Here is a 144,179-nt window from a genome sequence, read left to right as displayed (position 1 = left end):
TGATTGGCTGGAATGTTGCTCCAGGATCAACATAAATCATGACCCAGCAACATGTCTTACTTGAGGAAATCACACTAACCATGACAAAGCAGTGACCTCAAATTATATTTTGGTAAAGCGTTCTCCAATTTGGGTTTGGATTTTATATCATCGCACTCCTTTTATGATTATAACTTTAACTAATTAAAAGTGAACGTGAATTGACTCCAAAATTTGAAGCCCCAAAACAGACTGATGTCCATTCACAATCCTCAGACTTAAGATATCTGATTACACACACACATACACTCACAGATTCATTCACTCTCTTCACCGTATCCTCATTCGAGCCTATAGATGACACCCGACCCAGGATTTCCACACGTCATGGCATCTGCTCACCCTGAAGACCAGCTCCCACAGGACACACACACACACACACACACACACACACATTAGCCAATATTAGTGACCCACAGCGGAACAGCATCCTAAAGACACACACTCTCTATCTGCATCTGTTGAGCCTTGAGCCCTTTGGGACGACAGACTGGTCTTTCACATACACACACACACACACACATACACACGCTTACTTCGCTTACTTATATACATATAGTTCTACATTTTCTACCCACCCTTATAGAAAACCTTCCGCATTTTTACAATAAAATAAAAATACCAGAGGTAACAAAATAAGAATGTCTCCATGAGTAGGTTTTTGATTAAGTTGTCAGGCTTCTCAGTTTCTCCTCACTTTTGGGTACACATTTGTCCCCAAAAAAACAATTACACGCACACACTTGCATGCACATGTGTACAGGATCTGCTTGCCTTGAGGGAAGTGCTGACCTTTGGCCCATGATCAAACTATGTAAATGTATGTATGATTGGTGTGTGTGTGTGTGTGCATGCAGCTGCTGTGTTCAAGTAAGAATGACAGGAATAATCTCAGAGAAACAGATCTGCCATTTCCAGCGAAGCACACAGCGGAAAACACATTTGGTCAGAGTCGTGGTCTTGTGGTCTTGTGTCAGTGCTCAGGGGACATTCACATTTGAGACTGGCTCGGTTTATGTCCCTGCATTTTTATTCACATTTATTTCATGACATTGCAAATAAAGGAAAAATTAGTGGATTACGTTTTACGATAAATCACATTCCTTCGACTACATTTCTACATTTTGTTTACTGAAATGTTCTAAATTCTACAAAGTGCACTGAAACAACAACTCTCGGTTAGAAATACAGTAAATTTAGCTATTTTTAAAGGAGTGGTCCAGAGTGTATTTTAAGGCTTGGTTGTGTTTATAAGATACAAAGCAGTGTGTGCTCATGCTTCATTTGTAAACAATCTGTTTTTTAAAATATATGTATATGTATATATATATATATATATATATATATATATATATATATATATATATATATATATATATATATATATATATATATATATCTTACTGTGATTATATACAGCTACTCAGCTAATATGAAAACGACTGTCAAATTTCCTAGTTCTTCCGAAAGTTTGTGATTGAATCTGACTGAAAATGAAAAGTACACAGTTGAACCTCACGCCTGCTCTGTAAAACAAAATCTGACAAGTGCCTTTCACATATATTCAAGATATAAGCATGTGTAAGTGTTATGAAACGTTCACATATCTTTAGCGAGTTGTTATTTGAGATGTAGAACACAAGGAAAGCGGCTGCATAGAGAAATACTGCAGCACTGGTGAAGATTGTGGGTGTTTACAGCGGTTTAACGAATGCATATGAATTTGTAGCATTTTACATCCTTGTTTATGTCCTTGCTACAACATACCGTTAATGCTAGAAAATGTGCCTGTAGTTGATCAATCTTAACAAATAAAAATACTTACAGGTTGTGGCTCACAATCCACAGCTTTGTTGGTATGAGTCACTTTACAACAAACTTATAAAGAAAGCAATTTTCAAAATGTATTGCAAAAAAATGGCAACACAATGAATCAAACATGACGTTTTTAAAGAGTGAAACTGTATTTTCTTGGAAACTAAAATGCAACTATCCACAATCACAACATCAAAAAAATAAAATAGTTTTCACTGAAAACTGCTAATGAATTTAATTACAAAGTGAGTGTGTGAATAAGTGTGTATGGGTGTTTCCCAGTGATGGGTTGCAGCTGTAAGGGCATCCGCTGCGTAAAACGTGCTGGATAAGTTGGCGGTTCATTTTGCTGTGGCGGCACCTAGATTAATAAAGGGACTAAACTGAAAAGAAAATAAATAATGAATGAATTACAAAGAAACAGCAAGTAACACACTGAATTAAACTTCAAACTAACACAGAATGAAGTATAGGACCTTAAAATAATATTTCTTGTAAATCTTTATTTACTGCTGAAAAATATTTTTATACACAAACTTTTATACACTATATAGTTTAGAGTTTTCACTAAGAGATTGATAATAAAGTTCAGAATTTTATTATAAAGGAATTCAAATTTGCAGACTGAAATAAATGAGAAATGTAAGACTAAAGAGAAGGAAATTTCTTGTAAAAAATACACACATTTTTATTACATTATTATATTTTTTGTCAGTATATTAGTATATTTATAAATAAAATTTAAAAAACCTCATTATTTACTAATTTATTAAGTTAAATATAATATTTAGAACAACAAAAATAAATAAATGTGTATTTAATGTTAATTATTAATGGTGTTTTTCCATATCACAGTTTTCACATATCACTGACTTTGAAATAATCATGATTATAGGCGTTGACGTGTAATAATAAATAATTAAAACATTCATTTTCCTTGGACTTAGTCTCTATTTTAGAGGTCGCCACAGCGAAATGAACCGCCAACTACTCCAGCATATGTTTTACACAGCGGATGCTCTTCCATTCACAACCCAGTACTGGGAAACACCCTTACACTCCCACATTCACACTCATACACTGCAGCTAATTTAGTTTACCCAATCCAACGATAACTGTGGGGAAACCCACGCCAACACAGAGAGAGCATGCGAACTCCACACAGAACTGCCAACTGGCCCAGCCGGAACCCAAATCAGCGATCTTTTTTCTGTGAGGCGACAGTGCTAACCACTGAGTCACCGTGCCGCCATAATTAAAACATTAAATAGCAAATCACACTGGAATTTCAACACAACAACACACATAAATCTAACATCCACCTTGTTTTCAGCTGGAAGTAAACAGTTTTTGGTAGATTTATAAGATTCCTCAGCAGTAAGTGCAGTAAACGGTAAAACTGTTTGGACTACAAAGCAATGTGTTACATTTTTAATATTACCACAGTAAAATAATATGGTAAGACAGCAAGAATCATACCAAGCTGTTGCAAAAACTGGAAGTGAATGTAAAAAGTGGAAGCCAGAAAATAAAAATAAAACAGAAATGCAACCATATATATGAAGTACAGGTGAACAGCAAAAATGTTAACATGTGGTTAGATGTGGAAACAGGTGCAGTGAATACACCGCGGCCCCTCGGCTCATGCAGTTGAATGGGCCTGAATGAGGCCGCGGGCCCCTCTTTGCACCTCTGAGGAGGAAAACGGCCTCACAGCAGAGGCAGCGCTGGGTTATTAGTGAACGCAGAGTGACAGATGCGGGATAAAAGAGAGAGGGCAGAAGAATCAGCAGGGGTGAAAGAGAGAGAAGAAAAGGTGAAGAGGTCAGCGGACCAACAGAAGAAGGGGAGGAGAGATAGAGTTGTACTTGGAAAAAAGAAGGATCGATAAATCTATCCGCCGCTGCTGCTTCACGCTCCGCCTCTTTTGTTCCAGATGGCAGCTGATGTGTGGCAGCACCACAGAAAATCACCTTCAGACACACAGAAATCAGGGTTTGGGGGTCATTAATCTTTTTCATTCAGAAGCCTCCTGTGCTTATTAAAGGGCTAGTTCACCCAAAAATAAACATTCGGTCATCATTTACTCATCCTTCACTTGTTCCAAACCTGACTTTCTTTCTTCTGTTGAACACAAAAGTAGATGTTTGACAGAAATCTGAAACCTGTAACCATTGACTTCCATTGAAGGAAAAACAAATATATGGAAGTCAATGGTTACAGGTTTCAGATTTCTTTCAAACATCTACTTTTGTGTTCAACAGAAGAAAGAAAGTCAGGTTTGGAACAAGTGAAGGATGAGTAAATGATGACAGAATGGTTATTTTCAGGTGAACTAGCCCTTTAATATGCACAAGAGACTTCTGAATAAAAAAAACACGTAATGATTTCTTGAGGGTGAGCCAAATTTAATTTCAGGGTGAACTATTCCTTTACGGATGATAAAAAAAAGTCTAGTAAAATTTGTATTACAAATTATTATAATTTAATTAATATGTCTATTTAATTTATTCATTCATTTTCTTTTCAGCTTAGTCCGTTTATTAATCTGGGGTCGCCACAGCGGAATGAACCACCAACTTATCCAGCAAATGTTTTACGCAGCGGATGCCCTTCCAGCTGCAACCCATCACTGGGAAACATCCATACACTCTCATTCACACACACTCATACACTACGGTCAATTTTTAGCTTACCCAACTCACCTATACCTGTGGACTTGTGGGGGGAAATCGGAGCACCCAGAGGAAACCCACGCGAACGCAGGGAGAATATGCAAACTCCACACAGTAATGCCAACTGACCCAGCGGAGGCTTGAACCAGCAACCTTCTTGCTGTGAGGCGATCATGCTACCCACTGCGCCACCGCGTCACCCTTATTTACTTTAGATTTATTCTAATTATATTTACACCTTTTCAGCTTCAGATTTTAGTGTCACTTGATCCTTCAGAAAACATTTTTATTGATTTGACGATCAATAATTATTATTAATTAATGATAATAATAATAAAAAAATATTATTATTACTATTATTTATTAATACCATTATTATTAATGGTAAAAACTGTTAAGTTGCTCAGTATGTTTGTAGTAACAATGATACATTCAGTTTGTAATATTGAGATGGACTGTTGGTGATTGTTTGGGCAGCAATACATGAACAAAGGAAAATTAAGACCTGTTAAAAAAGATTTAAGATCAACAACACAATATTTGAATAGATTTAAGACTTTTTAATGCCTAAAATTTACCTTTTGACATTTAAGACCTTGCGGATACCCTGCTTTTAAAACTTTTGTCCTATAAAGACCGTTTTCATTCATATATTCATTTTCCTTCAGCTTAGTCCCTTTATTCATCAGGGGTCTCCACAGTGGAATGAACCGCCAACTTATCCAGCATATGTTTTACAGCAGATGCCAGCTGCTACCCAGTACTGGGAAACACCCATACACTCTCATTCACACACATACTCTATGGCCAATTTAGTTTATTCAATTCTCCTATACTGCATGTCTTTGGACTTGTGGGGGAAACCGGAGCACTCGGAGGAAACCCACGCCAACATGAGAACATGCAAACTCCACACAAAAATGCCAACTGACCCAGCCGGGACTCGAACCAGCAAACTTCATGCTGTGAGGTGACAGTGCTAACCACTGAGCCACCGTGTCACCTTAAAGACCATTTTGTGGTATGAAAATATGCCTTTTCTGTTATAAGTACTTTATCAAACAAACATTGAAAATAATGACCCTTTATTTTTGCGACTGTATAAATATATTACTTCAGTGCGTCCTTCTGGAGCTTTACAAAAAGAAAAATACCTTGAAAAAGACCTTGTTTGGTTTTAGAAAACTACAAAAAAAAAAATAAACAAAAGGAAAATTGACCAGGTGTTTGATTCTTAAAAGGAGTGTTCACTCAAAACTAAATAATGATTTACTCATCCGCATCGACCCCTTGTCACAAACCTGTTTGAGTTTCTATCTTCTGTTGAACACAAAAGAAGATATTTTGAAGAATGCTGGAAATCTCTAACCATTAACTTCTATAATATTTGTTTCCCTATTATATGCACTACCAGTCAAAAGTCTGGGGTCAGTTTTAATGATTTTATTTATTTATTTTTTTTTTTGAAAGAAAATTACATTGTTCATCATGGCGGCATTTATTAGATATTAATTTTTTTATAAATATTTAACTTTTTTTTATAACTGCTTTCTTATTATATGTAGTTACAAATGAAATTATTACTCCAATCATTATTGCTTTTATTACTATTACATTCATAATAATAATAATAAGAAGAAGAAGAAGAAGAAGAATTGATATTAGAGTGATTTCTGACGGATCATGTGACACTGAAGACTGGAGTAATGAAGCTAATAATTCATCATTGAAATCTCTGATATAAATTATTAAATTAAATGCTAAACTACTATTGAACAGGTATTTTATAGTGCAAAAACATTTCTGAATTTGTACTGTTTTTGATGAAGTAAATGCAGCCTTGGGGAGCAGGAGAAGCTTATTTTAAAACCTTTAAAAATCACACTGACCTCAAACTTTTGACTGGTAATGTACATTTCAATGGTTAAATTTCAATAAACTGTGAGTGAGTAAATAGTGAGTAAAGTTTAATTTTTGAGGGAACTATCCCTTTAAATGTAATAGTTTTACTTCCAGAGCTGTCTAAATTAGATCCACGACACTCCATATAAATTCAATACCATGAAAAGCCTGAACAGGTTATTTGTGTTTTCTAATGGTCTAAAATAACAAAGAACTAAACCGGCTTTTAAAGAAGCAACATGAAATAAAAAGACATTTTAACCTAACTTAAAGTATAAAAAAGCTATTATTGTGCATCTGGTGAGCTGTCTTGTCAGTGATGGCTTTTATGATAAATAGCTGATACATTATACAGACACACACACACACACACACACAATACAGTACTTCTTTTCAACGGAGGTCCCTAAATCACACAATAGGGCTACCAGCTGCCGTCTTACACACACACACACACACACAGCATTCCCCGACCACAGCTCTATATCAGCACATAAACACACACACACACACCGGCAGCTGTTTAAGCAGAGCTCTTGAACCCTGGAGAGCTGAGAACAATACTTGAGTCCTGATCACTCATCCTTCACTCCAGCCCAAAACCTACAGTGATGTGCAGACACAAAAATCTGTACTTGTCCACAATAAGAGCAAAAACAACAACATCAGGCTAGATGTTTTAAATTTATTCAAATGACCAAGCTCGGTAAGGAGCCGCTTTAATTCAGAAAACAAACATCCGCTCACACACATGAATCTCACTGTGCTGGGGAAAAAACAACGTTGATTTTGAAGAAACCCATGCAGCAAAACAATCGTTTGAGTGATATATTGAATAAATGAAAACACACACTGCCCTCTAGCGGCTAAAAGACGGCATTAACCGTTTGGAAAGTCAGATTTAGTTCCTGGAGATGTATATTCGCCCCACCTCATGTTCAAAGCAAAAGAGAAAAGTTCCTATGGAAAAGAATGTCCTTTAAGACAAAATATGACAGATTTCATTTGCATGCCTCAAACCGTTTTTCACACTGTATAGTTTAGATGTCCTCAGACACCATTTCATGTGACTGTATATATTATATACTATCTGAACATGTTGTCTATCATCCTTTACAAAAAACCATCCATCGACATTCATAGTATTTTTGTTCCTACTATAGAAGTCAAACTGCTGCTTTTCTCCAACATTCTTCAGAGTATCTCATTTTGTTTTCAACAGAAGAATTTTTTTTTTATAAAAGTTTAAAACCTCTTGATTGTAAGTAAATGGTGAGGTCATTTTCATTTTAGGGTGAACTGCCCCTTTACTAAAATCACAGGATATCACTGAAGTGTCACTAAAAGACTGGGAATAAATATGAATATGTGATTGAGGAAATAAAACTCTTCTTAAAGCAGCATTCAGATGATCAAATTAGCTACAACTATAGTCAATGTCACTCCTAAATATACAATTGTTTTAAATAGGCCCTCTGAGTCTGAATCCTGTTAAATCTTAAAGCTTACTATGTGAGAACATTATGAATGAAGTGGAAAAAAGGTATTAGTTTGTTGTGGAAGACCATATCACAACCAAAATCCCTTTGAACATAGCTTCATCTAACATTTCTGGATTGCTCACCCTATATTTTTGCACTCCGCTATAAACAAAACACTATTTTGTGTCCTATTAATAAACAGGGAGAAGGTAAAAAGAGTGTCTTTACAGTTTGGAAAACTTACAAAAGCATTTTTGTCCTTATATCCCATAATATTGGTCATCTGTACGCAGTTTCAACAACGGGTCACATTCTGTGAAGCTTGATGGTCTTCGTTTGTTTGTAATAAACAAATCTCACATCACAACGCAGGTTTGCCGTTGACTTTCTCCTGTAGTATTGTTATCGCTCCTGAGGCAAACTCCCGCAAAACCTGAACAGTATCCCTCTGTAGCTGTAGCGACTCACGCGCAAACTCCTGCTGCGTCTCTGTGAGCTGATGCATGGACTCTGCGAGAAGCTCCAGGGAACGCGAGACTGTGGCCAGAAGAGCATTAGTGGCATGCTGCTCCTGCACGCTAAGGCTTGCGTTGTGCGCTAGCTGCTCACGGGAACTGTCTGGCTCCACGCCAGGGAACGATGAGGGTCTTTTGGTAGTAGCGGTGGCTGTGGAGGACACGTGACCGGCACTGCCTCGGGATGCTCCTCCATCCTCCTCAGAGTAAGAGTTACTGACAGACGCCATAGAGGATGATGGGAAGTGGTCACGGTTGTCTTCATCTGAGTCTATGTGGGATTCGCGATCTGGAATCAGATTAAACTTATTTCCAAAAAAGTTCTTTATGTTTATATGTCTACATAGGTACATCTAAAAGTAAAACAGTTTAACGGTTAATAAAGGCATTTAGGCTTCTATTCAGAAAGGATAACGATTGATCAATTGTGACAAACATCAATATTAAAACATTTTTAATATTACAAAAGTTATTTTTAACGTTTCAAAAATGGAAATTAAATTTAGGCCTCAGTTTAAAGACAGAAAAAAACATACTGATCCCTTAATTTGAATGGCGGAGTAGCTCTTGAACAGCAGATCATTTTCAAAAATTTGGTATCATTTTAAAGAAAACCCTTTACATTTTCATAAAACACTATTGAAAGTGTTTACAATAACTGTATATGTTGTCTGTGTTATAATAAACACCTAAAAAAGAGGCGCTTTTTGTTTTTTATAAACTAAAATTTGAAAGTGAACTTTTTAGGTTCTGTGTGGTCTAGCTTGATGTAATTATTTTGGTGGTTTCTGCACATGTCTGTAATCATAGGAAAAAAGAAAAATGTCTCCACTATAATCTATGCAAAAGTTATTGTATTCCAACTGATGAGAGGTCATGGACTGGTCATTGATTTCATATTTCACTATTCTTTTGTTTGATCAAACATAACTCACTGTGTTTGGACCACGTCAAACATATAAAAGGATTACTTATGCACATCACCTCAAAAACAGAGGAGAAATGGCCCTGAAGTGCACAGCATAAGGTAAGAGATGACAGCTGTCTGTGCTATCTGGGGCTGCTTATTGATCATAAATGTATTGTTTCCACTTCTGCGCCATGGAAACACTGCGATTCATTCGACAACTGTTTGATATGAGAATATAATTCAGTAAAAAGAACCGTATGAGCACCGGCAAGAGCTTTCATTTGAGCTATAACTTGTACATGTGTCATATATGACCCATATGAAAAATATGAAAATTAACCAATGTTCAATACCCAGCTCGGGTATCCAAAATACTGTGTATTTAAGTGTAAATAACTTTTGTACAGTAGAATAAAACCAAAGTTTAAAAAATAGCATAAAATATAGATTCTACACTTTCAAACGAAACCTCTTAAGGGGGTCTGGTGCAATGCTAGCCCTTAAAGTCTTAAAGCAAAAGTCGATGACGTCAGGGACCCGGGTCCGCAGAGTTTAACTGGTTAAGAAATCTTTTGCATAAATATTAATTTTATTACAATTAAATTATATAGACTACTCTATAGAATACGAAAAAAGATGTTTATAGAATTATCCGTTGTGTGTTGTCTTAGACCCGACTCATGGCCGAGAGTTAGGTTTATTAAGTCTTACCTCCCTGACTCATCATCCCTCCTTAGCTTCATACAAAAAAAGTCACCATCATATTATTTAAACTTTGTTTTGTCTATTTGCAAAACTAAACTGCATGCCGGCTATTTTTTCGGCGTGGATGTTCACTACCGGGCCTTGCACCGGAAGCAGAGCAGGGTGTCAAGCAGGAGCGGTGCGTGAGGCGCGCAGGTATGTTTTTTTTTTCTACGCACTAGCTCAGTTCTCTTTTTGATTACACTACATGCTTTTATCAGCGTTCGCACATAGAGAATAATGTCTTTATTCTAGGATTACCACTCTTAATAAATACACTTGCATATAAAGTAAATCGTATCTCAAAGCATTTACTCGGGCACTGGCGATTTTTACTGGGGCACCTCAGTAAATGGGGTCTAGCGACGCCCCTGGGCTCATCTAAATTGTTTTTTCATTTGATTGAAAGCCGAAATATTGCCAGACAGATGAATTAACTTTCAGTTTTGGAAGAGAGCTGCTTCAGTAATGAAAGACACAGCTGGTGGAAACACATACACACACACACAGGATACACTTTTAGGCCTATTCATCACTGATTTATTTAACATTAAACGCACAGTAATTAAGTGTTAAAAAGAAAGACATAACTTGGAACAGTGCTCACTGCGTTTATACAGCCTATTTTAGTTATTTAGCGTAATATATAAATTATTTAGTGATTTTTGGATTTAGGCATAGGCAGAGTATAAAACTTAATTTTACTTATAAATACAAAAGATTATGCGCTTTAGTTTTTATTTTTGATGCCACTTTATTGCATGTTGAATGTTACAATTAAAATGATTTTTCTTAAACAAGTGCACTACCACAACATATTTTTGTTGGTGTAAAATTATAAAAAGTATCATTCTCATATTTTTGCCTTATTTATCTTTAATATAAATACACAATTGTAAACATTCATTGCAATGCATGGTGCACCTAAGAAAAAAAGGTGCTCCAAACCAAAAAGTTAGTCTAGAGCCCTGTACTGGATGGATCAATTGATTGATTGTGTGTGCCTTTTAAAGAGCCCATATTATGGGTTTTTGAAAATGCCCTTCCATGTAGTGTGTAACACAGCTCTAAGTAAAGTGAAATATCCAGCTAAGGCTTAAATCTGTAACTGTACAGTGTTAAAAACTATTGATTCATCTATAAAAGAGTCGACTCATAGTGCTTCAAACGAGTCGTCTTGATAACGAGTCATTAGGTGTTTCGTGATGACGCGGCTATGAAACACAAGTAGTTGAGCGCGCAAACCCAGGAGATTTGAAACCTGCGGCCCCGCCCACTAACAGAAAAAAAAAGTCTCACACACACACACACAGACAGACAGACACCGGTCGAATGAAGTCACGCTGTGCAGATGGATATTATGGACAGTCTAATCAAAGATGAAACATCAGCAATATAGCCCAGCCTTGAGCAGTTCTGAGTGCTTCTGAAAACTATATGCTTTCAAAGAAGACTTCATCAGTTTGTTAAAGGAAGGATCAGTATGGACTGTCAGAACATGGATCAGTGCATCATGGATCAGTTTCTTCCCCCATTTCACCAGTGTAAGTACGTGCGATTAAAACTGTTGGCTCGTTTACTCTAGCTTGCACATTATGTATTTAGTTGTGTTTTGTTACTTGTAACCACGTGTACTGTATCAGGTTAACTCTTTATATTCTCATATCGCGTGTAAAGCCACGTTGAAAACGCGTCGCGTGCCGCTTTGATTACGGATCGTCAGCTGTTTACACACATGCAACGGACAAGTTTCAAAATATTTCAGCTCAGGTTCGAGGTGAGGTGTCTAAATTGCACCCAGCAAGCTGAACTGGCGCTCTAGGCGTGTGTGTCGTGTCCTCGGGTAGGAGTAATGTGTGTGTGTGTGTGTGTGTGTCTCCTCGTGTGTGTAACGCACGGGTATTCGCGGATATAACTAAGCGCCGCCCCGCTCCCTCTCAATTCAGCCACTCCTCTATGGACGTGCCGGCCCTGTGTGTGTGTGTGTGTCTCCTCGTGTGTGTAACGCACGGGTATTCGCGGATATAACTGAGCGCCACGCCGCGCCCTCTCTATTCAGCCGCTCCTCTATGGACGCGCAGGCCCTGTGTGTGTGTGTGTGTGTGTGTGTGTGTGTGTGTGTGTGTGTGTGTGTGTGTGTGTGTGTGTGTGTGTGTGTGTGTGTGTGTGAAAAGAGCAAGAAGACTGTGACAGGCTAGATCTCCTCGCCAATTCTTGGACTTTTTGCTCAATAAAATAGTTAGTCGTCAGTATTTTCTAGTCCATCGTCTGTATTTACATTCACCCACTGGCAGCCAAAATCCACTATGAAGCGTGTATGCACTGTGACTACTTTTATATTGTAGATTAGCAGCTGGGCATTTCACTCTGTCTCGCGCTGAAGCCTTGTCCGTGTCGACCAATCGCAGCAGGCTGTCATCGGTCCAATCAGCGCAGATTAGCTTCGCGCTGAGGAGGGGTTTGGGAACAAATGAATCGCTGAACGATTCATACGGGAGTCGCTGGGATAATTAGGTAAAAATAAATGCAGATTATAAGACCATGAAAGTGTTTTTTGACCTTGCATGCATATTAGACTGTTGTTGGAGACCCTTACAACCTAAATATGACCCTATTTCATGTATAATATGGGCTCTTTAATTACATTACCATAACTTTTACAATTGATTAAACTAGGGATGCTAACGATTACTTAATGATGGATTTATTGTCGGTAACCCTTTAAACCGATAGACATTATCGATGGCCGAATAAGCATGTGCTTTTAATAAGTTATGCATTGCGCTGTGAGACGCGTCCCCGATTTCATACATTACATAATCAAGTGTGTGCAGTTTACGTTTCCTCATGGAGTCGTGCACTCTCTTGACTTTGCATATTGGGAACACATAAAACCCTGTTATGCGCAGATCTTGTTCATGTCCACTGGTGCTGCCGTTAATCCGCGGGTCAAGTAATCAAAAAGTAGGCTACATGACGTTTAATTATGGGTAGCAGGTTAATAAGACCAAACATTGGTTGTGCAGTATATATAGTTTATATAAAAACAAGCGTTTTCCTCATTTCACTTATGCGGATCATATTGCATATTCGGTTAATTCTTCAGTAGCCTTGTATATAATGGATTTTTTTAATGGATTGTTTATAATGACTAAGCTATTAAATACTGTAATTCTCCAAATGGAAAATGCTTGAGTGGTTTGATAATAAATCATGTCATTCAAAACTTTATCTATCGTGTTTATAATCTGCCCCTCATCTTTGAATATTACAGATCGATTTGTCAGATGATTTGTCATAAGAGAAATATTAACAAAAGGATTTTCTTTATGGAGACCCATTTAAAAACAATCGACGATCAATAATTCATTTTGTATAAATACAAGTTTTAATAGCAATAACTTAAACCAAAACATACCATTGTACATGAAAGAGCCAGGTTCTCTGTAACCTTTAAGACAAGCTCATCGCATCAGAAACAACTCTCGCTTTTGAAGTCTGCTTTGCCGGCATTTCGTGTTGTATGCATCACCGTCGCATTTGTACACATGATTTAAATGAATGCTTTTTATCTACCGAATTCATATAATAAAGAGAACAATAAAATAACGTTATTAACAGGTTAACTGTAAACATTTCTGTTCAGAACGATTAAAGTTGATCTTGTTTTCGTTTTTTGTGTCTGTTCCTGCAAAATGTCATTCGTTTCTGTTTTTCGTTTCCATTCCTTGAACAGGTTCAGAGCCCTGATTAAAATATTCTTAAACATACACAGTATGAGTATATGTTTATTTGGGGACATTATTTTGGTTGTATTGTACCTTTGTAATTAGCAAAATAGTCTTAAAAAACAACTTGGAAAAAGAATTGGGATAAAAATTGTGACTCGTGATTTCCCCAGAAAAAAATCGTGATATATTTTGTTCAAATCGCCCTCCTATATATATATATATATATATATATATATATACACACGCACGCACGCACGCACGCACACACACACACACTTAAGTCATAATTATTAGCCCCCCCTGTTTATTATTTTTTTCCCCCAATTTCTGTTTATCGAAGAAAAGATTTTTATTATTTTATTTTCAACACATTTCTAAACGTTAGTAGTTTTAATAACTCATTTCTAATAACTAATTTATTTTATCTTTGTGATGTTGACAGTAAATAATATTTGACTAGATATTTTTCAAGACATTTAAAGGCTTAACTAGGTTAATTAGGCAGGTTAGGGTAATTAGGCAAGATATTGTATAACGATGGTTTGTTCTGTAGACGATCAAAAAAATAAAGCTCAAATGCTTCAAACCTTTATGCGTTTTCTGTTTCTGTTGAACACATATGAAAATATATTGAAGCTAAAAAACTGTAAACATTGACTTCCATTGCATCATTTTTTCCTACTATGGAAGTCATTATACACAGGTGTTCAGCATTCTTTAAAATATACAACAGATGAAAGAAACTCAAAGGTTTGGAACCACTTGAAGGAGAGCAAATAGTGAGTAAATGTTCATTTTAGGATGAACTATCGCTTTAAGTGTTTTCAGTGCGTTTACCTCCAGGTTTAGTGCCATCAAACTGCATCTCACTTGTACACCCGGCTCCGCTTGTAGTAGCAGGCATTCCTCCCACATCCATGCCTCTGCCTGGAGAACTGTTGACAGACCCCATTCCCACAAACCCTCCATCCTCCTCTTCCTCATCCTCACACACGGGCTCCTGATCATCGTGACTGCGAGATCTGGACCGCTGTGTAGCTTCCCACGGTTTCTTGTCCAGTTCCAGGATGGACTCCACAATGACTTCCATGGGGGACAGTTCAATATTGGACCGTGCCAGTCGCTGGGACACCAACGTACCTGTGCGCTGGGCTGCAATTTTGCGCTTCGTGTCACATTTGAGGTCGGACCATTTCTTGATGACCTCCATGATTTCTCTGTCGCACTCTCCGATCTCATTCACACGTGCTGTGATCTCAGCCCATTTCCTGCGCTTCACGTCAGAGGGAATGCCGGCATTAAACTTACCTGCACACAAACACAGAGGAGTGTTATCTGGAGATTGTATTCTGGTGTTTGTTAAAAGCAGGGGATTTAAGCTCCTATAATTAACAAACATCAGCTAATGAACCAGCTAATCAAGGTCTTACTAAGCAAAACAGAAACTTCCAGACAGACGTGTTGAAACAAGCTGCAGTGACATTTTTCAGGACTGAGATTAAACATTTTTATGAGATTAATGATTTTATATGATTTAAAAAAAAGGGTGGTTTGTCAAAGTGAAGTAAACTCATTTAGTTTAATACCGACTTGGTCAAAAACAGGGATATATCCAGCTGCAGACCCGCAGACTCGCACACAATCAAGCACACACGATCTAGGCAGGGGCGAACCACCATATGGTTAATGATGGATCAGTCTGCTTCTATTTTTCTTGTTTAATAGCGACTACCTTCTTAGGAGCATTATTGCCACCTACTGAATTTCACAAATATGGCGATCAAGAATGTCCGTGCTACAATTGCCATTGATTAGACTTTGAAAAGTTAGGGTTTCCCATTTAAGGCTTTATTATTTTATTATTATATCGTAACGAACATTTTAACATCTGTGTAGTTTTCGTACTCCAAGTAAATAAAAATAATTAGTTAAAACACTTATGACTTAATTCACTTATCCACATATACAAACAATACAATAGACTGTCTAATTGCAGGATTAAGTGTAATAAACTAATTCAGATCTTAATGTTGTCACAGTTAGTTAAAATTGTTTTATAGTAAAATATAAAAAAAAACAAATTCACATTAAAATGAATTACTATAGTTAATAATATCAATATGATATAGTTATAAACTGATAAACTACATTACCTTTTACTTAATTGTAGCAACTGTTAGTAGACACAAAAACACACACATATATACATACATACATACATACATATATACATATATATATATATATATATATATATATTATTAACAGTGAATTTGTTTGCATTACTATATTTGTTGCAACTATAATTACTACAAATTACCAGTACTTTATGGTTTAAAAATAATATATTACTTACTATAAATTACTATGGTATTTAATGTGGGAACACTTTATTAAAAAAGTTATTACAAAAATAAGCATATAAATACTATTCAATCGCTGGAGTAAAATATTAATATAGTGTTATACATTTATTAAATGTAAAAAGATTTGTATCACATATAAAGATGTATTATAGTCCATACATATTAACTTGCTATTATTTCCTTCATTATAATGAATCCATTACAGAAATTAAACCTGTCCGATTTAGATCGTTTACATATCTCCAGAGCCAGCCCAAGGCATAAGCGAACTAAGAAGCTGCTTAGGGCCCCATGGCCACCAGGGGGCCCCCAAGAGTGCACGAAATCTATGAGTGACTTTCTTTTTATGTTTGTTTGTTGGGTTATGGATAAGGGGTGGGACAAAACATATGCCCATTTATCATGTTATTTCCGGCCGCGATACATATTCTGGCGCCACGTATCTATACTTATCTAAATTTACAAAATATATGAATTAATTAATCAGTCTTTCACACTGACTGCAACAGACTACCGCTTTAGATACAGTACACCCAGCCACCACCAGACGCTTCATAAACTTGGTGATAAAAAATAAGCTTAAGATTTATACATTTGTTTCAAATTGTTTCAAATCAATTTGTTTTTGTTTTTTTTTTTTATAAAAAAAAAGCTCAATAATCTGCCAATTAGGGTAAATAAAAGAATATTGTTTTTGGTTTTAAATAAGATTATTTTACTTATCTCATTGGCAGATTAATTTGTTCACTTTACAGAAAAAAATTCACTTAATTTAGAATTATTTCTGAAAACTGACATTTTTTTTCTAGATATTTAGTGATATGCTATATGCAAATATGTCTAGAAAATGCTTCCTGATTTAATTTGAATTTGATGTAAATAGTTTTAAGCTATTTGAACTACAAAATGCATTTTTTTCAGTGTTAACATTTATCCATTTTCAAAAAATGATCTTTATTGTCACTATTCTTGACTGTTTGGCAGCGTTTTGTGACTGAATAATAATAATAATAATAAGTATGCTATTTGGCTATTTCCAGCTGTATTTGTTTCTGTCAACATTAATTACAGCTTAGATTAATGTTTTGTGTCTAATTGTTTAGTTTTGTGGCATCAATAGGCAGTTGATCAATAGGCAGTTGTTTCTGCAGTATAATATTTGGAATTGTCTTTAAACATATTTTATGATTTAAGCAACACAGCTACAGCAAATAAAATCGATAATGCATGTTTTAAATTTACAGTGTGCAAATAAATCAAGGATCGACGATAATTTGTCACATTGTTTGCACCGAGGGGGCCCCAAATAAAATCCTGCTTAGGGCCCCATGAAGGCTTGGGCCGGCCCTGCATATCTCTGAATAATGTTTCAGCAAAGCCAGCAAATGAGTATCTGCTATATTGACTCTGTCAGATAACTAATGACTGATCATCTATGATGACTGATAAAAAACTGTTCAGTCTATTATATTGAATGCCGATCTGAAACAACGATCCCCATTCACCCGTCTCGATTGCCATATTTGTGAAATAGTATACACTATTGTCTGTGGTGTACACTATTCATTAACAATATATATATATTTGGATATTATTGAACGCAGGTAAAACTCACCCACAACAATGTGTCGGTTCTTCCGCACTTCGTCCAGCAGGATGTGCACTTCACTGAAGGAGAAACGTGCTTTTCTCCTCTTGAAGCGCACCATGTTGTCTTGTTTGAGGTAGAGCGAGGACACAGACATCTTCACAGCAGAAGATCACTCTCTCAGCAGCTAGGGGGAGTCTGTGGACAGTGGAGGAATGACAATTTATTGAACTTATTAAACAACTAGTTGATCTGAATTACTATACAAGCAGATTTCAACAGATTTCAAACCCTGTCATTTAGTTATAATTTAACAAACTGAACTGCATCAATATTTGAGAACTTGAACATTTTGTTTAAACGGAAGTTTGTGTGCAATATCTAATATATATATATATATATATATATATATATATATATATATATATATATATATATATATATATATATATATCATTAAATGTGTACTCCATAACACTTAATCTGAGTTAACACCATCAGAAACAAAAAAAAAACTCATTTAAAAAATTGAGCAATCCTTTAAATGAATGAAAGTTACCACCATAACAGTCAGAGAATTAAAAGTTTTATTTTATTTTTATTAATTTAATTATTTATTTATATTTTATTCATTCATATTGCACGAAGCAAAAAAAAAAAAACATTCAATACAGGACTACTTTTGTCTTAAACACAATGTTGATGGTGTTCTTATGCGACAGCTGTGACAAATGGTCATTTCAATAGCTAAAAATATGCCTAAAACTTTAAATAAAAACGAATATAGATGCATACATGAACAAATTAAACATATCAGATACCTTTAGGAAATATATGTTTCTTTAAAAGATGCATGCTTTTGTTTATCTTAATTTCATAACTTATTTATTAATCTATATTAAATGCTGCCCTACGTTTTGAAGACATGGTTTTAGGGATAATTTCTCATTTCTGATAATTTGTTTATGCTTCTTGTAATCATCTCTAAATCTCAATTATGTCATTTAAAAAAAGAAATGCCAGGCAATGTTACGACATGACTCATAAATTAGCGAGTGTATAAAATCTCCAACTCTAATCAAGTTAAAGTTAACAGAGTTGCTGTAAAAGATGAGCACTCATTGGACATCAGCGTCTCATTGCGTGCGAAATATTTCACCTTAACAGCTCAGATCAAAAAATCAATTGATTTCCAACTACGATGTACCGGAAGAAAGATCAGCTAACCCACCACAGCCTCTTCATTCATTCTCTCACTGGTCTCCGCCGAGCTGAACTGTGGTTAACATGAACACAGCGGATTCACGGTCACGAGATCTCTCTTTGTGCCGCGAGGAAACGCCGTCGCGATTAAACAACTGAATTAAACCACAAACAAACATTCCCAACACAGCACCACTGCAGTTCAGCTAAAATAACCTACGCTTCTCCACACAAAATCTATATTTTTATCGCAACAAACCAAAACGCTCGAATGCGGAAGGACATTTCGCCCTCATTTTCCTACAACCTACACCACTGTCTAGCTATTTAAGCTAGCTTGCTATTTCACACGATACGGGGGACCATAGTCACTTTACGGAACAGTTAACAAACTCCTTAAACGCCGTAGGCACATTTAGGTACTTTGAGAGGTTAAAGCGTGGAATAAATACCTCAGATTGCTCAAAATGTAATCAATATTTTGCGTTGCGCCCCAGAAACTTCGTAGAAAGCAGCGTATGCGCAGCGCATGCGCACGTGTTCTTCAGTTTTCCGTGGCGTATATGGTGGATGTAGTTACCAGGTGCTGCCGCTACAGTATGAGTGGCGCTGGTGCTCGCTTTCCCACTACAGGTTCAGCACACACACGCTTTACCAAAGATGACGGTAGGGGCTCATTAGCTGAAATCTTCGCGTTTTTACGAATACGTTTATTGATTTTATTTATAGTCATTACAGTTGGCATGTATGCCAGCTATATTTAGTATAGAAACACAGACAAAATATTACTGTTTAAAATATGCATCAATGGTGAACCAAATGCCCTTAAGTGTAACTGTATTGTTTACAAATGAGTATTTTTTTACTTTAGATTATGTGTAATTGTATTTATTGTAATTTCTTTTTAAAATTCTACTTTTTGTATTAATTTTATATGTTAGTCTCCTAGGGTCTGAGAGTAACGCAATTACGATTCTCTGTATGTCCTGTACACAGGGGCGGATTTAACCAATAAGCAAGGTGAGCGGCCTCTTGGGGCCCCAGGAAATCTGGAGGGCCCCAAATAAATACCTAGAAGTATTAATTATACCTATAAATAAAATATAACATAATTTTCTATCATATTTTGTATGACGAGGGTCTAAACAAATAAAAGTTACATTTTTATTCTGCGCAAATGTATCCCCCACCCTCAATCATGGAGCAGTCTAGCAGTCAAATTAGCTTAAGATTTAGTTTTAAAAACATAATTAAAAATGTAAACTATTAACAAATAGTTTAAATATTATTTTAGTTTTAAATTTATTTTAAGAAAACAAATAATTTAAAAAATCTTACAAAATTGCTTTCCATGTTATTATTTTGAATAAAGACAAAGTACAGAAAAGGAGATTGCATAATATAACAAACAGCAAAATAAATCAATTAAGAATAAAGTACAAACTTTTGGGCCCCATGGCTGGAATTGCTTCGGCCTCCCCAAATAACTAAATCCACCCCTGCCTATACTTCTGGTTGAATTGACAATAAAGCTGACTTTGACAAAACAAACCAATTAATCAATAATCAAACTAATAATAAAAACACAAGAAGTTATCACGTTCAGCATTTTTATTCAATATAAAATTGCACTTGACACCAGATCATGATACATTTGTGGTGATATCCCAACATCCACCAATGGCTCAATGCAAGTATGGCACCAAAACCGACAACATTGACATGTAATACATTTTATTAGGTAATTGTTCTTCGCATGGATGCTTTATCAGAGCATAATATGTTAATATAATTTGACATCTCTCATAATTTCTCATTCTTTGGTTAGTTTTCTGTTGAACAGTTCTAACAACGAACTAAATGCACTAAAACTGGTAAAAGTAAAACCGTAATGAGAAACCGTCCCAGTGAATAACCAGTTCAATGCTGGTGTCTCTTTAAAAAAATGGCTGCTATATGCTGGATACAGTGTGAAAAATAAAAAGGGTGCTGTGTAAAGCAGAGTCATTATTGCATATATCATAAGTTGCTTTATCAACATCATGCAGACCTTCACATCACTCAGGAGTACATGGTCAGCTGCAGCCACTGTGAAGAGACAGAGGATGACATGTTACCCTCAGTAAATCTGATATTATTTTTAAAGGAATGCAAGATGAGTTATAAAATGACAAAATTCTCTTACCTCCTGAACATTGACCTTGATTGTACCGTCATTGTCTTTGTCAAGAGTCTTGAAGGCATCTGGGGTCAACACAGGATGACATGAATCAATATCTTTAATGCATTAGTAAATAAATTACGTCATTTATTCTTTTTAAAATGCTGCAGTGATGCTATACAAAAACACAGGAACTGTCAGATCCAGTAAAAAAAACATTTACTGAAGCTGAAATGAATCGCATCTTATTCTAAAATAGTCTAAACCAGTATTTCCCAACCCTGTTCCTGGAGGCACACCGACAGTACATATTTTGGTTGTCTCCCTTATCTGACCCATTAAGTTCAGGTTATGGAGTCTCCTAATATGTTCTGATGAGTTGATTCAGGTGTGGTTGATTAGGGAAAGATTGAAAATGTGTACTGTTGGTGAGCCTTCAGGAGCAGGGTTGGAAAACACTGGTCTAAACATCTAGGTGATCTCCTAATACATAGTGAAAAATCAGTATCACTGAATTTTCTCAAAGCCTGCAGGGGGAGCAACAAATAACCAAACTGAGTCAATCAGAATTTACTTAAAAACACACATTAATCTCAGTAAACAGTTGCTTATTAAGTTTGGATCAAATGGACGAGTAATATTCTCTTCCTTTCTTGTGCTGCTGACATTGTTTCAGCAGTCTTTAGGTTACACCACATTCACACTCTTGCTCTTCAGATACATGTGGTATTTGGGGGGAGGTGCAAATCTAGAATACATTTTATTGGACAAGCATTTATAGTGCCTATGTGTGGAATCTGACTCATCATTCAGTTTCTCCACATGACAGCGGACATGATCTTCAAGGCACAAAACCTAAATATAATACAGGAATATACAAAGACTCGATATGAAGTTGCCACTGTGACTTCTATTGTGTTAAAACTGATACTCAACAGACCATTGAATAAGAGAAATCAGTGTTTACATTTCCAGATCCTGTTACTCCCTCATCATTTCCTGTATTTACTCTACTCTTTGTGCTCATGGAGCTCTTTATGAAGAAATTAACTACAATTCAACACAACTTTGATTTATAATCATTAGCATAAAAACAACAGACTTTATTAAACCAATTAGAAATTAGCTTAAAACTAAGTTGTTTTTTTCTTCATTAACATATTTAGGACTCTACTCACGGCACATGGCGTCGAGTCTGACAAGGCACCCGATGTAATTGTCAAAGTCCATGTTTCCACTTTCATCGCTATATCTGCGAATAATCATCTGAAAGAGTTGATCTGTCAGCGGGAAACCTGTCAACGAAAAAGATAAAGGAAAAACATGCAGTTGAAAATATGATCATCATCATCATGCATATATATTTGAAGTCCATCTATTACAAGTATGCTAAATTTCAACTGGCTTTGAATTGCTGCAATGGTAGTGGTGCATGTAAATGAACAATGTGCCCACATCTCCTGGTTAATTTGTCAGTGTCGACAGACTTTTATCAATTCCTGGGCTTTTGTTAAAGCTACGGATCATACTTCCACATTTTTGTATCACCACCCACCCTCCTGTCATTGGGTTGATTCCAGTAGATTATGATGGGTCAAAATTGTCTTTTTCAGTTTGTTTTGTGTATGTGTGTGAATGAAAGTATATGGGTGTTTCCCAGTACTGGGTTGCAGCTGGAAGGGCATCCGCTGTCTAAAATGTATGCTGGATAGTTTGGCAGTTTATTCTGCTGTGGTGACCCCTGATTAATAAAGGGACTAAGCTGAAAAGAAAATGAATGAATTGTGTTTTGTCTAGTCATTTTGGACCCATTACAAAATGGTTTCTATTGCATAGACAGACAAATTTGATTAAAATCCCAATTTATCAGCAGTGAATTAACCCTTGGACATGGTCCAGTTCCCATTAGACTGAAACCAGATTAGAACTAGTATGGTTAAAAATCATTCTTCACCAAACAACTGCCAAGCAATCTTATATATGGCCTTGTCATCTTTAATTTACACCCCTAGCATCCCCCAAAATACATTAATGGGAATTTATTACTGAACTTATCATTATATGAGTATGTTGTGATTAGGCCTGCACGATTAATTGCTTTTAAACTGAAAGCACGATTTGAAAAGGTGCTAAATCGAGCAGGTGAAATTAGAGGTACAGTTCATATATCTGACTTGCTTGCTTAAAAGGATGAAATTATATATATAAATATATAAAAAATATCTACAAATGATACATTTTAATACAAGAATTCTTGCTGTGAAGTAAAATAATTTTACTTTAATTATTTTAATAATTTTAATTGTGACTGAACCGAAACATGACACCAGTGTAGACTCACACCTTTTACTGATCAATGTTAAAAAAGTAACACAATCTAAATGTAAAGGTTTTATATACCTATATATAAGATTATTTACATAATTTATTACATTTAAAATACCGTTGTTATTTTCTTAATTTGTCATGACAACTGACAACTTTATTGGAAAAAATGTTTTTAAATAAACCGTAGCATAGTGTAGCATACTTTCTGATTAAGCTTGGTCTTTCATTGGTGCTGTTAATACCACCACATCAAACCTGGAGCACTTTGATTATATTTTTATTTATTATAGTAAATCAAATTTTAAAAATCGCAATTTTGATCAAATAAGCCAAAATTTGATTTTTTTTCTCCAAATCGTGGAGCTCTAGTTGTAATGAACAGTGGGCACTTACCTGCAGCTCTGAAGGCAGCTGGAAGCTCGTCTGCTCCAATAGTTCCTGAATGATCTCTGTCATAAGACTTATAAATGGCCTATGAGACAACAAGGAGTTCACCATGTTAACTGGATTATCACTGTTTTATTTTAACAGATTCAGCTGTAAATCCATTTACTTTTAAAGCAGATTTTTCTGGTCTACAGTCTTAATAAAACACAAATAGTTCAAAAACACACAAATGCTTTTTACTTGAATCAAAACTTCAGTGTAAACCCTCAAATCTTTAAGCTGCGATATAACAGTTACTCACCTGCCATTTCTTGATGTTGTTCCAGAGGTGTTTAAACTCATGGAAGCCCAGTTTACCTGTGCTGTCACTCTGGAGCCCAGTGTCAAGCTCAAACACCATTCAACAGATGACCATCAAACCATCAGAAAGACTTTTTAAAAATTATTTGATCAATGAATCTATATTCTTGCTAACATTTATAAAATTCGCTTGATTTTATGTAAAACTGCATTGCAATTGACATGATATCTAGAATTAGCCATTGTCTCATTAGCATTGACAAAACTCACTATAATAAATTTTCCACTAAAATCTAGTTGGTTTATATGAGAGCAACTGTTCAGTTCAAACGAGGCAGGATACATCCATGACAGCCACCATACTTCTACATGACTCGATGCTAAAGCCATCTGTCTTCAGATCACCATCTGCAATAAGAAACAAGGCAGTGAGAATATAGTAAGCGTATGCATATATAGAGGAGCAGACATGGGGCTGCACAAACACACTACTCACGTTTGGAGATGATTCTGTTGAGGATGTTCATCAGTTCAGTGGGGCTAACTTCCATATCCTGAAACCATAGAGCATGTTTATAATATCAAGTGTTTATTGTGTGCAAAGGTGTGCTTTAGAGTATTTGTTAGTGTAATACTAACATCGCCAGCGAGCTGCTGGAAGACTTTGCGGAACTGCTGCTCTTCCGCAGACTCATTGGACGCAGCATAAGCTAGTGGTCTGCGGGGTGGAGGCTGGAGAGACATGTCAATAGTATTATTAGCATATAAATGCAGACATTAAAAATTCCACTGGCTTTTTAAGCACATCTCTAATTCAAAATTGCCTCGTGCTGCAAGAACTCTCAATCATTCATGTTTTAACCAAGCTACCAGAGACACTCCAGCTGACATGAAGAACAGACTGTGCTTTACTGTACACTGTCTTTATTATTTACTGTAGTCAATACATCAGCATTTTGTTTAATTTAAAGAGACAGTTCACTAAAACTTCATTATTTTTCCATCAACCTCAGGACATCCAGGTGAAGAATCTAACCAAGTATCTGAGAATCTATGAGTAAACTATAAATCTATGATTAAACAGTAGTCCTTTTAAAAGTACTCAAGAGTAGGGAGTATTACGCTATTAAAAGCTGATGCAGCTACATCTAATTTGTGGATGTGTGTAAACGTAACATTCTGTAGTGCATTTAGTTGCCCACCAGGCACACAATGTCATAAGACGTTAATATTAGGTTAGAACTAGGTTGTGACGTCAGATGACCAAAATTCAATGTCTTGCCAACGTCTAATGACAACGTTAACATCAAATGACGTTGATATCTGGTTGATTTTAGGTTGTGTTAGAAAGTGACCAAAATCCAACATCTTAAACCAACGTCATATTGACGTCAAATACTGACATTTATTCGTCAGATATGGCAACCAAAATCTAACGTCTGATAGACGTCATAGTGGTAACGTCCACACAACGTCAAGCTGTAATATCATTAGATGTTGATATTTGGTTGATTTTAGGTTGGACGTTAGAAATTGACGTCGGCCTGACGTTGGCTTCTGATGTAGACCAGATTTTCATTTCCAAACAAAATGCAACGTCCCCACGACGTTGGGATACAACTTTAATTGTGGACATCTTTTTGGACACTTTTAATGCTTTAATGCAGTTTGTTGCAACTATAAATAACTCCTGTCTTAAGGTAGTTCATTATGATGTGATTTATCCTCTATGTGCGATTTGATTTGACAGGTATCACAGGACTGATTTTTCTAATCCCCATAGACAAGAAAAAAAACTAGTGACTGCAGGTTGAAGGAAAGTAGTGGAGTAAAAGTACCAATGCTGCACTAAAAAAATTACTCAAGGGAAAGTAAAAGTATACATTTTTAAAACTACTTAGTAAATTATAATTTCTGAGAAAAACTACTTGCAGTAATTTGAGTATTTGTAATTTGCTACTTTACATCACTGCCAATAAGAGAGTGTTAGCATTTGATTTGTTTAAAATGAAAAGAGTTGAAAAACAGCTGAGGATATGGGCACTATAACAATGCAGGATTTTTTTTCCATCTGCTTTTTTTTTTTTTTTAAACAGGTCAGAGATGACTGACATCAAGCATCAGACACACTCATGTATAACATCACATAGAGAGCTCCTGTTACTCACAGGTTCTGAAGGCACAAACTGGTTGGGGTCGATGTTGCTGTGGAAACAGGATGAGAGGCAATAATTATGCTTTCAAATCAACAGCACATAGACAAGATGTCACAGATGTATAAGTACACTCTGGATCAGTATTTGCATCTTATGAATAGACAAATATAACAACAGCAGTATACCACAGCAGTACTGCACATACAGCCTTTCAAACTTAATAGGTTTACTTATATCACTTAATACACATTTAAAGTGGCCCTAATGTGGGTGTGTGTCTGCTCAGAATTCAGTGTAAAGATGCTATGCCACATTAAATAGTTTATGTAAATATACATTTTTGAAAATTTATGCCGCTTCAGGTTTGGGTTTTGTGCTGCCTTTACTTTGTATAGATGCATTTAGTTCATCTGAACATGCAAATTCTGTCATTTATTTACCCACGCCATCACTGGACTTGAACAAAACCTTTTGTGTTCAAGCAACTTAAACAGATATTTTGAAGAATGTCGTGAACATTGACTTCCATAGTATTTTTTTGAAGTCAACGGCTGCAACTTTCCAACATTCTTCAAAATATCTTCTTGTGTGAAACGGAAGAATAAATCTAAACCGAGGCTTGAAATCACTTGAGAGTGAGAAAATTTCATTTTTTGATGAACTATCCCCTTAATTTAATACTAAAATTGAAACATTGAAAAGAAGACATTTTGAGCTTTACTATTGTCCAACTGGGAAGTTTCATGCTCAAAAATATAAAAAGTTATATATTATGAAGTCATGAGAAAAAAAAAGTATTGTGTTCAATATTTGTTTTTCCAAATACAAACACAGGAAAACATTAATGTAAGGATATAGAAAAAATATGTCTTGAAAGCCAAGTGTCTCATGAGTTTATATTTCAAATTTGATGAAAATAGCATGCCAAATAAGATTTCTGCAAAAAGTTTCCCAAGACTATATCGGTGTTGTCCTCTCCCTCACCATCAGAGGCCTTTCCAACCTAAAACAGTTGCTGAATAATTTGGTCTACATTCACAGTTCATTTATCTTTGGAAAGAATATACTTTGGGCTTTATTATCCATCATCTAGAGTCTATAATGCTCAAAATGAAAAAAGTTATAGATGCTTAATTTAATGCCATGTCAGCAACAAAGGCAATTTTCATGGCAAGAACATTTCAATAATAAATTTACAATTAAAAACTACAAACAAATGAATATATAAATTAAATAAGATTTTTAGAGTTATCACCTAAGTTAAGTGATAAAATAAAAAATAAAAAAAACATTTTAACCCAAAATGCAGCTTTGTACAATAGTAAAATTGTCTTTTGAAGGACCTAGGATAGCATTTTCCAAGAATTGCGGTATGAACATTTTCAGAAAAAAAAATGATGGACCAATGCAACAAGCTCTAAGACTAATCTAAACACAACCTTTAATTGGAACCAGTGTTGTTTTAGTAACATTTAGTCCCTATTGTAGTTATTATTAGCTTGATTAATCCTTAAAATTATCTTAATATTTATCATTTGTGTATTTTTGTACTTGTTTTTCTTTTTAATGTCTATTTGTATTCATTTTAATTCAGATTTTAGTTATCATACCATATTCCCAGATAACTAAAGCAAAATAACTAACTAAAATGTTATTCGTTTATAGCAAAATCAGCACTGGAGAAATCAAAATGAAAAACAAAGGTGCAGTGCAAGACTGTGCCGCTAATATATATTATTAAGAAAATAACTATAATCCAACAACACACCTTTAATTTATATTGATTCATTATAAAAAAAACAACAACAACAGACTTGAATACGCAGCCATTTAAACGAAACTTTCTGCAGTCATTTAAACTTGTTCTCAATTGGTTAGTGTGCTTACTGTGTAGCTTTAAAAAAGGCAAGGGAATTTATGCATATATTATTTAGTGCTATTAGGAAAGCTATTGCCATAGCTTTGTACTCTTTTTAACATATCTGCCCCATACAGTTTCAGTATTTATTTATTGAATTGACTTGTTTAAATCTCTTATGTGTTTATCCCTCTTGAAGTACAGCTTAATGCAAATTGAAGCACAATGATAAAACAGAGATGCCTGACACAGACCTTTTCTTATGCACAGAAGAAACAAATTGAGCTTGTGGTGAAATATTGCCTTACCCGATCACATCAATAACACCCCCAATGGCTTTCTTGATCAAGAACATCCTTTGGCACAAGTGGTTCACTCCTAAGAGGGAAAAGACAGAGAGAGTAATGTCTGTGAATTGCTATACAACACACACAAACACACAGCAGTTAGAGGGAGACAAACAGGTTTGTTAAAACTTGAAGGGTTTAAGGCAGAACTAAGGATATAGACACAGGGGGGGGTTGTGTCACTTTAACGTTGACAGAATGTGGACACACCCACTGTAAGTATGTTTCCCATCCATTATACAACACCACCCACGAATAAACCACAAGAAAAACAGCATACACTTTCAACGCGAAGCTTGTATTGAGCTGCGTTTAAATACTCCTGAAAAAAACGCTACTTCTAGCAACAGATTGAATGTTAAACTTCTGACGTGTTTTGGACGTTTTGCAAGCGCAATCACTGTAAACAGTCGACCTATCTTGCTGCTTTTGATGTCAGCTGACATCTTCCGATAATAGTATTTGTTCATCCTTATTTAAAATGCATAGTAAGTAAAACAAAGAGACTAGAAAGCAGAGCATAAAAGTGTTTTTGGACGCTCAACTAAATTTGGATGCGAGTAAAACATGCTAACACGCTAAACAAGCTACCCAAGATGACTCCGCAATAATCAAGTAAAAACTGCAGGTTAAACAATTTACCACACAATATCGATTTGTTACTACACTTGTAAAGATATTTGTAATTTGCAGTTAAGCGCGTAGACATATTAAACTCACCAGTAAAGAGCAGTAGATACTGTAAACCGTCGTCCGTCACACGGCCGTACAATGCGCATCTGGCAGGATACGCAGATTCTAAAGTACTTTACGCAAGCAGCGTAAAGATAGATCGAAACCACCAATCCACATTCTAAAACGCAGAGCAGGACAAGCCCACATTTCCAAGAATTTAAGGAGGGGAAGATGCAACACCTGAATGATCAGTTCTAGTTTACATGCAAGACTAACATATTATAAGACAAAATCAGTACTGCAACAATTCACAAATACAGCAACACACTTTATTACTGAAGCTCCAAAAACAATATATTTTCTTTTCACTCATATAGTAAATGTAGATATGTTTGTACAGAATTAGTCAGGTATGCAAGTGTTTTCAGCTGCCACACCACCCTGTAAGATTTTCTTTGAGACACTAATGATTTGCACATACAATAATATTTTGTAGATCAGTTTGTATACTACATTTACACTATTTGATTTGTGAGTGCGAACAAGTAGCGCCTGTTTGTCTGGTTTAAAGTTCAGGCAAGTCTTTGAACGCCTCACTTCTTCCCAAGAAAGAGATTAGCTCGGATGATTTTGGGAACATGGCGGATGGTAAGAGAGACTCTGGTGCTCCGGGGAAGAGTTTCGCCCACCTGAGCCCCCGTTGACGAAAGATTCACCACATGCTCCGACAGCACATCCTCACAGACTCCTCGAATGCCGTGCAGATAACACTTGTACATATCGTCCTGGAGAATCAGCAGACTTTTTCGTTGCACCAACAGTGAAAGCATGTAGCGGCTTTCTTCTGTTTGCAGAGCGTCAGGCTACAGGGAGAGGAGGAGAACGTTAGGAGTAGAATGTTTGCTTTGATTGTATGATTGCTTGTGTGAGTTTGTCTGCCACTACCTCGACTTGACAAACAGGCCTGTAGAAATCCAGAAGTGTATGAGAACCCAGAGTGATAGTGGTTACTGTGGGGTGATACAATGGTCCATCCTCATGAGGCTAGGAAAGTGCATAAGAGAAAATGGGTTCAAATTCGATAACTAGGGGAAATAAAAATAAAAAAAAACACTCTGCCTACCATAATTCCCTCCCCAGGCTTGTATTCATTTACAAGCACATGATTAGCCGTCTTTCCTGCAAAAGCTCCATGAGCTGATATCTTCTCTGTGTACTTTAGCAGCCAATCGGGGAGTTTCTCAGCAAGCATTCCTTTGGGATTTGGCAATCCACCTGGAAAAATAAATCCATCAATCATTTTAAATATATTCCCTCCAGCTCTGCAACATACAGTGAAGCGCTCTTAAGGTGAGAAGTAGTGACATGTCAATCTGTATCAAGAGTTACAACTACACAGGACTTCAACATTTCTAAAATAATATTTCTCAATTACATCAAGAAGCAGATTAGATTAGATTTTTTTAGAGGAGCTTAATTTAGCCTCTGGTATCATGTTTGATACATGAAGGTCCAAGGCCTTAATTCAATTATTTATTAAATAAAAAGTTAAATATAGAATATATTGTCTGAGCACAAACATTCCCTTTGTATAATTAGCACTTCTTGTGTGTATAGCCAGCTCTTGTTGAATAGCTGAATGTGTCTTTAACTGTAAAGTCACTTTGGACAAAAGCATCTGCTGAATGACTAAATGTAAATATACACTACTGGTCAAAAGTTTGGGGTCAGTAAGATTTTTAAATGTTTTAAAATAAGCTTCTCCTGCTCACCATGGCTGCATTTATTTAATCAAAAATACAGTACAAATTGTACAATTGTGAAATGTTATTGCACTATAAAATATCTGTTCAAAAGTAGTTTATCATTTAATCAATTTATTTCAGTGATTTTAATGATGAATTTTCAGCTTTATTACTCCAGTCTTCAGTCACATGATTCTTCAGAAATCACCCTAATATTAGTCAAGGATAAGTTTAAAGGTATGACCCTGTCATTGTTTGCAACATTACCATATTGCCTGTGCACACTAGTCTAGAAATATGTGTAACATTGTTAACCTTTGTATAAAAGTGAAAAAAATCTGTCTTTTTTTGTTTGTTTTGTTTGCCTTTTCTAAACAACAAATTCCATTTTTATATAACAGAATTTTCATATAAATACAATGTTAGATCCATGAACCGCAGTGGTCAAAACTCAGCATTTTACTGACCCCAGTTCTGCAGCCTTCTCCCTGACAATTGTGTCCACTTGGGCTTGGGAGCTCTGTATACCTTAAACAAACAAACAAACAAACAAACAAACAAACACAGGACATAAAGTATAAAAGTATACTTATAGCATGTTGTGCAAGTGTAGATACCAGGATTACAGGCAGTTTAAGCCTCTTAAATCTCCTACCTGCTGAAGCAAAAACTCCTCCTCAGCCTCCAATATGAAATTTGGAATATAATAAACAGTCGGAGGAGCCTAAAAATAAAACATTTCAGCCATAACATGTCATACTGTGTGTATGTGCAGTACAATTAAATAACAACATGTGTTTAAACATACAATAGAGACAAATGTAAAAGCAATACTTTACATAATCATATGTGCTTACCTCTCTCACAATGTATTTTTCGAGGTCGACAGCTATGTTACAGGGATTTGCCATCGTCGTTGACATTATTTGACATCACATATTTAATAGTAAAGCAAGAAACTGAGTGTTGTGATGACACCCGAAAGTTTAAAAACAAAAATCATTCAAATGCTACACTAAAATAAATTGTTGTACGCATTAAAACACATTTATTAATGTTTACATAGGCATCTTCGTTTTAAATCACTGAAATGTTGCTGAATGAGCAGGATAGTTCATTGATGTGTTCGGCATGAAGTGTTTTCCTCACCGTGTGGTCCGATCACAGGTGTAACTCAACGCCTCCCTCTGCAGACCCGGAGCGGCAGCGCGCATTACAGAGGGCGCTGCGACCACTTAGATAAACAGTCAATGATATAGGAGACCACGCGTACAATATAAATCGCCTAAACATAATAAATGTAGTGCAGGAAGAGCAAGAGCACCTGCAGGAAAACAATACATAACAACACGTTTGATTTATTTGCCAAAAAATGATACAGTCTAAAACTACGCAGCCAAGGATGTTTTGCTTGAAGTTGAAGAGGGAAATTAGCATAAAACATTTGGTATTGGTTATAACTACAAGCATTGCCCCCGTCCTTCTATGTTTCTCTCTCCCCCTCGCTTTCCCTCTCCTTTTTCCTCCCTTTCCCGTCTTTTTCTTCCAACTCCCAATTTGAGCCCGCAGCGCTGCAGCTCAGGTTTCCATGGCAACGGCAGAGCAGGAGCCACATCTTGAATCAGCCATGGCTTCCTTCATTAATAGTTATTGATCAGGTGTGATAATGCTAACAACATCAACTCCAGGAGCACAGTGCAGGACTGCATATCCCTTCATCACTCCTGACCAGACCACTGCAAGCAGAGAAAGAGAGAGAGAGAGAGCAGCATGTCAATGTTGAGACTGGCCACTGCAGTGTGTGTTGCATAAACTGAGCAAGACCCACAACTGTGAACACATCATAAAAACGTGAAGCATAATAAACAATATGTTTGTAATACATAGTTCACAGTGATTTATGGCGCTCAGAAATTTGCGCAGCCTTTACAGTGCACACATAATTATTATGCAAGTCCATATTCAGTTTTCCCTTACACATTTTGCTAATTGCAACCACATCGATCTCACTAAATACTATTAGTTAATGTGTATCAATATCAATAAGCAACGTGTAATTTGTAAGGAGGGCTGGAAGTCCTATTAAAATCCTTTTATTCCAATAAGGATAATATTTAAGCAGTCCTTTTACAGATAAAATGGCCCCAAAAGCAAGATTTAAGTCTCACTAAAAAATTGACAATACACACAAGAAGGATCTTGTATCCTACTAAAGAAATTTCCAAACTAAGCTGACAAGAAATGTTCACTGGAGCAGCAGGATGACCAAAACTAAGGTCGAGAAGAAAAGGTTTGAAGACGTAAGATAGTGTTTGGTGTTACAATAAAAATTAAGGCACCAGGAACCCTTCAAACTCCAGAGCCAGCTTTTTTTTTTCTCAGAACTGTGGCTCGGTAGTTGGCACTGTTGCATCACAGCAAGAAGGCCACTGGTTTGAGTCCCAGCTGGGTCAGTTTGTATTTCTGTGTGGAGTTTGCATGTTCTCACCATGTTCGTGTGGGTTTCCTCTGGGTGCTGATGGCTGTCCTTCTATAAGGTTCTCCTCTTTCCACAGAAGAAAGCTGGAGCTCAGACAGAGTCCATCGGGTTATTGATCACCTCCCTAAGGCCCTTCTCCCCTGATCACTTAGCTTAGATGGCCGGCCAGCTCTAGGAAGAGTCCTGGTGGCTCCAAGCATCTTCCACATACAGATGATGGAGGCCACTGTGCTCATTGGAACTTTCAGAGCAGCAGAAATGTTTCTGTAACCTTCCCCAGCCTTGTGCCTCATGAAAATACTGTCTCGGAGGTCTACAGACAACTCCTTTGTCTTCATGCTTGGTTTGTGCTTTGACATGCACTGTCAACCCTGGGACGTTATCTAGACAGGTGTATGCCTTTTCAAATCATGTTCAGTCAACTGAATTTACCACAGGTGAACTCCAGTTAAGCTGCTAAAACATCTCAAGAATGATCAGTGGAAACAGAATGTACCTGAGCTCAATTTAGAGCTTAACGACAAAGGCTGTCAATACTTATGTACGTGTGATTTTTCAGGTTTTTTATTTGTAATAAATTTACAACAATTTCAAAAAAATATTTTTTCACATTGTGATTATGGGGTGTTGTGTGTGGAATTTTGAGGGAAAAATGAAATTAATCCATTTTAGAATAAGGCTGTAACATTCCAAAAATGTTGAAAAAGTGAAGTGCTATCAATACTTTCCAGATGCACTGTAGGTGTAGGTGAATTGAATAAACTAAATTCACCGTAGGGTATTTGTGTGAATGAGTGTATATAGGTGTTTCCCAGTGCTGGGTTGCAGCTGGAAGGGCATCCACTATGTAAAACATGCTAGATAAGTTGGCGGTTTAATTCACTGTGGCAACCCCTGATGAATAAAGGAACTAAGCCGAAGGAAAATGTATGAATGTAGCCTGCTTGGAATCTTCATAAGTACAATGTGTCAGGTTCTCAGAGATTTTGCTATAAAGAATCCCGAAACATGACCCCTGCTTAATAAGAGTCTCAAGCTGAAGTGTCATAAAATACATGATATTATGGACAGTTTTCTGGACAGACAGGTTGAGAATGGCTCTTGAGGCACCAGTTCGAGTCAGACAACAACAAGGTGGTTGGAAAATCATGAGCTGATCCCAACACCAACAATAACCAAGACAGACCCTGCAGGGTGGACTTAAAATGAGCTCTCAAACTGCCAGATTCTGGAAGAAAAACTCTTCAAACAGTGGTACAGAAAATGGTGCTGCTCCTTTCTCCATATAGCTTAAAAAGTTAAACCTTTTTATACAGTCAGATTTTTATTTACTTATTTGACACAATCAGTCATTAGCCTCCTTGTTAGAGCAACTGACTCCCATATAAAGAATCACTGGTTCAATCCCAGCTCAGAGCGGGTTGGGTGCAGTAGGATCAATGGCTTACATACAGTTCACCCAAACATTTTAATTTGCTCTACACCTGTTCCAAACCTGTTTGAATTTCTTTCCTCTGCTAAACTCAAAAGAAGATATTTTGAAAAATGTTGGAAACTGAAAGCCATTTACATCCATAAAAAAATTTCAATGGATGCCACTGGCAGCACAGTGGCACAATCCCCTCACAGCAAAAAGGTCACTGGTTCGAGCCCTGGCTGGGTCAGTTGGCGTTTCTGTGTGGAGTTTGCATGTTCTTCCCCTGTTCGCGTGGGTTTCCTCCGGGTGCTCCAGTTTCCCCCACAAATCCAAAGACATGCTGTATAGGTGAATTGGATAAGCTAAAATGTCCATAGTGTAAGTGTGTAAATGAGTGTGGATGGATGTTTCCCAGTGATGGGTTGCGGATGGAAGGGCATCCCCTGCGTAAAACATGTGCTGGATAAGTTGGCGGTCCATTCTGCTGTGGCGACCCCTGATTAATAAAGGGACTAAGCCAAAAAGAAAATGAATGAATGATTGCATGCCACTGCTTTCAGGTTTTTTAACATTCTTCAGAATATCTTCTTTTGTGTTCAACAGGAGAAAGAAAGTCAAATGGAACCAATGAAGCATGACAGAAATCTTCATTTTTGGGTGAACTGTTTCTTTAATGATCATCATTGATTAGTTTAATAATATGACTGAAGTTATGCCAATAATATGTTTAGCAAATAAAAATGTGACACTAATGCAAACAGTCTGTGCTCACACCGTAAATCATTCTGACAACGCAGTGAATGAATGTGGTAATATGCATTTACCTGGTTGTAGTGTTGCGGTTTTTGGGGAGTTCGGGTTGCCAGGGTTACGCTGAAATGGTGATGAAATCGTGACAGGAATACGCCTGTGCTCTGACACACTCCTCAAAGCCATGCTCCACACAAACTTGTCGCCTTGACAACATGATTTAATGATGAGATCCTCCCCTACAACTATCTTTGAAAAGCAGACACCTCTATAGGAGAAAGCTGCACACAGACCTACAGTAATCTCACAGATTACTTCACAACATCCCTCTCCTCTGATTAGACGAGACACTGCTCTGCTATGAGAAAAGGGGGACGGGCTGATTGTATTGTGCGCATTTTGCCACTACGGTTGGTTTTCATGCAATTCTGATGACCTTGTGTCGATGAAGGTGATGCAGCATCCCGTTCTTTTAAGCAAGTCACACTGCTAACCAGATGAAACTGGACTGATTATTGCTTGCATAAAACAAGTAATGTTCTAATTACTCATTATCGTGGTCTTATTTTAAGCGTGGTACTTTTCATGCCTGGTTTGTGTTGCATTGGTAATATTCTATTTTCCACAAATATCCACTAATAAAGATGACCTTGAGATTTGAAGATGCTGCAATGATGTGAAAATCGCTAAATGTACCTAATGAAGTAGTGTGTGCATGAAATAGCAATGCGGCATGTTCAACAGTGTTCATCCTGAGATGTGTTTTGTACTGCCATTAATCATGTATTACAGACATGCAGCACATTATGCTGGACTGGACTGTCTATATTTTTGCCTGTACTCATAAAATGTGGAACAAATGAAGTAAATATGACAATTGTAGTCACTAATCTAATTAAATGGTTTCTCATTTTAGGCAATGCATTGTATTTCTGGCTACATAAAAAATCCATCCCATTTCTATTTCGTTCATTGACGTTCATCCTGAATGCATCAAGCTAGGATTTCAAAAACAATTTGTGCAAGCAGATCATTTTGCCATTGTTACGTTTTGAAGTTCAAATTGCAGGTTAGAATGCACTAAGAGGACTTTTAGACGGTTCTTTAGGGTCACGTTTATTTCTTATTCACAAAATGTACTTTTATGCATTTGGCAGAGGCTTTGAAACATGATTATACAGGCCCATAGCCAGCCTGGTGAAAATGGTGGTTCTTTTTTCTTAAAAAGTTTTCTTTTTTGCAGTTATTGGCCTCAATAATTATGAGGTTTAAATAGGTTCGATTTTAGTGATATTTTAAGCACTATTTTTGCTGGATTAGCTTGTCAGATGGTCATCATAACCACATGTTTTGATGTACCAAAACACTTCCTAAAGAGTTAGAAGAAGAAATATGAGAACCAAAGAACAATACTTACTTTTGAAATACAAATTTATTACATCATATATTATTAGAAAAAATAGTTTTAAATGAAAAAGTGTAGCTTATTGTAATTTAAATGTGACTAGCACATTAAACTTTCCTCAGTCAATCTGAAGCGACAGCCAACACAGGATTCCGCTTGGTGTTAAAGCCTTCTTTTAAGGGTTATTGTCACAATTTATTATGGCATAGTATTCAAAGTAGGACAAATGAGCTCATGTATGTGACAAATTCTGGACCTTTGTCTCTGAGGGGTGGGTCTTTCAAACCACCCGAACCCCCCTGTTATCGTCTATTCAAGATACATATTTTAACAATGTGTGTGTTTCTATGTTTGAAGAAGAAATGCTCTGCTGAAGCACACAAATCACCAATCTCTATATAGATGAAAGGGTAAAATGCATATGCATCTTACTGGCAGCAGGACAGTGATTTAGTAAATGCTTTCAGGAAAGCGTCAAATGATATATGTTGTTGTATACACTCTTAATAATAAAGCTGCAGGAGGAAGAACCAAAAAGGGTTTTCACAGTGATGCTCTTGATTGAAGCATTTTTTTTTTGTTTCCCAAAGTAGCTACCTATTAGAAAAAGGCTTTTCAAATAGTCATTTTGTTTTAGATTTTAATAATCTAAAGAACCTTTTTTCCACTATTGAAAAAAAAAAAAATGAAGACAATTCAGTCCAGGAGACTTTAACAAACAGACTTTCCTAATTGAGACCTGTTGGTTAGTCTGCAGTCAAAGAAGACTGAAGCAAGTCCACAAATTTGCAAGAGCCTACACTGTAAAACCCAAAAAGTTAAGGTAACTCAAACCATTTAAGTTCAAAAACTAATCCTAATGAGTACTGTGAACTTAATCCATTTGAGTAAACGAAGCAATTTGAGCACAGTAAAACCCAATAAATGAAGAAAACTCAAACCAACTGAGTACTGTAAAACCCAATAAGTTAAGGCAACTCAAACCAATTGCTACAAACCATTTGAGTAAAAAAAAACTAATCAATATGAGTACTGTGAACTTACTCCATTTAAGCTGAAGTTCAACACTGAGTCCACACACAGTAGAGAATGTAATTGAAAAAATCAGGCTGGAAAAATTTGACTGATTTTTGGTTATGAATGTCGATTTCGATTACATTCCGATTAATCACCCAGGCCTAGCTCAGACCATTCTCAGGAAGGCAATAGGTTGTAATGTCCTTCACCCCTGGACGGCTATAGTTTTGAATGAAATATTATAATTAAAAACCAAAGAATAAGTTTTCAGTTAAATAAATATCACTGTTTGTTTGAAACTAGATTATATCAATTTATATTTTCACAGTATCTTGTGCAGAATGAAGTGATTCCATGGATATTAAATGTTCCCTATGAAGTTACTGATGCCAAGAAAGGACCTTTATTATTAAGAGTTTTTACTTTTAATTGAAAATCTTCTTAATTATGATAAAAAATAATTGAAAAGATTAAAGAGTTCACCCAAAAATGTATTTACATCATCATTTATTTTCCCTTGTGTGGGTTTAAAGAGTTTATTTCTCATGTTGAACACAATAGAAGATATTTTGAAGAATGCTGGTTGCTGGGACCATTGAATTCCATAGTAGGAAAAAAACACTATGGAGGTCAATGGTTAGAGGTTTTCAGCTGTCTTCAGAGTGTGTTCAACAGAATATAGAAACCTAAAATAGGTTTTGAACAATTGAAAGTTGAGTAAATGAATTTTCATTTTTGGGTGAACATGGGTGAATATTTGGGTGAATATTTACGCAACAAAAATCTTGTAAAAAGCTGACAAACATCTGCAACAGTCATTCTTGCAATCGTAATTATTATACCAAACAACATAAAAAATACTTTTAAAAAGAATATGATTACTGTTTTGAGTGATCGATGGTGGCTTTAATCAGTGGCATTATTAAGAGATTTACAGTTCGGCATCCTCTCTTCACCATGTACAGTGCTCAGCATATATAAGTACACCCCTCACAAATCTATCTTTAAAATTCACATTTTTAATAGGAAGCTATACAATATTATATTTGTGCATATACATTAGATTAGTCAGTACTGATGCCAAATCTGGAGCTTATCTAACAAAATAACTTGCGATAGCGGTTTAAAAACTAGTACACCCACATTCATATGTTATAGAAAATTATTAAATACAAATTAAAAAAAGAGGAAAGGGTTTTGTAGGTTGTCATTTCTTTTGCAATATTTTGTTTGAATTTAATTGTATTATCTTTTAATTATTAAAAATGTGTGGTGACTAAAATATAATTTTAATAAATATATCTGTTTAATGAATCTGTTTTGTTTAAATGCACCAAAATGCATTGCCTATATTCACTGAGAAATCGATACAAATATTCATTTTCAACTTGGGGTGTACTCAATTATGCAGAGCACTGTATCCTTCAGTGGTTTTACATGTAGAAAAGGCTAAACTACGTGGCCCAGTTTCTATATGAATTATGATTGAGTCACCATTGAGTTACCTGCTGCACTCCTTGCAGCAGAAATGACCAACAACGACATTTTTTACAATCATGACAAATCAAAGGACTGCCTCAAACTCACAAGCAGAATGGCAGTGTGATCCTCTATGATTTTCAAACACAAGCTTCCCAGAATGCAACATGGCGTGACGTCTGCTTCACATTCTCTTTATGGCTGCCATGATTGTTTTCCCATTCAAAGTGCACTACGAAGGCATCATTATTACCAGCTGTAATCAGCAATGTTCCAAGAGGGACAGGCATATGAATGAATCGAAGAGGACATCATTCTGAACTGTCCGTAGTGTATGTGTGTGTGAATGAGTGTGTATGGATGTTTGCCAGTGATGGGTTGGAGCTGGAAGGGTATCTGCTGCGTAAAACATATGCTGGATAAGTTGACGGTTCATTCCACTGTTGACCCCAGATTAATAAAGGGACTAGAAAGCCGAAAAGAAAATGAATGAATGAATTAATTAATTACTAAATACATTTTAATACTATGATAACATAATAATAAAACATAATAATTTAAAAAGCTAGGTATATAAATGGAACTAAGAAAAGAGAAGAAAAAAAGAAGAAAAATCTGATATAAAAATATAAAACCGTATGTTTATGAATATAACTAAGAAAAAGAAGAGGCGAAGAAAAGGATAATATAATTATATACAAAAAGTTATGTATGTAATGTCTTAATGTAAAAGCTATGTATGTAAATATATATAATATTATAAAACGTTGTGTATATGAATATAACTAAATAAAAATAAAGAACCACAACTGAAAATAGAATAGACAGAGTAAAAGAAGAATATTTATTATAAAAGATAAAAAAAATAATCAACCTAACCAATTAAATCTTCCAATGCACTAGGTGCTGAAATATCAACCAGTTTAAAAACTCATGTCTGTGAAGCATACACTCTCCAGTAAACTCCTGGAGCAGAAGCCTGATTTATTGGGTGAGTAAGACATGCTTTTAATGAGGTGTTGTGTGCAGAGAAAAGATGTACTTGTCTCCTGTGGGACTTGTGAAGTCTCTGTGACCTGTATTAAGCAAGACATGAAAATAACACATTGGCATATGTGAGTTTCAGACCTTGCAGTTTGGCATTTGGCTACCAACCCGTTACATTCACTTCGTCTGCATTTTGGATGTTTTTGCATCTACAAAAATCCTGACATTCTGCATTTCCAAACGTAAATTCTGAAAATCTAAAGGAGAGGAAACTGGAATCCTTAACTAGATTTCTTCATGATAAAAACAGCCCCCCTCTGATCTTTTATTTTCATCATACATTGGATTTAATAAGTTGTCATGAGCTTTGTGTAAAGAAAATGAGCCCTTGGGTCTTTTATAATGAAATGTGCTGCTACTAAACTCCAACAGAAAACAATTAATTTTATGACCCACATAGTTGGTACTTCTGGGCCTGTAAATTAATTTTAGTTGTCCGTTGAAATTGAAACAATGATTTCTGTACAACAGCTGACAACTCTTTTTCTGTAGTGCAATGTTAAATTGTAATCAATAATGTAAATTAAACAAAAGAACCAGTATTTTATTGTCAGATGATAAGGGAACAAAACAACCAATGTATTATAAAAGCCATCATTTAATTCTAGTTTATTGTTTTGGTTTTACTTTTAGCTAGCTATATCTGTGTTGGGAATAATTAAAGTGTTAGAAATTCTGCCATTATTTACTCACCCAGTTTTTGATCTGTTGAACACAAAAGAAGACATTCTGATCAATACTGTTAACCAGCACTTATTGACATGTTTGCAGACAGTTACGCACATTAATGCACATTTGCACACATGCAGTAGATTGTGTAGTTATGAGTGTGCTCCATGCAGGTGAGTGGGCTTGACAAACCACCTGTAGTCCTCTTTATGCACCAGGCACTTTATTAGAATCTATTCAGTTTTCTACATTTGTTTGTAGAGCTACATTTAAAAATATATATATTTTGACCTATTTACTATAGCTATATTCTTGAGTGGCATGGTGGTGCAGTTGGTAGCGATGTCGCCTCATAGCAAGAAGGTCGATGGTTTGAGCCCCGGCTGGGTCAGTTGGCATTTCTGTGTGGAGTTTGCATGTTCTCCCCATGTTGGCGTGGGTTTCCTTTGTGTGCTCCGGTTTCCCCCACAAGTCCAAAGACATGTGCTATAGGTGAATTGGGTAAGGTAAATTGTCTGTAGTGTATGTGTGTCCTGCTCCTCAAGAAAATTAGATGTTACGAAACAGCAACATGGTGCAGCTAAATATCAACTTGATATAAACGGCCCTGGGAGTAAGTAAGCTATATTGTTCATATCTATAGATAAAGTTTCAAAAATTGTTTATATTTGATCTTATTTTCTATAGTTATAACTTTGTCTTTTTTTTACTTCTTATTATACTCCATAATTTAGCTTCTTATTAGCATTATTATTTTTTAAGGCCACAGGCGGTTGTATAAGCATTTTATTGCGTATCATACTATGACTACAGCCTATAAGTATCATTTGAATTAGACTTGCATAGTATGTTTCCCTCTACTATTTAAGTCTTTGGGTACCAGCAACCAGCATTCTTCTAAATACCTTCTTTTGTGTTGAGTAGAAAAAAGAAACCCATAAAGATTTAAAACCACATGAGAGAGTAAATGATGAGTGTGTTTTTGTGTTTCAGTTTTCAGTGTTTTTCTTCGAATTGCACTTGCTCCGAGAAGCACATCGACGACAAAAGTAGCCCCGCCTCCTCAAAAAACACATGAACGCGCACTGCACAGTGCACAACTAAAGCATCGTCTGCGCCAAGATAATTTAGATAAACTGTCCTGATAGTGACCGGCGGCCGGTTTTTGGTGTTGTGTGCCCGGCTGGAGCTGCCCCCGGTTTCAAACACAGACTTAACACACTGGAAATAGCCGAACTACACCGCTGCTGAACAGCAATCGTCAGTAAAAGTTTCTCCCGCCTCAGAGGGCCAAGATGGCGCTGTGAGTGATATGGTATAACCTAATTAGTCGCCAGCTGATAATTTAGCAATGAAGAAGTAAAACCTGACGAAAGACCTATGTGAAAGACCGTTTTCGGTTTCAAGGTAACGTTAATGTTAAAACAAAGTAATACTGTTTTTACTATGTAACAAGTCCTGAATCAGCTGAAATGTTTTACATACAATCAACAAAAGCAGGTAATTTCACTCGGCTGGCGGCCATCTTTGAAACGCCTCTCGCTCATGAAAGTGTTTTTATTTCTAAACGTTTCAATCAAACAAACTGCATTTTTTTTGTATTCAATAGTCTTTCAAATTTATGAAACACCCACTGTCATACTGTACTCATATTAACCACCACACAGCAAAAAATACACTTGCTCTGTGTTCAACACGAGCATGTCAAATTATTAGTCTAATTATGGATAATGAGGATCTACTTCCAAAACCAGACATAAAATCTCATGTTAATTAGTTGTAAATTAATTACTGTATACAGTAAATTACCTCATATCTCACTCACAGAGAGACTATTACAGAGAGACACATACTAACTTAAACGTCTTGCTAAATGTAGCTTATTTTAATGAATGAATTACGTTAGAGTTCATCTAATTATAAATGTTCACAAACTACATTAATACCTAAGTTCTACCACAAACAAATCAAACCATATAATTACCTGTCCAAAAGAAAAACTGCAAGCAAGGCATGATTTTTCACACCCTTCTGTCCTGCAGTTTGCTTCAGTGTAGAAAAGCAGCACCACTGGTAAATAAGCTTTTAGAAATCAGAAAGAGCTTTATTGCCAGCTATGTTTACACAGAGGAAGAATTTTTTTTTCTCAGTTTCCATAGTGCAACAGAATGACAGAGACAGGACAAAACACAGATTAAAAAAAGGAATCAGAAAAATAAGTAAATAGAGAATAAAAATAAAACAGGTTTATGTATAACAGATTCTAATACATTTTCTTTTGCTCATTTTCCTGTGCCAGGTGCTGCTGATGATTAATTTGGCTTCTATCCCCATTTGCTCTGCGCAACATCCTAGAACACGATGACCACATGTTATTGTCTGTACAAGCAGCAAAGGTATGAAATGATACAAAAACATATATTGACAGCCATGTAGGACAGTGTTTCCCAACCCTGTTCCTGAAGGCACACCAACAGTACACATTTTCAACCTCTCCCTAATCAAACACACCTGAATCAACTTATCATAACATTAGAAGAGACTCCAACACCTGAAGTTAATGGGTCAGAAAAGGGAGACATCCAAAATATGTTCTGTTGGTGTGCCTCCAGGAACAGGGTTGGGAAACACTGATGTAGGACATCCTACCAATTATTAACAGGATTAACAGTATATGGACATGAGTTTCCACAAAGACGTGTTTGTGTATGTGTGTGTAAGTGTGAGTGCAGGAAAGTATTTGTTTATCCTGAGTGATCCTTTCTCTCTGGTATGTTTGAGTAGTTGCTTTATTCTAGTGAATTGATTTACTCATTTTTAATGGGCACATATGAGTTAAATCTTTTTTTGGAAGCTGTTTGGACAGAACGGTGTGTAAGTATGATGTGTCCACAGTCATATTGGAGTGATAGAAACACAATAAGTCTCTTTTTCTTTAATTACTGATGTTAAAATAGGATCCAAATCCCTCCCGTTTTGAGGCCCACCGCAACGTGTTCTAGGAGTTATAATGTAACGCTGTACAGTAACGTGTCATTTGTTTTTTCGGTTGTCTTTATTTTAATAATTTTGTGATGATGCGATCGTGTGCTTAATCTGCCTGCCTGATTTCCACTGAACTGGGCAGGTTGTGTGACGTTTGAGTTTGGCGACGTTCTGGCGGCATGGTTTGCGTGACGCGCTGCGAACTACTAGCCTGACAGTGGAAACGCGACTTGATTTCGGCCTCACTGCTCAACAGCCCGATAAAAGCCCTGGCTCGCACTGGCCCAACAGTGCAAATGCGGCTATTGAGGCACACTCTGACAGGCACGTGACATGGGAACAGTGGGCGAGGATAACTAGCTCATTTGCATTAAAGACACAGGCAACAAAAACAGCTACATTTGTGTTCAGAGCAGACAATTCCAATATTCTGAAAGGTATAATAAATAATCTGATAATCTGGAGAACACATTCTGGAGACACAAAAGACTCATCTTAGATCTTGAAAAAGGGTAAAATAGGTGCCCTTTAACAGACCACTCCATGCAATGGAAAGGCTAAAACATTCTAGCCAATTAAATCAGTTCACTGATTTACTGTGCTGTGTACCATATTTACTACAGTTATTAAGTATATTAGGTTGTTTTTGTAGTATTTTATTTTGTTATAGTTTTAATTCAGATTTATTTGTATCACAATAATTAATGTTCCAAAGCAGCTTTACAGAATGTGCACATTATTACATTTCAGTTAGATTCATAAAAGGTTTAGGTGTCTATTTAGTTTTTTCTCTCATATTAAGTTTGTTCATGGTCTATTTAAATTATTAATTATTTTGTTGTAGCATAAATAAATCATTGCAGAAAAGTGTTTCACTATAAATGCATTCATTTGTATTTTACTGTAGCTCACTCCTTTTTCAAAACAATAACTTGAATGAAGTTTAGCTATTGTGATTTTTTTAGTTTTAAAATAGTTTTTAAATTTTAGTTTTTAAATGTAGTTTCCAGCACTGCAGAAAACACGATTAAAGCAGTCAGTATCTGAAGCATGTGTTCAGTATAGCATCACTTATGTTGGCTATGTCATACATTTTTGACACAACAAAGGTTACAGTTTAGCCTAAGCACAGAGGTCTAGGACGGTATTCTGGGATGCATTCTTGTGATTCTTTGTTTACAGGCATAATCAAGGAAACAAACCACGTATGAACATCCATAGAGAATGCAATTTACAGCGATCTCATTGCCATGGCAACTGCTGAGGCGGTCAAGAAGTGATGATCACCTTAAATTTCTTACCTCGTGGATACATATTGCATTAAAGATCTGTGCTAATAGATAAGAAAATGTTCATTTTATATTTGAATATATATATATATATATAGCTTAATTATAATGATCAACATCTTCTTATCCACATAAATATACAATAATTTTAAAAAGAGAGACAATTTACTGGTTTCTGTTATTATCATATTAACCCTTTCTAGTGAATCCCTTTGCAAACCTTAATATTTTCAACATCATTGAAATTTGTCATTTATAAGAACAAAGAGAAGCTCTAGAAAGAGTTAAGTTTGGCATTCATTAGATGTGTGTGTGTGTGTGTGTGTGTGTGTGTGTGCGCACTGGAGGATGGTTTGTTAGAGCAGGAACAGGACAATTGAAGAATGGCTGCAAGAGGTTTCCAAGGCAACCAGGTAGCCACTTCAGCTCAGCTGTAACAAAGATGCATATATATATACTAAACTCAGGTTTACAGCTAAACAGTTGTTTTCATAGTTTTAATTTGTGCCAGTGCATTACACACATGTTATTTATGCGTTTCTTACTGCTTATGAATCTCAAACACACACACACGAACACAAATTTTGGCTTTTAGTGACCTAACAGCATCACAAGCAGGCGTTATGATTCATACTGATCTTGCCATTCATCATAATGACACTTCAACCACGCCATCAAACTGCAGCACTGCAGGACCGTGTCGCTTCCACGCAGCATTACCAGCTGTGTGTGTGTTATGTGTGTGTGTGTGTGTGTGTGAGAGAGAGAGAGAGATTGAGACGAAAGAGCTTCAAAATGAGTTTGTGTTGGCTCTAATGCACATCCAGTATTCTTTGTGAGATTTGGTTGGATAAATTGTTTGTTTATATATTGTACGAATGCAATAATATAAATTATTGATGCAAATATATTACACATATATTAGTTTTCTACTAATTGTGGAGACTATACTGACCAAACTAAATAAACCTGTTTGCACTGTTACCTTTTTTGCTATTTTTCGTTTCCCTAGTGGGGACAGAAGACTGGTCTCCACATGTCAGAAATCTCCAGTCTTACTTGTCTTGTTGGATATTACTGTAGTATCACACACATATATATATATATATATATATATATATATATATATATATATATATATATATATAAAATAAATTAAAAGTAAAAAAGAAATTATTGCAAATGGGTTAAAATAAATCGCATAACACCGTCTATATATTTACGGAATAAAATGTAAAGTGTGATAAATGTGTGAAGGAATACATGTATGCTACTTAATTGTCACCTATAAATTAGGGATGCTCCGTTCAGGATTTTTGCAGTCAATACCGAGTACCGATACCTTGTCATGGTGATTGGCCGAAACCGATCCTGATGCTTCAAGCTTTATGATGCATAAAAAACATTTTCCGTCTAAGTATGATGCTTAGGTGGAGATCTCTCCTTAGCTAAGAGTATAAATTAAGAATGTTGCACATAATCCCTTAAACATGTCTCTTATAACCATTTAAGCTTCCGGGAGAGGTAGGAATCGATTGGACACTAGACAGGGGCCATTGCTAGTCAGGTATAAACAGTTTATGCACATCTGTATATATTTTAGCTGTTGTGATGCAAGCGATCCCTCACACCCCCATACATCATTTACCTCCTCGTGTGTTGTATCTGTTGTATGTATAACCCAGGTGCGCACATGTGTCTGTTCTGCTTGTAAACTCATAAACAAACACTTGCGATCGGTTCATAAGATCGGCTAGGGGTGCAATTCCGAAAACCATCCTTAGCCAACTCAGGTCTCAAGTTCCGTTGTTACAAACATAGTTTGTTGATTTGGCGTTTCCCAAATCCATCGTTCCAACATTCACAAACTGTGTCATAAACTTGTACGCTTGTAACTACACCTCTAGTGTTGTAGTTAGAAACATAGTTCCTGGCTGTGTTCTTTTCCTAGTTATCCCCCTATGCCCTATTCATTTAGAACATTCTTACGATTAAACTTAGAATTATTAAAAAAAAGCATTAAAGTCATCTCCCTTAGGTGTAATTTGCTTTCAAAGTATTTTTACAGTTCAGTTTTAGCAATCTTCATGTTTACAATTGTGCTCCCTTCACAGTGCACTTTGAAAACATTGATGTTATTGATGTTGAACACAGCCGTGACTCATGACGAAAGTTACAGGTGACTATTAAGAAGCGCAATTTATGTTACGTCGCCAAAGCTTGTGAAAACAAAAAACATAGCATATGTTAATGCTTTTAATTTATAGTAGGTTATTTATTATTATTATTATTATTTATTAATTTGTTATCTGTACTGTATATGACATGGGCCTGTTGGTTAGAACATTTCTGCAGTGGTTAGCATGTGTCAAATTGTAGAAGTAGACTTTTCAAAAAATACAAAAACATTATCCTACTTAATAATAATAATAATAATAATAATAGTCATCGTCATCATTAATATTATTATTGAAGTAGGATTTTTTTCATTTCCTAATAAATAATAAATATTAAATTTCATTTCTTAATAAATAGCCTCATTATATATTATTTACATGATTTATATATATGATATTAGAATACTGGTTAGCTTTTGTGATTTTATGTCTTAGAATACAATATGTAATGTTCTTAATAATATTTGTAAAGGAATCATAGGCCCTACATGTGGCATTTACATATATTTCAATTAATATGGAAAGCGAGTGCATGTTCTTACCAAAACTAATATTGTTTTTTTTTAAATGCATCTGCATATAAAACAATGTAATTTGCTCAAAGAAATTATGCGGTTCTTCAATAATGAAGTTACTCCACCCCGTTCAAAGCATCATTATGGTCATTTTACGTTATAATGTGGTTCAAATGATGGATCTGCGACAGAGAAACTACAGGTTTTGGGAAACACTTGTCACTACATCTCTCAGTTCCCAAACAATGCATCGTACACTATGATAGTTCAGCTGTGAGTTACGTCGTTGTTTGGGAAACGCACCCCAAATTGTTGAGTACCGATTTGTGAGTCATTAAATGTGATTATTAGCTGATCGATCAGAGCATCCCTACTATAAATTGTTCCTTGTTTAATATTGAAGACTTGAGTATTAATAATAATAACTAAAATGGATAAAGAGATCATTGAATCTGTGAAAACATCGTTGAATCTGTTTCAATTAATCGAAAAAACACAAACTTTTCAGAGGTTTCTGCAATTTATTTTCCATTCCTCTAAACTGAACAAAACGTACAGTTTTGAAAATCAAAAATAACACCTTTCACTTTCAAAGCAGTTCAGCTTCACACAGTTGGCAATTACAATGGTAACAAGAGTGTCTACATGTAGACACTCACAAACGCACACATTCGTGCAAACGCTGTCACTCGTGCTCACTCACACACAGACAAACACTCACTCACACACACAGACACTGAAGGGAATGTAGTAGGAGAGATGGTGGAATGCAGGACAGATATCTCACACACACACTCTCCTTCTGACCTCTCCTCCCCGAACGGAACAGAAATACAAAAATAAAGACACTTTTAAAAAAGTACAACTCATTTACAAACACCAAAGGAGGAAAAGAATAAAAACACAACAACAGGAAAAAACAACAATATATCTGTCAAAGTTTTCCATGTTAAAAACAGGTTGCTTGGTTCAGTTTTGCATCCAGTAGAAGGTTACATTGTGTGTGTTTGTGATGGGACCTAATGCTCAGTAAAGTGCATTTGATGCATCAGCAGACAGGAAGAGAGAGAGAAATGAATTTGGGTGCTAATGTGGCTCTGGGCCTTCCTAACACTGACAGATATGATCGAGCTACATGAACTTTACAACCTCCGCCGTAAACATCACACCTAAAAGACATTTAACATTGAAATAACATTTTGTTTCAGTTTATGCAAATGTAAATACATTCATAAATTACATGTGGGGTTAGGAGAATCAAGCTGAGAAACTAGAGAAGTCTAAAACTGATGTATGGATACACACGACCGTAGCCCAAAAAAAACAGAACTCAAATGACGTTTTCCATGCATGGGTGTTATCCCCTGAAATTAGAGGCCGAGAGATGGAGTCTGTCATGTACGTATGCACACTATTTGCCATCGTAAACTGGAATCTGCTCGCTTTTATGAATTCCTGATTGACTCCAGTTCCCATGGTTACGCTGCAGTTCTTAGGCCTATGTATACTGGCCTTTAAAAGACCACACCCATCTGACCGAGAAAAACACAAAACCAGAGAAACACAAATGAAGTGGAGGAAAGAAAGAGCGCTTCGTCTGCGACACATGCAGAAGTGTGTCCCGGAGCGACACAAGACGCTTCTTAGTATTTTTTTTTTTAGAAATGTTTGTCTGTTTTGATTTCCCACCCCTCAATAATTCACTTGGATATCATGCAATAGAGACGTGCAAAAAGATAACACCTAAATCCACAAAACACACTTTGATAAACGGCTGTGTTATGAATGCGTATAACGTGTATGCCTACTCCATGCCGACCTACAGAGACAATATGACTTAAAAGCAGTGCGGAAGCCACAGGTCAAACGAATGCACAGGATGCCTCTACTGAGTGTATTAAAACCATATGGATGCATAAAACAAGTATTCTCGTTGTCTATGCAGCTATGGGGTCAAAACAATGCTAACATTGCGCTATGCCGTTTTTGTTCCTTCGCTGATTATCTTTTCGTCGGAACTAAAATATATTGATTGATTGGCACTTGTTCAATGCTTCTAAATAAGTTATCGATACCTAATGTTTCATCACACACCTACATGTTGAGAAGCTGTGAAAGTCTAGTTTGGCACAGGTTGACTATTATTACTGCGTCTATGTCATTAATATTGATACACCTCGTTTATACCCCTGTCGAAAAACGAGCACAATCCTAATCAACAGACCAGACTCTTTTTTTTTTTCGTTTTTTGTCTCAACTAAAATATTTCTGTATATTTCACTTATCAAATAGCAGCATTTTTTCATTTTTTTAAACTTACAGTATTACAAAAAAGTACATGTAAACCTATTCATTCAAAATTTGTAGTAAATCCAAAGGCTCATACAACAGACATAACAAAACACAAAACTTGACAACATGCTACAATATTGCTTCCAATAGTTCTTTACATTTTAAGTCGATCTAAAATTATCAGTGACGTAGATATGGACACCAGCACTCCAAAGAGAGCAACTCTAATGCACAAACAAATCGCAAAGCTAATCTTAACCAGGCTTGATTGGCACTTTCATCATCCACACGAGTATAACGGATAATCACACACTGAAACCAACAGCGCAAGACTGCATTTAGACCACAAACTAGAGGAACTACACCAAAATACACAAAGAACATGAGACGCGACGGATTCCACAGTTTCATTTTTTTTAAAAATGAAGGAAAAATGCAGAGATGATCTTATAGTTCTCAGAGAGAGGAGAGAGAACACAGAGCACAAACGATGGTCATCGTTTGAGTTTGAGGTGGCTATCGCATCCATCTCCCATAGGTTGTTTTTTTTCCTTGTTTTTTTTCCACCCAGAGTTCTTTGCTCTGGGTTTACACACCTCCGCGTTCTCTCAGAGCACAGATTCCCTTTTCTAGCTAGTTTAAGGTAGAATACTGAATCAATCAGGAAGAGAGCACGAGAATCTGATCACATGTATTAATGTTAGACTATGTGGCGTATTAGTCCAGAGGTTCTGTGTGCACGACAGGGCTCAATACCCATCGGCCCATGTGGAGATACACACACCCTCTGTGAAAAACACACACACACAAACAACACATCCGTGGCGGCAGCCTGGAGGGGAAGAAAGCGAAAGGGAAAAGGAGAGACAACAAAGCATGAAAAGTAGTGAGAGAGCAAGACATGACGGAAGAAAGAGGTAGTGCAAAGACAGAGGGAGGACACGTAGAGAGTGAGAGACAGAATTAACCCTAATGCCACGACTGTCAACAAATTCCAACCGCTTTTCTACAAATGTATAAATGAATCTCCCTTGTCTGTAATCATATTACCCTCATATTGCTGCACCAAGTGCTTGTGCTTCTGAAATCAGGTACACAAATTGATCTCCAACCATTATTGAGCAACGATTTATACGTGGAGAACCTGATATCTTACGGGTGGTACCGAAATACAGTACATAGCTCGGGAGTACATTAACTGAGTGAATGGCATGTTAAACTTTGGAGGTTATTTAAACAGCAATCATGAGAGATGTTGAAATGTTAATACTCCTCACAATTATGCAATGGATATAAATAGGTTACTCTCTCGCCCTCTCTCTCTCTCCATGTCTCTCCCTTTCTCTCCCTTCCCTCCTTTTTCTACGTTTCCGCTTCCCCTCTAGCGAGTAGATTAGAGGGCTGGTAGTTGGAGGGAGATGATGAATGTCTTTTAGAGTGTGTATGTAGGTCAGCAGTAGATTGGGCTGTGCAGTGTTGTTATATTTAGAAGTCCAGGGTTCAAATGGAGATCTGCTAATTAATGACAGGCCTGGCTGCCGTGGGGGGAATCTGACCCTCGGCAACCTCCGGATTTGCGAAAGAGCAAGGTAAACTACAGGTAGACGTTCCTACTGCGGAGTCTCGTGGCTTGCGTTCTTGTGCTCGCTCGGTTTTCATTGCTTTATTCCGTCACGCCGTGTCTCACTCTCAATGGTGTGAAATATGTACATTACATTCCATAGTTGCGATGGTGTCAGGCCGCTGGATTCACAGTGTGGTTCAGAGACGATTGCTCGCCCTGTACAGGAGCTCCTGCTCACTCTCCATGCAAGAGCCAATTGCTGGCAAGACCGAAAATGCTGTTAGCAGCAAACATTTTGATGCAGTGTACAACTGTGGAATTAACTAATGAGGAACTATCACCACCGCTCTGTGCAACCGATGACCTGTTGATCAGTGGAAAAGGTGGAGGGCAAGTAAAACTCTCCGGCAATGCTTTAGAAACATTGGGCAAACAGAACTGTGCGTCTGACGCTACGGCCTGCAGTTTGGTTTTTTTAAAGGAAGCAGAATTACGATCAGTTAGCCTGCAAGAACTTGCCTCGCAGTGACGCCGCTGTACAGGAGAAGGCTGAAGGTCGACAGTCGTTACAGTAGCATCCTCCGGCCTTCAAATCAGTTCAGACAGGTTACAAAAGCTGTGTCATTTTAGTCTCTCGTTCACTACCTCAACTGCACCTCTGCTGCCTGCCTGACGCAAACAGGGATTAACTGCGACGTGAACGAGGTGGCATCTGTAATGCACCCAAGACTTTGCTGCACTGCATACAAACAGGAAATCTTTCTCCTCCTTCGCAAACATGAGGTATGACAACCTGAGCTCCTTTCAAATGAAACAGGCACAGACATTGCCTGACTCCTCCAATCAGAGGAAGAGGAGGAGTTAAGAGGTACATCTGTCTAAACAGGTCCAATTATTTTTCAAGTTCAGGATTCTAAGGACTTCAATTCCTTGGTAGTGTGTCCAAAAGTTTTCTGTAGTAAGAGTTAAAAGTCAGTGAGACGGACAGCTTTTAATATCCTACTGTTGTGTCTCTGCTCTGGTGGGATCTTTTGATTATTCACTCGCTCTCAGTCATGTGAGTAGAATCGCAAAATGCCCCCCGATAATTCATAAAGGCTCAGAGAAACTCTCCCATAAATACTAAAATCAGTAGATATGACAACAAAATCTCTTCGTACGCGTTTTCTTATAGCACCAAAGTGGGATCCGTGACTAAACTGCACTTGTATGTATGTTACATTCCAGTTCCTAATGCTGAGTATTTTAACTTTGACCTGTGATGTCTATCTCTGTCGGTCTGTTGCTGAAGGTTGGGTATCTATCGTGACAGCATCTCAATTTGATACTCTATTTACATATATAAAAAACCCCAACAATATCAGGAAGTCTTTATACATTCAGGTCAACCTGGAATCACAGGTTTCAGTAAATCTAAAAGAGACTTGATTGTGAACTGGCTGTAATGGAGAATAATCAGAGAGATATTAGTAATGCAATGCAAATTGAAAGTTTTTAGCGGGTGTTTTCTGATCATGTCTCAGTTGAAAACAATAAAGGGGGAAACCAAGAGTACTTATGGAAATGTTTCACAAGTTATCTTCTTGTTCATTTTTTACCTACACTACGGTTGCTGATATTAAAAGGGAAACCTTCACACTCCAGTCTTCTTGCTCAGGGTGTGTGGATCAGTATGAACTAAACTATGAGAGTTTGCAGTGGAAGCCAAAATCAGAACACAGAATTCAAAAGGCCTTGGCCAAGAGAGAGGAAGTGAGATTTGAGCTCCTTCTCCACTGAGTGCCCCAGGACAAGATACTCTGACCTACACAACGTAACACAACTTTAAAAATACGGCAGAATTTCAGTCACAAAATATCACATTTCTCCCCAAACAGATTATCTATCCACAGTTCATTCTTTTTTTGTGTGTTTAAATATTTGGACATATTTCTCACTCCAACCCATCCCGTTCTCCCTCGATTTCATTCATTTTGTCATCTATTCATTCTCTCTGGTTTCCTCCGCTTTCTTCATTCCCCTCCCCGCTCCTGTCCATCACTAGCCCACTTTTTGAGGGTTGGTGGCACGGACGCCTTGCTCGTACGTGATTCGCTGGCTGATAAGGTACTGGGCTGCCTGTGTCGCCGCCGGTGACCCTGTAATGGTCACCTTGCGATTACGCGTGCCTGGAATGAACTCTCCCTTTTTGGAGATTTGAATTCGCGCCCCTGTCAGCTCCTGATACTCCACCAGAGTCTTGCCACCTTTTCCCAAGATGGCACCGACCAAGTTCTCTGGCACAGCAATCTCCACCACTTCCTTTCCACCTTCTGCTAGCTTTTCTGTACCCAGCAGAGATGATGCCACTAGTGGGGATGAGGGATTCAGGTACCCATTAGATGCCCCTGTGGCGGCTGCAAGAGAGCCCAGTGAGAAGCCCCCTAAACTAGGGGCAGCAGGGTGACCACCCCCTCCAGAGGCCTCGCTGGCGTATGTAGCAAGCAAATTGGCGGCAGCAGCCGCTGCTGGATTGGCACTAGCCGCAACGGCAGCAAGCACTCCAGAGGCAGCAGCCGGGTTGAGGCCAAGACCCAGTGTATTGGTATTGTAGCCGTAACTGGCCAGAGTGTTCAGGGCAGATGTAATGGCAAGCAGATCATTACCAGAAAGACTTGACATGGCTGCAGGAAAACCACCCATGCCTGCGAGACCCGCTTGGCCAAGTAGTGTGGAGGCTGTAGCTGCTGCGGCGGCATTGGGCAACACCTCTGTAGAATTGGCAAATGGGGATCCAGTTGGGTTGGAGTTGGCCACAGGGCCGGTGATGTTGGAGTAACTGATATTTAGACAGCTGCTGCTCTGTGGGTCCTCCTGGATCTTCTGAACAATGATCTCCACGGCCTTGCGGTTCTGCTCTGGCTCCCCGCTCACTGTCACAACGCGCTCCTGCAGATTGATGCCCTCAGGCTTCTGAGAAAGCTGTACCCACGCTCCTGACTGCTCCATCACAGCCTTAACTGTTGCCCCACCCTTACCGATGATGAGTCCTGCTGTGCTGTTGGGCACGATCAGTTTAGCCTGTGGAGGAGGGGGAGTGTCATTTTGATTGAGGAACAGAATAACATGTATGAGACTGCACACAACCCCAAAAATAGATTCTGCAATAAGCTCAAATGTGTCTGTGGTGGTTATGTAGGTTTTTGTCTTCTGCCTTTACTTACACAGTAAAACAAGTTTGCTGCATATTTAAAGAGAACTACATTTACAGAATGTAACTGTATGCTTATATGTTCAGAGAGTAAAATAGTATGTGTGTTACTGAGTAAGGTCTGACTCTTAAGTCAGTGCTTATATCAGCCATTTGTTGATCCCCGGTCTTACATTGCAGCTGCTCTCTCTCTCTCTCTCTCTCTCTCTCTCTCTCTCTCTCACTCCCTCTCTGTTTCTCATTCTGCAAGGATCAAGCAGGTAAAAATAACCCGCTGCTCTCACACTTTGCTGCCCCTCTCAGCCACTCTTTCCCTGGGGAACAACCACTAGTCTACCTTGCCCTCTGCCTCCTTAGGGCTAGTTTATTTGCCTTGTCTTCAGTGTTGCTTATAACTGTCAGATAGCTGACATTAAGTACATTTACATGCACTTCAGAAATTGATTTCAGTGACAATAAAGAAATAATTGTACAGATGAACAGCGTAGCTTGATAATGCAGAACTCAATTATAACTGCATATGTAAATACACTCACTGTCTGTGTTGTCATCTGATAAGCAAACTTACCAGAATATTACAAATATTATGAACTGTGCTGTGGTTCAGGGAAATAACCAATTGCCTGTTTCATTTTAAATCTGCAGATCTGATATGTTTAACAGTTCACCTCACATTTAATAGCTAGAAACCTATAGTTCGGTTTGTGGTGTAGTAGTTGAGCAAGCTCATAAACGAACCTGTTTGATACGGTCAGGGTTAACGGTAGTCTGTGGCTGGAGAATGCTGACTGGTTCGGTCTTCTGACTGCTCTGAGGCATCTCACGAACTTTTTCAGCGATGAAGTTATGTACTCCATTCAGAGCTTCCACTGTACCCTGAATCAAACAAACACGCTCTGTTGTACCTGAACAAACACACATATAAAGACACAATGTTAGCATTTAGACAATATGTGTAAATATAAAATTATATTATAAGCAAATATATGCAGTATATGTAGAAATGTGTACAATACTATTACCAAAAACAATTATACATGACATATTTTTCTGCTCACCAAGGCTGCATTACTGCATTTAAGTGCAGCAGTTATTTTGAAAAATATTATTATAATTTAAATTTTTTTAAATGTGATTTTAAATAAAATTGTATATATTTTAATCCCATGGATGTAATTCATGAGAGGGCAAAGGATTTTGGTATAATATTCAGAACTCAAGATCCTTCATAAACCATGTAAATATGTTGTTTTGTTGCTCAAGTAACATTTGTAATTACTCTTTAGTGTTAAAAATAGCACTGCTGTTTAATATATTTCATGAAAATGATGATAAATGTATTTCAGATTTGTCAGTAATTAGTTCAGTAAAAAAATCCTTTAGTTCAGACATGTTTTACAACATTAAATGTCTTTACTGTCACTTATTATAAAGTGCTTAATTTAAAAGTATTATATTTAAAATTATATTTTATATATTATTATATTATTATAATATTATCATTTAAAAAATAATAATATATTTAAATTGGTATAATAATGAAATATAATAATATATAATAATTATAAAGATATAATGATAAAAAAGTGTTGTACATACATTTTATATAAACACACAATAAATCAATTCATCACTAAAACAAACTAGTCAAGATTAACATAAATGAATATTAACATAAATTAAATACATATTTATTTAGTTTAACATAAACATATATACACACATACACACACACACACATATACATATATATATATATACATATATATATATATATATATATATATATATATACATATAGATAGATAGATAGATAGATAGATAGATAGATAGATAGATAGATAGATAGATAGATAGATAGATAGATAGATAGATAGATAGATAGATAGATAGATAGATAGATAGATAGATAGATAGATAGATAGATAGATAGATAGATAGATAGATAGATAGATAGATAGACAGACACAATTTTAGTATTTACATTAGTATATTTGGCTTTTTTACATTTGTGCTGCATTTAAAGGATAGTTCACCCCAAAATGAAGAAGACGCACCCTCAAGTGGTTTTAAATCTTTGAGTTTTCGTCTTCTGTTAAACACTAAAGAAGATATTGTGACGAATGATTGAAACTGGTAACCATAGTCGGAAAAACAAATACTATGGAAGTCAATAGGCTGACAACATTCATTGCAATATTTCACAAATGATCCTCTTTTGTGTTCAACACAAGAAAGAAACTCAAACAGGTTTGTGAGTGATAAATAAAAACAAACAAACAGAATTTTCAGTTTTGGGACAACTGTCTCTTTAAGGCATATACATTTTATCAGTTCATGAATATCCTGAAAGCCTAAATAGTGACCTTGAAGTTGCGAGCACCATGCTCTATTGTTTTAACTTACTATATTTCTTAAGGTCATGAAAATACATTTTGCATTTTCAAAGAAGCAATTTCTGCCTTTAGTAAACATGCAGCTAACAGAAAGAATGGAGAAGGTTGCTGTAACACAGGGGAAAAAGGCAGATGAACTTTTGCCTGCATGATGTAATTCATTCTGAATGCATTAAATTCTGAACCTTTCTCCAGATACATTACTCCTGTGGGACCCACACACAAATGTTCAAGACATACACACACTGTCAACTATCCACTGGCCTTTCACTGTGCTGAAGTGCACAACCTGTCTAGAATACTGTTATAACTATAAGAGTTCAAGCAGGACCCAGTTAAACACAAGCAGACAAATAAAGTCTACAATGAGTTAGTTACACAATCCTTTCCATATTGTGTCAGCTTGCCCTGAATACACAAAGTCTTGTGCTGGAAAATATAATTCAGTGTCCTAAATTTACTGTCATGATCATCTTCTGTTTCATTTGGAGGGAGATGTGGGAAGCGGGGGCATGTTGGTTGTTGGTAGTGTGTGTTTGTTTCCGGGCAACAGTGCAGATATATCAGTGTGTGTGTGTGTGTGTGTGTGTATGCGCGCACTCTAGCACACATGCATACTTGACCAAGTGTTTGTTCCTCAGCTGTGATGTTTTATTTTTTACCACTAGACTATCACTTGTTTGTGTCTGAACTTCAAAAACACTCACGCTGGTCAGAAATTCTCCCGCAGTTTCAGTATTTGCTCTTCAAGAGGTATACAAATAAAACATGCTCTAGTAGTGTGTAGTCGTTCTCTCATGAAGGTGTGGTTTGTGGCAAGATTCTGTGGTTAAATGAGTTTTAGGAAATGATTATGACAGACTAAGGTGTGTGTGTGTGCGTGTGTGTGCGTGTGTGTGCGTGTGTGTGTGTGTGTGTGTGTGCGTGTGTGTGCGTGCGTGTGCGTGCGTGTGCGTGTGTGTGTGTGTGTGTAAAACATGCCGGCTGGAGTAAAAGCGCTCAGCTGTAGGTGAATTCTTTTTATAGCTCTATTGCGAGCCAGAGAGAGTTTAAATGTTTCCCTTTCAACGTCTCATAAGATAAATGAGGTCTGGAAGAGAAGCTGCTATTATATCAGAGACTAAAATGATTGAGGATATGCTGTTGTTTGTGCCAAAGCAGCACTGCTTGTTGTACTCATGGTTTGGCAAAATTCTGAACTGAAGGACAATTAAAGCGATAGTTCACCTAAAATGACCTCATGATTTATTTTTCCTCGTGTGGTTTTAAACCTTTATGGGGTTTGTTTTGTATGTTGGACAAAAAAAAGAGGATATTTTGAAGAATGCTGGTTGCTAGCACATTGCAAATAATTATATGATTAATTAGTACGGACAGCATATGTTTTAGGTCATTGTAACTTATTAAACTTAATTAATCATGTTCTAACTTAATTTTATGAGTTAAGCAAGCTGTTTTAAGCCAGTTTAACATAATATAAGGACTCATAGGGTTAATTTGATTCAGCTTAAAATTTTAAAAGGACTATGGAAGTCAATGTGTGCCAGCTACCAACATTTTCAAAAATATATTCTTTGTGTTCAACAGAAGAAGCAAACTCATAAAGGTTTTGAACAAGTGAAGGGTGAGTAAATGAGGACTTGAGGACTAATGTTAGTGTCTCTTTAAATTGGTTTCAATTTGCTGAAACAATGCAGCACATAGAGTTGAATTGGACTAACTAACTAACTATATCCATCCATCCATCCATCCATCCATGGGGGCTGGGCGATTAATCGAAAAGGAATCAAAATCAACATTCAGAATCTATAATCTATCAATTTTTTCCAATTACTTCCCAGTCCGAATGTGGAGTCATGTGACCCTGCTCTGTTTTATACTTATGCAGCCACATCTGATCTCTGGTCAAGTAGGACGATGGTCCTATTCTTGAGTCTTACTTTGCTCTACATTGACGATGATTGGAAGCTGCGTCAGAGATGCCTTGAGATGGCATATTATCCATTACATTAAAATGATTATTTACATTCAAATATTTGTTTACAGAAGATGCAAGAAATGCACCGTTTAAAATATTATTTACAGAATATGCAAGCGTTATTTTATTTAGAAGAGATACTGCTTATTTTCTACTTTTAATATGAAAAACACTGAAAAATAGTACATTTTGTTTCCAAAAGCGCAAGTTATTCATTTTCGCTTTTTTATAAGAAAAAGTGGCTGTTGGTTTCAGGCAATGTGTGTTTTCATTTCAGTTGTTCAGCTGTGATGTTTAATAAATATTCATAGATGGTAGATAGTGTGCGTTTCCTTCAATTATTTTAAAATCAAGTAATGCACCCTTCATTTCAAAATCTCTCACTTTTAATATGTGAGCATATTTATTGTACAAAACCTGTCAGTGAACTATAAAGACAAAAAATAAATAAATAAATAAAATAATCGTTCATTAATCGTAAACGAGTCAAAATGTTCAATTAATTGTGATTTAGATTTTAGGCCAAATCGCCCAGCCCTACCATCTATCCATTTCTACCTAATGTAAGTTATCCCAGATTTTTAAAGTAATTATAATTCAGATTCTTTGTATTTAATTTCAAATTCAGTTCTAATTTAAGATATGAAATGGAATTTAAAGTAGTTTAATTCAGAATGGTGCACAATCTTGGTTGTAAGATACTCTGCTATGATGAGCGCATTGGGAAAAAAACGGTTTGAAATCTGTTAAAAATGGTGCTAAAAGGTAAACTTGTGTGATAAAACCTGCAAAAACGAGTGAGAACGCAAGTGATAATGTGTTAGTGGAAGAGTGAAAAGCAGAACAGGCTGTCTCAGGATAGTTTTAGTTGTAACGGGTGTATTTAATGAATGAAAACATAGCTATTCACACACAAATTACGTTCACAATATTCAGCTGTACGCTTCACAGCTGCGACACACACACACACACTTTCTCTTTCTCACATATTTCCTCTCCCTATGGGCACATTTTCCACTGTCATTCTCTGCCCATTTCAGTTTTCAAACTACAACATAAAGCAGCTTCTTAATGACACATAGTGGAAAAGGTACTATAGTCAATGACACAAACAGGCCAACATCTGTAAACAGCCTTATACGCATTAATATACCACCATAGAGCTCTGAACATTCAGAACACTTACAGACTCATTTTCTAGAGTCTTAAGTCATTTCAGCGTGACCAAAACATTTTTTAAATCCACATAAAACTATTTTATCCTCCAAAAAATATATAAAAGCTCACATTTAATCACTTGTTTTCACAGAATAACCTCAAAAATTGTCTGCATGAACCTATACAGTGAGAAATAGTTACTGATAAGAAGAAAAAAAAAGCTTTTCAATAGTGTTTAGTCTGAATGAGAGTTATGCATGGCACCATTAACTCCACCATCTGTTGCACAGTAAATAAAATGATCTAACTGTGAGGATTCATAACACCGATCTAATCACACAAATAATTCATAGTCAAGGTACAGTAAAGAGAAGGATTTAATTTTAAATAAACAAAAATGCTGTCCAACATTGTCCATCATTATTAAAGCCACATAAAACTATTTTATCCTTCAAAAAATATATATATAAAAGCTCACATTTAACCACTTGTTTTCACAGAACAACCTCAAAATTGTCTGCATGAACCTATAGAGTGAGAAATAGTTACTGATAAGAAGAAAAAAAGCTTTTTAATAAGATTTGATCCATACCTGGGTAGAAGTCTTTAGATTTGGACAGTTTGATGGTAGCTCCAGTCTCTTTTTGAAGCTGGACGATGGTTTGCCCCCCCTTACCAATGATCGAACCAGCGGCATAGCTGGGGATCAACACCTTCAGGAAATATTCACCCTCCTCTGCACACATACAAACAAAAAACAAACACAATCTTAAATAGGGAAAAAAATCATTCTAATCTTTTCGACATTATCATATTTAATTAAGTGATATGCTCTTTTTCAATACTGTGGAAGAATGAAAATGAACGTTATAGAAAGATCTGAGGTATAACCTTTTATATAGTGGTAATAAGGAAAATTCTAAACATGTGTTAAACATTTTTGTAATAAGATTGCATCATTTTAAAAAATTTATATAGCCAACCATAGACCACATAGGCATGGCACAATAACCGATTCGGAAAAGTCAAGGTTTTAAAACCGCCAACGTTTTCTGTTAAACCGTTTCTATGGTGTGTATATATATATATATATATATGAATGTGTTTTTACAACTATTTTAATTTAGTTTTTTAGGACAACAGTATCTCCACATCAAAATTTATCGGTCGGGCCACGATTCAGCTAACTTCTGAAAAACAAATCGCTTATAAACCAACATCCAGCATGCTATAGAGCTGAACAGTGCAGTGATTTTACTTTATATCCAAAGGAAAAAAAAGATTTCCAAATGAAGACAGCAGAAGTCAATTATTCAGAAGTCAATTATTTAGCCTGACATGTTTACTGTTCCAAAATATTTGAAATGTTGCTTAAAATAATAATGATAAAAATATATATTGTGTTCAATACCATGAAACCGTTATATTTTTATCCAAGGTTATCATACCGCCAGAATCTTACACCGGCCCATGCCTAGTGCAGCATCATTGCCTCACTATGGCTACTCCTTTTTAAACAACATAAAACTAAACATGTATGGTCGTCCTTTGTTCGCTACTTCTGCTTTTCCATGTCTCTGTATTTCTTTCTTCACTTTTTCACACTCTCTTTCTCTCCCTGATGAGTTCCTATACTGATTCTGCCTCTGTCCCACTTTTTCCCCATGCAGAGATAAAGTGACCTGCTTTGGGTTGGTAGAGGTCTAAATTTAACCAAACTATCTCTGCGTTTTGTGTCCTTCACTATCTTCTTTGCCATCTCTCTCTCTCTCTCTCTCTCTCTCACACACACACACACACACACACACACACACACACACACACACACAAAGGGTTGGCCAGCCGACAAACCTCTCAGTTCCTCGGTATGGAGGTTCTGTGTCACAGTCAGAAGTAGAGGTTTAAGTGAGAGTGTGTGACGGGTGGTGTGTAGGCAGTCTGTAGTGCTTCACTATACTGAGGCTGTGGGCTTGTGGGTAATTGCCTGGAAGGCTGTTCACGCAGGAGCATATGGATGCTAAATCCTCAGATTTGTCCTGAAGAACCCAGCCAACAGCACATAAGTCACTCAGAGGTTCCCGGGGGGGTGCGAGGCTTCCCTTTCCCATCATAATATTACATATCCTAAACACAACATATGGCCCACAGTCCATTCCTGAAGTAAAGGAAGCACCCAAATGTGATTTACAACACGTCAGAAAAGATTTTTAAGACGGTAGTCATCAAAAACCTTTGGGCTAAACATACTAATAGATTCCATCACGACATGACAGTAACATCATAGCGCTCAGGTCATGTTGAATGCTAGATCAAATCCCTCTAAATGTGGCTCTGCTAAAACAAATGGGGATGGGATTTCACGTCAGTTTCATTAGTGTTTTAGTGACTAAATGAAAGCATGAACAAAAGTACATTGCGTATTTGTGCATTATATCAGTGTCTTTCAGAGACTCTAGAAAATCCGAGAGATAAGATGGGTTTTGCAGACACAATGCCCCCAATCTCCAGCAGCTGACCCTTTACCACTGCAGAGAGGAGAGGGAGAGACCGCAGGATAAGAGCAAACATGCTAATAGTAAATCAAAAACATGCAAAGGTTGAGAAGATATTTTGAAGAAGCCAGGATGAGAAAGATTTGTTAGGAATGAACAAAGGAATATTCTGCTAAAAGGAAAAGACTATTCCAGAGTGTGGTAGAGGAAAGCAGCTACTAGGAGAGGACAGATGAGGAGACGAGAAAAGGGGAGGGGTGGCAGTGAGAGGGTGAAAATATTATGGTCTCTAAGCAACTCTGATTGACTCTCCTATGGGTATGCTTGATACATTCCAAATCAGACCAAAGCCCACTACATGAGGTGTACATCACCTGTACGCTAATGCTGTTGTGAATCATTCGAAATGGGAATGACGTGTGCGTTTTCTTCTAGAAATGCAGCAAACAGTTTTGCAATTGGTAGAGCCAATATGGTCGATACTTGATCAATCAGCCCATGCCCACAATCCAATTAATAGCCGAAAATCTGGGAATCTGGATGATCCAGAGAAATGTAATTATCAGCCCAGGCATATATAATCAAGCCAAGAGTGGGAGGGCCAGTTAGTAGATGGCAGCAGGATCAAAGCAAACATTAGCTTCAGTTGTAATACATTATCTAGTCTAAAAGCAAGATGAAAAACAAGAAAGAAAAGAAAGAAAGAAGCAAGCTCACACACACTATAAGTCGCTTAAGCGCAGCTGAACGTGCAGTGCACAGTTAGAAAGATACCCGAGCAGAATTTAAATTGAAAAGACAATTCGAGAAAAACACGGAGCGACCCAATCACTTACATTTGCACACAATCCTATAGAAATGTAGGAAATACAACTGCATTCCTGTCTCTGTTATATAGATCTAAAAGCTGTTATCTGCAGCATTGCTATTCTTTTGTTCATCCCTCTCTTTTCTCTCTGTTTCACCCTGACTGACTGGCTTTGCTCTGTGCTCAGTCACTCTATAGAAAATCATTTGTTAAATGAATATGTGCAAATGTCAGAGGGTGAGAGATTTATTATTCTCTGCGCTGGGACTGACCGACCTCAGGGGTTCTCAATAAAGCACGTAGCATCCGACAAATACTTTTTGTGACGACGTCACACACAAACGCTCACACAAGGACACTAGCTCCCTTCAAAGGGCCCTTGAGAGGTGTTATTGGACACGACTGAGATCTGGATGGATCCGTGCAGAGCGGTTCAATCTGTACCTGTCCTCTGCAGCGCTCCAGGTGCGCAGTGGGATACGCATTACATCATTGCCTCACCCGACTCAATGCTCTCTGCCACACACACACGACTGACAGGTAATGATAGGATTCCAGTCCACAATGCAGCCGAGCAAACACACACATACACACACACACAGCTGGGCAGATCCCGATCTTATCAATGACCGGTCTGTTAAATGGGAGGGTGCAAGTGTGAATGGAATGAATGCAGACACTGTTATAGGGACCATTTAATGAGGGCAGTTTGCAGTAAACAGAGGAAGAGGACAGGACGCAGTGGACACATGCTCAGGAATCCATGATGGAGGTTTTTGCAGAGCACAGCCGGAGGGAAAATAAGGAAATAGTGAGCGTGTTTATACAAACGGAAAGGATGGAGAAAGGGCAATCAGTGCTCTCGCAATCACTGAAGTACATCGTACCAGTCCATTGCAGAATAGCTAACCTCCGGCAGTGAGCGGCAGTGGCGGCGTGGGGACCATTTGACCTTGGCCGCCAAAGATTGAAAACTTCATCTCTTTATCACAGCCACCTCACAATTGTTTCCACGACGACTTGGAGGTGACATTTCAAAGGCGCAAAGAGCCAATTGGACGCTCTGCTGATGCTTACCTGTTGTTAAAAGGAAAACCTAGATCACATTCTCAAGCAGCAGAGATTTGAGAATGGCAATTGCTTTGGGAGCGCTCCTCACCCGTGTTGCTCCTGCTTGCGGCGATGATGTAAGGAAAGCTGGTGTAACAGGTTTTCAGCAGTGAGTGTCTGAGTAAATAATACAATCTGTTGCTGCTGTTTGCCAGTGAGCCATACTTACACAGCCGCTAACGCAGTCAGATGGTTACGGACTCAAACCTATGATTACACACAGACCATAGAGTGTGAACAGGGTGTCATGCAAACACACAGAGGGAGTGGGTCAAGAGGGATTGCATTGTTAAAACCCTCCACCCCCAAGCAACACACACACACATACACACACACTCTGCATGTGAAAAGGAGGGCCTGTCCTAGGCACAGTGCAAGGACAAGCGAACCTCTCCTTCCCAAAGAATGAATGAAGAGACACCAACGGAGGACAGAAGAAGAAAAGCCGAAAGAATGAAGGACGCTAAACGAAAGGCTCAACTCATCCACACATGCATTCAACAAGTCAACAAAAGGGGACAGAATCTCTTACCCATTCTGCTGTAGCGTGCCGGAGGTGGGGTTCAGATAGCCATGGACGCCGAGCGGCTTGACCGGTGAGCGATGCCTGACTGCAGGCTGATCATAGGAGCTCTGTTGCCGTCAAGGAATGTGGCCAGTCAACCTTTTTCCCCAGGTTCGTATCCGAGTGGGGGACAACGTCAGCGCATCCTCCCCTCCATACCCGCAGTCAGCCCCCGTCTCTCTCTCTAGCTCTCTCTCCCTCAATTTCCCTCTCTCTCTTTCTCTGATTGTGTGTGATGGCAATGCAATTGCCGTGTGGCGTGTGTATGTGTGTGCGCGTGTGTGTGAGTGAGTGTTTGAAGCAGAGAGGCTTGGTATTGTTCAGGCAGAGGCGGACTGACGGGGGGAATCTTCTTACTGCATCACCCTCTGCTTTCCTTCTCATCCATATTCAGCGAGAGCTCCAGCCCTGTGCTGCATTCTACAGAGAGGCACCTAGCGTGTCCAATCACCCCGCACCCCTCCCCAGCGTCACACACACACACGCGAGCGCGCACACATACACACCAAGGCTTTCTTTCTCGGCACCCCCCCTCTTGCCACTTTGACGCAGCACTATAAAAGACGTAGCGCCTCGTTCATGTTTGGGTGAAATATGAAAAGGTAGGATGGAGGGAGGCTGCGGAAGGAGAGAAAGAGGAAATGAAAGAGAAAGAGTAAAAGAAAGTGCGAGGGAGTGACCTTGCGTGAGCGGAGAGGAGGTATAGAGCGAAAGCGGGGAGGCGGTGGGCTCCTTAGACGGCCATGTTGGAAACACAGCGAGATAGAGAGAGAGGGAGATTTTTGAAAATGGCAGAAAGGATCTGCCGCAGAGCGCCAAGGGGCCGGCCAACTAAATTACTGCCTATAAATCCAGATACGCTATACCCAACCAGCGCAGGCGTGCGGGTGCACGCATACGCGGCAGGGGGAGGGCGTATGAGCTCGGTCCCAGGGTCATACTTCATTTGCATAGTAGCTTTTTCAGCTGAGCTTGATAAATTCTCTATATATCCATACTAGCTATATCGACGCGCTCTGCTGGGTGTCTCAAATGCAGCATGCAGAAGTGTAGACGCTTCTGTTCAGGCAAACCGATCACGTTCAACACATCCACTGGACATTCTAGAATACATGAGCCCTCTCTCTCTCTAGCCCCTCCTTTCTCCACCACCTGCCCAATTCACAGTCAACTCACGTCACCACACACTGCAAGGGCACCTGTGTCCTTCTCTCACTCGCTCTCACTCTCTCGCTCGCACCTTTTGATCTAATACCGAACCACACAATAACACACCAACATAAATAGCTCTGCCAAAACCTCCATTAGCAACATTAACATGGCATTTCAATTGCGACTGGTAAGAGGCCACACACAAAGTAACTGTGTGTGTATGTGCGCACTGGAGAAATTAGCATCAGCAATCAATGGCTGTTTACAAAAGGGAGGGCATAAAGAGGATCTCAATCACCGACCGTCCTCTTCGTCGCTATACTCAGGTCAAAGGTCACATAAGGGGGAAGGGTACGTCCATTGATAGGATTATGTTTTAATTAACAAAGCCAGAAAGGTGGACAGAATGAACGATGGTCTGCATTGCCAATGAACAAAGAGATAACTAACTTACTGACTAAATAAATGACTGATCTCTAAACTGTGTTTAACCAGAGGTTTTGACAAAAGCCGTCAAATATACAAGTCAAACTGTTAATCATATTAACAGTCTTTCCCATTATTCGGTCAATGGTTTTGGTCACTTTTACCTCATTCTTAACACGTTTTCAGAAATCCAGCTTGATGCTCTGCATTAGTGTAGTAAAATTCTAAATAATTATTTCTAAAATGAACTTACACTGCAGGTTGTAACTGGTTTTACGTGACTAATTCAAGTTTTACATAGTTGTGTTTAACAGCACATAACAGGCCTTCAGCTAGCTCCCCTTTAACTTCTTTGTTTTAATACAATGAAGGTCTGACTATGTAGTCTGCAGAGGAATTAAAGGGATAGTACAGAATAATTATTGAAGAAGTGGATAATTATTAACACATTGATAACTTTTAAATGATAAAAAAAGTAAACTGTATCATTGTATTTTAATAACCATACTGTGAGTAAATAAAGTAAAAAGGATATATCAATATACATTATCCATACAAATGGATAGAAATAATTAGCAATTTTTACTAACGTTTGTTTACCGTATTTAATCGCCCTAAATTAATCGTTAAAAAGTGTTTTACTGTATTTATGAATTCAACTGGTAAATCCTCACAAACATACACGATTCACTTCATTGTCTCTTAACGCAGAAAAAAGTCAGTCGTGCTAATCTAGAAAAGCCGCGCGCGGTCTGTGCTCCTACACTGTACTGCGGGTGTCAAAACACTCACTGGACAGCTGCTGCACCCGGTCTCCACAGCGGGAACCGTCATCCCGTGAGTTAAACTCACGTAACACCTCGTAGGCTATGAACATTATTGAGACTTTCTTTTCGCTATATTAAGTAAAACCAGCTCTATAATATATATTTATTGATCACGTGGCATTGCCGGCTATCATTTAAAGCGCAATGACTCAAAATGCCACAAAATCTATCAAGAAACAGTGCACGTAACGCCTATAGGAGAAGCTCCCAAAATTAATTGCCTGATAGAGCTTGGGCCAACTCATTAACATTAATCAGGATCACCTAAAAGAAACTTTTATCCAAAGTAAAATGGACCCTGATGCTCTTTTTGGATATGCATTAGGAGCTCCACATGACGCTATAGAGGGGAATTTAATCTTTTGTTTCCACCGCAGTCTCTTATTACATATGAATAGGGATTAAACTACAGCAGCATGTGCGCTTTCTCGCTTTCATTCATTTTCTGCTCAATTTAGCATCAGTCCCACAGGGGCGACAACTACCACCACCGCCATGACATTGCACACCACCCCACCGGGTCATATGGGGTCAGGCGGGACAGATGCAACCCGTTTTAATTGTAGCATTAATTATCTATAGCGTCGATAAAGCATTTCATTTCACGTGTGCTTTACACTGAAACCGAAAGAATAAACAGGAAAATAGTTCGCTCTAAAACTCTCCCCTGGACCCCCGCGGTGTCACAGAGCAAGCAGACTCGCGTGGTTCGGTTGACATGACTTATTTGGAGCAGCAGCAGGCCCGAGCGCTGCCCAAACACACGCCAACTATCGAGCTTACCTCCGGTGTTTGAGCGCTTGGTGCTGCTCGCCTCGGTCGGTGTTTCCAGGGGTCTCTTTCTGGAATCGGAGAGATCCGGGTCCATTTGCGGAGACTGTGAGAGGTGCTGAGGAGTCGAGAAGATCCCGTTCTGCTGAACTGCCCCGCCAGCCATCATTTTGACACCGGCTGGAGTTTACACCGCGTTAGCACACAGACAACCGTAAAAAAGCTCATAAAAACCGGTCAGCGTCTCCTCTGCGAGCTGCCCGAATGCTTCTTGGAGCTTTAAATGTCATAAAAATGCCATGCTGCGGGCGCCCGTCCGTTTCTGCGTCGCTGTCCACTATTTCACGTAGGGAGAAGAGGCGTATTAAAGCTCTAAATATAAAAATCCATTCAGTCAAGACTATTCATTAGCGCGCGAGCGACACTTGAGACGTCTGTGTGTTTTAACGAGCCCTCACGCACACGCGCAGCGCCCTCTCCAAACAGATCCTCGCGACCATTGCCTCGCGCGGACAAACTACGAAAAGATAAACAAATCAAGTATCACGCTCTCAAAACACCGCCGTGCTCCTGCTCCCCTTCTGCCGACTTCCGCGCGGCGTCGCCGGTGTTTGGAGGAAGTGTATGGCGGTTGTCGGTGTCGGTCGGTTTGTTTTGAAGTGAAAAAGAGGGGATTTTGTTGTGGAGATGCGGGAGTGTTGGCCAGCGCGCGGCGGCGGCTGCTCGCTGTCGGAGCTCTCGCGCAGCATCCCTGGACCAATTGTGAGCCAGAGCGCCTGAGCCCTCCTGACGTCACGGGCCGCATCCTTCAAAAGAGTTTTCAACAGCAACCAAGTTTCAGACCAAGTGATAAACCTGCTTTTGAACTAAGAGTGACAGAGTTCTAATATTACATACAGTATGCCGATCAAAATGGGAAACATGTTAAGGTTTGGTAATTTTTTTAAAAGGCAAATGTTAAATAAAAATACAATAAAACTAATATGATGATATAATTTTTCGACAAATCATTTTTCCCACGTGACGTGACTATATAAATATATGTATATATGTGTGTGTTTGTGTGTATTTTATTTTTTTTATAGTTTTTACATAGTTTTTAAATAAGGAACAGACATACAAACCCATCATGAAACAATAATCTGTGCAAAATGTAAAATAAAGCATGAAACAAGGGGAAATGGCAACATACAAGACATGCGACCTACAAAATAACACAGCAATGGATGTAAAGAGAGCGAGAAAAAAATACTTAAAATAACAGTGGTTATTTGAATATTTCATCATAACTGTGATACTGTTAGTTCTGATCAACTTCTTGTGTCTATAAGGAATTACAGTATTTATACATTTTAAATGGATCCTTAAATGCGGCTCAATGTAGTAGATTGATGTCTGAACACATGACACTGAATTTAATTATACTGAAATGCAGGAAAAAAACTACATTTTAAAGGACAATTAAATAGAAAATATCATCTTAAATTAAAATATATTTCACAAGAATCTTGCACTGTATTTTTGATCAAATGAATGCCAAAAGTGTTGACGTTTCCAAACTTTTGACTCATATTGTATGGGGATTGCACTATTACATTCCAAAACAATAATTCTTAAAGGCAACAATGCAGACTTAATATGCTCCTTTTTTACATTTACAAAACAACAAACAGGGAAAAGGTAAACTTATAAACATGCAAACATACACATTTTGTACACTTTTGTTTCAACTTTATTTATGAAGGGATAATGCATTACTAGCATTTCCTACCCACCACCTAAATCATAGTACTTTTTTTATATTGAAAACTTAAAAAAAACAAAACATGTATATGGTACACCACAACCAAAAATAACAGATTACACAGCGTCAAAGTCTGGTCACACTACACTTGTTTGTTCACTTGCCTTCCATTCATACGCATGTGAATGCATTAAGCAAGAAACGCAAGCCTGTGTGAAGATATTTCGCTGTGTAGCAAAATTAAAGTTTGATGAACTCTGAACTGTGAATTCCCATCATGTGAAAGCATGAGGCCAATAAAAAAAATCCAAATTGACCTCTCAGTACAGAAATTTCAAACATGGAGGAATGAGCTATATGCACAGCCAGACAGCCCAAGAGCTTCCGGTGAACTATTACATAATTGCCTGTTAGACATACAACATGAAGTAGGTCTTAGATCGGATAAGTAGCACTGCATTAAATTCCATTTCCCTTTATGACAGTTTATTTAACCCTAGTATTATCAATGGAATTTCTGCTCCAGCCTGCTGATCCTGACGGCGCTAGTGGTTACATGGACTTTCATCTCGTTTTATGCTTGAATAACTAAATGAATGCTTAAGGCTATTTAACTGAATGTATTGTAATTACATTACAACATTGATGCTGTAAAAACAAACTTGTGAAATTGAAAATAGTCACATAAAGCTTTCACCGGAAGTTTATCGTTGGCTACGAAACTCTAGCTGTGCATAGAGCCCACTGCTCATTTTAGCAGAGTCGCTTCATCCTTTTTGCATGCTCAAAGTCTAGTGTGACCGCAAGCTTTAAGCAGACCATCCTCACAAGTACCACATGGACTTTCACATGGAACCCTACAATAAAGAAAACTGTATTTCACAGTGTCTTTTCATTTTCACAAGTGAACCTCAGAAAGGTGGGAAAACCTCTGTTTTACAATGAGCTCACTTAAAATGGAATTGCACATTTGTTCAGTCACAAAACTAGCACGAAAGTGCTCTAAACCAGTGGTTTTCAACCATGTTCCTGGAGGACCATCAGCACTGCACATTTCCATGTCTCACATGGTGTTATCTTCACAAAATGCTTTACAAAAAAGGATTTAAAACACCACCCACTCCAAATAAAATAGAGGCTAAATACGATAAACTTGCTTCCTATGAAATGATGAAGTGACAGTGTAATCTTGCTGGAGTGGTCACAGACTACAGTATTTCACAAATTCAAGAATGAAAAATCCCCATATTTCCAATAGTGCTTATCACCACAATATTATTCAATTATGATTATTTTTATTTTACACATTTAATATGTTTTGGGCCAACGGCAATGTCAATCTTTAAGCAAATATCTTTGTACCCATGTAAACTTTTTAATGGAAAATGACAGTGCAATTATCAAGACCTGCTTCTTTTAGGTAATTAACTGCGTATCATACTCTTTTCCAGAAGTATACCACATTTCACTAGCCAGACACTCTTCTAGTGTCAGATAGGACTGCCGTTTTTACGGAGAGCCTCTTGAGCTCCTTCCAATGTCTCCCTTTTCACACATTTCCAATAACCCGAAACACCATACTGGGGCTGAACCTATGCAACACACAGGAACAAATGACAATTAGCCTAATATTTACTGCGCAGAGCCACTTAATACACAATCACAAAGCCTAATAACAATTATTCTAATAATCAAAGCCTAATAATCAAATTAATGTCCATATGTCTATATTGTTGTTGACAGTCATTAGGATTTATGCGTTTTAATGCTAATGGTGTTAATTAATTGGTTAATGGTTCAACGTTGTCAAATAACTAAACAAAATCATTGAATTGAATAAATAATAATTAATTAAAAGGCTTTCCTCACCCTCAGTCCACGATGTACTCTGTCTTTCATCACAGCGAGGAACTCTTTATGGCTCAGACAGTCATCTCCATCCATGTCAAAGAGCTTGAAAACTGTGTCTAAAACGTTGTCTGAAAGTTCATGACCTGTCGCGATCATCACCGCTCGCTTAAACTGAGCTAAGGAGCAACAGAGAGACCGAGAGTGCAATGCATTTCAATGACTCAATCAACAATGTCCTGCTACATACTGTATTAAAGACAATCAATTAGCCATTCGTAAAAAGTTAAATAACTATTGGCATCCAGATCAGTCTTACCCAATCCTATTGGCTTGCTGGCATCAATACTCATCTTGACCGAGATGGCGAAGTCCTCCAGATGGTAGGTAAAGAGACAGAACTCTTTAAATTCATCAAAGGTGATGCTCTGACAAAAACAAAAAATGCCACTTTACTTTCATAATAACTGAATTATAATACTGCTATAGGATGCTACAAATATGCATTGATGTCAAAAACACTTAGTACAATACAAATACCATCTACTTTTACATTTTCAAACTAATTTAATTAAAATGTACAATAATCTACTCTTAATTCAGGCCAGGTCAACAAGTTCTTTTAATGATCAGATCAGAGCAGATCAGATATGTTTGACTGATGCACAGTGCAGTTTGTCCACCTCTGTGCCACAAATCACTTTTTCTTAGCCACTTACTTGTCTAAAAATCTAAAAATCACCTGTCCTGTGGGGATTCTCTTCCTCATGTTGTCCTGGTATGCCTCGTTGTCCTCTTCATTAGTGAAATGAAGCAGCCATTCAGCAAAATCCTCCCTCCTCATGGTCTTCATTCCTTTAGAAAACTGCGTGAACTCAACCTCTTGCACCTCTGCCTGCAGATCTTCCATAAACCTACACAAGATCATAACATTTGACATGAATTAATACTTGCATTCAGCTTTTTTAATCGTTGGGGGGGGGGGGGGGGGGGTTATCTTACATGTTAATATTTCATAACTTTACTGTTTCATATTGAATAAATGCAGCCTTGGTGAGCATAAGATGCTTGTCTTTGTGAGGCTCATTGAAGTATTTTATTTTATTAAGAAAAGGCCTGCACAGTGGCTTCTCCTACTGCAGCAAATCGCATTTTTGTTTTTTTTATATTTAGCGCTAGTTTATCAGAAAGTTATGATTTTATTCTCTTTGACTTAATGGATGAAAACAGTGCTTTATTCACACATGTTTTGTGCAATATTTCAGTTTTGCATGCAAGTTTAATTCACATCTTTGGATGGAAACATTGGTAGGGATGTTCTCTTTGTACCATACACAGACAAAACAAACAAGTGAACAGAAACACCATAGTAAAGGCTGCAGATTGTTGCTCAGCATATCTGCTCACCCCTAACAATACTACAGTCTCAAGTGTTCACACTTAGCTGATGATAGATAATGAAGCATGTTTGGCATGCTGCACTGGGAAAGTGCCTTGAGCTCAGAATATCCTTGAGCCTGGGGCTCCCTCCCATTTGAAGGGCAAGAGAGGAGTTCAGGTAGGTCTCGAGAACTCCTGTTTGTTAGGGTTAATGAGTTAGGAATTGCTAAAAGAGTTAGTCTTTGGACGGTGGGAGGAACCCAAGGAAAACCCATGCAAGACTCAAACCAGTGACGTTCTTGCTGGCAAATCTGAAGAAAGGGAGGAGGAGTAGGGGTGGAAGGGGGGATTCTTCAAAACGAAGATGACTAAAGTAAGTGAGTTAGGATTCGTCTGACTGGCACATCGTGTTAGCTGATGCGGGACCAGCCGTGATCCATCTATGCACGTGATCCTTTTGAAATTAGTTTATAAATAAACCACACCTAAGAAAAATGGCAAACTATTCTAATTCCACAGACATCTAAACATGTTAATGTAACCACAGGTTGTGTGTATTTAAAGTTGGGTCCCTTTACCTGCAGAAATCTTTGTACTGGAGTTTTTTATTGCCATCTTTTCCGAAGAAGAACACTTGTAGTGTAGTGTCAACCTCATCGACATTGTCTGAAACCTGAAAAGATAAAGAAAACACTCTTGATATGACACAAACAGTAGTGTTTCTACAGATAATATGAAAGAAAAACAACATTCTGATTTTCACATAACATTTGATTCGCTATATATTTGCTGAACAAACACACCTCTGTCCCACCCTGCCTTAGTAGCTCTTTCTTTGGTCCATTTACTTTCTTCAGCTTCAAACAAAAAGAGAGTGAAGTCAATAGACTTCTGGACAAGATACACAGGGTCTCATATTTGTGCACTTATTCATGTGTTATGGGGTGACGGGATGTAGATCTGCTCTAAAGAAAAACAATCCGTCTATTCAAATAGTTGTTTTCAAGCTTGTGTTGAATCATCTGCACTTCCAACACATCTCACACTGAGAACGGACTCAACATAATCCTCTAAATCAGGGGTCACCAAACTTGTTCCTGGAGGGCCGGTGTCCTGCAGATTTTAGCTCCAACCTTAATCAAACACACCTGAACAAGCTAATCAAGGTCTTACTAGGTATATTTGAGACATCCAGGCAGGTGTGCTGAGGCAAGTTGGAGCGAAACCCTGCAGGGACACCGGCCCTTCTAGACCAAGATTGGTGACCCCTGCTCTAAATCAAACTGAACTCTGCCAATTCATGTACTGTGTTCTGATGCTCCTATCATGCACGATTCATGCATCGACCATTCCCACATACCTGCAGAGCATCGGCCTCATCTCATGCCAGCAATAACAGAAACAAACAAAGCAGACAGACCCTAATGACAGTGTAACTTACACAATCCATACAAGTCCAGTCTGTGGAACTTTCTTACATCTGCGTATCTTCATACAGTTATAAACATTAACATTTAAAACATTTTAAAATGACATTTGCGCTTGGTATTGTTTGAAGCGTGAAGGAGAACACATGGCATACCTTCTGAAATTCCAGCTTGTCCACAGTCTCACTGCCATCAATATCAAGCATTTTGAAAGCAATATGAAATCCTGTGTCAGATTCTGGAATCACAACGCAGTTAAACTGATTAAAGCAACTGCATAATGGCTTTCTGGAATAATCTGTGACCCCTCAGGCAAGCAAACACACCAAGCATGTTGCTACAAGGAAGGGAAGACCGATGAGCATAATGCACCTGCTTATCGTGTCAGTCAATATCATAAATATAACTGTGATATAATTGTAGTGTAATGATAACTACAGTGCGCTCGTGTACAGTTTCACAGCAAGTAATGGGTGAACATGCACATGTACAATATATAGGTGTGTGTGTGTGTGTGTGTGTGTGTGTGTGTGTGTGTGTGTGTATATATATATATATATATATATATATATATATATATATATATATATATATATATATATATATATATATATATATATATATATATATATATATATATATATATATATATATATATATATATATATATATATATATAATTTGGAAAACTATACATCTAAAATCTAACCGTTATAATGTCTGATCTTTCCAGTACAGATCTACTCTAACAAACAAGACTTAGATTTATAAAGGCTCTTCTGACTGTATTCTAGCAGTTAAATACAATTAATTCTGATGCTAAAGCATGAAAGGATTTTTCCCCTGCTTTTTGCTGTTGTGAATTGTGGGACAATGTGTTAAGTTAAAAAAAGTGAAGAAAATCTATTTATTTGTCATTTTTTGTGTAATTGCTGTTTAAATCATAACAAAAATTGGATATTAAAGTTTTAATAATTTGATTTATTATTAACTATTATTCGTTTGATAAGTGTATTTTATTATAGTGAAAAGTATTGTTTTATTTTGATGGACTGTGTGTAAATGATCTAATAAATATCTTGTTTTATACATAAAACGTGGGATAGAAGATGTTTAAATTCCCCATGAAGCAGAAGTTGCTGAGACTTTTATTTTGGTATGCTGATGTACTTTCAATGGGGTATATGCACACGGACTTTTCATTTCAGTCAGCCAGCCCCAGGGCTTTCCAGTTAATTGTCATCCCCTACAAAAATAGCTGTGTTCAAGATCTAATTTCTTCAAAAGAAAAAAAAACAGTGATCTTCACTGCTGAGATACGATATAAAGTGGGTATTAGACCAAAGAAGAAATACATTTTCAATGGAGTTTCTGCATTAGCCTGCTGCTAATGACGGCACCTGCACTTTAACAACTAAATGAATGCTTAGGTCTATTTAACTGAATGTATAGTAAAAACATCGATGCTGTAAAAGGAACCTTATGAAATTGAAAATAGTCACATAAAACTTTCACCGGCAGTTCATCATTGGCTGAAAAACACTAGTTGTGCATATAGTCCACTGAAACAGAACATTAAGGAAGGGGCTAGCAAAATAAACATCTTTAATGGGCACCAAAAAACAACAAATCTTTTAAATATATTTATATAACGTAAGGTCATTCCTGTATTTTCTTCTAATGTTCTACATTTCAAAGTTGATGCAATCTTTTATTGTTAAGTGTTTTTGAGATTAATTAAAAAGCAAAATAAACAATGTCATTTTTGAATTCACTTGGACATCATGCGTGTTTAAGTATGTGAATTGAATAAAACCATGCAACACATTCACACTACATGCAGATTTTTGTTTGAATAGGCTTTTGCAATGTAATTTTTACAGGCACAAATACATATTATGATTCGATCTACAGTAAACAGTCCCACTTTTGAATCATTCAATTAATTTGTTTACATTATTAACAGTATTTTTGACTGGATTATAAGCAGTGATGAGACTATAGGGACTGATAGGAAACTATATAATGACATTCAATGGAAAGATAATACTTACTTGTAATAATAGTGAGGAGAAAAAGGTACTCAGTGTAAGAGATCAACCCTGAAATGAGAAGATTAATATTCAGTGTTAATATGATTCATTAAAACACTCGTGTAAAAATACATGTTTTTTAAACCATAAGTATATTTTGTTTTAATGAGTTTGTTTAACATATACCCTTGTCACCAATTCCTCTGAACAGGTTATTTCCTGCCTCGGCTTTGGAAGCAACCTTTATCATTTCATCCAAGTCCTGTCAACAAACAAATCGGATGATAAGGCAGAGCCGTCATTGCGCCAAAACAATCACACAACATTCAGGATCGTCAACTAGATCTTATGTGTTTGAATCAACATCGATGCAAGCTAACAAAATGCACTTACTGCTTTGGTCAACACCTTTTTCTTTAGTTTGCCTGTAAGAGAAGATGATCAAGGATGGTTTTAACAAAGATTTGCAGCATGATGAAAATTAACGGCAAAAATAAGCTCTGAGGCCCGTAGTGGAGATTGGAGAGATCCTGAGCTCACTTTATGAATACAAGACCTAACAGGCAGAGGTGATTGCTTCCACATAAAGAGGATTTCCACTTGAATGCACACTCAAACCAGAAACATGTTCACATAAATGAGTTTAAGCAAGAGAGGAGAAGACTGCAGGTGTCAGCATTTTAGGGACTTTTTTTAGAGACTGCATAAGAGCTTACATTTAAACTGAAATGTTAAAGCATGCATGTTTCAGAGAAAAAGAAAAATTCCCTCTTAAAGTAGAAAGTAATAAAGCTAGTCTCTAAAGCTATTATTCCAATGGAACAGGAATGCATGCACAATATTGCTTAATCATTGTTCTCTACTGAACATTTGTTTGGTGTGGCGTTACTTACGGTCCACTTTCTCCATCAAGACTGAATGGAGGAAGTCTCTGGGTGTCATGTATGGCTCATCCTCATATATCATGGAGGCAAACTGGTTAAACCGGCGGCGCCTCATGGACATCTGCGGTACCATGATCTGCTCTTGCTTTACAGATATACAAAAACAGAGAGAATAAGTTGCATTCTTGAAATGTGCCGTCTCATTTGATCTAGAGCTGAACTGGTTTTACAATTTGGAGACATTAGAAGTGCTTAGTTGCATCCCAGTGTGCTATTTATGCACTATCATATGGTATGTCAAGAATAAATTAGTCAGGTAATGCGTTTACACTGAAAATTCCAATAAGAAACGGTGCACTTCTAATGGACCATTTCAATGTGATCATGTCATTGGCACATGAATATTTCCTGCTCATTATCGAACTATTTCATAACTGTAACAAGAGACAATTCAATCAACCATTATTTATCAATACGTGACTCTTTTTGGTTTCTCGAAAGTTATAGAAATCAAAAATGTAAAACAGGAAATACATTGGGACCATTGTTATTGTTTACATCGCTCAAAATGGTCTATACCCAGAATCTGCATTTAGTACTTATTTAGAAGAAAAACTCATGTGGACATTTTGTTTGCTCAACTGTCACAGCTTTAATTATTTAGTAGAGGGTCAGGTCTTTTAGATGCTGAATGACTGAAGAAATTGTGTATAGTACATTATTTACTTAAAGAACTAATTTTCTATGATCTTATGAGCCTCTCAGATCATTCTGGAGGAGGGATTTTTTTTGGACATCTCCCACCACAGCATTTAGGACAGGATAAGGTCTGAACTTTGACTGAAATATTGTAATTTTTTCCTTTTTCAGCTGTTCTGTTGTAGATTTGCTGATGTGCTTGGGATCAGTGTCTTGTTGCATGACCCAATTTTGGCTAAGCTTTAGCTGTCAGCTTGGCGTTTTGTTCCCACACACACCTGAAGGCTCCAAACCTCACCAATGCCTCACTTATTTTTGTTAATGCGATATGTTTTTTATTTCCTGAATTTTAAGACCTACCAAAGATTAGATACATTTTTATGTCCTGTTATGGAGGCAGCTGAAATAAATGTATATAAATGTACATGTGACTATACAAGTAATGCAATGTCAACTAACTGAAATAATTTTTTATGATGGCAAATATGCTTTGATGATATTCAAACATATACTCAAGCAGGTCCGTAGCCAGCCTGGTAAAAGGGGTGGTTATGAATAATTTTTTTATTTTTTTTTACTTTTTGCAGTTATTTACCTAATTTTTTTAATTTGATTATTAGTTTAAAATACTGCATTTTAGTGATATTTTAGGAACTTCCTTTTTTTTAGCATGTCGGGGGTGATTATAACCACATTTTTGATGGACCACAAATATTTTCTAAAAATTTTGAATAAAGAAATACATATATGTGTATTTATGACATTATATATCATTAGTTTTTAATGACAAACTGTAACCTATTGTTATTTATTACTCACACACAAAAAAAACTAGCCAGCACAAGTTGCTTTCCTCAGTCAGAATTTGGTCATTTGAATAACATAAAAAAATAATAATAAATATAATTTTTTCTAGCCTCTCTTGTGAAAAAGTGCATTTGAAAATTCAAAGAGAACAACAATAGCCTAATTGGTATTAAAATAAACTGCAATATGGGCTCTCTTTGGTGCTTCATGCCTTTTTATTGGTATTTTTTTTTTGTGCCAAGATTTATAATGAAAGTCACGTGTGAACTTGTGAATGTTTTCTCTATTGAACAATACAGTAGGTCAGTAGTGAAAGATGACTTCACTTACGTCAGATTGTTTGTTTTCTTGCACAGCAGATGTTAAACTCAAAAATAATCTAAAATAATTGTTTGCATTGACCATAATTGATTATCTGAAACCCGCCGAAGCGACGGACAACAGCCAATCCATCTTCAATGGGTTATTTTCTCAATTTATGATGGCATAGCAGTCCAAAAAGGACAAATGACATACAAGTAAATACATACAAGTCAACAATTTATGCATGTATGTATACATTAAAACTGTACCAATAACGTTTTTATAGGAAGTTACATATGTACATGTAAATAGTTAATAATTATTTTATATATAGTTAATAAAATCCTTAATAATATATCTATGGCTTTGACTGAAACATTGTACTATTTTGAAAGTAAATCCTGAATATCTTCCAGCTTTATTCACATAATGAGTTATTAACAATGCATTCACATTATGAAACAACACTGACACATAGTAGCTGAAGTTTGCTGTGACATTAAACTGACGCAGAGATCCACCCACAACCTGAAGGCATCAGCGATACTATCCGAACTATGTGTGTAAATCAAACATTTCATGAGGACGACATACTATGATTTAACAAACTAAAACTTAAAGTTTATCACGTCGTGACAAACCAGTTTTAGTAACTGTTAGCACACGCTGGCCCCACATTTAAACACTTTAACTTTAAAACTTAAACCCAATCGGAAGCCCTATTAACCCCACGAGCAAACAGGCAGTGATTCTGTCTTCAACTTTTCAGACAACACGACAGCCGAAGTTGAAAAGTAATGTGAAAAGTTGTCTCTACTTCGAGAAGTTTGTTTACCTTCTCGTCCTCCGCGTACACGATGTGTGGCCACAGTCTCCATCGCGGGTCATTCTTGTAGTGAATAAATCCTCCTGCTACAACAGAGGCCAGCAGACCCGCTCCAACAGCACGACGGTAAAATATACTTCTGACAGGCCAGAAACTTTTGGCTGTACTTCGCAAAGTAGCGCCTAACCTGGCCCAAGTCGCCATTATTCTAGGGGAAGTTTTATCAGTCTTGTTTGTAGTTAGAGCGATAAGAGGCGGTGGTGTAGCGCCCCCGTCTGCTCGACAGATGAGTGTAAATGAATGAAGCTGCACCTTGAAACCACACAAGCTCTACCAGTTAATAAAACGTTGATCATGTTTTACTCGTTTTTAGTCATAGTCATTTAGCCCAAACGTGAATAAGTACTTCCATAAAGAAACACGACATTTTCTCCGTTTAGTCAAAGTCAAAGTCAGCTTTATTGTCAATTCAGCCACATGTACAAGACATATAGAGAATCGAAATTGCGTTACTCTCAGACCCAAGGTGCTTAACATTAATATAAAAAAAATATATAAAAAATAGTAGAGTTTAAGAAAAAGAAAATTTACTGTATATACATTGCACATAATGTGGTCTAAAAAATATACATAGGTAATAAAATTGTAAACAATAATAGTGACATTAAGGGCATTACTTTTGGTAACTTGTTTAAAAGTCTTCAAAAAATCTATTAGACTTGAAATAGAAAATAAAGGCTTGGTAAAATGTTTTGTGTGGCTTATTGAAGGGTCTTGTAAACTGGGGTGTATGGAAATGTTTGAAGAAAAAGCATAAACATGTATAGGCAGGGTACGAATTACACATTGATAAGAAGGGGGTCAACTTTTCTGCTAATGTTAGTTTGTTTAATACACGCTTCAGTATTTATTTAAGTTATATCTAATTTATTAATAAAACTTATTTAAATTTTGTATTTTGTATTTGTGTATTGTAAACCTAAACGTGTTTAAGATCATTTTTAAAAATAATTCATATTTAAGATATAGATAAGAAAAAGCTTTTTCTCACTATTAAAGGGCCCCTAAAGGACAACCTAATACAATACATAAAAAGTAAAATTAAAAAACAATAAGATAAAAATAAACAATCTAAAATGTTACTGTGTAAATTTTTAATATAGTTTGGAAAAAAATTGGATATGATTTGGATATAGGATATGATAATGATAAATAAAATTTATCTTTTACAAAATAAATTGATTATTCATTTTATTAAACATATTTTTTTATTTAAACAATCAAATAACTACAAACTAAGACAAAGTAGATTATAATAAATAATATAAATAATTAAAATAAATAAACAGGTAAATAATGTGTAAAAATACAGTAATTACAGTAATAGCAGAAAAAGTATACAAAATGTTTACATTAATATTAGAATAATGTTACTTAATAAAAATTGCAACATGAATATTTTAGAGATCCTAGAATTTTAGACCCTTTTACAATATTATTTTTCACAGTGATTGTCAAGAAACTATAGATGGGGATAGCGTCACGCCATGTGAATTATGGGAGTTTGGGGGGAATTTGGGGGGTTTGTTGCATTTAAAAGATTGAAAGCCCCTGGTTTATGTGACAGTAAACTATTGGTCTATAAATAGGCTGTGTATTTATGACTATTTTGATAGCCATAATAGGAGACGTAAAAGGTAAGGAACAGGCTAAAGTCCACATTCTGAAAAGGACAACTTCTTATAGGTGAAAGAGCAAGGAAGGCATTACATACTTATTAAACATGTGACGTTTTCTGTGTGTGTTATTTAATAAATACATTTCAGATACTTGTAATTATGAATCTTGAGGCATTTTAAGCAGGTCAAGTTTTTCATAAATGCAAAAATCTCAATCAGATAGGCCATGTTTAAAAATTCCAAACTTTGACATTTGCCCTCTAGCCTCCAACAGAGGAGTATATGTGAGCTAGTTGAGACTGAAGTACCAAAAGTGCACACTGTTCCTAATGCAATCATTGTATAGGCGGAATTCATCGCATATATCAAAATTAAAGACAAAACACAAAGCTATTGTTGTAGTTTTTACTTAGAGATTGCACAACATTTCCCACAGACCTTTGCGACATGGGCGTGTCCCACAATGTCGTCTCCGTTACCCGTTGAAGAATGAGCCAGTGAGAAAAGGACTGCGATTCACACAGAAGATTATGTTTTAATGACCTCAAATTATGTGCCTTTGAAAGATTTTCGAGACTTTCGATGTATGTTTACGCGTTTTAATGCTGTTGCGCTTAGTTACAGGCCTCAGGGAGTTGTTTGCCTGTGTTTAGTAACTGATTAATGTGAGGCTCATCCGCTAACGTTAGTCGGTTAGCAAAGCGCCTTTGCCGCTGCGATGATGGAATCTTGAGCAGCTCAAAGCAAACACTCATCGAGCTCTCCAGACCACCCAAACACAGTGAGTTTTACCTAAAAGCTATACTTTTAATAAAAGTTATGCTGTTTTGCTTTGTTGAAGCTCATAAAGTTCGGCTCTATGTAGCAAGTGAGCTGCTAACGAACTAGCTAAACAGATTTCTTACTTGGTTTTGAGCCTCTACTAGTTCAGGAGGTCCCGTGTGAAGCAATAACTAATCTGCAGTTGTTTTGTACAGGCAGATTGTACATTTACCCGCTTTATAGCAGTGTAAACCGGTGTTTTACTGTCATATCTACAGGTCTAGTCAAATGAATAGACTTAAGAAGTAAACTCCCTTTGTGTCTCCTTCTCAGGGACTCCTGTGCCAGGCAGCAAAATGCAGACCATAAAGTGTGTTGTTGTTGGTGATGGTGCAGTGGGAAAGACCTGCCTGTTGATCTCCTACACCACCAATGCCTTCCCAGACGAGTACATTCCCACAGTGTTCGACAACTACAGCACTCAAACCTGTGTGGACGGGCGTGCTGTCAGCCTCAACCTGTGGGACACCGCCGGTCAGGAGGAGTACGACCGCCTGCGAACCCTCTCCTACCCGCAGACACACGTCTTCATCATCTGTTTCTCTGTGGCTAGTCCTTCCTCTCACGCCAACGTCAGGCATAAATGGCACCCGGAGGTCTGCCACCACTGTCCTGGCGTACCCGTGCTGCTGGTGGGCACCAAGAGAGACCTACGAGGGGACAAGGAGACCCTGGAGAAGCTGAAGGAGCAGGGGATGAGTCCGACCACTCCACAGCAAGGCAGTGCACTGGCCCGCAGCATCGGCGCAGTGCGATATCTGGAGTGCTCGGCTCTTCTCCAGGAGGGTGTCCGAGAGGTCTTCAATGAAGCAGTTCGGGCTGTTCTCTACCCCAACGCCAAGAAGCACACCAAGAAATGTGTGCTGCTATAACAACATGAGGGTGTGCGTGTGAGAGAGATTTTATGAAGGGTGGAATGTAAGTTAGTCATGTGATGGTCTCTGCAAATGGTTGTTGCTACCACTTTTTGTCCGTATCTCTACACTACAGTTAGCAATAGGTGCACAGGCTGTGATTGAGGTGATTGAGAGAGAGTGTATGTGTGAGTGATTGTGTATTTGCATTGTTACTTTACATATCACCATAGTCAGGCAGACAAGGCAGTGGATTTGTCTAAAGGACTACAGGCATCTTCAACATCTGCCTTCTTATAATGCCTTAAAACCCCAGTGTAACTTTAGGAATCACTCAGAGGATATTTCTTGCACCAAAGTGTAATTTCAGTCTAAAATGTGACGGGAGGTCTTATAAAGGTGCTGTTTTTCCCTGGCTGCATAAGTAAAACAATTATGAGGGCTCGCAGTCTTCCTTCCAGAGTCCCTGTGGCCTATAGGTTTGATAGCACAACGTGCCATGTTTGCCTGTGTTGCTGCCTGTTAATGATCTCTGACCTTTCTAGGGTTGATCGACTTTTAAATCAGGAAACCCTCAGCGTGCCTTTTAGGGCTCGACCCTTACTCAGCCATTTCTGACATCTCACAAACTTTTTCCTCTGGGCTCATTTCATCTAGGGTGCTACTTAGGGTGCCAGTTGATGTTTGTTTTCTGGAAAGGGCTGCTGAAAGTTTACAGAACGCTGCCGTAGCTCACCTGCCTCCTCTTAGAGATGCAAATGAAGGGATATAGCGCTGTTTTATATCACTCTTGGGGTAGAAATGAAGATCTTTCCGTTTGGCTTGGTGTGTGCCTCACAATTTCCAACCGTTATTGAATCTGAAGTGCCACTAATATTTGTATCATTTTGTATTTTATCATGAATGTTAATCCACTCCTGTAAAGTGCCCTAATATAAACTTATGCCAGAGATAAACTTACATTGAACATCCAGGCTGTGGTTAATGTACACAAACACTCAGAACATTCAGGTTTCATTTGGGTCCACATTTACATTTTATATATTGAATGTCTACCTTTTGTATAATAAACATCATCTGTTTCTTTAACAGCCAAAGGCTGGTTTCTCAACCGTTTTCTGTTTAGGACATCAATAACGCACCAAAAATTGGCTTTATTTTGTATTAAAGCTGTTTTTATTTCTTGAAACTGTCATTATCTTTAAGAATATACCTCCAATTGCATGAGAAAATAAACCAGTTTTAAAGTAAAACATTATGCTTGGCTCCTGTTCTTTGACCTTAGATTTGTTCGTAATACTTGATGTGAGGCAAGGCAGAGAGAAAAAGGGAACGAAAGAGTACAAGTTGGAGAAAGAAAGAACAGCTGCATCTCACTGACATTCTTCACAATGCTGCACAGATAAACAAAACCGTCAGCTGTGTATGTGTGATTTGTGTTGAGGCATTGTTCTTAGAGTAATGAGCTAATGTTTAGGCTTGAATGCTTAACAGTTTTTTTGGGACAGGATGTGCCTCACGAGTAAGTAGAGGAGACCAGGGTTGGTTGGCACAGGGTTAATTTTTTTTGTTCATGGATGTAGAGATATTAAGTTGTTATTTTGACTCACAATTTGCTTATTTAAGACACTAAAAACAAGCAAAACTTCCCAGGGTGAAAAAAGGAATTAAGAATTTGTATTCTTTATACAGGTTGTTGAGGTGGTAAACTAAACGTTGTACCACCAGCATTTATTGAAGTATGGTTAGTTTATAAATTATGAATTTGTGGGAAAAGGCATTAAATGACTGTAAAGTGAGAGCTGATTATCTGTTGTCTCATAATGCCACTCCAAATCTTTGAGACATAACAAAATATCAGAATATATTGTCACACAGATTTTAATGTTATACATATTTCATATTTTAGGGTTCATTTCTCAATATGAACAAACCATTAACAATGAGGCTTTCTCATAATTTGCTGATAATTAATGGTTTGTAGTGTGGTACACATCTAGTTATAGATGTATTGTATGTATGTATGTATATATATATATGTGTGTATTTATATATGTATATATATATGTATGTATATATATATATATATATATATATATATATATATATATATATATATATATATATTTATGTGTATATATATATATATATATATTTATATGTGTATATATATATATATATGTATATGTGTGTATATATATATATATGTATATGTGTGTATATATATATATATATGTATATGTATATATATATATATATGTATATATATATATATATATATATATATATGTATATATATATATATATATATATATATATGTATATATATATGTATATATATATATATATATATATGTATATATATATGTGTGTGTATATATATATGTGTATATGTGTGTATATATGTATATACATATACGTATATACATATACGTATATGTATATATATATATATATATATATATATATATATATATATATATATATATATATATATATATATGTATATATATATATATATATATGTATATATGTATATATATATATATATATATATATATATCGCTCGGTCAGCATCAGAATTGTTTACCCCACCCATTTCTCACCCCCTATTTTTGCACTATTATTTATCATCTTACATTTACATATTGTAAATATCTCTCGTTCTACCTCAGAACGGTTTACTCCACCTCACCTTACGCCCCTCTCTTCCTCTATTTTGTACTACTGTTTATCATCTACAGTTATTTCTACTGCAACTTGTTGTTTAGTGTGATTCGTATTGAAAAATATATTTACGCTTATTTAATTTATATTTATTTAATTTTATTATTATATTATTATATATACGTTTATTTATATATATTTAATATATTTATGTTTTGCACTGAGATGCATTTATCTAATCGCACATGTAATGTACATTGTTTATGTGTACAGTGACAATAAAAGGCATTCATGTAGATATGATCTTAATGAGTACTAATAGTGGTCAATGTGTTGATAGTAGTGATGTTAAAATGCTACTACACTAAAAAATAATTCAAAGATAATTCCTTGGATTTACTAATTTTTATAAGTGATTGTAAACAGTTTGTTTGGGCTGAATTTAAACAAATTAAGCTGAAAATTACTCAATTTAATTTGTTTATTTAAATTCAACACATAAATTACTTGCAGAACATATTTTTCAGTGTAGTTAATTCTTAGAATGGGTTTCTATAGTGTTAACTCATATGAGTGGCTGGCTGCTCCTTGCAATGTTCAATATGTATGAGATGTGGGTGCACTTTTAATAAAACAAGAAATTCATTACCTGCAATTTTTTAAAACGTAGCAGTGTGTGTCTCTGTGATTTCAAATTTGAAGACTTTTATGTGACTGGACCAAGTAGTCAAGTACCTTGTCTTTCAATGAGCTTTTGCCTTGATGAGTGTTGTCTGGATTGCTTTACTTTTCACATCTACTCCCCACAAGCAGTGTTTAATGCGTCTACGCCAGGCAAATACAACATTTGGTATATGTCAAAATGACAGAAATCCCTTTGCTCTCTTTGGTCAAGCTGCTTTTAGCTGGTCATTCCAACTGGTCTCCCAGTCTGACCAGCTAAAACCAGCATGAAAATGGACCAAAAATCAGACATCTAAACCAGCCGTTAAGCTGTTTTTCATCAGGGATACTGGTTTTCGCCACCCAACCCTGCTGAAAAATCCATCTTAAACCAGCCTTGGCTGGTTGGCTGGTTTTAGCTGGTTGACCAGCCTGGTTTTTGAGGGGTTTTGGCCATTTCCAGGCTGGTTTCTAGCCATTTTCAGCCTGGTCTTAGCTGGTCAGGCTGGAAAATGACCAGCTAAATCCAGCCAAAACCAGCCCGACCAGCCTGTTTAAGCTGGACATAGCTGGTTTTGGCTGGGCTCCCAGCTTGGCTAGGCTGGTCAAGCTGGTTTTAGCTGGTCATCACCCAGCCTGACCAGCTAAGACCAAGCTGGAAATGGTGGAAACCAGCCTGGAAATGGCCAAAACCCCTCTAAAACCAGGCTGGTTGACCAGCTAAAACCAGCCAACCAGCCTAGGCTGGTTTAAGATGGATTTTTCAGCAGGGAATGTAACTTAAGTATGCGATTTCGGATGCAGTCTCGTAAGTTCCAAGACTTTTATAGAACAGCCAGCAGCAGTCTACTCGGTGCCGCTGGATTTCTAGACCTGCAGGGGGAGCCAGACAAACTGGATCATATCCTCTGACGAACATAACAAACAGAAACACACCGCTGCTTCTGCCCGCGCTTGCAGCAGCAGCTCATTCAATAAAAATCCGTTTCATTTATTTGTATTTGCTGATTAAACAACATAAGCTTGCATTTGAATATATTGAACGTGATCATTTTTGCGCGCATGTCTTTGCGCGGCCCCTTTTTGCTAGCTGCTAACAGCTAACTGACTGACCGGGGCAAGGAAGCTCCTCCTGGGATCAGATTCTCACTCGAGCCCGGGGAGCCAGAGGCCTTCGTGCCGGTTTACATCAAGAGGAGAGCAGGTAAGTGTACTCATATTAATGCTGAATTAATTACATTGTATTAAGAGCAAGATAAAAGTTAAAAGAAAGCAAATGTATCAGACAGACAGGGAGGCGTATGAGAAAGTGGAAATGTAAACACATCTTCTTCTTTCTGTCCTCCTATAGCTCATTTTTGCTGTATTGTCATCCGAAAGTGAATTATACAGCGGTTATAAAAGGTGTTTACATTGTTCAGAAGGTTTATTTGTTTTTTAATTGTATAGATACTCGTAACTTAAACATGAAAGTTGCAGGTTCGAGTCCCATATAAAAGGAGAGTTCAGATAAAGGTGACTGTGACAGTTTCTTTACGGACTCATGTGTTGTAGTGGGCTGATGGTGAATGCTGTTGTGTATTGAGAACGTCAACCTTCTCATAAAAAAAAAAAAGTTTTCACCAAAATAGTGACACACTTTTTATGTTGTTTGCTTATGCAGTACTGTAAAATACTTGAAATGTTTCTGTCAGTGTTTTCAAACAATTATATTTGATTTACCAAAGTCACACAAGTGTCAATTTCACGTCTGTCACATTCATAACAAACTTTTTCCTCATAAATGCTAAAATATAAACAAAATAAAATAAAATCAATTTTATTTTTCTATAGTGAGCCAACTCTTATTTTGATAAGTATTATTTCTTTTGGGTTGTGCAGTTTAATTTACAGAAAATCTGCAAAGTATGTTGTATACTGTAAACTCGCAGACTTTTTTAGTCACATCGATAACGCATGTTTATTTTCCTCATTTAAAATATAAAAATGTTTACAGAAAGTTGTTTTGGAAAATATAAACAGCTGTTTCAATATAATGTTAACATACTTTCTCTGTGAATTTATTTGTTTAAGTTTTCACTGCAAATGTCACATCCATAACACTGAAATTGTACTTTTGTTTTTGCTAATGCAGAATGTCAGACTCGGACAGTGATGAGGATCAGGATCGGCCATTCCACCTGACAGGGTTTCTTTTCGGCAACATTAATGAGAATGGACAGCTGGAAGATGACAGTGTGCTGGATACGGTAAGAGAGTACATCCTGCTCTTGATGCAGAATATCAGTAACTTATAATGTCTGTGTGAAATAAAAGGTATCCTGTTTTATTCTAAATGCAAATCATCAATTACAGTGAAAGTTTCCTCTTTGTATGTTTAAAAAAAATCAAATAAGACAACTAGGCTTTCATGTAAAATGAAACTTCTCATTTTCAGTTTGTCAGTTACAATCCCACCCTCTTCTTACAATCAACTAAAACTAGCATTTATTTTTTTCAAAAATATTATTAGGCAACTATAATAACAACGTCAGTTCAGCGTTTTCAGGAAAATGTCACAACTGGGTAGTTTCTGCAACAATGTATCATACTATAGCTTGTTTTGGTAGCACACCCCATATCTTTCTTTTCAATAGCCAGGATGGAATCAAGTTCATGTTGTTTGACAATCTGTGATAAATAACACAATATTAAAAACAACTTATGTCACTACATGGTTTCCGCTACATTTTTTTTAAAGCAGGTTATAATCACAAAACGTATTAAAAGGTAAGTAAATTATATCAGCGTGAACTTTTCTGTAATCGTAGTACTGCTGTGGGTCATTTGTTTAACCCTTTAAAGTGACATGCTGACTGACTGACTGACAGGTGTGTGATGCGTGAGGCCAGCAAACATGACGTAGCTTTCAGTTATGATGAACACAGTTTCCATGATTATACTTTATAGATAAAGGCCAATGGCTCTGCATGCAATGACATTATCTTGATAGAGTTTATAGCCGTTTCACTTTACTTCAGGACGCATTAATGCCGCTCTGTAGGTCTGTTGAAAACATTCATAAATATTCCTAGCAAATCTTATAAATGTTGGAAACATACTCTTTACATAAATGCATTAAATCGCATTTCAGCAGTGTTTATTTTAGAGCGTGCAAGAAAATCTGCACTTGAGCAGCGTATATTTGAGGGCTAGAAGTTTTGTGCACGAACAGAGGAAATCGGCACACAAGCAAAGAGATTTGCAAGCTCGTATTACATAAATGCGATCTCGACTTGAAACACTGCACTCACGACATTTGTCATTGAAATAACGCCACAGGTAGTTGTTAGATCTGTGTAAAAGGCCTGCCGCTACAGCTGGAAAAAATCTTAGAGGAAACACTGCACTTTCTAGGTGACCTGGTTGTTAAAAAGACACTGAGTATGTTTACATGCATACCAATAATCAGATTTTAATATGGTTAAGACAATATTCTGATTAAGAGTCTATCATGTAAACAGCAATGTTTAATTAATTTAATTCGATTTAAGGTCATAATTTAACTAAACTGAAATGAAAATAAGACATGAGGAGTATGCTGATTTTTAGTCGAATAATTGTAGTGCAGTACAGATATGTAAACACCATATTACCTTTGTGTAGGATTTTTGCCGCATTTTGTAACAGGATAGTCTTTATTCACACGGCTGTTTGACACTATTCTCTGCACCTACCGAGTCAGTGAAGGACCACAGACACCTGAGGTTTTTTTCCCATTTGGCGCGTGGTATCAAATTCCATTAAAGCAACACTCATTTGTCACAGGCTACATGCATAAACAGTTCCTAAATGAAAATGAAAGTGTCAAACAGCAGTTAAAGTCAACAAATTAAAAATGAAACGCCTGAAATTACATGAAACTCCAGAGGAAATGTGGACAGCGTGATGACGCAAAGACGTTAATAAAATTATGTGCAATAACATGTAAAACTGGATCATGAAAAGAACATTCAAAAAGCAACTCATGTAAACACCTTCATCATATTATTGTCTTATTCAGATTAAGGCAAATAATTTGATTACTAATGTCCATATAAAAATAGTCAATGTCAGTATAAAACCCTTTAGTGTCTAAAAAGAAGGATTACATCCATGTTGTGTGATCAACTTTCTCTTTCTCTCTCAGGAGTCAAAGAAGCACCTGGCTGGTCTGGGAACGTTGGGTTTGGGTTCACTCATTACAGAGATCACAGCCAGTGAGGAGGAAACAGCTGAGCAAGAGCAAGATCAGAGCAGCACTGACGCTGAGGGTCTGTTATGCCTTGTATTTTAAAGGAAATCTTTTATAAAACTCACTTTTACACGTTGTTTGAACAGTGAAGTGTGTAAACAACCAGCCTGTAATGGTAGAAAAGCTGCACCCTCCTTTATTTTATTAATTTTTTTTACATAGGCCATATAAACCGTAGTATCTAAACCGACATGTACAAAAATGGCTTCCACTCAAAAATTGGCATCTACAGCCTGTAGTAATATTTTTATTTTGAGCTGAAACTTCACAGTTACGTTATAGGATCACATATGACTTGTATTAAATATTGTAAAAAGGGGCATAATAGTGCTAATAGCTCTGATGGCCTAGTGTTAAGTGTGCTGACATAAAGGGCAACGGTGCTGCAGGCATCCCAAGTTCAAGTCCTCACTCGTGGATCTGTTTCTCAAACTTCACTTTCTTGTCAATTTATACTATTCTATTATAAAATGGCAAAAATTAATAATAATAATAAAAAATGCTTTAAGATTTGTACATAATCTGTGTATTTAGATAAACAATGTAACAAGACAACTTGACTTTGTGTGTGTGGGCTTAGGATGGGTAAGGAGCACCGAAGACGCAGTTGATTATTCTGATATCAGTGAAGTTGCAGAAGATGAAACCCGCAAATACAGACAGGCCATGGGCAACCTGCAGCCATCACGGAGAACAGGTACACACTGGCACAAATAGTGCAGAAAATACTGAAGCGTATGTACATTTTAATAACTGACTTCTGTGTATTATGCTATGCAGATGAAGAGGATGACTATGATGCTGATTGTGAGGATGTTGATGCCAAACTCATGCCACCTCCCCCTCCTCCTACTCAACCAATCATGGCGAAGAAAGAAGATGCGCCCACTCAGAACAGCAGTGGTAAATGAGACCATAAGCTTGATCATTAGTCAGTCTAATTTTAGTTTTCATATTGTCATCTCTTGCCTTTGTGGCTTATGTTTTTTGTTTTTCGTAGTGACTGATGAGGGTGATGGTATCATCCTGCCTTCCATTATCGCTCCATCATCTGTGGGTGATAAGGTTGATTTCAGCAGTTCATCGGACAGCGAGAGTGAGAGCGATCGACCTTCTCAGGGTTCAGGGACAGGGAAAAAGGCAGGGTGTCTCACCCTCCCTCTGGCAGGCATTATGCAAAAAGATGCTGCCAAAGCCCTGCCTGGAGTCACTGAGCTCTTTCCTGAGTTCAGACCTGGAAAGGTGATTGTAACACACAGTGGGCCAGATTTAATAACAGTCTGTAGCAGCGCAAGACCCTTTTTTGGTAATGAAAAGGCTACTGTGAGGCTTTACTTAAGACATGCAGAGTATGACATTCACTCAAAAATGACTTATGCTGGTTGATTAAACTACTTATTTAAAATGAGTTGAAACAACACAATTCTTCAGTTTTTAATTTTTTATGTTCAATCAACTTAAATGTATAAAAACGATTAAGTTAACTTACTTTGTATACACCATTCTTCAGTAGTCAGTTTACTGGTATTTGTGCCAGTATTTGCCAACCATGTCCATTTTGCACCTGTGTTGCTGTGTTAATTGTGTCAAAAGCTGTTTCCATCCAAAAATGCGAATTAACTTTATGCTCAAAACTGAATTATCGCATAAAAGACGTGTGAATAAAGCAGCGTTTCCATCCATCGAGTCAAAGCGAACAAAATCGTCACTTCCTGATTAACTGGCGCCAAATATCAACAGTAAAAACGAAATTTGCAGCGGTTGGAGAAGCTGCGTCAATCTTTTCTTTATTTAATACATGACGTGCGTCTCTGAAGGCAATGCCGACACGCAGTGAACGCGCTGTAGCGTTTGAAGGCGTGAGACGTGAAGCACAGATGTTCTTGATTCTGGAGGTAATTAATTATATAATAACACTAATACTGAAACAGTTAAGGCGTTTTAACCAAAACAACATTTCAGATTTTTTAGCTTGTGCTCAGCCTGCTGGTTTATACATTCGCACATATTTTTGTCATCACATGATCTCTTATAACAAAATCACATGACCTTTTTTAATGCGCATACTGAAATTTGTTTGCTAAAAGTGTTTACATCGCAGTTAATGCGCATTTTTCCTGATCGAACAAAAGTTAATCCTACTCAGTTATGCGGATACGTTTTTTTATGCTCTTTTTCAAAAATTTTGCGCATCTTGGCGTTTCCATCAACTAGTTTTTTATGTGTATATCCAAAATGCCAGTTGCTGCTAGCATCAAATTCAAAGCTCTGATGTTTGCTTACAAAGCGATCTCTGGCTTTGCTCCTTCGTATCTGCTCTCACTTCTGCAGATTTATGTGCCCTCTAGAAACTTGCGTTCTGTGAATGAACGTCGCCTCGTGGTACCATCCCTAAGAGGGAAGAAATCACTTTCCCGAACTCTCGCATTCAATCTGCTCAGTTGGTGGAATGAACTCCCTAACTGCATCAGAACAGCAGAGTCACTTGCTGTCTTCAAGAAACGACTAAAAACTCAACTATTTAGTCTCCACTTTCCTTCCTAATCTGTAACTGCCTCTCTGGCTATACCACTAACTGTGCCCTCTCTCTCTCTCTCTCTCTCAAAAAAAAAAAAAAACATTACTAATGCTTTGCTTCTTAGACTTTACACACCTGAAACTTGCCTATAGCACTTGTTCACTGCTGCTCTTATAGTTGTGTAAATTGCTTCCTTGTCCTCATTTGTAAGTCGCTTTGGATAAAAGCGTCTGCTAAATGTAAATGTAAAAGTATGTGGATGGAAATGTAGCTGAAAATAAGGATGAAAAATATTTATTGCCTATGGCTTAAAACAAACGGAACCTTCAGAGATCTGCTGCATCAGTACTGTTACTGAAAACTATAATTGTGCACATTCTGATTTGCTCAATTAATGAAAGAACAGCGAAGTGCAGCAGTCCAGCGGATTAGAACAAAAAATATAAATGTTGGTTTGTTTTTATTATTTAGACATTTTAATTTAGTTATGTTTTATCAATGTTATTGCAATGATGTAACCTCTGTTGGCATCTAATGGCCAATCATTTTGGGGGAAAAAAGACCATCAAAAATGTGTTTCACTTTTATTTTCATTGACGAAATGAACACTGCTGTGTTGTTAGTAGATTGTCCATCCCTCTGCTTATTTTGTGACTCTACATTAATTTGTGCTGCCTTTGGTAGATTAAGTTGGCCCTTAAGGAAATGAGCTGCTATATAATTGCTCTATTATTTGCCAGATCACCTGCAAAAAAATCATTCCTCTTTCATTTGCACTTTTGTCACGATTGTTTTTCTTGTTTAGTAAATCTGGCTCAATATCTCTAGTAAATAATGTAAAGCTTGAATACCACTACATCAGATTGATAAACTCATATGGATTGAAATATTAGTTTGTTTGCAGTGTTTAATTGTTAGTGTTAATGTTTCCTTCTAATCTTCCAGGTGTTGCGGTTCTTGCGGTTGTTTGGTCCTGGGAAGAACATGCCATCTGTATGGCGAAGTGCCCGCAGGAAGAGAAAACGAAAGCAGAAAGAGCCACAGTCCGACATGGCAGCTGCGGGTGACAGTGAATCACAGCCATCTGAACCAGGGGCTAAGAAAAAATCAGGGTGGGACTATGAGTATGCACCACCTCCACCACCAGAGCAGTGTCTGTCTGATGATGAGGTAATCCAGACTAATCATTTCATGTCCACTTGGACGCTTCCTAAAAAATGATGGGATTAGAAGGAAAACATTGTGTGTCTGCTTCTCTGTAGATCACCATGATGGCTCCGGTGGAGTCTAAGTTCATGCAGGTGTCTGGTGAAGGTGATAAAGTATCTGAGATGAGGCCAAAGGTGGCTGAGTGGCGTTATGGTCCAGCACAGCTTTGGTATGACATGCTAGGTGTCCCGGAGGATGGCAGCGGCTTTCATTATGGATTTAAGCTTAAAGATGACAAACAGGAAGATACCGCTGATGCAGTGGCAAAAGCGGCAAATCCACCAGCTTCTGAACCAGTCACTGAAGAGGAACCACCACAAGAATCACAGGATGAGGTCAATGTTGTGTTTGTTTCACTGTTCACTGCACTTTGTTCTAAAATAGAGAACAAGTACAGTCATTTTAATAGAGACGCTTATGTTTGTGTGTTCGCAGGCGGATGAGGATGCTCCAATGCTGGATGAGCTGTTTTTAATGGTGACCCAACTGCAGTGGGAGGAAGATATTATCTGGAATGGAGAGGATGTAAAACACAAGGGCACTAAAACTCAGCGTGCCAGTCTGGCTGGGTGGCTGCCTACTAGCATGACCCGAAACGCCAACGCTTACAACGCTCAGCAGGGTGAGAGAATATCGCCACAATGCAACAAGCAAACAGAGAAGATCACACATGCACATTCATTATGCTGACAGCACATTGCATCAGATGAACACGTTTGTAGACTTGTCCAACTCATAATTTTAGTGGAATTAATGTGTTTGTGTGTGTTTTCCAGGTCTAAGTCGCAGTAATTCTCAGTTGGTGCCCCCAACCCCTCCTCCTTTGACCAAAACTCCATCCATAACAGGCTCCAAGAGAGACAAACATAATCATGATCATCAGGGTACTGTCTTCTGTTTGTTCTCTGCTCATCTTTGAAGCTTAACCAGCACTGTGAGAATAATATCAACCAAGTCGATACTTCAGGATGGATGAAACTCAATTTCTGTTTTCTTACAGTTTCTCATGAGGATGACACCCCATGGTTCTCAATATTCCCAATTGATAATGAGGAGCTTGTTTATGGACGTTGGGAAGACAACATCATTTGGGATGATCAGAACATGGACTGCATCCCTTCTCCTCCTGTTCTCACTCTTAACCCCAATGATGAGAACATCATACTAGGTATTAAGTGAAAGCTGTTATATTTATTTTCAAACCTTGTGGAAGTTTACTTATTGTTTATTTTAAATAAATTTGCTACTGTATTTTTTTTTTGCTTCAAGACAACCAATTATTTACTAGAATTTCCAAAGAGTTTATAATGATTCACTGTATAGGAGTTGAAGGATATTGAGATTTTTAAAAATATTTCTTACTGCACACAATTATCAGAGATCCCAGATGAAAAAGAGGAGAGAGCCTCACATTCACCCTCCAAAGAAAATAAAAAAGAGACAGCATTGAAAAAAAGTCGGATTCTGCTGGGAAAGACTGGCGTCATCAAAGATGAACCCCAACAGGTGAGAAGAAAAAGAGGATGATGTATAGTGAGGAACAGCAGGGATGTGTAAGGTGTGTGATTTTTGACGATTTCTCGTTCTGCTCTAGAATATGTCCCAACCGGAGATCAAAGATCCCTGGAATCTGTCCAATGATGAGTTCTACTACCCCAAACAGCAGGGCCTCAGGGGCACATTTGGAGGGAACATCATTCAGGTAAGACACTACCTAGGTTCAAGTCCAGCGTCTGAATAATCTGGTCCTCATGAGCCGATAGCCTTTTTGTGTGCTGGGCGATACAATGACAATTTCATATCACGAGACAAGTCATCTTATATTTTGATAATGATATATATATCAGTTTCTTCCCTCAGGCAATCCATCTCATTAACACTTGATGATAATAATTGCGGAACCAACATCACTACTTGCCATACACTTTTATACACATATACACTTATTTAACCACACACTTAAATGCCAATTTGCACATAACAGCTGCACATATAATGTTGTGTATAGTAATAAACACGTACATACACTTGTCAATCTGTATATTTGCACTCACTACTTCTATTTTTTTATTTTTTTTAAATATATTTATTATCTGTTTTTTGTCCTGTCTCTGTAATTCTGTTGCACTGTAGAAGCTCTGTCACGAAAACAAATTCCTCGTATGTGTGAACATACCTGGCAATAAAGCTCTTTCTGATTCTGATATATATATATATATATATATATATATATATATATATATATATATATATATATATATATATATATATATATATATATATATATATATATATATATATATATATATATATATATATATCATGGTGTAATACCATTTGTGTTATATCAATCAATTAATAGTTCATATAGACCATTTCAATGTGGTCATGTCATTGGCCCATGAACATTTCCTGCTTGTTATCAAGCTGTTTTATAACTGTAACAAGAGGCAATTCAGTCATAACTGACAGCTAACATAAACAGCTATCATAACATTATTTATCAATATGTGACTCAAAAGCTTTAGAAATTAAAAATGTAAAACAGGAAATTCTTTGGGACCATTGTTTTTGTTTACATCCCTCAAAATGGTCTATATATATTGACAATAAAAAGACAATTTCTTTTTACATTTAAAATGATATACCCATTCATATGTGAACATATTTCTAAACTTTTTTACAACTTCAGGGCAAATGTTTGATTAAAAATATACAAATGTGATATAAATATCAATAAAATATGAAGCATTTTTAGAAACCAGGTCCAATATTGTCATAATATAAAATGAGACACTTTTTATTTTGTCCATACGTTGTCATATTGCACAGCCCTATGTACAGCTGTCTTTAAAATGAGTCTCTGTCAACTGTTTAAGATACATTAATGTGTGTCTGAGTTTATAATCAACAAGGAAAGCAAATTCCTCAAGAGGCAAGAAAATTTTGTTAGTGTAATTTTATTTTATTTTGCCAATTTAATTAAATTAGTGCAACAAATGAATTCAATTCGTTGGTGTTTGATTATTCATTTCTTTCCTCAGCACTCTATTCCTACAGTTGAATTGAGGCAGCCATTCTTCCCCACTCATATGGGACCCATGAAATTACGACTGTTCCATCGACCTTCCCTAAAGAAGTACTCATTTGGAGCACTGTCCCAGCCTGGCCCGCACCCAGTCCAACCACTTCTCAAACACATCAAGAAAAAGGCTAAGGTAGGCTGACAGTCTGATAATTCATGTGTGTAATTGTGAGTGTGAGTTTGTATGCAACATTTATATGTCCTTAATTTTTATCATTTTAAAATATTTCTTAGATGCGAGAACAGGAGCGGCAGGCATCAGGTGGAGGGGACATGTTCTTTATGCGCACTGCTCAGGATCTGACAGGCAAAGACGGAGACCTGGTTTTGGCTGAATATAGTGAGGAATATCCTCCTCTACACATGCAAGTTGGCATGGCTTCTAAGATCAAGAACTACTACAAAAGAGTAAGTCAAATTCACACGAGACACTAAGAGAATCAGTGCTGACGTTTAAGTGATGTTTGAGATTGAGTATTCATTTTAGTTACATAAATTATTAGTTCTATGTCTCATTACTCGCATTTTGGTCTCAATTTGAATTCTTGGGTCTACATTTCCAAGTTGATTATAGCACTCAATGTTTCTGACTGTAGAAACCAGGTAAAGACCCAGGCGCACCTGACTGTAAATATGGAGAGACTGTTTACTGCCACACTTCACCATTCCTGGGATCATTACACCCTGGACAGCTGCTACAGGTAACATACAAACACAGTTGCACACTTCTGTCATTCTCTATTTTAAGTTCTTGTTTTCTTAACTTCATAAAATACTGTAGTAATTTTGTGTTGCGCTTGTTTGTGTGTCACAGGCATTTGAAAATAACTTGTTCAGAGCTCCCATATACCTACATAAGATGCCCGAGACTGATTTCCTCATTATCCGGACAAGGCAGGGTTACTTCATCCGGGAGCTTGTGGACATATTTGTTGTGGGTCAGGAGTGTCCTCTTTATGAGGTGCCAGGACCCAACTCTAAACGAGCCAACACACACATTCGAGATTTCCTACAGGTAGCACCCGCTCTTTTTCTTGCCTTCCTATCCTATTTTTGGATGATATTTGAGGTATATATGATTTAATTGTGGAATATTTAGGACATTAGTATTAGACGACTCTTTAGAGTTTGTTGTATTTGGAGTATCTACTATATGTGCTATTTACAGTAACACAGTTATTAATTGGCTGTCAGGCCCAGCATTGAGCATTGTAGGACCGTTATAGAACATTTAAAATCCTGAATTTGTTATAGTATTAAAATCCTGAACTTTTTTTGTAACACTATTTTAAAAATATGTCTTTTTCTGTAGGTTTTCATCTATCGTCTGTTCTGGAAGAGTAAGGATCGTCCTCGCCGCATACGTATGGAGGACATAAAGAAAGCGTTTCCGTCTCACTCTGAAAGCAGCATCCGCAAACGCCTTAAACTCTGTGCTGACTTTAAACGCACAGGTGCCCTTACACCCTCTCTCATACACTCACGTTCATCTTAAATCTGTTCCTAAGATTAACCTTCAGCAAATTCTTACCTATTGGGCTTTTTTTATTAAAGGTGCTGTATGTATTTTGTTTTCACTTCTAAAGCATAATAATATGTTAGCAAAGATTTAAGAAACATGCCAAGTCCACATAGTGTGTTTTTTAAAGGGGTGGTCCAGTACTATATCATATTTGAAACTTTAGTTGATGTGTTATGTAGCTGTCTAAACATAAACAACATTTCTTAGTGTAATACGCTCAAAGTTCAATGAAAGGTGAGACACTTTTACAGAGTTAGCTTAGCAAAGCCTACTACGAATGAAGTTTGGGGGCTACAAAAAAAATACATCCAGGTTAGTGAGATCACAAACGCTTCTGGTTACGCGCATTTACCACACGCATACACCCCGCGCAGTAACAGGGCATGGCCAGAGGTGCTGTAATGTTGTAGCAGAGAAAGCTAAAATGGCGTCCAAACGCTGCTCCACAGAGCTTGTTCTGTTTCTGTATTTGGGTTCCAGATGACATGACGCGAAGAGAGAAGTGCTTACAGTTTAACTTTAATTATGTTCCAGAGAATTATAAAAAAAGATATAGCTCTAGCATTTGACAAATAAGAGCTTTCAGAATCTCTCCCAATTCAGTGCTGTATTTGGCTAAAAACACCTCAAAGAAGGAGCAGCTCCAACCATAATAGACGAAGCTGTGGATTGTGAACCACAACCTATAAGTATTTTTAGTTGTTTAAATTGATCTATTACATGCACAGTTTGTAGCATTAACAGTATGTTGTAGCAAGGATGTAAAAAATGGGAAATGCTGTTTGGCGCCGCTAACAATTTAGCTACAAATTCATATTTATCAGTCAAACCCCTGTAAACACCCACAATCTTCACCAGTGCTGCAGTATCTCTGTGAGGACTTTTTCCCTGTGTTCTACATCTCGAATAACAAACACGCAAAAAATATGTGAAAGTTTCGTATTACTTACACATGCTTATTCCGAATATATGTGAAAGACACTTGTCAGATGTTATTTTACAGAGCAGGAGTGAGGTTCAGCTGTGTCCTCTGTGTCATATTTTGTCTGATTCAGGCACTATCTGCACATTATGTTAGCTGACCAATCAGAGCCTTCTGAGGGGTGGGTTTTTCGGAGGAACTAGGAAATATGACGGTCATTTTCATATTAGCTGAGTAATAAATGGGATTTATTTTATTTATTTATTTAATTATTTTTTTTTTCTACAAATGAAGCCTAAGCACATGAACTTTGCATCTTATAAACACAACCAAGCCTAAAAATACACTCTGGACCACTCCTTTAACAACAATGCTACATGGAAATATGTTTTCTGTGTCAGTGTGTCTGTTTTTATTTTGGTCTGTGTGATGCCACCGCCTGCCAAGTTAAACAATAGTATTTTTAAAAGACCAAGTTGGCAGAAAACACAGCATATTGCAGCCGTGAGAAGCCAGCAAATGAAGTAGGTCAGAGATAGCAGATTTTACACTCTTAAAAACGTTGAGTTGAAACGAACCCAGTTGGCTCACCTCTGTACTACTTTTATAGCTCAAACAGCTTGGTGGATTTAACACTACCACTGTTTCAGTGAATGAAATGGAGGGGATGGATTGTTTCATCTGTAAGGGAGATTGAATTGGACACTAAATAACAGACATCCATCTAAGAAAACTCTTTGACTAAATGTAAATTAATAGGATAATCAAATTAATAAAAAATTAAATTAACAGGATAATTGTTGAAGATCAATTTGGTAGATGGAGAGAGCTTAACCATTGTTAATCATTTTAATTCCTTCTTTTCTCATCAGTCTGGAAACCCTAATGAGCATCTGTTTTGAATTTGAACTGCAATACCCAGTTCAACGGCCAGCCATCAATATCACATACTGCACCTTTAACAAAGATATGAAATGGGCAGGGAGTAAAGAGCAGAAAGAAGTACTCACAAGAGAAAAAGTGTTTTCAGTCACTGTGTGTGTTTTGTCAGGCAGGAGAAGTGACAGTTGCAGGAAGTTCTTTTCCTGGTACTGGGAAGGTAGGACAGGAACAGCAGTTGTGCTAAGATGTACATCACCTTTCATTATTCTGCCTAAGCCTTGTTTCGCATAATCCACACAATAGAGGACCAACACAGAACCACAGGGATCCAAACATACAGTGTCAAAATCTTTCTGTGTAATATGTAAACATGGTGAGATCTCATGACAGACTAGTTTAGAAACATTTCATTATTTATAACCATTTTTATAGTTATGTTCATTGTTAAAGGAAGTCTATTGTAGATGGAGTTTGTGTAAAGTAAGCCTAACACATAATATCTCAAAAAGGGCATGAGGAGCACATAAATGTTAAAATGAACTGCTTACAATGAATTTAAACATTGTTTTTGTTCATAGATATTTGTTACTATTCATATAACTAGCTAATTGATCGTAACTAATCAACGAAGAAGGAAGAGGCCGAGTTAACAGTGTAAAATAGGAAACAATATTAAAATGGGTCCAGTTGCACCTGTCTTTGTCCTATACTGAGCCTCTTTCATCCTACTCTTTCAGGCATGGACTCTAACTGGTGGGTGCTGAAACCTGATTTCCGGCTTCCGACTGAAGAGGAGATCAGAGCGATGGTCTCCCCAGAGCAGTGCTGTGCATACTACAGTATGTTGGTGGCAGAGCAGAGACTGAAGGTTTGCACATGCATGTTTGATTTTCTCATATAATATATGATTTTAATAGAGATCCACAGCAGCTGATGTGCACTGTTCTCTCTCACAGGATGCTGGTTATGGTGAGAAGTCTTTCTTTGCACCTGAGGAAGAGAACGAGGAAGAATTCCAGATGAAGATAGACGATGAGGTCAGAGAAAGAGGAATACATTTGAATACTGTATTTGTGCTGTTTAGTTTTTTTGTGGTTTGATTATATTGATATATGGGTTTGTTCAGGTACGCACTGCACCATGGAACACAACTCGGGCATTTATTGCAGCCATGAAGGGCAAGTGTCTCCTGGAGGTCACAGGGGTTGCTGACCCCACCGGCTGTGGAGAGGGATTCTCATATGTTAAAGTCCCTAACAAACCTACCCAGCAGAAGGTGTGTACTGTCTGACCATTTAGCACATCTTGGCAGTTGTTTCAGATGAATGAGAATATTCCACACACCCTCATGCTCAAACACTCTGCTTTTTTATGTTTACTTAGGATGATCGAGAGCCTCAGCCAGTGAAAAAGACAGTAACTGGGACTGATGCTGATCTGAGACGCTTGTCACTCAAAAATGCCAAGCAGTTGCTCCGCAAGTTTGGGGTTCCTGAGGAAGAGGTGAGACAAACTATTCAAAGATACAAGATCATAGATATTTTTATTAAATGTATTAAAGTTGTTTGCCTGTAATTGTGTAGTCTGTTACCTCAATATGTATTTTTTTATGTATATGTACTAATGTGTGTGTTTAGATAAAGAAACTGTCCCGTTGGGAGGTTATCGATGTTGTGAGGACCATGTCTACTGAGCAGGCTCGTTCAGGAGAAGGACCTATGAGTAAATTTGCTCGTGGGTCTCGGTTCTCTGTAGCCGAACATCAGGAACGTTACAAAGAGGAGTGCCAGAGGATCTTTGATCTGCAGAACAAGTGAGAACCTCAAAAAGCACAGCAGAAGTTTCCTCAATATCACTCTGCACAATCATACTTCACATGTTTTTGTGATTATGACATTTAGAAAAACAAGAAGGCTGCATAATATCACAATTCTGATTAAAGGCTGATTTTCGCTTTTGCTTATCGCTAGCATTTAACATTTTGCCTAAACAAAGGGTACCAATGTACAGTTAGGTCCATGAATTTTGGGAAATTGACACAATTCTAACATTTTGGATTTGAAATTAATAGAGCAAGATGTGCTTTAACTGCAGACTGTCAACTTTAATTTAAGCAAAAGCAACCAAAGGGTTTTTGAAGGGAAAGAAGTGGAATGTTACGCAATGGCCAAGTCAGTCACCTGATCCTGAATATGATTGAGCATGCATTTCTCTTGCTGAAGACAAAACTGAAGGGAAAATGCCCCAAGAACAAGCAGGAACTGAAGTCAGTTGCTGTAGAGGCCTGGCAGAGCACCACCAGGAATAAAGCCCAGCGTCTGGTGGTGTCTATGCGTTTTAGACTTTAGGCTGTAATTGACTGCAAAGGATTTGCAACCAAGTATTAAAAAGTGAAAGTTTGATTGATTATTATTCTGTCCCATTACTTTTGGACCCTTAACAAGTGAGAGGCACATATGCAAACTGTTGTAATTTAAACACTGTTCACCGGATTTGGATTTAAATACTCTCAAATTAAAGCTGACATTCTGCAGTTAAAGCACATCTTGCTTGTTTCATTTCAAATCCATTGTGTTGGTGTATAGAGACAAACATTTTAGAGTTGTGTCCATGTCCCAATATTTATGGACCTAAATGTTAAAAGCAACTTTTGTTTACGTGCTTTGAACTGCTGAAGTAAAACACAACCTGGGGGTGGACAAAGTGGTCTAGCCGAGCACACAGGAATTACATATCAAATAGGATATGATTAAAATGAGATTTTCTTTCTTGACCGTTTCATGCAAACTTCTGACCAGTGCTGTGTCCCACATCACATATTTTCATACTATATTGCATTCCTGGAGAACCACCAACACTGCATGGTTTGGATGTCTTCTTTATCTGTCACACCCACTACAGGCCTCTGAATGAGGTGTGTTTGGTTAAGGAGGCATGGAAAATGTGCAGAGCTACATTTGCAGAGAAACACTGCTATATAGTATGCTAAAAAAACTATTTGAGCCGAGTAGTACGTCCCAATTCATAGTATGCGGAAAAACAGTAGGCGAGAAGTACCCAGGTGACCTACTGCCTAAAGTACACTACACTATCCCATGATGCAACATGAGAGAATTCATGATCAGGAGTGAAGCCACTCAACTGACGTGAGTTGGTCACATTATAATGACTAATGGCGGATGTAGAACGTCCGAATTCCATTCATACTACTTGCATTCTTACTATATAGAACATACTTTTCTAATGGTCATGTAGTAAATTCAAATGTAGTACCGTCTGACCTTTCGGACGCAGCCCAGCTCTTTGTGCACTGTAATTGGGAAGGTTAAACAGAAGTGGAAAAGCTTTTGCTACACTAAGATAAATACACAAGGTATAAGCATAAAGGTAATTACTGCTTCTGTGCAGCAAGCAAGTGTCTGAAGTGGAAAAACCAGCTTCTCTACAATTTCTGTCCGTGTTTTGCATTAACCGTCATTTAATCTCAGGGAGTGATTTTGCACTTTGTTTAGCTCGTCGCCAGTGAAAATGGCAGAAAAACACAGATGATAAGCATGAGCAAAAATCTTGTCAGTGTACACTAACCTTAATTACAGTATCCTACACTCAAAATATTTTACTGCTTGTTCTAATCACTTGATTAAATTGAGTTAAACAACACAATTCTTGAGATTTTTGGCTCAACAATAGTTTTATGTTCAATCAACTTAAATTTGTATCAACAATTAAGTTAACTTAATTGATCTGTGTTGGGATATGAAGGAATTGTGTGGACCTTAGCATTTTATACAGTGTATGCATGCTCAAACAGTCCATGTGCCTTTGCGTTTTAGAGTACTTGAGTCCACAGAGGTGTTATCGACAGACACAGACAGCAGCTCAGCAGAGGACAGTGATTTTGAAGAGATGGGCAAGAACATTGAGAACATGCTGCAGAATAAGAAGACCAGCTCTCAGCTGAGCAGAGAGAGAGAAGAGCAGGAGAGGAAAGAGCTGCAGCGAATGCTGATGGGAGAAGACAACGAGAGAGAGAGGGGCCGCAAGGAGAGACGCAAAGGCTGTACGTGTGTGTGTTATCATATTGAGATAGTCTATACCAGGGATGGGCAAACTCGTTCCTGGAGGGCAGGTGTCCCTGCATAGTTTTGCACCAACCCTAATCAAACACACCTGCTTGTAGCTTTCTAGTGATGTTGAAGACACTAATTAGGGTGTTCAGGTGTGTTTGATTAGTGTTGGAGCAAAAGTCTGCAGGGACACAGTCCCTCGAGGATTGAGTTTGCCCATGCCTGGTCTATACCCCGATCTTTGTCCATTTCTATAAATAATAACTAGGCCCACATTGAATTTTCACCCACAGAAAGTCACAGAGCCCAGCATTCAATATATTTATTTACTTATGTAAAACTTTTTATATACATTTCAGTAATATTATTGAATACTATGCAAATATTTTGATAATTTATGTACAATACAATATTTAAAGTAATGTTTTTTGTTCTTTATTGCATGCATTATATGCCAAGCAAGTGGTTCTAATTGGATTTACATTGTAATCCTTAAGTTTAGAATGTTTAGAGAAGTTTAAAGTTTAGAGAATGTTTAGAGTTAAAAGTTAAGGGTTTAACTCCCATACTCTAAAAATCATTTCACCATAAATCCACAGATAAAAAAAATGTATTATGGGCAGAAATCGCTAAAAGGTCAGCATATTCTGTCTTGCTCTGCTAATATAAAGGTGTCTGTTTGTGCATTGTAGCGAGTGCCCTCTCCACCAGCTCTCACAAAGATGATGATGCTTCCTCCGTCACTAGCCTAAACTCCTCAGCAACAGGGCGAAGGCTGAAAATCTACCGCACCTTCTGTGATGAGGATGGCAAGGAGTATGTGCGCTGCGAGACTGTCCGCAAACCGGCTGTTATTGACGCTTATCTGCGTATACGCACTACTAAGGATGATGAGTTCATGTAAGTCTGGTTGTATGCTTGATAAGGGTTATCATGATAGCAAAATTTCAATAATGAAATCTACCACACATCAGTTCGCATGTAACAAGTTTATATATGTGAAATATTTATGCTTTTTCTTGAATTTATTATTATATTTATGATTATTAATGTGTGTGTATGTGTCTGCATGTATCTGCAGTCGCAAGTTTGCTTTGTTTGACGAGCAGCACAGGGAGGAGATGAGAAAAGAACGGCGTAGAATTCAGGAGCAGCTCCGACGCCTCAAACGAAACCAAGAGAAGGACAGATTTAAAGGACCACCTGAGAAAAAGACCAAGAAGGCTAAAGAGCGACCAGACCTTAAGGTACAAAATTAGAATCACTCTACTTTTAAAAGGGTCTTGCTTTAAATGTGGTGAGCACATGACATTTGCCCTCACAGGCTGATTCTAATGTTTTTGGTTGTTTTTGTGCAGCTGAAATGTGGAGCTTGTGGTGCAATTGGCCACATGAGAACCAATAAGTTTTGCCCGCTGTACTACCAAACCAATGCTCCCCCCTCCAATCCGGTGGCCATGACAGAGGAACAGGAAGAGGAGCTTGAGAAAACTGTGATCCACAATGATAATGAAGAACTCATTAAAGTAGAAGGAACCAAGATTGTGCTTGGAAAGCAACTCATTGAGAGGTAATACACTCATAAAAGTTAGCATATGCTATAGAATATTACTGGTTTTGGAAAAAGAGTATATATTATGCAAAATTAGCTATTGTTTGTTTTGTGATCATGAATATGTATCTGTAGTGTGTGTGTGCACATTATCGTACAATTCCATACGAGGGTGTCCGCTGGGTCTTAAAGTCTTAAGTTTTCTGAAATATTGTCTTGTAGGTCTTAAATCATTTTAAATGGGTCTTAATTTTCCTTTGTTTATGTAAAGCAACCCAATCGATTTGACAAATACCTAGTCACCAACAATACATCTCAATAAATATTTTAGCAAAACTCAGTTTATAGCTGACACAGTATTATCGTTTGTTGTGGATGCATTTAGTTTATTAAAGTTTTTATTTTTAAAGAGTTTTTTTATTAATTTGAATTAGTATGTATACAACTACAGTAGGATCTGCTTGTTTTGACATTATTTAAAATATGAGAAATACCTAATTAGAATTAGTTTTTTGATGGGGCAGCTAAAACAAATTCTGCTGGACCATTAAAAAATATCCTTCCGTATGATTTTTATAGGTCAGTGTGATTTTTAAATGTTTTAAAATAAGCTTCTCCTGCTCACCAAGTCTGCATTTATTTAATCAAAAATACAGTACAAATTGTACAATTGTGAAATATCATTGCAGTATAAAATAACTGTTCAGAAGTAGTTTATCATTTAATTTAATTTAATAATTTATTCCAGCAAATTTTTATTATTATTTTTTTAAGATGAATTTTCAGCTTCATTACTCTAGTCTTCAGAGTCACATGATTTTTCAGAAACCACTCTAATATTAATTGTTATTGTTTTTGTTATTATTATTATTATTAGTATTATTAATGTAATTGTAATAAAAGCAATAATGTCTGGAGTAATAATTTTATTTGAAACTACATACAAAAATAAATATTTAATCAATAAGTATTTAACAATTTAACTTTTCTTTTCCATTTAATAAATGCCACCTTGGCGACACAGTGGCGCAGTAGGTAGTGCTGTCGCCTCACAGCAAGAAGGTCGCTGGTTCAAGCCTCAGCTGGGTCAGTTGGTGTTTCTGCGTAAAACAAATGCTGGCAGTTAATTCTGCTGTGGCGACCCCAGATTAATAAAGGGACTAAGCCGAAAAGAAAATGAATGAATGAATAAATGCCACCTTGATGAACAGAATCAATTTATAATTATAATTATTAAATGTATAGTTAAAAAAAAAAAAAAACTGACCCCAAACTTTTGACCAGTAGTTTAGGTCTAGCATTTCATTCTTGATGGTCTTAAAAAGTCTCAAATTTAACTTGGTGAAACCTGCAGAAACCCTGCATATGCTCCCGTTTGTTTTTCTCATAAAACAATGTACACGGAATGTGTGATGTCACATTGGAAGAGGCCCCACCCATTACGTGGCATAATAAAAGTCTAATAGCCTAAACTTTAAAAAAGTATTGGCAGCTAACTAAAATAAAATGCAGTGGATTACTTAAATGACTGAAATTATTCAAAATGAAATAAATACGAAGTAAAGTTAAATACAATAATTAGGGTTGCAAACTTGTCACCATTCGGAGAAATTAGCTTTTTTCATCTTGAAATTGGTCATTCACGTGAATCGTGTAGATCTGTAAAAATAAGGTCTAATTGCAAAGGCTGCAATATAAATATATAAACATATTTAAACACATCCATCCATCACCTTTTTTAACTCTGGTGTGTTTGGACTCATTTTTATTAATAATAAAATTACTAATTAGAAAATTAATTGATAGAAATTTACATTTCAGAATTAATAAAAGTGAGCACTGTATATAAAAAAATGAAGTGAATGTAAAACTATTTCATCTAGTCATCAGTTAATATACTATATGCATAATGTTTCAAATAATATAGATACTGTAAGATAATGAATGGCATGTCACATGGCAAGTCAACTTCCTATAAAGTACACCTACTTGCTTAATCTGTATGCTCAGCTGCTGAAATATGTTTATATTTATAATCCTAATTCACAATTAATGTGTGTTTGCAGTGCTGATGAAGTGCGGAGGAAATCTCTGGTTCTGAAGTTCCCCAAGCAGCAGCTTCCTCCTAAAAAGAAAAGACGTGTGGGGACGACGGTGCACTGTGACTACCTCAATGTAAGAGTATGTTTTAAGTGCTTTTTTATTTATACAGTAATAGTTAATCACAGGTCCCTATAAAACCTGTGAGTGATCAGCATATAGCAGTACCTCAGTGTTGCACCATCATTCATTATTCTCTCTCTCTTTTCTCCCAGCGGCCTCATAAGTCCATCCACCGCAGGAGGACAGACCCCATGGTCACGCTTTCTTCAGTCCTGGAGAGCATCATTAATGACATGAGGGATCTTCCAAATGTAAGACACATTTACAGCTTTATATTACTGACATACAAACGTGCTCTGACACTGAATATTATGATGTGTGTCTCTCAGACGTACCCGTTTCACACTCCTGTCAATGGCAAAGTGGTCAAGGATTATTACAAGATCATCACGCGGCCGATGGATTTGCAGACGTTACGTGAAAACGTTCGCAAGCGCATGTACCCTTCACGAGAGGAATTCAGAGAAAGCGTCGAGCTCATCTTCAAAAACAGCGCTACTTACAATGGTACGTAACACAAGAAACTTAAAAAGAGAGCCGCAGGCAAAAATCGTTTTTCATGAACTTGTCAGTTTTGAGCTTTTGGTATTTTTATTGAAATTTTTTTATTTAAACAGAACATCCAAAGTACTCTTTTAAGTGTTTATTTTGTCAGACTTTATCCATTTGAGTCTGTAGATTTCATTACAGACTACATATTTAAAATGGCTGTTTTCTCAAAATGAGATTTTCTTTTTCCATTGCACAGAGCCAGAAATCTCTACTTCAGCAGCACTTCCTTCCGTACACAAGACTTCATAGTCATATTCATAGCGCTTTGTAAAGGTCTTCAGAATCTAGAGATCATAATTCTCATAATTCTAAGTTTGTTCATAATATGCCTTTTTATATACTTGTTAGGGCTGCACAACGTATCATTTCAGCATCGATATTCACACGGGGCGTCAGCGTCAAAGCTTCCCATTCACTTTGAATGGGTGACGTCAAATGTTGCCGAACTGAATTGTGGATCCGTCTGCGCTGTTCAGCGGCGTTGCTCGCTGCAGAAGTTGGGGATTTCTCAATTTTCAAGCGCCGATGGAAGCGTCAACCAATCAGATAGCTTCATGCAAATACCCTAGCTCAGACAGTAGCCAATCGCGGACTAATTTCATTGGCTGATTGCGTCAGCCCCAACTTCAGACACGCCCCCTCGGTCAGGTGTTGATGCGTATGCCCCATTAAAGTGAAAGTTTATAATTTGCATGTGTTTTTAAGATCTGACTGTAAGAATTTGAAGCAAATTTAAGCCTTTTTGGCACAATAAATTAAACCATTGTAGCTTAAAGATTAATAGTACATTATATATATGCAGAAATGCTCCCCTACAGTATCATTCAAACCGATCTAAAATTATAAATTCTTTACAAGCTATTTCAGTCATCTGCAGAAATTACATTTATAACGCAGTGAATAAAAATATTGCAATGTCAGTTGTTTCCAATATCGTGCAGCCCTAATACATATTATTATTATTATTATTATTATTATTCAAAATCTTTAAAAATTAATCATGTTTAGGCCTGTTATTGCACATTATTTTTTTCAATTATGGACTTCTAAAAAGAGATTACAAAAGGAAGAGCCTTTGAATTTTGAACCTGATTTTATCCAGTGCTCAGACATTTATGCTATAAATGTGTGCAAATTAACATATATTTATTATATGGTATTGTATATATTTATTATGAATTAAATGCTATAATTCCTTATAATTCCTTGATATTTAAACGTAACATTTTAGAAAACTTGTCATGCAAAATTTATAATTTTTAATGTAATCAATAAACTCAGGAATTATGATAACTAATGGTTAATTTTTTTTTTTTTTACTGTATTCACCTTCAGTGTCTTGTCCTCAGGCCTTTACTTTATAGTACAAAATCATGATCTCCTTCTGTGTGTTTTCAGGTGCCAAGCATCCTTTAACTGTTGTAGCTCAAGCAATGCTGAGTCTATGTGATGACAAGATCAAAGAGGTAAATGAATGCTTTACTAGCACTGTTCCACACACTCTTAGAGGGATTGATGACTAATACTTACCTATCTCTTTCCAGAAAGAGGAGCGTCTTGTTCGATTGGAGAAAGCCATTAATCCTCTTCTGGATGACGATGATCAAGTTGCTTTCTCCTTCATCCTCGACAACATTGTCACACAGAAGATGATGGCCGTACCTGACGTGAGGGACTTTTTTTTCTTGTTCTGCCCTTATACATTGTAGATTTAGTTGAACAGTTCACTTCACACATACTATTATTATTATTATTGTCTGACTAATGTCTAACCGCTGACTTCAACTCAAAGTCCTCTGTTTAATATTAATCCATTAACAATTGGTTTTAGTTATTCGTTGCCTACTTTGAAAAACAAACAGACATGTAATAATAATTCTAAAAAATAAAATGGATAAAACCTATATTTACAAAAAAAGGAGCTTAATTTAGTTAAGCAGTCTTAGTTTAACAGTCAGAAGAGGCTGTGATGAGGATTTTTTTTAGCGTTATGCACGTAATACCTTTTTAATCCACATATTAAAGTGTGGTATATTTCTGTTTTCAATTTAAATTATGAACAGATTTAGCACTAAATCAAAGATGATCTGTAATATTTGATATTTTCATTGGATGTTTAAGTTCAGTGATTAGCTTTTTCTTAATTGGTTATTATCTCTCTTTCTCTTTCTAGTCTTGGCCTTTCCATCATCCTGTTAACAAGAAATTTGTTCCTGACTATTATAAAGTCATCATCAACCCCATGGATCTGGACACACTCCGTAAGGTCAGGAAGATCTGTGTGTGGACACAGTAAACTTCACTTGTACTTTATGTCAGATTCACTGAACTCTGTTTGTTTATTTGTGTGTGTGTATGTGTGTAGAACATCTCCAAGCACAAGTATCAGAATCGGGAGGTGTTTCTTTCAGATGTCGGTCTCATTCACACCAACAGTGTCAAGTATAATGGTGAGAAACAGTTGAATCTTTATACTTATGAAAATGCTCCTTCCTCTTGAATTACATCAAAACTTCACATTTGCATTGTTTGTTCTACTTCTCAGGTCCTGATAGTCCATATACAAAAACTGCTCTAGAAATTGTGAATGTGTGCAAGCAGACTTTAGCGGAGGTGAGTCTGTGTGATAGTCAGAGCTCTTTGCTGTCTCTTATAGTTGCTCAATTGTTAAAAAAAGTTCACATTATTGATTCAAACATCCATGCATTCTTAATTCTGTGTTTGATGTCTGTTCAAGCGGTATTTTTACAGAAATACTGGGGTAACTGTTTATAGTTGGGGTAGAATTATTGATGCCTATCAATCAATTTGACACTTCTAATGTCAATAGGTGACGACAAGCGACCATTAAATTGTTTGTCACTGAAGATCTTTCCATAGAGATTTTTCAAAAAAGACATTGCCATTTTCTATTTCAAGGGTGTCAAACTCTTCTGGGGGACTGTAGCCCTGCAGAGTTTAGTTCTGAGCCTTCAGAACTAAAGTTTGACATCACTGATCTATTGAATTGACTCTGGGCATAGTTTTTAAAAACAGATGGCACTTTATGCTTTACAAACGTTCGTCTGTCTGCACTTAAATAATCACCAGTAAAGTTAGTTGAGGTTGAGCGACTTATAGGAGGGTTTATAATAGGTTGTTTTGACAATCTTGTGACATAAAAGCCAACTTGCATGACTCGCTAAAGCACAAGTGCTCTTCCTTGTGAGTATTTGAGGCAACGTTTACACGGCAGTGATGTAGCTAAAAATGTAAAGGTTTTTCCCTTCTGTTTAAGAATTTTTTTACATCTACAAAACTACATTTTTTAAAACGTTGTAATGTGAAGTAAATACACAATTTACTGATGAAGCACTAGCAAACCCCTAAACAACAACACTACCATGTACGCAGAATCTGCCATTGTTATGTGTTTGTTTACGCTTGTCTTTTATCTACACCATGATTTTCATAGACTCTTGCTTTTGAGTTTTATCATAGACGACATTTCCAAAAACGTCCTTTTTGTAATCCTTTATGCGTTTTCAGTTTCAAAATGGCATTTTTGCGTAAACTATCAGGCAAAACACATAAACCGTTTCTTATTTTTGAACAACAGCCCCCGAGTATACGGTTATAAACTATCCTAGAGTGCCATCTGCTGTTAGACTAAGACTGGAATTGATTCAAGAGAGGATAGTGGTGCCTTTCACCACAGCTCTATTCTTTATGGGTTCTTGAATCATTCATTCAGATTTAAAAAAAAAAAATAGATAAATATGTTTATTCGAAATAGTTTAAGAATCATGATCTCTATTTTATACAAATATTTGATTCTCATTTTCATGCCCAACTGTTTCATGTGCTTTGTTTCACGTATGTTTTGATGTGTTTGTGTTAGTATGATGAACACCTGACTCAGCTGGAGAAGGACATTCTTACCGCTAAAGAAGCTGCTCTGGACGCTGCAGACCTTGAGTGTTTAGACCCATTAACTCCAGGGCCGTACACACCACAGGTACACACACTGAGGTTATGATCTCAAGCACTCTATGTGCAGGTGTATTTTATAGCAGCTGAAATGACGCATGTCAGCATTGGAGGCTTTGCCAGAAACCAAACAGAAGCTTGTTTTTCTCTCTCTTTCTCTTGTCATAATCCAAACCTTCTGAAGTGAACAGCTGTTTGATTCACATTTCCTCATTGTTCCTGTCTTTCCTTCTACCTTTATTACAAATGCTTTGTTTTCTGTGTCTGGGGCTTTCTTTTTGTTCTTTTTTTCTTCCCTTTTTCTTTCAATCTTGCTATTTTTTTTTGTCTTGCTCTCTATCTTTCTTTACGTCTTCATTTCTTTTTCCTTTTTTCTCCCTCTCTTTCTTTATTTCTCTTTATTTTTCTCTCTTTATTTATTTCTTTATTCCGTTCTCTTTCTCTCTGTCGTTCTCTCTTTCTTTCTCTCTTTTAGCCTGATGTGTGTGAGAACAGTGTGTCTGTGAGTTTGCAGGGAGATTCTAGTCTGTTAGCCGAGGCTACGCTAATCCCTCCCACCCCTGAGAAAAGAGGGGGGCAGGTATTCCTCTCTCCTCTCTCCATCTGTCCTTCTCTCCATCCGTCCTTCTCTCCATCCATCTCTTCATTCGATTTAGTGGCTGGCTTGCTTTAGTGCTGTGATGGTTTCTGATGCTTTCAAACACATCTTCATTACAGGATTAAACTATGCTCAGGATGTACTAGTCCTTATTGAGCTTAATCTAAAATCTTTAATAAATGAGGCTCAAGTATGCAAAACCCTGAACTAATATAATAAAGAAATAAATTCCATCCATTCCTCCCTTCATCTCTCCACCTTCAGCTGCATGCATTTTCTAATCGGTCCACTACAGTGCCAGTGCACCTTTTATTAATGATATCTCTGTATGTTTCATAGGGTCGACACAGAGGCAGATTGGGTGAAGAGGAGTCTGATGTGGATATAGAAGGATTTGAGGAAGATGATGACGGCAAACCCAAAACACCTGCTCCGGTAAAAAGAAGTCACACACAAACCCTTAGTCCAAGGGTCTTCATTAGGAGGATCCTCTGTTACTTTTTTACATGTTATTGTATAATTTAATTAATTATCATGTTATCTAGAATGTGATTTACAACATTTTACAAATTGAAACATGTGCAAAGTCCACACACATTTTGACTGGTGTAAAGTGAGAGGGACACATTTGGTAGAACTTTCCAGGAAGTTTAAGTGTTGTTTAAAGCGGTTTTGTAAGCATCTTTGTAAATTTTGGCAGATACTAATAAAACTCTTTAAATTTGGAAGCAGATAGCCAATCTTTAGACTAGTTAATGTAAGTATCAATATGATTTATTTCTTAGCCTGATTACAAACATAAAAGGCAAACAAATACAGTGAACAGTTGATTTTATTTCAAATCTAACTGCAAAAAGCAAGTAAACAGCAATGGTCATATATATTGTCGTTTATAAAATTATAGATGACACACATTAATGCAACTTACCTTTTTTTTTTTAAAACTGTGTGTACATGTATGTATGTATGTATGTATGTATGTATGTATGTGTATGTATATATGTGTATATATATATATATATATATATATATATATATATATATATATATGTGTGTGTATATATATATATATATATATATATATATATATATATATATATATATATATATAGATAGATAGATAGATAGATAGATAGATAGATAGATAGATAGATATATATAGATATATATAGATATATATAGATATATATATATAGATATATATAGATGTGTGTGTATATATATAGATATTAATATAGCATAAAATATATTAATAAAATGAATATAGCATAAAATAATAATAAAAAACAAACAATAGTCCATTGCTCTTTGGACTTTGTGCATCATCAGTGAATTGTGATTTTTTTTTAATTTTTAAAAAAAAATTTTTAGATCTATTTGAAATTTTTTTGGGGGGCATTTAAACATAAGTAATAATTTTACACTCAAAATAAATGACAGAACAATTAATAAATAAGAATAAATAAATAATTGACATATTAGCTAAGCATTTCCCTTTTAAAGAGGACAAATGTAGTCAAAGGCAGCTGAACCTCTGTCTGAAAGGCACTTTAGATCAACTATATTACAAAATAGTTTGGTATTTTCATTTTGTATTTTTTTTTCTTTAAAGTAGAATATTCCAGACAAAGTAAGAAGCTGATCAGTCCAGTTCATGTCATGTGACTTGCTGTGCGTTCATGGCATTTTTTCAATTAGATGCACCTGGAAAGCATGACTCTGCATATATGGAAATAAAGAACTTGCACGTGCAAAAGACGTAATATGTGAACAGCCCTTAGTTAATAGCCTCAGCCATAGTTAATCCAGTGTGCGTGGGTATTAGCCGCGGCGTACAAGCTTGGAACTTCAAACTAGCACATAGTTGCCATATCTTTTAGTTGCTGCAGTTTTGTTCCACTGTGTTGGAAAGCCTATACGATTAATAAACCGTGACGAAGCATGGTTAAAAGTGAAATCGGTTAATCGTTACATCCTTACCGGAAACAGTATTTCAAACATCACCGATACATCGCGACCTAACAAGTGAATGGTGTGACTTTCAGTCATAGTTGTTTCCCCCCCCCAAGACAACAAGCATGTTGAAAACAAATAAAAATATGCTATTTAAATGCTACGGTTTAGTTTTAAATGCCTGCTCTGGAATGTTTTAAGCACTTTCAGGTTGAAGATGGAGATCTGGATGATGAGGATGATGATGATGAAGATGATGAGCTCCTCATGCGGCCACCGAGGCGTATGCACATTGATGAAGATGACGACGATGACGATGAAGGCTCTAGCCGGCCAGCACAGGCCAGTGTGCTTTACCAGGATCTGCTGATGTCAGATGCTGAAGATGATGCCAGTGAGGAGGAAGGCGATAATCCATTCTCCTGTAAGTGTATGTTTGAGTATTTGTGCTTTATTTCATCTCTTTGTGTAACTTTGAGTCTCTTTGCTCTCCATTTAAGCCATCCAACTGTCCGAGAGTGGCAGTGATAGTGATGCTGACCTAGGACATCAAGAGAGCACACGGATTGGACTAGAACAGGAGGAGAGTATGATGTCATATGAGGGGGAGGGAACTGACGGCTTAACGCATATGGAGGACAGCAATGTCAGGTCAGAATACATGCAAACACACTTATCCTCATAGACCATTTCAATGTGGTCTTGTCATTGGCTCATGAATATTTCCTGCTTGTTATTAATGTTTCATAACTGTAACAAGAGGCAATTCAATCATAACTTCTTCTATCATAATGTTATTCATCAATATGGGCTCTTTTTGGATTCTCGGAAGCTTCCCTCAAAGTGGTCTATTTAACTACTGCTGATGAATTTCTAAATAATTTAAATTAGTATGGTTGACAAGAGAGATCAAACCAGTTGAGGGTATAACGCATGCAAATAGAGAAACACTAACAAATTGAGAAAACAGGTGCACAAATTCTCACAACACATACAAATACAGAAACATGCTGCAAATAGTGCAGACCCAGGGGCGTAGCAACCGGGGGGGAAGGGGGGGATCCGTCCCCCTCACTTTTAGAGGCAGGCCATTTAGAAACAGGTGATTAATAATTATATGAACATATGATCTCATACAGCCACCCCCCCCCCACTTTTAAAATGTCCGCTACGCCCCTGTGCAGACCACACTAGAAAAGTGCTGTAGTGATTAGTCATTTTAATTCAATTTAATTCACCTTTATTTGTATAGCGCTTTTACAATGTAGATTGTGAGTGTCAAAGCAGCTTCACATAAAAGGTCATAGTAAATTGGAACAGTGTAGATCAGTTTTCAGTGTTTAAGTTCAGTTTAGCTCAATTTTAGAACGAATCTTTAATGTGACTCGGTAGTAATGAGTCATCTCAGAGTGTGATTTGTTCATTCGTTCATGTGCACATTGTGCAAGCGGGGGAGATGATTCGTTCTTTTTTTCCAAGTCTATCGGGTTTGATGTTTAAAAGCAACTCATAATATTTTAATGATATTTTGGCAAATTAAAGGAAATGACTTGAAATGAAGTCAGTAAAATTATTTGAACTTCCCATCACTAATGTATTAGGGGACCCCAAAAAATTATGAACCCAGCTGCTTCCTTTTTAGTCAGTGTTGTCGGAGATCTGAGGCCCCGTTTACACTAATACGTTTTAGGTTTAAAACAATCCACGTCCACACTGGCATTTCTGAATAGCTCTTCATCCACACTACACCGCTGAAAATGCACATCACGTAACCACACACAGACTCTGACATCCGCTGAGCTCCAGCAGTCAGTAGGTGCTTTGTGCGCAGCACCCCAGGTGAGAGCTGCGCACATCGGATGGTTCATAAAGAGTCTACCGCTGGATCTCATCTCACTATGATTGTTAAACGTGATATTTAATTCATTATGTCTATGTCTGACAACATATTCCCCGACTTTGGTCTTTTGAATCTATTGTTCTCAGGTAATGTGTTTTGGTTCAGCACAAAGATAAGTTAATATATTAATGTACCATGACACTGATTCTGCATATTGACTGATTGCTTGCCTTTATTTCCTATAATGTATCAACCTATTGTACATTATTGTTTTATAATGGCCATTATTGATTATTAAAACTATTCAGCAACAGAGGCGGGATATGTTTCATGTTTTTCACTTAAAATGAAAGGAGGCAGTAATGTTATAGGCTGTGTTTTGTTTAAAATATACATACAGTGAAGATGACGATCATATAATATGCAGCTACATGACGCCTCAACATGGTGTCTGTTAAGTTGTTAATATCAAAAGGAAAATTGACAGTTCTTTATATCATGTTTTCATTATATTGTTAAGATTGTGAAACAACGTAGCCAGGGTGATGCGAATGATGTTATAAAGTACACTGGTCCCTTTGAAGATCCTCTGGAGTTTGTTTTCCATATCAACTTGCGAAGTCTGAACTTACAGGGAGAGGATGCAGGACTGAATTGTGTGTAGGCTACTCAATATTGAGAAAAAAGCCCCAATCAGATAGGCGAATGTCTGCAGCCGCACCTCCGTTTTCAGATGTCTGTTTTTCCCCATCCATACTGACACGGAGCAGCAGCATTTTAAATTGAAACAGCCTCTTCAGCATTTCTAAAATGCTCTGTTTTCGGTGCTCAAAAACTCCGGGGTAGTGTAGACGAAAGGCATACCCATAGCAAAACTTTAAAAACTAAAACGTATTAGTGTATACAGGGCCTGAGAGGTAAATTATTATTTTTTTTTAAATATACAAACAAGGAACCGTATGTACAGGGGACACACAAAATATCCGACACATTTCCGTTGTGGTATGTGCTATTTGCAGCATGTTTCTATATTTGCAAGTGTTGTGAGTATTTGCAGACACGTGTGTTTTCTTAACTAGCAGCACATTTAAATTCTCTTGGCGGCTGTAAATAAGCACCAAGAAGCTGTGGTTTACAGGGAATTTAGATCACTAAGGGCCGTTTTTAGGCTTGACGTGGAGCACAGAGTGGCTAAAGCCCCTAATACTGAAATATATCTTAAATCGTTTTTTGTGGTGTTTTGTGACTTATTACTATAATTTTTTTTTTTTCATCACAAAATTGCTTTCTAATTCCTTGTCCATTACTTCCAAAACTAACAAAGGCTATTTTAAGCGAGTCAGTCCACTCTTGCGCCTCCTGGTAATGCTCCTTGGTCAGCAGTTTTCTAGTCATGCTTCATGCTCTTCTCATTAGCTCCAGTGAGTAAATCATACATTAAATGTTTTTGAAACAGCACAACAGCTTGGGTCAAATCGGGTTTAAACATTTTCTAATGCAAGTTCACTACCTTTCAATAGTTTGAATTAGTTTCAAGGTTTCAGATTGGATTTATTTATTATTATTCTTTCACTTTGATTTTTGTTATTATCACAAAAACACTACAGCTAAGGCTGTACTAGGACTGTTGTAAAGAGAAGACAGTACTAGGGTTGGCTACTAAAAACCTGGTACCTTTAAAAATCTATATACTTGCACTACTGGTCAAAAGTTTGAGGTCAGTGTGATTTTTAAATGTTTTAAAATAAGCTTTTCCTGCTCACCAAGGCTGCATTTATTTAATCAAAAATACAGTACAATTGTACAATTGTGAAATGTTATTGCACTATAAAATAACTGATCAAAAGTAGTTTATCATTTAACTTAATCATTTATTTCAGTGATTTTTAGCTTTATTACTCCAGTCTTTAGTAAATCACTCTAATATTAATTATTATTATTAATGGTAATAGTAATAAAAGCAATAATGATTGCAGTAATAATTTCATTTGTAACTACATACAATAAGAAAGCAGTTATTTAAAATTGTAATAAATATTTAACAATTAATTTTTTTTACATGTAATAAATCATGCCTTGATGAACAATATAATTTTCTTAGGGGAAAAAAACTGACCCCAAACTTTTGACCGGTAGTATATATTTGAGCTCAAACATTTCAGTACCATTCAAATGCAAGTTATTGCTTGATTGAATAACTTGGATGTCTTAAAATTTTAGCTTTTTTGTAAATTCAGGCATTAAAGTCTTCAGTTCATATGATCATTGCATTTATTTTTTTGCAAGGAATCGTTTCCACAGGTTTCACTTTAAAGTAAAAAGTTACCCATGCTCGAAAATGAGCTGTAGTACTGCTTCGTTCAAGACTTTATTCAAGATGTCATTCAGGGATGTGATTGTACCATTCTAAATACAGATTTCTTTATTTTCTTATGTCTGTGGGATTCACTGTGTATTTAACACAATTATAACGTGTAGTCCTCTAATGTGCATGTCAGGGAGCCGCTACCAATATGCAGAATGATGGCTTTTACTTTTTAATTCCATGACACGTACACTGCATGAGCTGGTGGCACCATCTGGCTCCGTTTGTGTGAAGCTGTCCAGAGATTGATGTAAATTAGATGAAGTGCTGCAATTATTTTTATTGTACACATTTAACATCACACTATGAGGCAGAATTGCAAGTACATGTACAGCAGATTAAAATACTTTAAGTGACTATTATACTGCTGAACATTTGAACTGATAAAATGAACTATTTTAATTGTGTGGCCAAGTATCAAATATTTATATCAGTATATGTTCTCTTTTTCCTCTACACCTCATGTCTAATTGTTGACAGCACCATCATAGAGGTAGAAATACAGTTGGTCGTAACAGAAGTTATTTCTGCACTCAAGTGGTTGAATCAGTTATTGAAGCCTTATACATTATGCAAAATAATTTAAAAGTCAGATTCCATAAATACAACTCTTCAAGTGTTATACGTTGGTTTTATACATAGCTCTCGATAAATTTCTGCAAGTATAAACCTGTTTAAGTAAAATACTTTAAGTGTCTATTAAACTGCTGAACAACTGATCAAATGGAAAATTTAAGTAAATTGGTATATTTAGGTATATACTATTGGTATAAATGTATAATATTGATATAAATGTTCATATCACTATATGTCATATGTATGTCAACTCTTTTTCAGTACATATGTCTATAGGCAGCACATGAAGAGTTTATAACAACTGTTGACTGCAATGTCAGAGAGGTAGAAATACAATAGAACAGAAGTTGTTATAGCCTTATACATACTTAAAATTACAAAAATCATTTAAAAGTTAGATCGTTTTTGTTTGCTTGGAAATTTTTTCATAATTCAACTCTTCAGGTGTCTTCAGGTGTTTCTAAAGTCAAACTTTAGAAAATGGAGCACTTTAAAAATGCAGAAGTGAGCCAAAGTGCTATACAGAAATATACAACAAAATAAGCATAATGGTATAAAGATACAAGATGAAAATCTAGCTATACTACCTAAATAGAATTATAAATGAAAATAAGATTATTAAGATCAGGTGTCAAATGCCAACAACAAGAACAACAAAAAAAAGAGTTTTAAGAGCTGATTTAAATGAGAACACTGAATTATTTGTCTAATGGGCAGCGGCAAATCATTTCAAAGTCTAGGACGACCACAGTGAAAGCACAATCCCCTCCAGCTGTCAATATATTTCTTTACTGTTTTACCGTTTTTCCCTCTTAAATTTTCCTCAGTTGGTTTAAAAAAGTTCTTAAGGTTTTCACTCCTAAAACCTGCAGAAACTCAGTGTAATGTTATATAATTTTATATAAGCATTAAATTAGTAGTTTAGGTTTTATGAATTTATGTAAATTAGTTGTTTTATATTTACTTATGTTTACGTACTTTAAATGTATTCAGTTAAATCATTTATTTTTCAATAACAAAAACAGTTCTTCGATGTGATTCAACATTGTTTTGTGGAAGTTTTTAAAGCTTTGGTTCTGGCTTTTCCCCAGTACTGGGTTGCAGCTGGAAGGGCATCCACTGCATAAAACATATTCTAGATAATTTGGCGGTTCATTCCTCTGTGGCGACCCCTGATAAATTAGAGACTAAGCCGAAGGATTATGAGTGAATGAATGGTTCAGGATTTATTTAGGGACCGCTAATGTTTTAAAGTAGTAATTTGGCAACAATACCCAACCCTAGCTGGTATCATTCAAATAAGGCTTTTCAATTGAATCACTTTCCTTTTCTGACAATATTTGAATCTTGTTTTCTCAAAAGTTTCTTGTTAACGAATGTCCTGTCGTCTGTCTGTGTGTTTCAGCTATGGCAGCTATGATGACGGAGACAGTCAGATGCAGAGGCAGGTGTCCAGCCCCAGGACAGGAGAGCGAGATGTAGACGAGGTGTACGGGATCAGTGAGGAGGAAGAGGATGAGGAGGAGGAGGACGAGCGCAGGAGAGGCCCGAGTGTCCTCACTCAGGTACAGCTCAGTGACGATGAGGAGGACAGCGAAGAGTTCAGGTCTGTCGGAGGAGACAGCGACATGGACTCTGACAACTAACACTTGAGACGCTGCTGTCCTGGTGCTGATGCTGGTGTTGCACATATCTGTATATTTTGTAATGTTCTGGTCCTTGTGCTTTACATGTTATTTTTATATGACTTATTGAGCCTGTTTGAAGGACTCTTGACTGCTTTTGTGATGAATAATGTGAGGAATAAATTTTTATGTATTTAAAATGGGCATGTTGTGAGTTTTGTCACTACTAAACTGCCAGATATTCTTCCATTAGTCCAGACTAGGGGTATAACAGATCATAGTTGATCTTTGATTCGTACGGATCACAACCCACGGTTTGGAACACAAGTGGCCCGTGGGTTAATATATTTTTTTACTTGTAGATTAATCCTAAATGTGTACCGATCACAGAGAGATTGCCTCTCACATCATTTAAATCACATGTATGAAAGTATTTAGGCTTTTATGTAAAATATAATGAAGACTGTGAATGAAGAAGCTGTGATAGGTTATTCGGGATGTGGGGTGTTTCATTGTTACCCTGTATTAATGCATTCAGTGTTTGCTGCATGATTAATCATTAAATGATCAGGTTTCCAACACCCACGCAACATAAATTATAAATGATGATGGTTTGCATATGTTTACTAACCCTTCGAATCGCTGCATTCAAATCTGTGTTTGACAAAACACAAAAATCAAGAAAGAGATTCAGTCTTTCGTCTTTTGAGTTAGTTATGAACAGTCAAATAACACAGAAGTACTGGAAGAACAGTTTATAGTTTAGATATAACAACTGATGTTTATGGTAAAGATTAAAATCCCCGTCATATGCGTTTAACTTGATGCTCAAAAATGAAAGTTGTAGACAGCAGTTACATTATTTAACCAATAGGTGGCAACGACCAGCCTTTAAAAATATGGCACTCAAAAATTCTTCAAAAATGACACATTTAGCAATGAAACATGAAGTTTTATGAGTGAATAACTGAATAAATTAAAAGAGTAGATATGGGTTGTACAAATTCTAATGTTAGATTTCTACAATTAGCGTTATCAGCGACAGTAGTAGTAACAGAATTTTTCTCAGTACTGAATATTTTACTATTTATTTTTATTCAGCTGATTATTTCTTGGGCATCATGGTGGCGCAGTGGGTAGCAGGATCACCTCACAGCAAGAAGGTTGCTGGTTCAAGCCTCGGCTGGGTCAGTTGGCATTTCTTTGTGGAGTTTGCGTTCTTCCCGTGTTTGCGTGGGTTTCCTCCGGGTGCTCCGGTTGCCCCCACAGTGCAAAGACATGTGGTATAGGTGAATTGGGTGGGCTGGGTTGTTTGCAGTGTATGTGTGTGAATGGGTGTGTGTGGATGTTTCCCAATGATGGGCATCCGCTGCGTGAAACAAGCTGGATAAGTTGGCGATTCATTCCTCTGTAGCGACCCCTGATTAATGAAGGGACTAAGCCGAAAAGAAAATGAACGATTGATTATTTTTTTATTTTATTTTTAATAAAATTACAGCTTCTGTTTGTTAAAACTAAAAGAGTCTTGCAGTACTGTTTTTGTAATAAATGAAAAGCAAATTACATTTGTCTTCTCCCCTTTCTAGCTGATCCAAAAAATGGTCCGATCCTTGACTTAAAAAAATGTTATGTGATCCGAACTGTGAGATTTGTGATCTGCTACACCACTAGTCCAGACTGCTGAAATTTTAGCACTTTATGTGGTAAGTGGGGTCACTTGCATTGATTTTTAATGTTTGCTTTAAAAAATTACAAAACATTTTGTCTTTTTTTATCACTTAGCTGGATTGTTGTCAAATTGCTCATATTTTTTAAGCAGTTACTGTAGATGTAAAAACAGACCTGCTGTGTGACTGAAATTAAAAAGATGGTAAATGAAAACACAATTAGATATTTAGTAATAAGGTATCTAATAATTAGATAGAAAATGCTTGAGGAAACTCTTCTGTCTTCATTTACTTCAGTCAGGTGATGTGACATCTGGATTTACCTGAAAAATGGATTTACATATAGGTAGTTATGAGTTGACCTGCTTTTTTATTTTGTTCTAGTAACTTCTGTTGACATTTCTTCTAAATGTAAATAAAAATGCTGTCATTTATTACACGAAATTGCACAAAGTAACAATAAAGATGCTCCCAGACATGATTATATAAACTTTTTAGGCAACACATACCAGTGTTTTAACTTCTGATTATCAAAATAATTCAGATTGAAGAATTAAATATTTGTTGGAATAATCCAGATTTTTCAGTAACCATTAAAACATTTTTTGGACCGCTTGTCCCTTGCTCAGTGATTTTCTCAGTGTCAGTATTTTGATCTTAGACATTTATAGAGTAATAATAATTTAAAAAAAATCACTCTGCAGCATACCATAAATAAAATCCAACACATCCAGATTTTTTTTTTGACTAAATATGGCATATATGAGAAAAAAAACAGGTTTTACCACATGTCAGTGAAAACTAACTAACAAAAAATAAAATCTATATCTATTTGAAACACTTTCAGGAGTTTGACGTGTGTGTGTGTGTGTGTGTGTGTGTGTGTGTGTGTGTGTGTGTTGGTTTTGCTATACTTGTGAGGACCAACTATTGAGAAACAACCAATGTTGTGAGGACATTTTTCTTTGTGAGGACATTTTAGGTGGTCCTCACAAATAAAATGCTTTAATGGCCTCCAAAGGGCCTATACTTGATGCTGTGCAAATTTCAGCAAAAGTCCTCACAGCAATAGTAAAACTGAAATTTGGTGTTTAGCCTTGTGTCCGCGAGCTCCCCCATCGGTCACACACGTGTACTGCAATCTTAAATCTCGGGAGGAGGAGCATGAGTGAGAGCGGATTTTTCCTATTGGACGACAGCTCCCTCGCTGGGGAATTTTTGTGATTGGCCATTTCAGTCCCATTACTACACTGTGGAGGGGGAAGAGGAGAGGAATGCCTGAAAACACGATTAAACTAAACTATATGAGACCGGTTGGCAAACTGAAATGTCATGTTTGTAATACTACCTCACGAAAATTAACCAACTGAAGTCAATTAGCCAATAAACACGTTACTACACGTTTACTACATTAAAACCTTGGTTAATTTACTGCTGGATTTAATGTAATTACATATGACATTATACATCATTAAAATGTTCATCAAGACTCCATAATAACACCCTTATAATGTTAAAGTGAATGTAATTCCTATCTGGAGCCTTTGAAAAGCCTTTAGTTTCATACGAGCATCAGCCGCATTAGTGAAAGCACTCCTATATGATCGCCATGACATCGCGTGACCAAACTGCACCTCTCGACACTCAATGAACAATAATGAAATGTTTAGTGTCTTACCTTGTCTGATGTTATAACTCTAGAAGCTGACTGTGCTGTTTCGTCGCCTTAGTTTCCAGTAAAGTCAAAGATAAACTCTGTAAATTCTCTTTGCAAAGCCGTGTCCTGTTTATGAACAAAGGTTCGTTTAAAATGACTCTAGCGAATCAACGTCAATGATTCTAGCGAGTGAATCAGTGAATCAATTAAGCGTTCGTAAAGACGTCCGTTCATTCTAGAAAGCATCGGTTGTTCAAACAAATCAATTCAACTCAACTAATGATTCTGTGATGAAATTGACTCGATTTACTTCACTCGCCGTTTAGTTTCGATATTTTAATGTATAATTTCATGTTTCATCTATATAAATTTATATTAATCGTTAATTAAATAAGATCTTAATTAACATTAATCTCAACATGAATCTATGAATGTCATTGCACTCATTCACTCAGGTAGAGCCTCACTGAACGTCTGAAAATACATAATATCTACAACTTATCAAATGTTTTTCACCCTAACCCATCAGTCACCAGCAGCCTTAGTACATCACCATATTTTACAGTTGAATTTACATATTAACAGATGATATTTACACTTGTGCAAATGCCTAATGCTGTAGAGGTGTTATAAATGTTGAAATAAAATACATTAAAGTACATATAATAAACAAACAATAATATAGGCACTATAGGAGTAGTGAAAGTAGAATACTGCTTTAAGGAGCATTTGTTTCAGAGGGAGGCTTGGGGGAAGGAGCTGCTTCTGTGTGAGCTGCTCTGAAGCGCTGGGCATTCCTAGTCTTTACTCAAAAAAGACTGTCTATACTGTTACAGGTTAACATAACCAAAAGTAGATAGATTTATAGAGCACATGCACACAATTAGTGCTGAACAGCCGTTCACTAGAGATGTGGTGTGGAGGAAAGATGTACAAAACTGCAGGGTGAGAGTGAAGTGTGCCCAGTGAGAGAAATGAAAAGAGTAAAAAGAGTAATGCAAGGTAAACTAAAGCTTTCAAACACTCTTCCAGTCAGGTGTGATGTCAGCTCTGTGTCAACCTTATTTAAAAACAACCAAGGTTGATCAAAGTATTTCACAAAGTACAACACTAAAACCGTAATATAATACATAATAAATCACAATTATATATATATAATATTATAAAACACTGGTAGAGTTGTCGTGTCCTCAACTAAGGTTGCCAGCCGCCCTGTATTAGCCGGGACATCCCATATGTTGAGCTTGCCTGGTTTGTCCTGTATGTGATTTCCCATGTCTTGTTTATTGGTTGCTCCACAGATTGAAGCAGCAGTGGTGTTGAGAAGGCTTTATTGATTTAGCTTTTAGTTTTAAATGTTTTATATAATGTACAGTACAGAATGTATCCTTTAAACAGTAAATGTAAATATGATGCAATGATGGAGTGCATATGCTAATTTGCATGGCTGCACTAGTCAAATTATGTCACATATTTCATAGCAACAAAGTTGGCAACCCTGTCCTCAACTTGACAGAAAAAGAGACGATTTAGAGTCCTTGAGAGTTCAGGCAATTCTAAAATGAATGACGAGCTGCTTTACAAGTGATGGTCAGCTACAGCAAAGGCCTAACCACCTCTGGTGATGAGCCTTAGTTTAGGCTGCTAGTTCTGTTGAAGCAGACTGGCTGTGATATACCGTGTACACACTGATCCAGCACAACATTATGACCACAGACAGGTGAAGTGAATAACACTGATCATCTCTTCCTCAAGGCATCTTTTAGCAGGTGGCATATATTAGGCAGCAAGAGAACATTTTGTCTTTAAAGTTGATACGTTAGAAAGGAAAATGGACTTGTGTAAGGATTTGAGTGAGTTTAATAAGGGCCATAGTGTAATGGCAAGATGACTGGGTCAGTGCATCTCCAAAACTACAGCTCTTGTGAGGTGTTTCTGCAGTGGTCAGTTCACTCATCTAGTGAAATCTGTTCAAGGAGGGAACAGTTGTGAAGCGCAACTTATCACAGGCAGCCAAGGCTCACTGATGCTCATGGGAGTAAACGCTGGCCCGTGCCGTCTGACCCACACATGACTGCTGAAGAAGTTAATGTGGTTTTGATAGAAAGGCCACTGAATATACAGGACATTCCACTGAATGGGTAACATTTATGTCCCCAGAATATTAAATATATAAAAATGCATTAAATTAACTCAAAAATGCATTTTAGTAACAATCAAAGAGTCTTCAAATTTAGCAAACTGCAAAATTTAGAATAAATAATTAAAATCATTATTAAAAACTATGTAGAACACTAAAAAGAGCAGCTGTTGCATGTCTCCACTCCCTGCTTCTAACATTTGCTAAAATATATTGTTTAAAATCCTTCCAAATTAGTTTTTTTTTGCAATTACATGCAGTTTTATATCCAATCAATGATTTCCTATTTAAAAAAAATAATAAATCTGAACATTTTTGATAAAATACACATTTTAGCCGTGTCGCCAGGTTTTCACTCATTACTGTTACCCTAACACATTTACCCCTTTGATTAACTTGGGACATTCCATAAGGCATATTTTCAACAGGAAGTTTCATCATCCAGATCTTTTAAAGGCCATGGGAAAACAAAGGGGAAAGTCTTCTCATTTTATTAATTCATTTTAAAAATACATATCTTTGATAAACTGCTAAAACTTGCTCCATATCCTCATGCTATTAGCATGTGTGCCATGTGGCTATTTAGCATGAATTTGATAATTTTATGCTGAAAACTCACCCTCAGACCCTCAGTCCCGTTACTCATATACTGTAAGCCATAACAGGACTGAGTAATAGTAACAGGAGTGAGATGCGTTCTCTGTTTCATAAATAATAATGCAAAACATTGTTAATGTAAGATGATTTACTTGAATCTTTTAGGTTTCAGTTACAATTACTTATATTGTAAATGTACACTCACTGGCCACTTTATTAGGTACACCTGTCCAGCTGCTCATTAATGCAAATTTCTAATCAGCCAATCACATGGCAGCAGCTCACTGCATGTAGGCATGTAGACATGGTCAAGATGATCTGCTGCAGGTCAAAGCGAGCATCAGAATGGGGAAGAAAGGGGATTTAAGTGACTCTGAACGTGGCATGGTTGTTGCTGCCAGACGGGCTGCTCTGAGTATTTCAGAAACTGCTGATCTACTGGGATTTTCACACACAACCATCTCTAGGGTTTACAGAGAATGGTCCGACAAAGAGGAAATATCCAGTGAGCGGCAGTTCTGTGGGCACAAATGCCTTGTTGATGCCAGAGGTCAGAGGAGAATGGCCAGACTGGTTCCAGCTGATAGAAAGGCAACAGTAACTCAAATAAGCACTCGTTACAACCGAGGTCTGCAGAAGAGCATCTCTGAACACACAACACGTCCAACCTTGAGGCGGATGGGCTACAGCAGCAGAAGACCACACCGGGTGCCGCTCCTGTCAGCTAAGAACAGGAAACTGAGGCTACAATTCACACAGGCTCACCAAAACTGGACAATAGAAGATTGGAGAAACGTTGCCTGGTCTGATGAGTCTCCATTTCTGCTGACACATTCGGATGGTCGGCTCAGAATTTGGCCTCAACAACATGAAAGCATGGATCCATCCTGCCTTGTATCAGCGGTTCAGGCTGGTGGTGGTGGTGTAATGGTGTGGGGGAGATTTTCTTGGCACACTTTGGGTTCATTAGTACCAATTGAGCATGGTGTTGACGCCACAGCCTACCTGAGTATTGTTGCTGACCATGTCCATCCCTTTATGAGCACAGTGTCTCCATCTTCTGATGGCTACTTCCAGCAGGATAACGCACCATGTCATAAAGCACCAATCATCTCAGACTGGTTTCTTGAACATGACAATGAGTTCACTGTACTCAAATGGCCTCCACAGTCAGCAGATCTCAATCCAATAGAGCAGCTTTGGGATGTGGTGGAACAGGAGATTGGCGTCATGGATGTGCAGCGACAAATCTGCAGCAACTGTGTGATGCTATCATGTTAATATGGAGCAAAATCTCTGAGGAATATTTCCAGTAGCTTGTTGAATCTATGCCACGAAGAATTAAGGCAGTTCTGAAAGGCAAAAAAGGGGTCCAACCTGGTACTAGTGAGGTGTACCTAATAAAGTGGCCGGTGAGTGTATCACATGTATCATATGTATGTATTATATACTTGCAGAGTGCCAATCCACCTATAAGTGCTGCAGAAAAGCAACGACTTTATTGTAAACATGATGCAGACCCAGAGAAGAGACAGAAATATTTAGAGAAGGAATCTGAATAAGGGTGTCACGGTGGTGCAGTGGGTAGAATGATTGCCTCACAGCAAGAAGGCCACTGGTTTAAGCCCCGGCTGGATCAGTTGGCATTTCTGTGTGGAGTTTGCATGTTCTTCCCGTGTTGGCGTGGGTTTCCTCCGGGTGCTCCGGTTTCCTCCACAGTTCAAAGACACACAGTACAGGTGAACTGAATAAGCTAAATCGGCAGTAGTGTATGAGTGTGAATGAGTGTGTATGGATGTTTCCTAGTGCTGGGTTGCGGCTGGAAGTACATCCGCTGCATAAAACATATGCTGGATAAGTTGGCGGTTCATTCCTCTGTGGCGACCCCTGATTAATAAAGGGACTAAGCCGAGAAGAAAATGAACGAATGAATGAGTCGGAGAGATACAGGAAGGACCTAGAGTCAGGCAGGAAGAAACTGATCAATGACCTAAGAGAGAAAAGTGCAGACGCCACAAAAAGTGGAGAGAGATGTACCATAACATCAAAGACAAAAGAAGCCCTCAAACATCGCTCCACACAACCCAGTTATCACCAGACCAAGCTGAACATCCACAGTGTCTGGATATTCATTCCTGTTACTGCGTGTTCATTCCTGTTATTAAATTATTATTATTTTTTTTAATTAGGTTAAGTGACTTTTTTGTCTTTGTTATGTTCATCATTTATCCAATAGTTCATACAGTGTATCCAATGTATTCTATCTACTTTATACACCTTAACTTTATTTAGTAATTTAAGTGCACTTACATTTAATTTAATTTACAAATAACGTAAAACAGTGATATAAAACTGAATGTGGTCATAATGTTATGCTTTAGCTGTGTATGTACATTACTATATGTGTGTGGATGTGTAACACCTATAACGTGCTTAATTAAAAAGATATTAAAACCACTTTATCAGTTAAATGTTTACCCCTTTTAGTAAATACATGCCTATATCTTATTCCATATCATCCAATGTATTATATCTACTGTGTACACCTTAATTTATTTTGTAACTTAACTGCATTTATGCAATGATAAATTATTTATTTACAAATAAATAAATAATTGTCATAAAATATAAAATCTAAAACAATATCAACTCAATTAATAAATTAATGAACATATAGCCGAGTGAAATGAAGTGCAAAAGTCGTGATATTGCTGAACCGGAGTAATAGTCTTAGATTGGTGATACTGCTGCATGAACTTTTGAACTTGAGGCTGCGCTGGGGGAGGGGAGCTTGAGTTTCGAGTGGGGGAGGGGAGCCTGAGAGCGGGACAGATTGAGAACCGATCATTAACACAGATCAGAATTATGGCACGTGAACGCATGTCACGGAGGCTGCTAAAGCACATCACGAGACATGTGCTCGAAGACAGACGAAGCCAAGGAGGGAAACAGCGGAAAAGACGTCCAGAACTGTTACAGGTGAGGCTTAATTCATTTTAATTAACTTTAAACAAGGCTGAGGTGTTTTATAGTCTGGTCTAGCCTTCCCGATCGTCATTTAGCTAACGTTAGCATTAGCTTAGTTAACATTAGTTGGTCCTTACATGTGCTTCAACTAATACTGAAATTTGGTAACAATTTTGATGACAAATTAATTATTCGAGTCGTTTTTGCAGCATAAAAGTGACCCTGGCTGTGAAAACTCTGCAAAAGTATTTGTTTGTGATTTTCTATGAAACTGTAACATGGATATATTTTCTATTAATGGTATGATAATTGTGGTGAAATTAATAAGTTCAATGAAACTTCAAAGTTATCAAGTTGATGCCTTATTCTGTTTTTAAATTTATTTAGGCTAAATTGTAGGAGCAATTAGCAAAAATATCCTGAATGGAACAAATTCATATTTGCCATAAAGTCATTTATTATTATACTAGCAATATTTAATGCATTCATGTGGCATAGAGGTAAAGTTGGTTTTATTTTCGCACATTCGTTTATTTAGAAGTCTCTTTATTGTTTACCATGTTACTTTGAATATTCAATCAGAATTAGCATGCAAGTATGATTTCTAAACAACATTAACACTGTTTATTTGACTGTGAACAATGTTGTACTTTGATAGTCATTTGCTGCTAATATGATTTTGTTATTTAGAGTTTGCAAATAATACTTTAATGAAATAATATTATTAAGGGGAAAGTCCGAATGTGCGAATATAAAACCAAATTTACCTCTATTCATGTGGCCACTATTTAAAATAAATGAATAAATTATACCACTGTGGTAATTTAATAATAATGTGTGGTGATCTTGCTGAAAGGTAATTGTTTTGTTTTACAGATAATGGGACAAAGAAAACCTTCTGGAAATAAGCAGGTACAAATTGTTGTAGTTTCATGTACCACTGATTTTCTCATGTTAATTAAACATATTAAAACCTAATAAGCCTGGTGCTTAATAAATATTAATGTAATCACTTTTACACTTCACAGTAAATGTAAATGCTGAATTAAGATTGTTCTTTTGCTTATTATTTTATTTAAATTGTCAGACAGCTAAAACATTTCACAAAATGTGTTAAATCAGCTGCACAAAGGGATTGGTGTGGTTAAAATCTTATAAAATTGATAAATATGAAGATTTTTACATTTATCATTATAATTATCGATATCGACCGATATGAAAAAAATTATCGTTATAATTTTTTTGCCATATCGCCCAGCTCTAATATGATTGTTATTGAGTGTCTAACACTATATATTCACACAGATATCAGAGAAAGTTCAAGACAGAAAGAGACTAAGAGAGTATCACCACCCTGGCCAGGCTGAGAGAGATGATCATGATGAGCAGGTGAGTGTTAGCAGAGTGTTAATGATAGTGTCAGTGACCGCTCCTACAGGAGACACACACTTTATTATGATGCACCACTGCTAGCGCAGTGACCGCTCCTACAGGAGACACACACCTTAATATTATGCACCACTGCTAGCGCAGTGACCACTCCTTCGGCAGATGCACACCTTATTACGCACCACTGCTAGCGCAGTGACCGCTCCTACAGGAGACACACACCTTAATATTACGCACCACTGTTAGCGCAGTGACCACTCCTTCGGCAGATGCACACCTTATTACGCACCACTGTTAGCGCAGTGACCACTCCTACAGGAGACGCACACCTTAATATTATGCACCACTGTTAGCGCAGTGACCACTCCTTCGGCTGATGCACACCTTATTACGCACCACTGTTAGCGCAGTGACCACTCCTACAGGAGACGCACACCTTAATATTATGCACCACTGTTAGCGCAGTGACCACTCCTTCGGCTGATGCACACCTTATTACGCACCACTGTTAGCGCAGTGACCACTCCTTCGGCTGATGCACACCTTATTACGCACCACTGTTAGCGCAGTGACCACTCCTTCGGCTGATGCACACCTTATTACGCACCACTGTTAGCGCAGTGACCACTCCTTCGGCTGATGCACACCTTTATAACGCACCACTGTTAGCACATTGACCACTCCTTCGGCTGATGCACACCTTATTACGCACCACTGTTAGCGCAGTGACCACTCCTTCGGCTGATGCACACCTTATTACGCACCACTGTTAGCGCAGTGACCACTCCTTCGGCTGATGCACACCTTATTACGCACCACTGTTAGCGCAGTGACCACTCCTTCGGCTGATGCACACCTTATTACGCACCACTGCTAGCGCAGTGACCACTCCTTCGGCAGATGCACACCTTATTACGCACCACTGCTAGCGCAGTGACCACTCCTTCGGCTGATGCACACCTTATTACGCACCACTGTTAGCGCAGTGACCACTCCTTCGGCAGATGCACACCTTATTACGCACCACTGCTAGCGCAGTGACCACTCCTTCGGCTGATGCACACCTTATTACGCACCACTGTTAGCGCAGTGACCACTCCTTCGGCTGATGCACACCTTATTACGCACCCCTGTTAGCGCAGTGACCACTCCTTCGGCAGATGCACACCTTATTACGCACCACTGTTAGCGCAGTGACCACTCCTTCGGCAGATGCACACCTTATTACGCACCACTGCTAGCGCAGTGACCACTCCTTCGGCTGATGCACACCTTATTACGCACCACTGTTAGCGCAGTGACCACTCCTTCGGCTGATGCACACCTTATTACGCACCCCTGTTAGCGCAGTGACCACTCCTTCGGCAGATGCACACCTTATTACGCACCACTGCTAGCGCAATGACCACTCCTTCGGCTGATGCACACCTTATTACGCACCACTGTTAGCGCAGTGACCACTCCTTCGGCAGATGCACACCTTATTACGCACCACTGCTAGCGCAATGACCACTCCTTCGGCAGATGCACACCTTATTACGCACCACTGCTAGCGCAGTGACCACTCCTTCGGCTGATGCACACCTTATTACGCACCACTGTTAGCGCAGTGACCACTCCTTCGGCTGATGCACACCTTATTACGCACCACTGTTAGCGCAGTGACCACTCCTTCGGCAGATGCACACCTTATTACGCACCACTGCTAGCGCAGTGACCGCTCCTACAGGAGACGCACACCTTAATATTATGCACCACTGTTAGCGCAGTGACCACTCCTTCGGCAGACGCACACCTTATTACGCACCACTGTTAGCGCAGTGACCACTCCTTCGGCTGATGCACACCTTATTACGCACCACTGTTAGCGCAGTGACCACTCCTTCGGCTGATGCACACCTTATTACGCACCACTGTTAGCGCAGTGACCACTCCTTCGGCTGATGCACACCTTATTACGCACCACTGTTAGCGCAGTGACCACTCCTTCGGCTGATGCACACCTTATTACGCACCACTGTTAGCGCAGTGACCACTCCTACAGGAGACGCACACCTTAATATTATGCACCACTGTTAGCGCAGTGACCACTCCTTCGGCTGATGCACACCTTATTACGCACCACTGTTAGCGCAGTGACCACTCCTTCGGCTGATGCACACCTTATTACGCACCACTGTTAGCGCAGTGACCACTCCTTCGGCTGATGCACACCTTATTACGCACCACTGTTAGCGCAGTGACCACTCCTTCGGCTGATGCACACCTTATTACGCACCACTGCTAGCGCAGTGACCACTCCTTCGGCTGATGCACACCTTATTACGCACCACTGTTAGCGCAGTGACCACTCCTTCGGCTGATGCACACCTTATTACGCACCACTGTTAGCGCAGTGACCACTCCTTCGGCAGATGCACACCTTATTACGCACCACTGCTAGCGCAGTGACCGCTCCTACAGGAGACACACCCTAATATTATGCACCACTGCTAGCGCAGTGACCACTCCTTCGGCTGATGCACACCTTGTTACGCACCACTGTTAGCGCAGTGACCACTCCTTCGGCAGATGCACACCTTATTACGCACCACTGTTAGCGCAGTGACCACTCCTTCGGCAGATGCACACCTTATTACGCACCACTGCTAGCGTGGTGACCACTCCTTCGGCAGATGCATACCTTATTACGCACCACTGTTAGCGCAGTGACCGCTCCTACAGGAGACGCACACCTTAATATTATGCACCACTGTTAGCGCAGTGACCACTCCTTTGGCTGATGCACACCTTATTACGCACCACTGTTAGCGCAGTGACCACTCCTTCGGCTGATGCACACCTTATTACGCACCACTGTTAGCGCAGTGACCACTCCTTCGGCTGATGCACACCTTATTACGCACCACTGTTAGCACAGTGACCACTCCTTCGGCAGATGCACACCTTATTACGCACCACTGCTAGCGCAGTGACCGCTCCTACAGGAGACGCACACCTTAATATTATGCACCACTGTTAGCGCAGTGACCACTCCTTCGGCAGATGCACACCTTATTACGCACCACTGCTAGCGCATTGACCACTCCTTCGGCAGATGCACACCATATTACGCACCACTGTTAGCACAGTGACCACTCCCACGGGAGATGCAACTTATTATGCACCACTGCTAGCGCAGTGACAGCTCCCACTGGAGACGCACTGCTAGTGCAGTAACAGCTCCCACTGCAGACGCACTGCTAGTGCAGTGACAGCTCCCACTGAAGATGCACTGCGTGCAGTGACAGATCCCACACCTTATTATGCACCACTGCTAGTGCAGTGACAGCTCCCACTGGAGACGCACTGCTAGTGCAGTAACAGCTCCCACTGCAGACGCACTGCGAGTGCAGTGACAGCTTCCACTGCAGACGCACTGCGAGTGCATTGACAGCTCCCACTGGAGACGCACTGCGAGTGCAGTGACAGCTCCCACTGCAGACGCACTGCGAGTGCAGTGACAGTTCCCACTGCTAGTGCAGTAGCAGCTCCCACTGGAGACGCACACCATTATAATGCACCACTGCAAGTACAGCGACCGCACCCACCAGAGACGCAATCATTATTGATATAGAAATCATATCACAACACTGCAGATTACTGCCTCAACAGTGGCGGCTCCTTCTGGAGTACACATTTACATTTCATCACTGCCAAGCATTAACAGCTCCCAAGGAGTCACATCTGCATCACTGCACCCACCGGAGCCATTTTTCACTCTTTCCCAATGCGGTACAGCACCCCTCCAAATTTTCAAGGCTAGCATTTTGGGAGAGACCATGATATCTGTCTGGTTGCTGTCCTTCTATAAATTGCATCTTTGGGGAGCATTCTGAAGCCGGGCTAGACACTGCGCTCGGACCCTAACTCTCTCTATCCTGATAAGGGAAATAACACGAGTTAGGGTGTCTTCCCGAGCGCTCTCCCCGGACAGCACACCAAATATGCATATTCTATATAGTCAAATATCTGTCAGTGTGAACTCGTGAACTGAGTGTTTGATAAGTAATGGACACAATATGATTGTTATTGAGTGTCTAACACTATATATTCATACAGATATCAGAGAAAGTTCAAGACAGAAAGAGACTGAGAGAGCATCACCACCCTGGCCAGGCTGAGAGAGATGATCATGATGAGCAGGTAACAGATTAACTCTAACTCTATGGGCCCTATCATACTCCCATACTTTCTGTTTTGCACCACGTTGTTTAAATAGTAAATCCATGTGCGCTACTTTGTGGACTCATGGGTGTTCTGGTCCAAAATAGATGTGTGTTAAGGTGTATTGTTGGCACATTGCTGAAGGTTGTTTTCAATCATTTGGTTCTGGTGACGCACAAAATTTAGATGGAGGGCAGGAACTAAAAACTGAATGGGAGTCATAAAGGAAAGTGTATTTTTGTGATTTATACCATATTTCTATCTTTCTGTATAAGATATAAATAGAAAATAAGCACATATGTTGGGCATGATCCTTATATCATGAAGAGGGCCGAGTTTTGTACTCAACTAAAATATGTTTGCCTGTCATCGAGGCAGTAGACACTATATAAGCTATTATATCACATGAAAAAATAAATACTTTAATTAATTAAACTGTCATAGTAATTGTTGCTGTGGGAAGACAACTGTAGTAATAAACTAATTATTTAAGAGGCTTCTCTTCTCTACGCTATAATCATACACGATCACAATGCAGCAGTATTACAGTTTATTAGTTTACTATGCTACAGTATTTGGTAGAATTCATTACCTTCGCTAGTATTCATTGTTCAATAAGAGTTCTACACATTATACACTTTACTATGTGGTTCAAAAACATCTTTTATTATAAATTACTATAGTTTTTCCCCATGTGGATCTTCCAGACATCACAAAATAACAGATGAAAGCAGACAAAAGCATGGACGCATAGTCTACATTATTATTTATTTATTTTTGTAAGGAGGTAAAGTGCTCCACAATAATAATTGTCTAGTTTTGTCCAGTGAACTTACCATTAACAAACATTCACCGCTTCTGCGCATATAGACGTTAATGTTACAGGTGTTTATTCTGCCAAACGCCAGTAAAGACTTGGATTAATGCAAAACAAGCCAGAGATTTCATTACAGCGATTACATGGCAGAGTACGTTATTTATCTTTTCTTTGATATTGTATAAGTGTGCTGGTGTTTGTATCTGATTTTATATAACACATTAATATATTTATACACACAGCTAGGCCTGTATATAATCTTTATTGGTGCTGTTACGAATTATAGCGTTCAAAAAAAGTTTGTACACATAGATGTATTGAGTAAATGTTTATCACACGCCACCTTTTTTACATTTCTTGAACTTTTACCACTTTATGAGCAAAAGCTTTTGAAAGTCTATAAAAGCTGTTCGGCATTTCTTTATATTAGCCACTTTAAACTATTAGAAACAACATAAAACAAATATTTTAATGTTCTGGTAGCGAATCTTATGAAGAACCACTTCCTGCCCTCCATCTGAGTCACGTGTCAGCAATGACGTCATGTGAAAACAACCTATTTTGAGAACCTGAAACAGACTGCGCAATAAACCTAGGGCTGTGACGGTGACGATTTTTTACTACCAGGGTGGGAAATCACCAACAACTGCCGGTGGTGAGGGGGGGGGGGGTATATAGCCTTTAAAACGTGCACGCGGCGGCGGAGGTGCTCTCTAATTTCACACAGGAGAAAACTGGACTAGTGGATTTCATGAAGGCCAACAGCCTAATTCATTTCATGTTTTGGTTAATTAAATCTGAAAATACAACTCTCTTGAGCTCTAAATGGAAAGAAACGCTAAAAAAATTTGTTGTTAAATAAATTTCAGCAGGGACGCAGCTGCCAGTCATTTTATGTTTTTTAGTTAGAAATAAAAAGGTTTAGTTGGACACTGCACAGTCCCTCAGTAGTCTACACTATAAATAATATTATCATTTATTATATTCATTATTATTACAATTAAGCTATACAGTTGACAAAACGCAGAACCCTTTTGAATGTTTGCTTTAATTTTGACATTGCTAAAGTGCACTTTAACGGTTGTGTAAAGAAACATCCCATTATGAGGCAGCAGTCTCAAGTTAGGACACTTAAAAAATATCTTTAAAGATGATCAGCCTGCGAAGTCAAGTTTGCAGTGTTATAAAGTGAAATAGGTATATAGTGCGTGATGTGGATTTGAAAATATAATGTAGACCTATTTTGATGGCTTTAATACAGTAGAATATCTTTGTTTGTTTGTTTTTTACTTGTAAGCTTATTGCCTTCAAATGAAAATGTAACCTGAAAACAAGTTATTAAATAGGCTAACTAGATAAATAAAATCACAAGTAGGCCTAATAGCCTAATTTTTTATTATTATTATTTTTTTACAAATGCCAACCGGACAATTTCACGAAAAAAAACCCCACTTATGATAGCATAACATACATTTTATTTTTACATTTAAAATTACAATAAAAGTTGTGCCTATTGAGTTGCGTGTTATCCATGCCTAACCAATTTTCACGGTAATAACTGAGAACTTTTTTCGTTGAGGTCGCAGCCCTTTCTGTTGAGCGGGTGAAGGCAATGACCAATCATAAAGGTGTAAGACCTCAATTGACAGTGCTCAAAAAGCAAGCGGGATAATGTTTACATTAGGTTATTTGCTATAAATGCTCATGCTGTCTTCTGTGCATGTACTGGAGTTTTGTTTGATACATTCAGAAAGAGTGTTTTCTTGAGGAGATCAAATTAAGGGTACAGTTCATATATCTGACTGCTGTATTTAAGAACAAAACTGTATTACAAATCAAATATAAATATTAATATATTTATAGATTTTAATAAAAAAAAAATCTTGTGTTGTGAAGAAAAAATCTAATTATGTATGGAAAGCATCGTCAATGCACCGAGACATCGAATTGAACCGAATCAATGGCATGATAATCATAACAGAACTGAACCGTGAGACCAGTGTAGGTTCACATCCCTAGTATCTTGCTTCATTATTCTGCCGCCATTATTTCTCGGAAAGCAGGTTTCTCTACACCGCGAAGCGGCGCATTCTCAACTATCATATATATATATATATATATATATATGCAATCAAGCTCATAAACACATAAACAGAAAAAAGGGATCTGAATAATGTAGTTATTCAGATAATTGATGACCTTTTTCTATACAGATATAACTTGTGATAATCTGATGTTAATTTTCTTGTGTTACAGAGTTATCTAGAAGGCAGAAATGTAGACGTGAGCATGACGAGGCATATTACTCCAACTTGGATGGTTTGCAGTTTGATTATATACAGCTTAGACTTTCAGGCTTATAGAGTTCAGTAATTAATAAGTCAGTTTTTAGTTTATATATCACAAGCTGTCTCTTTTCTTTACCCAGAAAGCCCTGACTCCCACACAGACCAAAGAAAACAGAACGTCTAAGACTGGTAATGGAAATGGTAAGATTGTTAGCTATGTTATTCAGATAATTGATGAACTTTTGCTATACAGATTAGGGATGTCCCGGTCCGGTATTTTTGCCCTCGAGTCAGAGTCCTTTGATTTCGAGTATCTACCGAAACCTGATCCGATACTTCAATAATAATGGAATAACTTTAAGGTTACAGTTACATTTTAGGTTACCTTATTAACTAATTTAAAGTCTCTAGGATGCACACTTTATCCTCATGCTGGTTGATCTCAACTCTTCAGCATTTTGAGTTATTTTGTTGTCACACTAAACTAATTGATAATGCCATTAATTGACAACAAATGTCTATCAATGATTATCAATTAGGGCTGTGACGGTAACGGATTTTCTGTTATCGCGGTGTTGAAGCAAGAAATCATGCGGTATGTCGGTTACCCGCACACACACATATATATATATATATATATATAAAAATAAAATCGCTCCACTGAAAATAAGCAGTTTTAACGCTGTAATTTCTATATCCCAGTCCCTTTATCAACATTTTTAATACAAGTCATTATTTTAAAGATTATGACTTGAGAATATGATTTTACCTCAGCGCTGCACTTTTGTCCTTCGCCCTCGTGCTGAGTTCAGGTGACGGAGTGTTGTGAAGTAGTTAAACTCTCCTCAGTTTAATTTACAGTGTCAAACTGGCACAGGAATATCAGTATATTAATATAGGCTTTGCTAAAATGCTGGTCAAATGTAGGTCTTTTTTTACAGAAGCTATACAGAAGCGCGAGCTGTGACCACGGTGATGAGGCAACAATCGCATATATGTTGACTTATTTAAAGTAGGCTATATGCTATAATAATTGTGTGTAAAGACTTTTTTTTAAAAATGTAGCCAATATATCACAGGGGTTTGTGTAGCAGCAATTACAGTGGAGCATAATCCTTTTTTCCAGAGGAGCGAAACAAACACTGCACAGTTGTGTTTCAATTCATATATTTTTTACAATTAACGCATTTCGTTTTGTACAATTTGTATCTTAGTTTTTGTCGGTCAGTAATCTATAAAATAAACAATAATAACTAATAGACTTTGAGGTGAAGCGATGTGCCTCAGGGCCTATCTACTGAAAGGGTTACATACAACCTTAACGTCCCTGCTATGTAGCGCATATATAGCCTATATATACTCCATTGTAGGTAACCCTTTCAATAGATAGACCTCATCAATGACATATAAAGCATGGACATTTAAAGGATAAGTTATGCTTTGCGCTGTGAGATGCGTCCATGACTTTACACATTCAAGTAATAATCAAGTGTGCACAGGTTATGTACCTTATGGAGTCACTCTCTTAATATTGGATATTTAAGAAGCAGAAAACGCTGTTATGAAACAAACTCTCTTATATCTGCTGGTGCTGATATTAATATGCAGATCTCGGTTATGCTGGTGCAGCCGTTAATACACGGTTCAGGTAATCAAAAAGCCAGCTCGCCTACATGATGTTTAATTATGGGTGGGTCGCAGGTGGATAAGTTCAATCATTGGTTATGCAGACCACTTTGCCTAAAATATCAGAAAGTTCAAACTCTGATTAAACTAAAGCGAAACTGACCGATCAATGGATGTTTGTCATAAAGAGTGATAATATAGGCTGCTCTTTTATTTTTGATACAGTTAACAAAGATTCAATATTCCAAACTGAATATTTCACTTTTATTTTATTTATATTACGATTGTATTTAACAGACCAGTTTGTGTTTTGGCCGCGGCATAGTGGACCCTGAGGCACATCGCTTCACCTCAAAGTTTATTAGTTATTCATGTTTATTTTGTAAATAACTGACCCACAAAAACTAAGATACAAATTGTACAAAACAAAATTCGTTCAAAGAATATTTTTCTTCCAACAAAAATATCTGAATTGTATATTCTTGTGCGTCCCCATCCGCTACACAACTGTGTAGTGTTTGTTTCGCTCCAAGGGAAAAAAGGATTTAATTATGCTCCATTCTAATTGCTGCTACACAAACCCCTGTGATATATTAGCTACATATTTTTATAAATGTCTTTACACAAAATTATTATAGCCTATAGCCTACTTTAAAGGGCACATAGTTGACCTCTTTTTTTATGATGTAATATTAATATTATGGCTCTTCTGAGTGTGCCAGTTTAGGTTCAGTTCAAAACACAATTCAGATTGTTTTATTATAATGTGTTCAAAAGTGTCATGTTGGGGGCGTGTCCACAGCTCGCTGATTTATGGGTGTGTTGCTTCACATGTAAATTAGTTTCGGCTTCCCGCCCAACGTAACAAGGGGGCGGGGCCATGAGCTCACCCGCTCTGTGTTTGCAACACAGACAGGCAGACTGAGAGGAGAGGATCAGCATTCAGTCGTACAAGTACAACTCTGACACAGACCAAGCAGAGAGTACAAAATCATTTGTGTCTTTGTACAGTTTTACAGCCAACTGTGTGCTAGTTTCAAGTGCCGAGCTTGTACACAGAAACTAATAACCACGCACACTGAATTAACTTTGACTGAGGCACCGGATGCGCCGATTGAAGCCGCGACACGGCACACCAGACACTCTCTGTGGCGCGGCAGAAACATGAAGTCTCCCGAATCGTCGCTTCGCATTTTGAATTCTAAACATAGGTTTCTGCAGCGGTCCGCAGCGCCCAGCCGTCGACTTGAGTGTACCCTGATAGAAACCTATGATTAGAATTGTAAAACGCATGCTAGTTAAGATCACAGGGAGCTTCTGGGATCACGAGAAATGCAAACGGCTGAAGTATAAGGTAGACTCAATGAGAAGTACACATGTTTGCAAACCTACCTAAAGATACAACCAATAATTCCGATTAGAGCGATAATGTGGAGAATATTGATCTTGTGTTGAGCCCAATGAGCCTTGCATCTAAAAATAGAGCTAGCGTGTTCCTTTAGTGATATCGCTTCGACTCACGCTGAAAATGGCGGACGTGAATCAACAAACTGAGGATATGATGACACGCCTGTCAATCAATTTTGGTGGGCGGGGGGACCGCTCCAATGTAAAGTTGCAGTCGGTTTGAACAC

General features: G+C 37.3%; 7 protein-coding genes across 11 annotated transcripts; 2 read left to right on the top strand and 5 right to left on the bottom strand.

The window, feature by feature from the left end:
- Window positions 1-7,674: 7,674 nt before the first annotated feature.
- Window positions 7,675-19,514, bottom strand: zgc:153990 (uncharacterized protein LOC768125 homolog). Its single transcript, XM_056458118.1, has 4 exons — window positions 19,422-19,514; window positions 17,794-17,964; window positions 14,650-15,120; window positions 7,675-8,716 (listed from the first exon to the last, which is right to left on the bottom strand). The coding sequence occupies exons 2-4, from the start codon at window positions 17,921-17,923 to the stop codon at window positions 8,274-8,276; spliced, it is 1,044 nt and encodes a 347-aa protein (XP_056314093.1). The 5' UTR covers window positions 17,924-17,964; window positions 19,422-19,514; the 3' UTR covers window positions 7,675-8,273.
- A 1,048-nt stretch (window positions 19,515-20,562) lies between these two features.
- On the bottom strand, window positions 20,563-29,334 carry capns1a (calpain, small subunit 1 a). Its single transcript, XM_056458116.1, has 11 exons — window positions 29,227-29,334; window positions 28,468-28,537; window positions 26,314-26,350; window positions 24,785-24,877; window positions 24,642-24,699; window positions 24,489-24,553; window positions 24,147-24,215; window positions 23,852-23,930; window positions 22,309-22,425; window positions 21,155-21,213; window positions 20,563-21,057 (listed from the first exon to the last, which is right to left on the bottom strand). Exons 2-11 carry the CDS (start codon window positions 28,512-28,514, stop codon window positions 21,031-21,033), a joined length of 651 nt encoding a protein of 216 aa, XP_056314091.1. The 5' UTR covers window positions 28,515-28,537; window positions 29,227-29,334; the 3' UTR covers window positions 20,563-21,030.
- Window positions 29,335-29,486: 152 nt separating this feature from the next.
- Window positions 29,487-32,166, bottom strand: alkbh6 (alkB homolog 6). The gene is made up of 6 exons (XM_056458115.1): window positions 31,784-32,166; window positions 31,582-31,650; window positions 31,394-31,454; window positions 30,305-30,456; window positions 30,127-30,225; window positions 29,487-30,044 (listed from the first exon to the last, which is right to left on the bottom strand). Exons 1-6 carry the CDS (start codon window positions 31,847-31,849, stop codon window positions 29,775-29,777), a joined length of 717 nt encoding a protein of 238 aa, XP_056314090.1. The 5' UTR covers window positions 31,850-32,166; the 3' UTR covers window positions 29,487-29,774.
- Window positions 32,167-48,656: 16,490 nt separating this feature from the next.
- On the bottom strand, window positions 48,657-69,614 carry nova1 (NOVA alternative splicing regulator 1). Of its 2 annotated transcripts, none has more exons than XM_056458113.1 (4): window positions 68,897-69,614; window positions 61,326-61,469; window positions 55,940-56,106; window positions 48,657-55,071 (listed from the first exon to the last, which is right to left on the bottom strand). In XM_056458113.1, exons 1-4 carry the CDS (start codon window positions 69,051-69,053, stop codon window positions 54,052-54,054), a joined length of 1,488 nt encoding a protein of 495 aa, XP_056314088.1. In that variant the 5' UTR covers window positions 69,054-69,614; the 3' UTR covers window positions 48,657-54,051. The 2 variants fall into 2 exon arrangements, with proteins under 2 accessions (XP_056314088.1, XP_056314089.1); XM_056458114.1 differs by lacking the exon at window positions 68,897-69,614 and adding an exon at window positions 65,676-66,165.
- A 931-nt stretch (window positions 69,615-70,545) lies between these two features.
- Window positions 70,546-81,089, bottom strand: micu2 (mitochondrial calcium uptake 2). Of its 2 annotated transcripts, XM_056458111.1 has the most exons (12): window positions 80,845-81,088; window positions 78,210-78,345; window positions 77,710-77,741; window positions 77,503-77,578; window positions 77,338-77,385; window positions 75,439-75,521; window positions 74,660-74,713; window positions 74,435-74,529; window positions 73,219-73,390; window positions 72,796-72,904; window positions 72,498-72,655; window positions 70,547-72,220 (listed from the first exon to the last, which is right to left on the bottom strand). In XM_056458111.1, the coding sequence occupies exons 1-12, from the start codon at window positions 81,037-81,039 to the stop codon at window positions 72,119-72,121; spliced, it is 1,260 nt and encodes a 419-aa protein (XP_056314086.1). In that variant the 5' UTR covers window positions 81,040-81,088; the 3' UTR covers window positions 70,547-72,118. The 2 variants fall into 2 exon arrangements, with proteins under 2 accessions (XP_056314087.1, XP_056314086.1); XM_056458112.1 differs by lacking the exon at window positions 74,660-74,713 and having other exon boundaries at window positions 70,546-72,220; window positions 80,845-81,089.
- A 1,879-nt stretch (window positions 81,090-82,968) lies between these two features.
- On the top strand, window positions 82,969-85,443 carry rhogc (ras homolog gene family, member Gc). The gene is made up of 2 exons (XM_056458110.1): window positions 82,969-83,295; window positions 83,610-85,443. The coding sequence occupies exon 2, from the start codon at window positions 83,633-83,635 to the stop codon at window positions 84,206-84,208; it is 576 nt and encodes a 191-aa protein (XP_056314085.1). The 5' UTR covers window positions 82,969-83,295; window positions 83,610-83,632; the 3' UTR covers window positions 84,209-85,443.
- A 2,996-nt stretch (window positions 85,444-88,439) lies between these two features.
- taf1 (TAF1 RNA polymerase II, TATA box binding protein (TBP)-associated factor) lies at window positions 88,440-123,391 on the top strand. 3 transcript variants are annotated; one of them, XM_056458108.1, is made up of 41 exons: window positions 88,440-88,724; window positions 89,655-89,769; window positions 91,689-91,812; window positions 92,374-92,490; window positions 92,574-92,696; window positions 92,794-93,035; window positions 95,257-95,481; window positions 95,574-95,855; window positions 95,956-96,142; window positions 96,297-96,404; window positions 96,521-96,688; window positions 96,899-97,026; window positions 97,115-97,222; window positions 98,565-98,738; window positions 98,840-99,013; window positions 99,202-99,306; window positions 99,420-99,620; window positions 99,918-100,059; window positions 102,669-102,799; window positions 102,888-102,968; window positions 103,058-103,207; window positions 103,315-103,434; window positions 103,569-103,744; window positions 105,765-105,991; window positions 106,691-106,898; window positions 107,080-107,245; window positions 107,357-107,568; window positions 109,617-109,725; window positions 109,866-109,964; window positions 110,043-110,220; window positions 111,664-111,731; window positions 111,810-111,932; window positions 112,439-112,531; window positions 112,631-112,715; window positions 112,811-112,878; window positions 114,146-114,262; window positions 114,710-114,814; window positions 115,172-115,267; window positions 116,987-117,209; window positions 117,286-117,436; window positions 122,972-123,391. In XM_056458108.1, exons 2-41 carry the CDS (start codon window positions 89,656-89,658, stop codon window positions 123,210-123,212), a joined length of 5,949 nt encoding a protein of 1,982 aa, XP_056314083.1. In that variant the 5' UTR covers window positions 88,440-88,724; window position 89,655; the 3' UTR covers window positions 123,213-123,391. The 3 variants fall into 3 exon arrangements, with proteins under 3 accessions (XP_056314083.1, XP_056314082.1, XP_056314081.1); XM_056458107.1 differs by lacking the exon at window positions 114,710-114,814; XM_056458106.1 differs by lacking the exon at window positions 114,710-114,814 and having other exon boundaries at window positions 109,617-109,731.
- The last annotated feature ends 20,788 nt before the right edge of the window (window positions 123,392-144,179 follow it).

This window comes from Danio aesculapii, chromosome 5 (assembly GCF_903798145.1).
Source record: "Danio aesculapii chromosome 5, fDanAes4.1, whole genome shotgun sequence".
NCBI classification, from domain to species: Eukaryota; Metazoa; Chordata; class Actinopteri; order Cypriniformes; family Danionidae; genus Danio; species Danio aesculapii.
Note: the sequence above shows the minus strand (reverse complement) of the source record. Positions and strands in the feature narration are given on the sequence as shown.

Coding starts and splice junctions, on each gene's coding strand:
- micu2 (XM_056458111.1), bottom strand. CDS start 81,039: ATGGCGACTTGGGCCAGGTTAGGCGCTACTTTGCGAAGTACAGCCAAA. Junction 74,530..74,659: donor TAAGGCAGGGTGGGACAGAG/GTGTGTTTGTTC, acceptor TTATCTTTTCAG/GTTTCAGACAATGTCGATGA. Junction 73,391..74,434: donor CAGTACAAAGATTTCTGCAG/GTAAAGGGACCC, acceptor GATCTTGTGTAG/GTTTATGGAAGATCTGCAGG.
- capns1a (XM_056458116.1), bottom strand. CDS start 28,514: ATGTTCTTGATCAAGAAAGCCATTGGGGGTGTTATTGATGTGATCGG. Junction 24,700..24,784: donor TCCAGCAGCTCGCTGGCGAT/GTTAGTATTACA, acceptor CTATGGTTTCAG/GATATGGAAGTTAGCCCCAC. Junction 24,216..24,488: donor GTATGGTGGCTGTCATGGAT/GTATCCTGCCTC, acceptor ACTGGGCTCCAG/AGTGACAGCACAGGTAAACT.
- taf1 (XM_056458108.1), top strand. CDS start 89,656: ATGTCAGACTCGGACAGTGATGAGGATCAGGATCGGCCATTCCACCTG. Junction 89,770..91,688: donor ATGACAGTGTGCTGGATACG/GTAAGAGAGTAC, acceptor TTTCTCTCTCAG/GAGTCAAAGAAGCACCTGGC. Junction 107,569..109,616: donor GGAAAGCAACTCATTGAGAG/GTAATACACTCA, acceptor GTGTGTTTGCAG/TGCTGATGAAGTGCGGAGGA.
- rhogc (XM_056458110.1), top strand. CDS start 83,633: ATGCAGACCATAAAGTGTGTTGTTGTTGGTGATGGTGCAGTGGGAAAG.
- alkbh6 (XM_056458115.1), bottom strand. CDS start 31,849: ATGTCAACGACGATGGCAAATCCCTGTAACATAGCTGTCGACCTCGAA. Junction 30,457..31,393: donor GAGAAGGCTGCAGAACTGGG/GTCAGTAAAATG, acceptor TTATTTTTCCAG/GTGGATTGCCAAATCCCAAA. Junction 30,045..30,126: donor GGCCTGTTTGTCAAGTCGAG/GTAGTGGCAGAC, acceptor CTCTCCCTGTAG/CCTGACGCTCTGCAAACAGA.
- zgc:153990 (XM_056458118.1), bottom strand. CDS start 17,923: ATGTCTGTGTCCTCGCTCTACCTCAAACAAGACAACATGGTGCGCTTC. Junction 15,121..17,793: donor GAACCGACACATTGTTGTGG/GTGAGTTTTACC, acceptor GTTTGTGTGCAG/GTAAGTTTAATGCCGGCATT. Junction 8,717..14,649: donor TGATGGCACTAAACCTGGAG/GTAAACGCACTG, acceptor ATCTGATTCCAG/ATCGCGAATCCCACATAGAC.
- nova1 (XM_056458113.1), bottom strand. CDS start 69,053: ATGATGGCTGGCGGGGCAGTTCAGCAGAACGGGATCTTCTCGACTCCT. Junction 61,470..68,896: donor CAAGCGCTCAAACACCGGAG/GTAAGCTCGATA, acceptor GTATGTGTGCAG/AGGAGGGTGAATATTTCCTG. Junction 56,107..61,325: donor ATCTAAAGACTTCTACCCAG/GTATGGATCAAA, acceptor GTGTTTGTTCAG/GTACAACAGAGCGTGTTTGT.